General features: G+C 41.3%; 2 protein-coding genes across 10 annotated transcripts; one reads left to right on the plus strand and one right to left on the minus strand.

The window, feature by feature from the left end:
- Positions 1 to 3,306: 3,306 nt before the first annotated feature.
- LOC142499590 (bile salt export pump-like) lies at positions 3,307 to 58,962 on the plus strand. 2 transcript variants are annotated; one of them, XM_075609146.1, is made up of 28 exons: positions 3,307 to 3,444; positions 6,020 to 6,067; positions 9,145 to 9,172; positions 10,025 to 10,085; positions 10,394 to 10,632; positions 13,369 to 13,453; positions 15,682 to 15,815; positions 16,585 to 16,756; positions 17,974 to 18,098; positions 19,708 to 19,882; positions 20,369 to 20,482; positions 21,967 to 22,077; positions 23,191 to 23,316; positions 23,743 to 23,946; positions 24,409 to 24,579; positions 28,114 to 28,294; positions 28,745 to 28,817; positions 34,684 to 34,828; positions 35,846 to 36,010; positions 36,696 to 36,800; positions 39,422 to 39,583; positions 40,052 to 40,255; positions 42,008 to 42,249; positions 43,225 to 43,381; positions 44,760 to 44,957; positions 53,270 to 53,476; positions 56,725 to 56,871; positions 57,491 to 58,962. In XM_075609146.1, exons 2-28 carry the CDS (start codon positions 6,040 to 6,042, stop codon positions 57,689 to 57,691), a joined length of 3,960 nt encoding a protein of 1,319 aa, XP_075465261.1. In that variant the 5' UTR covers positions 3,307 to 3,444; positions 6,020 to 6,039; the 3' UTR covers positions 57,692 to 58,962. The 2 variants fall into 2 exon arrangements, with proteins under 2 accessions (XP_075465261.1, XP_075465262.1); XM_075609147.1 differs by lacking the exons at positions 3,307 to 3,444; positions 6,020 to 6,067; positions 9,145 to 9,172; ... (7 more) ...; positions 20,369 to 20,482; positions 21,967 to 22,077 and adding an exon at positions 22,815 to 22,941 and having other exon boundaries at positions 57,491 to 58,960.
- A 3,523-nt stretch (positions 58,963 to 62,485) lies between these two features.
- LOC142499591 (dehydrogenase/reductase SDR family member 9-like) lies at positions 62,486 to 99,737 on the minus strand. Of its 8 annotated transcripts, none has more exons than XM_075609150.1 (5): positions 99,510 to 99,737; positions 74,175 to 74,515; positions 67,129 to 67,387; positions 65,441 to 65,604; positions 62,486 to 64,668 (listed from the first exon to the last, which is right to left on the minus strand). In XM_075609150.1, coding segments are annotated over exons 1-5 (993 nt in total). In that variant the 5' UTR covers positions 99,512 to 99,737; the 3' UTR covers positions 62,486 to 64,441. The 8 variants fall into 8 exon arrangements, with proteins under 8 accessions (XP_075465265.1, XP_075465263.1, XP_075465271.1 ...); XM_075609148.1 differs by lacking the exon at positions 99,510 to 99,737 and adding an exon at positions 99,340 to 99,489; XM_075609156.1 differs by lacking the exon at positions 99,510 to 99,737 and adding an exon at positions 93,495 to 93,586.
- Positions 99,738 to 103,847: the final 4,110 nt, after the last annotated feature.

Raw genomic sequence — 103,847 nt, forward strand, 5'->3', positions numbered from 1 at the left:
CCCAGGCGGGATTGCTGCTTTAAATATTCTGGCTTTTTTTTCTAGATTCGACATTTATACACACACACACACACACACACACACGACTAATTGTAGTATAATGTAATACAATAAATAAACTAATGTCAAAAACGAATGTTCTTACTAGGAATTTGTTTTTTTTTAAATGAGGGACTGGGGGCGGATTAGAGGCGGGGTTGGGGGCGGGATTAGAGGCGGGACTAGGTGGCGAGTAGATTTTTTGGTTCGGCGAGTAGATTTTTGGGTGATTTGTCAAGCACTGTGTATTAACATACCCTTGGTTTTCTGTATAAATGTCGGGGCACAACTGAATAAAACTGTGGAATCAGCCCTGTTGTCTGACTCCTAGCTTCCCGAGCTTGTATTTGTCTGTGTTTCGGAGACTGCTAAACCAGTGCTGTCCAAATCACTAGGTTGAGTGAAGTGATTCCTACCAAAGTGAAAAAGTAATGCTTTCAACAACATTACAAGTTACAATTATAAACATGTTTTAAAGTACGAAATAGTCATGAAAGATCAAGAGGAGGATTTTGGAGAATCTGGTAAATTGTTCCAGAAGAGGGTTGTTCGGTAAGAGAAGGAAGGGTGACCAGATTCTTTACTGAACATTGGAACCATAAGCAGGTTTCTGGAGGTGGATCCAAGTAGGTAAGTGCTGTGTTGCTGAATATTTGCAAATTCTGCATAAAAATCTGAGTACACATTTTTGACCCTGCCAATCCTTTGCTCAAATGTTTCGACGATTTACACATTTCTATGAAAGAATTGACAGGAACTTTCACAAAGCGCAGTGGTCATATTTTCTTATTTGAAGGCGACAACAATTTAAAAGTCCCTATTGAATTATATTCAAGTCAAACATCTAAAACAAATCATTTATTTTACTGCTTGCTGTGAACCTTATTTTGTTTACTTAGATGTTAAGAGGGTTAATAAAGTTGACCTAGAGCATTTCCTGGGATAAACTCTTAATCCTTTAAAAGATTAAATTCCTAGAAGATAAAAAGTTACAAAAATAGAAACGTCTCCATCTGGCAACAAAATTAGAGATGGTCTGTAGCAGAATAAAATTACTAGTAATGTGTATGAAGAATTCAACAAACGTCCCTTCTTAGCACCCAAGAGTAAAATGTTCTTATTAGCACAGTGAGTGGAAATATGATACTCTTTTCACTTGTCTTTGGAAATTGTAATCGCACAATACAGTATTGGTACATTATAATATCAGTTTTGTTAAAAGAAGAAAGAAAGCCTACAACCTCTAGTGATGTGCAAACTTTTTGCACGTGTTACAGAACTTTACGCTTTATACCCGTTTTGGTTCGTTGAAATTTTTTTCTTCAATCGAAAGTTTGCAACAAATTCGTTTAACGATTACAGTCAATGGACAGTGCATGTTCCACCAATATCGATTACTTTCGCTTGCAATATTTCATCAAACTTTAAAAATATATATATATGTATATGTCAAAGGGTCGGCTCTCTTGCCACTATAAAAAACAAATGTTGAGCAATTTCGGCCATTTTGCTTTTTAGCTAGAATTTTTGCAGATTTTTTGAACTTCTTGGAAAGTTTGACCGAAGCGGGGATAAAGCGAATCTCAACAGGTTCGCACAGCTATTTGTATAACTACTTAAAATACATTTTTCAGCCTAATGCGTAGCTTAATTTGTTATTAGTAGAGCTTTGTCCCTCATATAAAAGCATGGTGCACTCCTACAATACAAAAACGACAGCGGATAATCAATATTTGGATTCCAGCTTATACAAACCTTGGCCAAGGTAACGGAAAAGTAATCTTAAATAAAAGTCTTTAATTCAAAGGTCACATAGTAACAATGTGTTGATACATAGCTCCCTATGAATCAATACATTTTTTCATGAAGTGTAGCGACCTGTATTTAACCCTTTCGGTGCTTGCGCAACTGCAACACACAGGTTTGCAACGTGTTACTGTTCCCTGCAGAACATAGAGGATAATATAACTAGTGATGTGCAAACCTGTCCCAACTCAGTTCACGAAAGCTGCTGTGGTTTAAAAAAATTAAAAAAAATAAAAATGCGAATCGAATCATCAAATGTTCAAATGAAAACTACAATACTTATCAATTTGCAGGGTAAAAAAAAATACTTCTCAGTCTTGTGCAACAATTGATTAAAGTTGTCAGAACTTTGTGTGTAAGTTGGAAACTATGATGTCCGCGTAAGATATTCAAAGTTAGCGTTTTTTGTGGAAACTTTCACATTTGCGCAATATGTTTGCCAGCAAATATCCAATATTTTCTAAGCTAAGGCTTAGGATAATTCCCTAGCAGTTATTTTACTAAATGTACTAAATAGACTAATCTCTACAGGTTTTAATTTGTATTATTTATGGGTATAGTTACCCGTTGTGCCATTGCATAGGATAGTTTGGTTTATTAAAGATCCTAACATTGTTATGTTAACGCACAAACTTTTCTTCTGTCTATAAACCTTTTCCATACTTCATCCTGTAAACCTGCACCTTAGACTTAGTTTACAAGCTTCTGTACATTGCAAGTCATGAATATCTATTCTATAAGACAGTAACCTGTTTGTTGCCATAGCAGCCTGCAGCTGGGGTTAAACATGATTTGTTCAATCATCACCAAATAGAGGTATGTTCCTTGTTCAGCAGCAGAACGTGTGTTTCTTAATTAGTAGTTGGAAAGCAGGGGGTCTCTGGAGTGTTCATTTCAGCAACACTACTTTTCGAGATACTTACCTCCGTAGGGGGGTAGCAGCTTCGCAGGTTTAAAGCTCCCGGCCACGTGGGCCAATAAGAAGCCGCAAGGGATGATGTCACAGCTTCCCATTGGTCTGCGTGGCGCAGGAGTTTTAAATCCATAATTTTGATAGCCCAATAAACCCAGGTGGAGCTGCTACCAGCACCCCCTAAGGGAGGTATGTATCTCGGGAAACAGGAGGTCCCCAGAGCTGTGATTAACGTGGTTCAGCTCTGGAGATCCCCTGCTTCAGACCTATGATGCTAAAAATTTTTAGCTACTTTAAAACATACTGATTTAATTTGGGGCAAATGTCTCTCCTTATAAATCAAATGAATACACTCATTAACTATCCAGTTTGGTATGATATACAATGAAAGAAGAATTTGGTCTTATAAACATAAAAAGATAAATCAATATCGTACTTTACACATTACGCCGGATTCATTGTGAGACATTCATTAGGTCAGATTTACCCAGCATTCCTTGTGGCATGTCTGGTCTTTATCTCTGAAATGTTTATAAAGTTCAGGACTTTCTGCTGATAAAGTCCTGCATAACTACTGCCAGTGACAATCACTATTTAAGAGAACAAAGAGTAAAAGAACAGACCACACACACCTGAGCAATTATTCATCAAAGATTTGTGAAACATACCTGACAGCCAGGAAAGAAGTAAGTGCATTGTGTTTTCCTCTTATTACCAATCTGCTGTTTTATTTCATATGTATTAAGGTTTTTATATTTTGATATTAAAATATAATCAGTAAAACTGTCAATTGACCTCGTTGAACTGTTTTACCTTCTTGTTAATCTTGCGTTGACTTTCAATGTAGTAGAATTTACAGAATCATAGAGGTACTGTTCAAGGACACATTCTTGAAGCTCCTATGTACTGTAGGTAAGCACACCCGATCCAGCATTAACTTCTTTTAACCTGAATGGGACTTAATGCTGGTTCAGGTGTACTACCCTGTACCGGCGGTTGATGTACCGGGGTATGGAAGTTGTCCCTTTCCCCAAATTTTTTTAGAGATTAACAAATGTTGAATTTGAGCTACCTTTGTCACATTTTTGTTAATTTTATTTAAAAAAAAAAACAACCTAGTTCCCAAGGACCAATGTGCAAGTCACCCCCTGTGTGACCTCACATTTATTATCAGGGGTAGGGGGCTGCACATTTGTTCGACTTAACTTTTTCGAACATTTTGCAGATTTCCCGTAAAGTTTTGTTAGGGCCATTGCCCCTCATGAATTTTTCTTGTGTAAGACAACATTGTTGTGACAATGTGAAGTAATCTGTATACTGTACGTGCCATATTTCTCCATGCACCTTTAGAAAATCGACATTACGGTATAAAGAAATGCAGAACCCATGGGAGATGTGCGAATGTCTTCAAACTAGATTGTACAGTTCCAAAGTGCGGGGAAACAGTTTCGGGCGGGGAGAATCCTGCTTGTGCAGCCAACACAACATAGACAAACAAATTCTTCAATATGCAGGTCTCCTCTAGGACAGAGGTACAAAGTATATCTCTACCTAAGTTCCTAATGCAACCCTTCATTTATTGTAACAAAGCAAAGAACAGAGGAGGAACAACGTTTCAGGTCCCAGGTGTTCCTCCTCTGTTCTTGGCTGTCACAATAAATGAAGAATTGTATTTTGAACTTGTGAGTAGAAATGTACTTTGTACCTCTGTCCTACAGGAGACCTGCATTTGGAAGAATTTGATTTTCAAACTAGATTGGTAATATTTTGCGTGTCTTTTTCTTAAATACCCATTTAATCAAAATTTTCAAAAAAGCTCACAATGCTTGAATTTTTGCAAACTCCCCCAACTTTGCTTCAAATTTCTGTGCATTTTGCCACTTTTGGACAAAATTGGGCAACAATTGTAGTAAATATTTGTTTATAAAAGGCCATATGACTATGCAAATTTACTTTTAATGCTTGGCCGAAAATCTTTTTCTTAAGCTACTCCTTTTCCAAACTTTTTTTATGACAAAACCTTGGCAAGTTTCTCCTGATCCGCAAACTTCTGTGAAAATGTCGTCCACCTCCAATAATAACTCCACACTTCTACCTGTCTGGCACATATAATTTATATAGTACTGAGATAAAAAAAATGTACAATTATTTTAAAGTATAAATCTAAATTAAAAAAAAAACATTTTTACTGATTACCCCTCCTCCCACCCCCCCAGTTTTCTCTTTACACCATAAATGTAAGTATATCACATAATGGTAAGTAACTGTTCCAGTACAACTCAACATCGAGGACAAAACTAGAACATTTGTAACCATATTTGTTGGTATGGGTGTGATTATAAGGGACATACTGTAGGGTGGGGGTTGGAGCATAAAACATGGTCTGATTACCTATTGGATTATCGCATAGGTCTCTCTTGCATACGCTTTACATACAGGTCAGAAAGCAGGTCTCCTTTATCTCCCAATCAGAAACTTCCAAGGTCTATCTTCACTCGTTCCCATAATTAGCGATTATCTCTCTGCCGGTACAGTAAGTGTTTCAGAAAAAAAGGAGCACAATTATAAAGTGCGTCTTGTTGGGGAGGCCTTTCTCTTAATGATCCCTTTGATATCAAGATCATGTAATCTTGTATTATATTACCCTTCTCTTTTTTTATAATACATATACAGTATGTCAAATCTGTTTGAGAGACATGCTATTATTTAGCATATAGGTGATCTTTTACCTAGGGTAGCAGAGTGCGTGTTCTTTTTCTTACAATTAGATAAGTTCTGTTATGATCTTTGAACTGTGATATGAGCGCTTCATACTGTATGTAAATACAGCATTATGTTGACACCGACAGGCCTGCACTTAAGGAATGTCCCTATTGTTTTTTAAATTAGGTTTTTTTGGAGGATCTATACAGTGAAGGGAATTCACCAAAAGTCACCTGATCACCATGGGGGACTTAAATGTATGCTCTTTATTAACTCCTTTTTAAATAGCTGCAGTTTTGGGATCAATTATATATAAAAATTTGACAAGGTGGCTAAACCACCAACTGAGAAACTAGAATAAAACACCTTTAAGGATCATTGGGCTATTTGAAAGAGTAAACGAGGTTTCAAGGCAAACTGCAAGTGACAGGTTTTTTTCATTAAAGAAGGTGTATTACTGGGACATTAATCCACTGTGTACACATGATGCGGGCTAGAATGTGGGTTGGATATAAAACTCATAATTCTTAATTTACCAATTGATCTTGTTCCTTGCAGCTCCAGAATTTTTCACCACCATGGACTCCAGGAAGTCCTCCTTCTCAGGTAAATACAGGGATGTTACACGCTGAGCTGCTAAAATCATAGGAACCATTATTTGGTCCTGAATATTCTAGGGGGCAGGAGGTGCAGTACTTGCAGATGAGAGGTATTGAAAAAATACTGATAGCTGAGTAAAATTGTTACTAGTAATATATCAAGAAAGGCGTAAATATCAATAAAATCAGCACGTTAAGTTATACCAAGTAATGGTTTTCATGGTTTTACCCTGACTGCTGCCATGTTGAGTGTTTTGCATCTCTCTGCTACATATGTTGCTAAATTAGACTGCTCATTTAATAACAAATATTGCATATATGAAATCTTATACTGTACATGATTCGTCAAGTCATTAACCGGGGAGAAAAAACACATCATTAATTTATATTCTAGGCTATATCTTACAAGATCTGGAATCCTGGCATCATCAATTACTGTACCAGAAGTGATGGACTGATGACTAACTTTTTGGAGTAGATTATTATCATTGGTGGCATGTTGTTTAGCAAATACTGTACTATAGAAGGTACAGTAGTACTACTGCATAATAACTTGCCCAGTTTCCAGAGGCAATTTATATATTTTCTGCAACTCATTCGACAAAAAGAAAAACATCCAAATGGCTCAGATTTCAAACTGACAGAATAATTCGATCAAAACACTGAAAGCTGAACAGTAAATAAACAACTTGGATCGCCCGTCTGGGATTTTTCTTTCAAAACACATTGAAATAGTCTCAGTAGAAGAAAAAATGTTTAAATAGTAATTAGTGTGTTGACAGTAAAAATTATATTTCACTCAAAGCTGGCAAGTGCCAGATCCCTAGCAAATGGGACCCTCCCACCCACCTCTGGGGTACAAAAACAGACCCTGTAAGGTTTGGGAGCCTTGGGGTCTTTATAACATACGTCTCTCTCTGAATATCTGTTGTTCTGGTCTGCTTGGGTAATGGTAAATGTGTTTTTCCTATTACTTAACGATATTACTCTCATTCTTTGGGGCAGATCCTCAGACGGTCACTAATTTTGTGCGAATAATGTAACATTCCCGAAATAGGTAACTGACCTTATTTTCCTCCTTATTAAATAGGCATCCTCAAGGCTAATAATATGCAAAAGTAAGGCCCGTTAGCAAAACGACTAACGTAACGTTACCTGGATGAACTGGGATTACCGTATTTTAAAAAATACACTAAACATGCGCATTGGGAAAGAACGTTATTAGGGAACGTTAGTATACTATACTAGTTAAAGATATAAGAATAGTAGGTGCTCCAACAGTTCCGGAATATGATCTAAATCCTTTTCAATTAATGAATCATATAGGTACAACTCTAATGTGGAGTGGGTATACTACTAAGTGAGTGACCAATGCATGATACTTCTCAATTCTCCTGGAGGCAACAGTCAAAAATGATATTGTCACTTTGCTGTCGCCTCATTGGAGAAAAATATAATAAAAGTCCAAAACTCACCACATCTTGCAGTAAATCGTGAGTAATAATAATTTCTTCAATAGAACTTGCCCACTCCTAGAGCCACCTAGATTCTTTAGTCGCGTGTTCAGCCGCTGATAGGAGTCCAAACAGCAACAAAAAGGCAAAAAGCAGCGCACTGCCCAGGGAGCCAGGTGGTATAAAAATATGAACATTTATTGTCTATTAAACATTACCAAAAGGAGGTGTGAAGCCTTCAACGCCTTGATAAAGCACTTTGTCATGTGAAACGCGTAGGAGGCTTCACACCTCCTTTTGGTAATGTTTAATAGACAATAAATGTTCATATTTGTATACCACCTGGCTCCCTGGGCAGTGCGCTGCTTTTTGCCTTTTTTGTTACTATACTAGTTAGAATACTATGTATGTTAAAATAATGTATTTTCTTTTTTACACACACTGCCTGAACTGTTTGTAATTAAATATTATTTTGGTTACTTCTGTCTCCTTGATAAGAATTTTCTCTTATGTATATTCATTGTGGTACACTCATACTTTATTGCATACATTTTATATACAATAGTAGGCCAAATAAACATCTAACATTCACTTTCATCATTAAACAACATATTTATTATAGTTAATCCCTTTAATAAAAAAAAACCTATTAATATTATTTTTTTTCTGTTTCAGCCATTTATATGTTCCACCATATATTTGTTATTATAACATATGTTATGAAATGGTTAATTCCTGCACTCAGTCCTTTCATATGGGTAGCACTTAAGACCTTCCCTTTTCCCTTGTAGGCTATTTAGAGAAATAACGCAATGCTCCTCAGGGTTTAGAAGTGAGTAAGGGCTGATTGCAGTAGGTGCTAAATATGATTCCGCTATAAGCATAACCTTAACAGTAGGTGAAGTACTCATTACCATATGAATTGCATACAAAGAAGCCTAAGATCTGGTAAATGTTAAGGTTCCCCTATTTTTAAGGAAAATGACTGCACAACATAGCGTTCAGCAGCTTTGGGGGTATGCGTTACGGATATGGATACATTAAAATGAGATAACGTAACCTTAAAAAATGATCCACCTACGCCTTTGTTTCATGCTAATGTATTTACCTTTGATCAGTGGTGGGATTCTGCCGGTTCGTACGAACCTGAAACTAAAAGACCTGTGTCTACCAGCATCTTTTCTCTGCTTTCATCTCAATCAATATGGCCATACTGCAGAAAATGGTGCCACGCTGCCATGTCAACGGGAACACCACATGACGCAACAGCATCACGTGACGTCCATTGCTATGGCAACGAGATGCTACGCGACATCATGACATTGCTCAGTGTCGTGTTGTCATGGCAACGGAAGTCTCTTGATGCCGTTACGTCACATGGCGTTCCCGTTGGCATGGCAACGCGGCACCATTTGACACTGGCGGCCATATTGAACAGGTGCTACATAAATATAAATTAAGCTCAGCACATCTCAGAGAATTGTGTTTATTCTGTACCCGATTGCAAACACTGAAGATATCTTTGGAAGCTATGGTCTCAGGCCACATATTACACACATATATTACGTCTCTCGGTAAAATTAGCAAATGCGTTTATTAACATCATACAACTTTGTTTTTGTTTTTTTAGAAGGGGAGTTACAAACATTGGCAAAAGGGTATGTGGAATTTAAAGCATTGTTCAACAAAAATTTGAAATATTAATTTGTTCTATCAGTATTCAAAATCACAAAACCTAAACAATAATTTTGGTTGGATCTGTTGAATCAAATAGAAAATATATATTGTATGTGTATTCATAACCAGCTTGCCTTAATCCTTCGCTCATAAATGGCCATATTTACGGTGGTGCTAGTCCACATTCCACCTTCTGGTGCTGGAACTGGAAGACACCTTACAGCTCGTTCGAGTGTCTTCTGGTGCTGGAAAGGGACATATGGCATAGCACTGCTTAATAAATATAGGCCCATATCCATAACTTGGTATCTAAACCCTTGTGCGTAGTACCGCTTTCATTTCAGTTCCGGGGACCCCCTGCTTCCCGAGGTGACGTGGACCGTGACGTAGGACATTTATACTTGCAGGAGATACCAGGACACGATACGAAGGACTGTACCTCTGGAAGCAAGGGGTTCCCGGAGCTGAAATTAAGGTGGTTCAGCTTCGGAGACCCCCTGCTATCCTATGTACTAAATATAAAAGCAGTGCGATCGGCTGTAAGAGCTGTGCAGGGAGAAGCAGAGAGAAGGACCAATTCTCTCTCATGTCTCTGCTCTCTCTGCGCAGCTCTTTCAGACTGGTGCGGCCTGGTAGGTTTAATGAAGCGGGAGTCCCATATTCCCATATAAAAGCAGGGACTGCGTTTTTGGGCATGAGGAGGCGGCGATCGGGTGGCGGGCAGGCTCCGCTGCAGTTTCCTTGCAGCCAAATTCTAAATACTTTAAGTACTACTCCATCTGTATGCAATCAGAAGTCTAAAGTTAGTTTTTCTACCATTTTTTACTTACTAGGTCGAAAAAAGAATCGAAGAAGAAAAAAGAAAGAGAGATACGTGTTGGATTCTTTCAGCTGGTAAATTTCATGTTTTTTTTTGTTTTTTTAATGATACTTCTGAACATGAAATAAAACGTATGAACATTAAACCATACTATCACAGCTGGAGGGAATTCAGTGACAAACTAAGAGTACATTTTCATAGATGAGCATAACCAGAATAAGCCTCTTCTACTGTTTGACATAGATACTAGGAATTCTTCTTTTGATTAATAGGGTTTTGTGAGGTTGTAGGTGTATGGAAATATGGAGCATCATTATATATATATTGCAATATATCTTTTAATACGCAGACATCCTAACCTGAATTATGTATTGTCTTCTAGTTTCGCTTTTCTAGTGGAACTGACATCATTATGATGGTCATTGGAGGCATGTGTGCCTTAGTTCACGGTGCAGCCCAACCATTAATGCTTTTGATCTATGGACTAATGACTGACACGTTTATAGCATATGACATAGAAACTCAGGCGCTCCAGGATCCAAATAAAAAATGCCTTAATGGTACAATCAGTTGGAGAAATGGATCTGAATATCTAGTTGACAACAACACTCTGTCCTGTGGGTAAGATTTTAAGTATTAATTACATTATACAATTCTGTAAGTTAACAGAACTCTTTATATTTACTTTCATGTTATTCTACTGAATGTGAAAATATCAATCAGCAGAAATTGGCACTATAAAAAAATTATTCTCTCCAAAACTCACTCTAGAAATGTTATTTTGATATTCTTTAGTATGATCGTATTCCTACTTCATTTTATACATTTATTTATACAGATTACCAGTAATAACATTGGGTAAGGTTCTAGAAGGCAAAATGATTATCAAGAAAGATGGACTCTTTGCAGGTTATTAAACTGATTGTAGCCCTTTATCCTTTGTACCCAATTTCCAACTTTATCTGTCCATGAAATATCTGTGAATTGACTATATAACCCTGTTCCTTTAATGTAACCATATATTTGTATAACTCTGTGCCCAGGACATACTTGAAAATGAGAGGTACTGTAACTCTCAATGGTAAAACATTTTTATAAATAAAAAACTATTTTTTTAATAGTAATTATGCACGTGGGAAGAATTTTACTGGAAGGGTGGGGTGACTTTGGACAGATGCTATAATGCCCACCTAATTTCTCCTTTGCAGTATTGTTTGGCGAATGTGTGGCTCACTTGCTAATAGGGTATGAAAATGAATGTAAATGTAGTCCTTTTTCTGATGCTCCCAAAGAGACTACTGGTCACTGTACACAACCTGCGGCTCCAGGAGATCTGAGCCTCTGCTAGCTGGGAGCCTGGGGTAACACTTATAGCGCAGCGCCTCCACTTACCCAGGATCCCCCTGATGTGAGATTCCCCTGGGCAAGAAATACATACAAACACATATGATGCAACCATCTTTTCTGTAATAATGCACGGTAACCTTATCACTCTATATTATAGCAATCAACGCATAACATATACCTTATACTCTAACGCTCATATACCCTTAGTGGCTCAGCCACTCTTATCAAGACTAACGTCTCCGTCCCCTCACCGTGTGCCCTACACACCGTGTCCATGTATAGTACTATGGGTATAGGCTCAGTTCTTTAGCCACTCGCTTAGTGTCACTAAAGAGTTACGCCTAAGGCGGGATCAGTGCCTGTTGACCGGTGTTGGTGCACTTGATGTTATAATACCTTCCGGTCACGGTGCTGACCGGCAACAACTTCACAAAGGGTCAGACGCCTCCAACACGTAGCCTCCAGATATCACGGTGTCCAGCCATCTGGTCCCAGATGACTGCAACTGCTGCAACTCTGTGCTTTGTCCCTAACTGTCTACACAGTAAGGTGAATGGCGTTCCTATCCTATAGGGCATCCCTGCAGCACAGCAACCTATGGTGTCTTCAGGGATACTCCTAGGGGCCTATGGGGAAGAACTGTCCTATGCAGGCGGGTCCCTGACCCCCTGCACCCACACTACCTCTCCCTTCACCTCCCGTATCCCCTCTCACTAGCTTCTCTGCTAATCCTGCAGCAACCCACTGCACTCACTCTGTACCTGCAGCAACCCACTGCACTCACCGGGTACCCGCAGCAACTGTGCTGCACACACACTCTGTGCCTACTTGTCAGCGCACACAGCACTGACAGCCGTGACACTGACAAGACTCCACACTCACCCACACCTAAGGGCAGTCCCTAACCTAGGGGCCGTCCCACAGTACCTACCCACTACCCTGGTGGGGCTTGGGGCCTGCCTGGGATCTGGGGATACCTTTCCTGGTGTAGGAGCCACTTGCTCCCTACACCCTTCCTCCCCCTTCCTGCTCCCAGCTCCAACTGCCTTGCTCCTAAGCCCGCGAAATGTATCAATCTGCTCCCCCAGTAACCTTGCGCTCCCATTGGCCGCTATGAGGCACCTGGTGTACTTGGCCCTAAGCCTCATGGGAACTGTAGTCCCGTTGAGGCTGCCTTTGCATTGGGGCCGCGTGCGAAATTGCCCTGCGCATGCGCGAGTCCCTAATGGCCGCCGCAACTCTCTAGCTGTTCCCGCGCATGCGCGATCACGGCGCATGCACGCGCATCGCCAATGGCGGACCCCGCTAGCCGGGTGCGCCGCCGGGATTCCCAGGACTCGGAGTCGGAGCGCTCCCTGCTCTGGCCCCCACCTTCGCGTTGTGCCGGCAGACCCGTCGCTGCCTCCGGCGGCACCCGCAGCCACTCGGCACTCACGGAAGGCGGTCTCTGGGGGCGAAATGATACCGGGACTACATAAAGATAGACTTAATTGATCTTTATCGGCCAGTAAGTCCAATGTGTCTATACAGATGTAGCTAAAGATAAATGGAACATCTGTGTGCAATTACTACATTAGTAAATAATGGATATCACAAAAAAAATCACCAAATACCAATATTTTAGTGAGATCAAATTGCTCTTTTAAATGTGCAAATATTGTTTGTAAAAGTGGACGGATTCCACAGGAAAAATTGCATCGTTTTGCTTTACTTTGCTCTGTTTTTTTTATTTTTGCTAGGGTCTTAACTTAAAGTTTTCCCCTTTCAAATTCAAAACGTCTGTGCCCAGCTGCTTATAGGTTTGCCAACACTGATCCTGTTGCATGTCTTAATTTATTTTTACACTAGCCCTCTTTTTAAAACCTTGCTTGTGTCCTTGTGTGAGATATTGTAAAGATAATGGGGTGAAAGTGTATGTTTTCTTTAACTTCTTATCAGTACTCAGCGTGACATTTAAAGCTGACAATTGTGCTGCACTTGTACTGTACTATACCCTTCCCTGTATTACAGAATAAACATTGAAAAAGAAATGACACAGTTTGCATACTACTACATAGCTATTGGAATTATTGTTCTGGTGTTGAGTTACTTTCAGGTAAATGCAAAGACCTCTTTCCGATGTATTTCTCTCTGGTTTATGCAAGCACAAAAAGCTACAAAAAAAAAAAAATACTCCTATACATGAAATCTACTAAAATCTACTAAAACAGGAGTGGCCAACTCCAGTCATCAAGGGCCACCAACAGGTCAGGTTTTAAGGATATCCCTGCTACAGCATAGGTGGCTCAATCATAATGATTGAGCCACCTGTGTTGTAGCAGGGATATTCTTAATATCTGGCCTGTTGGTGTCTCTTGAGGACTGGAGTTGGTCACTCGTGTACTAAAAGAATTAAATCTATTTGCTACGATTATTAAAAGGTATATTAGCTCCCAAATACACAAAAACAAAACAGCTAAAATGACAGTTAAACTAAATGTTGCTTATAAAAGGTAAAGTGCCATGTGCTCAGTCCAAAAGGACTTCTGTTCCAGAGGAAGGCTCTTAACATTCTCTGTCACCGATTTTCTAAAAACAAGTGCTTGTGTAAAGTAGTAAGTATTATTATTGGAGATGTTCAAAACTGTTTATAATGCATTCATAAAATGAAAAACGAAAAAATATATATTCTCCCAATTCAATTCCCTACGAATCAATTCACCGAGGCATCAAAGGGCTAATTATGCTGGCATATTAGTACCTTTTCAGTGAAAAAGCACCGGATAGAGTGTGAAACATGGTGTGGGTGCCCTATTTATACTGTAGTATCAACATTACACAAACTAGCGATTTTAGAGAGAATTTAGCAAATTAGCATATTAAATTAAATTGCAATGAACATTGACTTAATACTCAGCGAATTGCTTGAGAATTCTGATTTAGGGGCCAATGCAGAAAGCGGCGAGAAGCCCTATCTCGCCAGTTTTTGCCAAATATGCCTACAGCAATTCAGTAAATGGCGAAAAACTGGCGAGATGAGGAAAATCCAGCGTTTTTTTTTGGCGTGAAAAAAATCTCGCCGCGCGGGTGGTGAGATGCAATATCTCGCCAATTTAAAACCCCGCTGTATTCTAGTAGCCCCGATCAGCATCTCGGCGCTGATCGTGGCTATAAAATGGAGAGATTTTCTCAAAATCGCTCCGCCAATAAGAAAGTGGTGTTGAGCGGCGAAAAGGGACATAGAAAAAAAATCTGTCCCTTTTCCTGGCTCGGATTGATGCTGGGGGGCTCTTACACACTGCACCCATCCCTGCTAACCACAATATATATATATATAACCTTTTGCTTCATTCATTGTAACATCGCCGGAAGAAGAGATCAGTGTATCTCGAAAGCTCGCACAAATAAAAGCATTTCGTTAGCCACAGAACGGTATCATCTATTTATTTTTTGTTTATTGAAGCTCGGCTAACACGGTACTGATACCTCTCTCTCTCTATATATATACACACACACACACACACACACACACACACACACACACACACACACACACACACACACACACACACACACACACACACACACACACACACACACACACACACACACACACACACACACACACACACACACATATATATATATATATATATATATATATATAAATAACTAAATAATACACCAGTAACCCCTTCAGTTTCATATATTTATTGGCATGCACAGCAATGACACTATAGGGCTCGCCATCTCTCTGCCGGATTCCTCTCCCAGATATGCGCACTTTCCTGCATACTGCGAGGGGAATCCGCCAAAAAGATGGAGAGTTTAAAGTATGGCGAATGGCCATTCTCGCAGTTCTCTGCATTGGCCCCTTAGTCACAAATGTTTTTGCACCTGGTTCGCTGTGTCATGTGAAGTTTTTGCACATTCTAAATATTATTGTGCTTTTACAGTACGGCTTTTGGGTCACACAACATGAAAGAGAGGTTTCAATTTAATAAAACTCACAACTATTCTACCCATTGAACTTAAATAATATTATTTCCCCAACAAAAATGTAACAAATCATTTGTTGTACAAATAGTCAGACAAAAGCTGTAATTAATTACCATTGTTCAAGAAAGACTGATAGGTTTCTTCTGACACAATACGGTACATTTAAAAGTTAATTTTAGAAATGGGAACTTTTCAGAATGTACATTTCTTAAATGGAGCACTAAGATTTAATAGATAATATACCTTACATTCAATCCATTGCATTTTCATAATATTAATAGGAACATGTTTTCAAAGCATTTATTATGCAGACAATCATATTGACTCGAACCTTGTTTTATATAGATTTCCTTATGGGTCGGGACTGCAGCTCATCAAATACAAATTATCCGGAAAGAATATTTCAAGAAAATAATGAGGCTTGATATTGGTTGGTTTGACTGCAACTCAGTTGGAGAACTGAATACAAGAATTTCAGAGTAAGACTATTTTTCCAGTAGAAAAAAAGTTAAAATAATCTTTCTTGTACTGTATTATTATAGAAAATTAATTTGTTTAGTGGAGTGGTGGATAGAGCAGATGTTTATTCCAGTACAGAAATGTCTTAATATGGCATTTTTGTTATTAAAACCAAACGGGCGTTAAACGCCTTTTTTTTAAAAATTATAACTCGTTTGGAAAAGTATGACCATTAATATTATTGATTTGATAATGATCGCCCTATAATGAATGCTTTGATTTGACATGCAGAATAAGCAGAGTGCCTTGTTTTACAGCTCCTACATAATGATGGGATAAGCCATTGCTGTGTATATTGCATACTGGGCTTTCACTTGCTGCAATAGGATACAAGGGCCTGCTTTACATTTTTAATACCCATTCAATATTTAAATGACTGGGAATAGTAATAGGAATTCTATTAGTAAATTATTCTTGATATGGAAAACTTTCAGACAAATGCTGAACTTATGTTGCTAATGACTTTTATCTGACTTCTATATTTTGTATTTTATAGATTTTATATAATAGTTTCTTACGTACAATATTGTACCCAGTATTATACATTGATATGTACATATCACTCCCGTTTTATATTTAATTAACAGTTTCCGTCATTCACATGGTACACTACCAACTTACCAGGAAATCATGTTCAAATTCTGTTACATGCACGATGTGTGGTTACACAAACATATTACAATGTTGAAATTCATGGTTGTCCAATAAACTGTCTCTTTTTGTTTACAGCGACATTAATAAAATTAACAATGCCATTGCGGATCAGGTAGCGCTATTCATTGAGCGGATTTCTACATTTATCTTTGGATTCTTAATTGGATTTATTGGAAACTGGAAACTAACGCTGGTTATTGTGGCTGTCAGTCCCCTTATTGGTTTAGGAGCGGGATTAATGGCGCTGGTAATTATTCCCTATTTATTGTGCTTTGTTTAGCCTGTAAGGTTATGGAGAGACCTGCAGCACAGTTCACTGGAGGAATATTCACCACTCATAAGCATACAAAAATGAAATGCATTGAGTCAGCAGTCATTTTATTTGAAAGGGAAAAGAGTAACCTAATATCTGTTTACATGTAGTTCAAATATGATAACTTGACTGATGGTGATATGTTTGCTTGGATGTAATTTTTTAAAAAACATATAGGGCCATACTTTCTACGCAGTTCATAAGACACTTTCTGGCTCATTCATTTGAATGGACCTAAACCTCTTCTAGGAAGAATGTATATGGCTCTGAGGTTGGAAATCTGTCTTTTTATATTGGTTTTTTTTATTGATTAATAATGATGTCATACAATTTGTGGCTTATTTTGTGTGGTTATGTGCGATGTTTTTAGTATCCATTTCATAAACTGATGATGATTGTGCATGTTTATCTTTTAGTAAAACAGCTAATTAGTTAGCATGTTGAAATTAATAGAATTTATCATATGCCATCATGAATGTGGGTCCATTGACTTGACTGGCAGTTATCATGGGATTGCAGTGGGATACCTTTTATCCGACTTTAGCAAATCGCCCCCTGTATTCCATAGCATATGTTTAGTACAGCTAGAACTAACTACTTATCTTTCCAAGCTGTTCCCCTCATCACTGATCCTACTACTAATAAGCCTCACTATGCCATTCTTCTACAAGTATTTAAACATGACTCTTTATTTACACAAAGGAAAACATAGGCATCATTTCAATAGAGGAACAACCCTGACATGCTCAGGTTACCAATCAAAGCCTTTTCATGGCCATTCTCTTATTGTATGAGAAGCTTGGTTGTCATATAAAGTTTACGGTGAAAACTCATGGGGAATCTACACTGTGAATTCAATATGTACTTGATGTTCTTGACTGATATTAAAAATGTACTCAATTAAATATTCCGTTTGGTCCGAGCACTTTTTTTATAAGCAGCAAGAGGTGAAACTAAAAGAAAAGTAGAATAATAATTATAGAGTTGTCGAAGAAAAATTAATTTGTACGGATATTTTATTAAGTAGGTACCCAAACCACAAACCAATTTGATAGAAGTGTCGATTTTTCAACATTGCAGGCGTATAAACATATTTACTTTATATGGCTTACTTCATGTTAATATAAACTGTTTTAATTCTTGTTTCTTAGGCTGTTGCAAGATTAACTGGCAGAGAGTTAAAAGCCTACGCCAAGGCTGGCTCTGTGGCTGATGAAGTACTTTCCTCCATCCGGACTGTGGCTGCTTTTGGTGGAGAAAAAAAAGAGGCTGAGAAGTACTGTTACTTTGATACTTACCCTTGATATAACTCCCCATATTATCACCTTATATATTTATATGACTGAGGAGGGAGGGTTTGTTCCATTTTGTTGTTTTTACATTTAAAAAACCCAGTCTTTTAGCGTCTGTAATTTTCTAAGTCGTCTTGTTAACCCGACTCCTGAGATTCTTTAAGCAGATGATGTCTCTTCTGTACTATAAGGCTACACTGTGGACGCTGGAAAAAGCAAATTGAGATGACTTCCAGCGATCGCGACCAAGCCCTCGCTCCATCGCGCCGTCGCATCGCGCTTACTATAAGGCCATGCGATGGCGGCAATGCATTTGTTTTAACGCCGCGTCACTGTCACCGACACTATAAGCGCAGCCTTATGGGGCAGCCTGGGTCGGCAGCAACAATACTTGGCTCTCACATCAAATTCCCCTTCTCCCCGCTCTGTGTGTGGACACATTATTATGGTCAACAACAAATAACGTTTCACCCAAACAGCGCTTTTGACATTTGCGCAGAAAAAATTGCCATTGTGTGCTGACTGTGCTCTTCTAAAAAAATTATGAAGTGAATAATTTTGTTACACAAATAAAAAGATATTTATAATAACTTTATTTCATATAGCGCTTTTCTCCCAACGAGACTGAAAGTGGTTAACAATCACAGTAGATTGAGCGGTACGCAGCCCATACAGTAGTAATTTTTACAGACACAGTCCCTGCCCAGATGATTTTATAATCTCTGTTTTTTGTGCCTGAAGCACAGGGAGATAAAGTGACGCCCAAGGTCACAAGGAGCCAACACCTGGATTTGAACCAGGCTCAGAGTTGGTGCTTTTACTCACGGAGCCACTCAATTACTGTATACTTTTTCTTATTTATTATTAAAAAAAAAGTTAAATATAAAAAAATACAAATACATCATAACTGTTTTGTCTCCTGTTCCAGCTTCTTTTAATATTGACATATTCAAACAAGAACTTGTTTCAGAGTCTGTTTTGCTCTGAAATTACAAAAAAGCCTAAAAGTTTTGCCAGACACATATTTTACGCACACCAGCAGAGTTACACTTTTGATAATGGTCATGACTCTGTCACTCTGCATGTGACTGGTATTTTTGTTGTAGCATAAAGACGCTACAGTCTTTACTGTCGGAGCACAAAAACGCTAATCCCAGGTGCGTAACTGGAGACATCTGTAGAGTTTTCTAAAGAAAGACAGAGATAGGGGGCTCTATTCAATATGCGGTGATATGACTTCTGTATGACTCAGATGCTCTAAGATCTTTTCAAATAGAGTTTAGAGCTTGAATAGCATGGAGAAACAGCTGCACAATGTATGGAGTATGGTCCAAAGAGAGATAGACAGTAAGAGAGAGACATCAACCTTATTTCATTTTCCATTTTCTTCTCACTGAACCACCTTACCTTTATTACTTACCTTCCACTCTACTTCCCCCAAAACTATACCATGGCTTGTCTTGAATATTTTGATGAGTATTATTCAAACTGAGTTGTATCAAACCATGCTGGCACTTAATTACATAGTATAATAGAGTTGTGAGTACTAAAGGTCCCAAAATATATTTGAATCAATTGTATGTCTTTTGACAGGTATGACAGTAACTTGATTGAAGCACAGACCTGGGGTATTAGGAAGGGTACCATAATCGGCTTTTTCCAAGGTTATTTGTGGTGCATTATTTTTCTGTGCTATGCTCTAGCATTTTGGTACGGATCTAAATTAGTAACTGAAACAAAAGAACTATCTCCAGGAAGTCTTCTTCAGGTAGGTCCTTATACATCAACTCAAGTTAAATGCCATAATAAAATATGTATGTATGTGTATCTTTATTTATACAGCGCCATCTATCTACATAGCGCTTACAGTAGTGATACATGTGACATAATAATATAACACATAATGGGAATAAGTGCTTGAGACATAAAAATAACATTAAGAAAATGAGTCCCTGCTTCAAACTCAGTGTCGTTGTTTACAGTCAGTGTCTTTACTCACTGAGTCGCTCCTTCTCCAACACTGAATGACCAACATTCTGTGCAAGTTGGGGTCAAAGGTATTCACTATAAGATATTTGTGTTTGGTAATTATTAGTGCAGTGACATACTGTATATTTGCAATTAATTGGACAGCTGTCAACGTCTAGAATTCAAACACCCCAATATTAATATTAACGACAATATTTAAAATGATTAGAGCACCTTTTTCACACTCTGGCATATGGGAACATTTATATTGTATTTTAATTTGTAGGTGTTTTTCGGTGTGCTAGTGGCCGCAATGAATCTAGGCCAGGCCTCTCCTTGTTTGGAGGCTTTTGCTTCTGGCCGGGCAGCTGCAACAATTATATATGAAACAATAGAAAAGGTAAGAACGTGCATTAACATTTCATTTGCTATAGAAAATAAAAATACCACTTCTGGGTATGTTTGCATGTTTTAGACATGTCTGCAGCCCTGCCTTTCCCCATTATCTCATAGCATACAATGGTTCTACTGTAGCCAAGGATTTTGGGAAAGGACAGGCAAATGAGCACACAGTGTCACCTTTTGCTTCATGTCCATTTTAAGGCCTCGTCCCCACTGCTCACGGCTGCGCACGCTACGACGTGCACGGCACGAACAAGATATGGCCCTGTAAGGGGTCGGCCCCAGTCACTGCCACCACGCGCCTGCAGAAAGCACGATGCCCGATCACCTTTGCCAAAAGACAAGATTTTTGTCTTTTGGCGCCACGGCCGAACGATGGCTACGTCACTTCAGCAGTTCAGCCAATTAGGGCGAACCAGCCGCGTGATGTCATGGTCTTGCCCCTGCCCCGTCGCAATCTCCTGCTCTTCTGAGCACGTGTCCCAAACCCCAGATCGCGGCTAAAACTGGTGCACACGCCGCCAGCCACTCTGACACTCTGACACATGCGTGCGTGAAGTGACTAGGGCCGTAGCCTAATATGGATGCCTGACGTATTACACAGCTTTTCAGCACCGCCTGGGTTAAAGAAGTGCATAGCCAGTAACACCTACTCACAGACAGCCGTTTCAACCGTTTGGGTCTTATCAGTGTGAGGTTGGTTATACGGGCGTTGTAATGTGAAGCTGGAGTAGGTGTCAATCACATGTTATTTATGTTACGGTGGGTAACATTTCCTATAGAATTATTCACGTACAGTAACAGTTACTAGTTTATATTTTTTAAGGGGTAAGGTGGAAATAACTTATTTTGCAGCTGTAATAAAGGACAACTTGTCATTATGAATCCCCAAACAAAAATGATTGCCCACCTGCCCGTAGCCTTATGAGGAGCAAGTCTTCGGACTGCCTTTCCCAATTTACAGCACTTATTTGTCATCACAAAATGTGAAGGGAGAAAATAAATATAAATAATTTGCACGTTTGTGTGGATCACTTTTAAAATAGCTTCCTTAAAGCTTGCAGAGAACATATCAAATATTATGACGCATGTGCATGCTTCAACCATGGATCTGAGACCTCGATTAATAGAGATATTTACATTGTTATTCGGTGGGGAAGAATTTACAGATGTGAAAGTAGAAAAACAAAGATGGGGTTGAAAGATGTCATTGAAATTCTACACTGAGTCACACATTTATTAAGTGCATTGAGGATTTATAGTAATCTACTACAAATATGTTCTCACTATATATAACACCTGTCACTAAAACATTATGTTACATTACGTTGCAAAGTGCAAACAAGGGTGTCATGACAAGATAATTGTATTATGCTAAAGACAGTAAATTATATTTGTGTCATGATTTGTTAGACAACTGCATAAAAAGGTCACTGATTTATTTGAATTAGTTTTTTTTAATATATTTGTTTTTATTTTAAGAAACCAGTAATTGATTGCATGTCAAAGGAAGGCCACAAACTGGACCAGGTGAATGGTGACATTGCGTTCCATAATGTAAATTTCCATTATCCATCAAGAACAGATGTACAGGTACGGAAACCACTTCAATGCTACAAACACTCTATATGCAGAACTTGGCTATTCTATAAAGAATAGTACACCCAACACATGCAGTATGCTTTATTGTAATAATAAATAATGCATAACTTCAAATGTAACCTTAAATAACAGATAGCATTTGGAAATAAACTTTGTTGGTGATCTCAAATCAAATACATTTTGTTGTTGTAAGTTCACCTACTTCTATATTCAGTTAAAGATCTTGTCATTTTAATTTGCCAGAAAATGAATGGATAAAGTGGATAAGAAGCTAAAAGTGATGTGCTATGAGTGCTAATTTGCATGTCAATACCCAGAATCTTTAGCTGCAGTCAAAGCACTATATGCTGTGCGATCATGGGGTGAGGCCACTTTGGGGGCTGTCTAAGAGCTAAATACTCATAAGTATTCTTTATCATTCCAGAAAGTTTCATATACCAAAAAAAAACTCTAACTCTTTTAATTATTATGTGATCAAATGTACAAACATATTGATATTTTGAACCCCCATAACATGAATTAAAATACAAGGTTAATTTCCAAGTATGAACACATTTCTAAAATCCAAACTCCAACGAACTAATGCCAATATGTTTCTATAGAAGAAATACTATGTTCATAAGTATTTAGACCTAGACTCACTAAAGGCTGATACATGAAAAAATTGGCAACAGACTATTAACAGTATCTACATTATGGGTAGCTATGGCTAGTTCAATTGGATTAAACCTTCTCCCACTGGTCTTTTTTTTCACATGAATTTGCAACTGAGGTACACACCATTCTGCAGCTGGAATAAATGAGAGAATACAGACATAATTGTCCAAGTTAGAAAAAACGATATGCTACTAAATGGTAAGGGGTTAATTCAGTGATTTCAGTTGAGCATCTGTAAGTTAAGAAGTATAAAAGCAATAGATTTTCTACATTACTAGAGGGAGAAATAGATTTGAAAATGCTGATAATGATGATAATAATTCTGTATAACAGTATGGCGATGCTAAACAGGAACATAAGATGAGTGTCAGCTTTATTGCGGCATGTGTTGTAAACATGTTGCAGGAAGAAATATGATGCAATACGCATTGTTTTCCATATCCACAGATTTTAAGTGACCTCAATATTTCGATTAAACCTGGAGAAACCACTGCTTTTGTTGGGCCCAGTGGTTCTGGGAAGAGTTCTGCAGTACAGCTCATACAAAGATTCTACGACCCAACAGATGGAAAGGTAAAGAATTGAATTGTTACATTTGACACAGCCCAGAATTCTATAAAATACATGACCTAGTAATAAGAGGTAAATGAATACTTATATCATAAATACCTATAATTATATCCTTATTATATTCAATTCAAGCATTTCATGCATATGTGCAACTCATGCACACATTGTTTTTCAGCTTTATAAATGTACATATAGTTTTAGATATCACCAGAATACTGTAATGGGGTAACACATAAGTGGCCATTTATAGCCAGTAGGTATAACAATTGAATATTCTTAAACGTATATCCAATAGTATTTTCTAGTGTTGAGTCCCACCATTATATGCCATGCAAAAAATTAGAAGATTGTCTGCTTTCTACTCAAAAACATGACAAAGCATATTCTCTCACAACTCATTTCAGTCTTATTCTTGGTCACAATCTATAGGTAACTCTAGATGGGCATGACATTCGTACACTTAACATGCAGTGGTTGCGTTCTTTAATTGGTGTTGTTGAACAAGAGCCGGTTTTGTTTGCTACCACAATTGCCGAGAACATTCGCTATGGAAGAGAAGAAGTGGCTATAGATGATATTATCAAAGCGGCAAAGGAGGCAAATGCCTACAACTTCATAATGGATTTACCACAGGTAAAATGAGGCAAAGAAGCTTTTGTGTAAATGCCAGACTGTTATGTTTGACGATTATGTAAATAAGATAGCTAATCCCTTTGTGATGGCCGATAATATATTCTTTTGCTATTTTCAGGTTGGGGGTGAAATGTTAATTTAATAACTAATTAAAAGTACATATAAAAGTTAGAGCACACAGTGAAGTGAATGAACAGACATAATTTTATATTGTATTTTATTTATTTATTTATAAAAAATGTTTTACCAGGAAGTAATACATTGAGAGTTACCTCTCGTTTTCAAGTATGTCCTGAGGAGCGGACGGAATAATATTATTATTTGTGTGTAATTATAAAGCCTTAACATATTCATTGCCTCACTCAATTGTACAGAAAAAGCAATGACATAATGAACATACACTGATAAAACAAGTGATGTGACATTAACCTATATAACATGTTTATGCTCCTGTTCTTCTAGAAATTTGAAACTCTTGTTGGGGAAGGTGGAGGCCAAATGAGTGGGGGTCAGAAACAAAGAATTGCCATTGCTCGAGCCCTGGTCAGAAATCCCAAAATCCTACTCCTTGACATGGCTACATCTGCACTTGATAATGAGAGTGAAGCTGTTGTGCAAGAGGCACTTGATAAGGTTGAGTATTCACATGATTGCAGCATTTCCTAGTTCTTTCATTATTATTTTTGTATAGGGCACTAGGACATCTAACATACAGTACGATACTGCCAATCTCTGAGTTGGATCTTCATAATGTTTTATTATTTATTTTTCTTCTAGTGGCAGGGGTATTCTTTTAAGATAAAATTTGTATGTCACAGTGAGTGTACAGTATATCCAGGGTGGCTGACCCGTGTGATGATACTCAGAGATCAGCTGCTTCGGGGCCAGGAGCTCTACCACTTTCCTCCTCTGACCGCTGGGGCCACTGTGCACTGTGTGGCCCCCTACTCTCTTTAGTGGCAGGGCCCTCTCATGTCTACCCACACCATCGGTGCACCCGGCTGGTGCCAGAAGTTGGGCCCGCCTGGAATTTGTGCCCAACTTCTGCATCCGCCCGTGGGTCCCCAACTCTCTTCTGCCGCTGGACTGTAGGCCTTCCTGAAACCTTCTAAAAGGTAAGACTCTTAGAGGGCAAGGAGGAGGGAGAGCATTGTCTCAGCAATTCTCCTCCTTGAGAACATAACCGTGACTCACCAATAGGCTGCCCTGCTTCAGCATAACTCGGAAAGGAGAATGAGGCACAGGGATAAATATATATTCATTTAGCTGAGGGAATCTATGGGTTAAAAGGGTACCCCAGCTAGTGCCCAGGTGACCCACAGACAGTATATGGTTTGTGGCTACCCAACCGTACATAAGGTTAGGGGGACTCAGAGTAAATACTGAGTCAAAGGGAAAGCATGGGGAGACACCGTGTAGACAGAAATAAAAAGAGTACACTTTTCCATTTTCTATTCCCTGTACCCAGAGACTCAAAGTTTATTAAAGTGTATTTTAATATGTTTTAACATTCGGAACCGATGCCCAAACAGGCAGCCTGGGCAAACCCATAGGCACCGGTAAGTCTGCTGGACATCGGAGCTTAAAGCAGAAAGAGGATGCCCAGAGGTGTGAACGGCATTTGGTCAGCAGGGAAAAGCAGAGTACTAGGTCTGGAGATAAATGGCAGTCCTCCGGGATGCCACTTGTTCTGCCAGACCTAAGGGCGCCTGCCCAGCGGTGGCATTGGGATAGCTAGAGGGAGATGTGGCAGGCTTGCGCATGTCTCTTGTCTATTTCAAATTTCCCGCTGACCCGGCTTTTCTAACCGGCTTGGCTCTGATTGGCTGCTTGAGAAAGTTCCCACGCACTGATTGGCTGTCAGGTCTGCTTCTATTTTATGAATGAAGCAGGGAATACTACTGTATAAAAAGCCGTGAGCCAATAAGATTGTGTGAGAGCTGAAAGAGCGCGGGCGGGCTTTTCAAAGTTGCTTTGTGCGAAACAGCAAAGCAACCGGCTTCGATTTCAAGCCTGAAAAGCCTGCCCGCCAGAGACTAAGTCCCGACTTTTGCGCCCACGTTGTCAGAAACGAACATAGCGGTCGCGGCTGGGATTTCATGCCGATTTTAGTTCCAAAAGATTCATGCTGACTCGCGGTCAGGAAGGACCAAGTTCTGAGAAACTAACATAGCGGTGGCGTCAGGAATTTCATGCCGATTTGAGTTCCTGGAGATCCTGGGCTAAGTTCCGGTCAGGGTAAATCTCTCCCAATAGAGTTCCCTGCACCTAGGAAAGCCTTGTTTTCGACCCCAGATCCCAGTAACTGTGTCATTTTGTCTGTATTTTGTTTCACTGTGTGTATGCGAATTTATGCCGAATAAATTACAATTTATTTCTCTACTTTACTTTGCTCATTGAATGATCCCGTAAAAAGGTGAAAATAACCTGGTCTCCTATGACACTTGGAACTCCAGTTAACTGTCTGAGTGCTAGTTTATTAAAATACTTATCATGACATGCGTATTCCAGAGTAATCTGGTAGATGCAGGTAATGCAATGAAAAAAAATCTGCAGCTGTTACACGCTTACGGATTTCATGTTCGGTAGCAACTTCTTATCTTAACTTTTAAATCTGTTATCGTTATCACTTCATCTCTTATGTAATCTCTTAATAGCAGCCTCTAAATAATCTTTTCAGGTAACATTGTGCTTTCCGTTCGGCTTGCCAGCTGGATTTGCTAAACATCGCGCTCTCTCAATTATTATCAAGTAGACAGCAATGTTGAATACAAAAATGTGTGCACTCTGGTCAATCAAGCTGTGTACAGCTTTTCTGATTTTTAGCAGATGCATATGAAATAAAGCTCATGTCATACAGTAAACACTTTTACTGCAAAGGGGTCTGCAGTGCTCTGCAGTTCATGCATTGCAGTAAAAAGGGATTTGAGATCTACCTAACGTTTTGCAGGAGTTCATGAATGATGCACAATTTGCAATTGAATTTTTTCTGTGGAAAATCGCAATCAATTCGCAAACTCTTTTCTCTCCAGAATCCTGGACTGGGACGATATACGACACTGATCCAAGATATTTTAGTTGTGTTCCCATGTACGTCCCCACATCTTGTATAGAGGAGTGTTTTGGGAGATACATAAATCAATGGGTACATACTGAATATCTCCTTTCCACCCCCGTCCCTCCCCATCTCCACCACTCTCCCTTAAAAAGGCTTAGCAAAACTGCACATTCTCAGCAGAAATGTGCGATATACCACTTTGAAGAAATTGAAAGAAATGTATTATTTTTTTTAAATGTGTGAAAGATTTTTAGACACATTTGCACATCTCTAGTTAAAATGCATGTGCAATTCGAAAGGTTATTTAGTTCCCATTCTTTTTAAAGGAGGACAGAACAAATAGCACCAGATTTATCCAAGAAAATTATTATTTAATTATCCTGGGACAAATATAGTACTACTGTATTTGTTAATGATTGCCTCACATTGGCAGCTGCAAGAGTTTGATACATAACTCTCTAATAGACAATTCCCAGATTGAGTTGCTAGTGTGGTCATATTCAGGATTACCAATTGAAATCTTCTGTACATCCTTTGGAAGTGGCTTCCGTACAAGTTAAGTAGAGGTGGGCACATTTTTGTTGGCAGATTTGGACCCGCCTCAGATCGGTCGGTTCCTTTGGTCCGCAGATACGTCTCAAAAATGGCGGATTTTTCTTTTAACACCGACAATCCATCGGCGGATTCTTAAAATCTGTCAGCGGATTACGGAATCCGCGGATTGTATTGTTAAAATTCCCCAGCGGCTTGTATCCAATGGCGGTTTTGGATCAGTCCTCGTTAATTGTTACATTTTCAATCTGTCAGCGAATTTTACCCAGCGGAATGGATTTTGAATGAATGGTAAATCAGGAAATTCTTGGAAGCGGGATTGGACTGGTTCACCCTTCTCTAATGCTAAGCACGATACCGTTATTATTATTCATATCGTTTTTTTATAAAGCACCAACATATTTTGCAGCTTAATACAATTGGATTGTGGCATAACAATAACATGCAGCAAGTTTACACATAAGACAAACAGGTCACTGTTTTTACAATGAGCTTTCTTCTAATACTGGCAGTACATTCATTGAAAAAATCTGCATTTTATATTTCCTTATCTTAAGGTGCGCAATGGGAGAACAACAATTTCTATAGCTCATCGCCTTTCCGCGGTCCGAAATGCAGATGTTATAGTGGGATTTGATGGTGGAAGAGCAGTTGAGATGGGGACACATGAAGAACTTTTGAAAATAAAGGGTGTTTACTTTACCTTAGTCACCCTGCAGAGCCAAAATACCTCCTCAGGTAATGAACAAATAAATGCATATTATAACAGACCGACTTTTAATGATATTTTGTAAGCGGTAGAATAATTGGGGAAGACATAAGGGGCTATGTATAAAATATACTTTTTTGAAAAGGAATTGAGTGCAATGTGGCCCAAAAATTATTTCTCACCTAAAATCATTTGCGTCAAATAGATGTTAGAAAGACTTAGCATGTCTGAGATCAGATGCATTGTAAATTCTTCTGTATTTTATACAATTTTCAATTGACCAGAAAATTACAGGGAACCATTTAGAGATGCCCGGGGAACCCAAGGGTTCCTAGGAACACTGGTTGAAAAACACTAGTTTAGGTACCTATAGTTTTAACCTTCTATTTTGAATTATGCATAGATTTTATATGTTATATTATATGATAAAATGCAAGTATAGCATTAATTTACTAATTACATTTTTTTTTCAAACATAGAAAAGGCGGTAAATGAAGATGTTGTCAAAAAAGAGAGAACTTTCAGTAAAGGAAGTTATCAATCAAGTTTCAGGTTAGTATTTTAGTTTATATTGTTGTTAAACAATAATATCTAATGAAAAAAAAAATGTAAATGTGCAATATTATTTGTATGGTTTTCTTGTGTAGCGTGTGAGTTTATTAGGGTTTTGGTTGAATTAATTCTGGAAAGAGATATCACAATATTTACTCAACGTGTATTTAAGAAAGAAACATAAATATATGAACATTAAACTGTCAGCATTAAAATGGTTTGAGAAGAAAGCATTAATAATAATATGAAAAAGTGGGTCATAAAATGTGAATATACAGCCAAATTGTGTTTCATTTAGACTTCTAGGTAGAAGAAAACAGTAAATGTTTAAACATTCTTTGCTGGTTCACAATGTTTAACATCTAGAGTAGGAAACGCCAACTCCAGTCCTCAAGGGCCACCAACAGGTCAGGTTCTCAGGATATCCCTGCTTCAGCACAGGTGGCCCAATCAGTGGCTCAATGACTGAGCCACCTGAGCTGAAGCTGGGATATCCTAAAAACCTGACCTGTTGGTGGCCCTTGAAAGATGGAATTGGCCACTCCTGATCTAGAGTGACCTTTTCACATATCTATTACGTCATGGGCACTTATTCATTTTCTAGGCAGATCAGGATGACCTCACCGATGGCCAGAAAACAAAGTGGAGCCCCCTCTGTCACGGTAGCTTGTGACAGGTTGTAATTTACACCAAAACTATATATAAATATATATATACCTGGGTTTGAACTGGGACGAGACTTAGATATGATAAAATGTAATTTATTCCTTGATAAAGGTGAACACAACAGATATGTACAAATAACAGGCAAAATATAGACACTTACGTAAAATGGAAATGATGAAGCAGTCACAGCTGGACTGGCAGTTCATACAGTACTCTTCATAGTCATCAAGCCACCCAAAAGCATGAAAAGACCTCTGGCAGGAAGACAGTGCATAGCGTTTCTCTCAGCAAACAAGATGGTATAGAACAGACTGAACACTTGAAGAACTTGCAAAACATGAACAACATGGATAAAAGGGTGGCTCTGACTTATATATCATTTTAACCTTTGCATCCCAGCTTACGGCGCCGTGCCATCTAGTAAAATCCCCTTTGAAGCTTTTGAAGCTGACTTTGGGCTTCCAGGGTCCACTGTGAAAAGTTTCACTTACTCTGGTTAATTCCTTTTGTCCGTTGGGCCAAGCATAAGCAATTAGCAATTTAGCCTTTGATGACCACGCGATGTAAATTCTGGCATTCCTGCTCATTATCATAGCAGGGGGTTGCAGTTTCTCAGAACTCAACCAAAATTTCATATTTACTGCAAATCACCTCATAACTTGAGTTCAGTAATACATACAGTCAGGTGAGATATATTAATACATTCCGTCCCACCTGACGCTCGCAGAGAGACCAAACATTACAGTGTAATATGAAAATTAATAGAGATATTAATATCTGGCAGCCACTAAGGGCCAGATATTAAGTGTTTGTAACGGTTGGTGGCGGGGAAGTCCCACGAATACAAATATGTAATTCTTATCCTTTTCAGCCAAGGACATCTCATAATATTCTTATATTTAATAAGGTTACTCCTTTTGATTCCCTTCTTGGGTAGCTCCACCCCTACCCCCATCAATAAAACCTTTTGAAGTAGGCTTGTAGCTTCTCGCATAACCAACTAGGTAATTACCTGTTGATCCTTCCTGGGTCTTGCATAGCAAGTAGGTAATCACTCTCTGTTGATATACACTTCCAGTGAGGAAGCTTGCATATCAAAACGTGAATAGACCCATTTGGCCTTGGTACGCATTACAAAGGCAGGCAGAGGTTACTAGCATTTGGCCTGTCTTTGTAAGACTGCAGAAAGGCATTTTATCAAAAATATATGTCCCCCTTATGACAAAGTTATATTTTTAATACGTGGGTACTTGGGGGGTTCCCCTTATGACCCAGTGGGTGTGTTATGCATACACTGATCCCGAAACAATACATTTACACAGGGGAATAAGCATTTTCATGTTATTTAACAAGGGTTAAGTCACAGTTCTGGGCCTCAGCCCAGTTAACCCCTTGTCTCCCTGGCGAGGTTGGAGGGGGCTCTTGGGGGGTAACCCCGTTAATCCCGGGCCAAACCCTCACTATCGTCACACCCTCCACTTTTGTTGCCGGCATCTGGGCACCAGTCGTGCATGGGATAGCTCCTGGTGCTCTTGTGCTGCCAGACCATCGGCACTGTAAAGCTTAATCAGAATAACAACAGTGACAACTAGTGTTTAATCCTCTTTAAAAAATAAAGGCATATGTTAAGGACCCACCCAATACAGTCAGTGCGTAGGTTATTGATTTAAGTAAGGCTCAGGAAGAAACGTTATTACTTTCAATTTCATTTGCTAGAAATACCACTGTGAGACAGATCATTGCTCGGCACCATGAAGGGTTGAAGATGCAGGCATGTTGTGATTTACAAAAACACCCAAGTACTCAGTTTGTGGCACATTTAATAAAACATAGTTGTCATATAGAAGTATGATATTGATCTGCCCTTTTTATGTATCTTGTATTCATCTGGTGTAAATTGAATACATTCTACTAATATTGTTTGACATGAGAAATCATTTTGTTATTGTTCTAAATTAATAACAATCTGCATTATGCTGACACATTTAGCTTCCTGCAGAGAGGGAAAACGATTGATGTACATCTATTAGCTAGGTTTATACCGCTCCTACCTGGAAGTTTTAATCAGCAGAAAAAGACAAAATGTGATACAAACTATTATAATAAGTGAAATTTGCATCACATAAACTTTCCATAATAATAATAATAGCATGTTCTTGTATATCGCTGCTAGTTTTACGAAGCGCTTTACAGAGACATTTTGCAGGCAAAGGTCCTTGCCCCATGGAGCTTACAATCCATGTTTTTTGGTGCCTGAGGCACAGGGAGATAAAGTGACTTGCACAAGGTCACAAGGAGCCGACTCTGGGAATTGAACCAAGCTCCCCTGCTTCAAACTCTCAGTGCCAGTTAGTGTCTTTACTCATTGAGCCACTCCCTCTCCCATACATCATGCCTGACTAAAAGCAGTGCATAATTAGAACAAACTTCATAAATACAATCAGGCCAATTAGTTGATGTGGTGTTTTTTTTAATGTATGCATAATTTTGTTTATAATTGAATTTAAATAAAAACACGTGAGTTATATGATTTTACAGTGTCCGACAAATCCAGTTGCCCACAGGCCCGGGGTGACTGTATTTGACCCCGTGGCGACCTCCTCATAGCCTCACAGGCAGCACACGTGGTGCTCGTACTGGAAAAAAATAAAACATTTTTCTTTAAATCCAACCTGATTTGCTGACAGGACTTGACGGGCTGCCAAGATTTTTTCCCCTCAAGGCCATGCATGCGCATCCTCTTCCTTTCCTGCCTGCTGCTTGAAGAGGTTAGTAGATGATAGCGGGGTATTCCCCCCCTTGCCCCTCAGTCTCCGCTTCCCCCCCATCCCTGTGTCTGCCTGCGGGGCGTGAGGTGGTAGCGGGGGTGTTCCATACCTTCCTCCCCAGTCCCAGCTCCCCCCCCCCCGGTCCCCATGTCTGTCCGTGGGGCGGGAGGAGGTGGTAGCGGGGTGTTCCCCCTCTTGCCCCCCAGTCCCCGCTTCCATCCGGTCCTGTGTCAGCTCGCGGGGCGGGAGGTGTAGTGGAGTGTTTCCCCCCGTCCCCCGCATTCTCCGCTTCCCCCCGGTCCCATGTCTGCCCGCGGGGCGGGAGGTGGTAGTGGGGTGGAGCGTGGTGGTGGTGCTCGGTCGCGGCCTTCTCCCCCTCCCCTTGTGAGACAGTGTGTGTGTAGGAGAGAGACAGTGTGTGTATGAGAGACAGTGTGTGTGTATGAGAGAGAAACAGTGTGTGTGTTTGAGAGAGAGAGAGAGACATTATGTGTGTGTGTGTGTGTGTGTGTGTGTGTATGAGAGAGAGAGACAGTGTGTGTGTGTGTATGAGAGAGAGACGCAGTGTGTGTGTGTGTGTGTGTGTGTGTGTGTGTGTGTGTGTGTGTGTGTGTGTGTGTGTGTGTGTGTGTGTGTGTGTGTGTGTGTGTGTGTGTGTGTGTGAGAGAGAGAGAGAGAGAGTGTGTGTATGAGAGAGAGAGACAGTGTGTGTGTGTGTGTATGGGAGAGACTGTGTGTGTATGGGAGAGACTGTGTGTGTGTATGGGAGAGACTGTGTGTGTATGGGAGAGACAGTGTGTGTATGGGAGAGAGAGACAGTGTGTGTGTGTGTGTGTGTGTGTGTGTGTGTGTGTGTGTGTGTGTGTGTGTGTGTGTGTGTGTGTGAGAGAGAGAGTGTGTGTATGAGAGAGAGAGACAGTGTGTGTGTGTGTATGGGAGAGACTGTGTGTGTATGGGAGAGACTGTGTGTGTATGGGAGAGACTGTGTGTGTATGGGAGAGACTGTGTGTGTATGGGAGAGACAGTGTGTGTATGGGAGAGAGAGACAGTGTGTGTATGGGAGAGAGAGACAGTGTGTGTGTGTGTGTGTGTGTGTGTGTGTGTGTATGTGTGTGTGTATGTGTGTGTGTGTGTGTGTGTGTGTGTGTGTGTGTGTGTGTGTGTGTGTGTGTGTGTGTGTGTGTGTGTGTGTGTGTGTGTGTGTGTGTGTATGGGAGAGATAGACTGTGTGTGTGTGTGTGTGTGTGTGTGTGTGTGTGTGTGTGTGTGTGTGTGTGTGTGTGTGTGTGTGTGTGTGTGTGTGTGTGTGTGTGTGTGTGTGTGTGTGTGTGTGGGAGAGATAGACTGTGTGTGTGTGTGTGTGTGTACCCCCTCACCCCCCCACCTCGTCACCCCACCCACCCCGTTTCTCGTCCCCTACCCCTTTTTTACCCCCCCACCCCGTTTCTCGTCCCCTACCCCTTTTTTGCCCCCCACCCCGTTTCTCGTCCCCTACCCCTTTTTTGCCCCCCTCCTTTTTTGCCCCCCCTTTTTTGCCCTCCCCCCTTTTTGCCCCCCCCTTTTTGCCCCCCCCCCTTTTTGCCCCCCCCCTTTTTGCCCCCCCCCTTTTTGCCCCCCCCTACCCCGTTTCTCACCCCTGCACCCCGTTTCTCGCCTCCCCACCCCGTTTCTCGCCCCCCCACCCCGTTTCTCGCCCCCCCCACCTCGTTTCTCGCCCCCCACCCCCTTTCTCGCCCCCCCACCCCATTTCTCGCCCCCCCACCCCATTTCTCGCCCCCCACCCCCTTTCTCGCCCCCACCCCCTTTCTCGCCCCCTCCGTCTCTTGCCCCCTCCCTCTCTCTCACCCTCTCTCTCTCTCGCCCTCTCTCGCCCTCTCCGTCTCTCGCCCTCCCTCTCTCTGTCTCTCTCACCCTCTCAGTCTCACACTGTAGATCTGGATATTTTATTTACCCTGTATATCTTAACTGCCCTATATCTACACCGAAATAACCTATACTTCTTTCTTCCAGATCTGACTCTCAAGCTTCACATGGGAGACATCAGAATCCCCCCTAACCCAGAAGACAGGTAGGGAACACCTCCCTTCCAACATATAACATTGCAGGAATGAGGGTACCTGGACATTGAGGGACTGCGGATCAGGTAAGATCATACACACACACACGTAACAAGGACTAATTGTAGTATAATGCAATACAATAAATAAACTTATGTCAAAAACGAATGTTGTTCTTACTAGGAATTTATTCAATTTTTAAGAGGGGCTGGGGGCGGGGAGGGGCTGGGGCTAGGTGGCGAGTAGATTTTTGTTGTTCGTCGAGTAGATTTTTGTGTGATTTGTCGACCACTGTGAATTTAGCATATCCAATCTGACCTGTTGATTGTCCAAATTATTCCAGATCCATTCATGTAAACTGTACCATTTTTACAGGAACTCCTTACGCCTTCGTTCAAAATCACAGCTTTCAAGTATGTTTCCTGATGCTTTTTCTGGTAACATAACTGGAACACCTTTGATGTTAGCAAATAACATCAGTGATACAGAAGACAGTGAGCAGGAATATGTCTCTAAAAAGGTATAATTTTAGGAAGATTTATCAGTGGTTTGTTCCTTGGATACTGTAGAATATGTCTTCATCAATATATTGGATTAGTATCACAACCAACAATAAACGTATACCCAGTCCTCAGAACCACTCTGGTTACTGCAATTTTGAACTACAGTACATATTTATATTCATAAACATAGTGTTATTTTATTTATGCTATTGGCCATTTCCCCCGTATTGGAGCAGTGAAGGGCTTGGGAGATTATTCAATTCTTTTTGTAATCTTTAAATGGATCAACAAGATAATTATTTGTATGTACAGCTGTACCTAAACTTTGAAAACTTTGCAAGTCACATTTTCATATGACAACCATATTTTACATATATAAAAGAACCGACACATAGAATATACAATATCTCTAAGGTACAGTATTACCTGCAAAAGAATCCGATAGAGGTGTTACTGTAAAGTGTTATACAATAGAAATGTTCAGCTACGTACTGTAGCCTGACCATTTTCTTAAGTGTAGTGGAATCTTAGACAATATTAGATAGTTTTGAATTCCCTCAACAAGCTCTGTTTGGGGGTTCTTCCATGAATCTACTACCCTTTCCACGAAGAAAAACATTTTTACTATTCAATAAATTATTTTTAATTATACCTCACTATTCATACTTTATCGATCTGAGTGCATTCATGAGGGAACCTTTCTGTCTGTTTTTGTTCATTATTCCCTTCGGGACTCATCAGCTACAGACAGGCTTTACGTGTGCTGCCTTTTTACACTGGGGAAAGGCCCTGTCACAATTTTCAAGATAGAAACATAGAAAATTATAGCAGATAAAAAGTTTCCCTTGGTCAATTAATATAAATGTGTTCTTACTTACTGTACAAGTACTGTACAAGTTTGTACAAATACCTTCTTCAAAATTGCTTTTATTTTATGAGCTTTGTATTAAAGTAGATGTTATTTTCTATTTTGTAGATTTTGTCTGTATCCGGTTATTTAATCTGCAATAAAGAATATCCCTTATTTGTTACAGAATGAGAAGAAGAGCAAGAAAAAAGCCAAGAAAACATCATCTGTAACCAGGGTTTTGAAATACAATGCTCCAGAATGGCCTTATCTTCTAGTTGGGTCCATTGGAGCTGCTATTAACGGAGCCGTTAGCCCACTTTATGCTCTTTTGTTCAGCCAGATACTAGGGGTAAGTTTTGAAAATAAAATCGTTATTATCACATTCTGGTTATTTTTGTAGCTTCCTCAGATTTGACATTGGGTCTGGATTGGGGTTGACAGAGAGGGACAAGTACATTCAGGTCAGCAGGTGTCAAAATGTGACCTGCGGCTGTAATGGGATTTTGTATGGATACTAACAACCCATTCAATAAACTGAGAGTTAATCAGATATGATTATTTGTAGCTATACAATTTCTGGTACACATATTTATGCATGTATATAATAGAGAATGGATAACCTTATCTCAGTTTTCCAGAACATGCAGTAACTTCACCCGGTCAAAATCCCTATGAGACTCATCTTTAAGACTTAAATACCCAGAGGGAATCTTGTCCCATTTATTGCACAGTCTTGCTCTTTTGGTTCATGACAGTTCTTGTCTTCATCCTGTGTCTGCCATACTCTCCATTTAACAGGAATAGGACATGACAAAATATATCCTATGAAAATCATTATTGTTGTTTATCCTTTCAGTCCTTATAGTCTTTTAATGGGCAAATGAAACAAAGGGTTTCTTTTTTTGGTACAGGGCAAGCTTAGAGAAATTGTACCCTTAAATGGACATAGACAGCATTAGAATGAGTAGTGAGTTGCTTCATAATAATAGAACACCTTCATGTTTTTTATTCTTTGTGTTCGTACTCTGTTTTAGACATTTTCATTACCAGACCCGGAAGAGCAAAGAAGACAGATCGATGGCATCTGCATTTTGTTTGTTATAATTGCTGCTGTATCCTTTGTTACACAGTTCTTGCAGGTAACTAAAAAGGGGGTAATTAGAAGGTATCACCTAGGCCAGGGGTGCTCAACTCCAGTCCTCAAGCCCCCCCCCCCTCAACAGGTCAGGTTTCCAGGATATCCCAGTTTGAGCACAGAGGACTGAGCCTCTGATTGAGCCACCTGTGCTGTAGCAGGGACTGATGCAGACACTTGTGCTGAAGCAGGGATGTTCGGAAAACCTGACCTGTTGGGGGGCAGGGGGGAGGGGGCTTGAGGACTGAAGCTGAGCACCCCTGACCTAGGCAGTAGTGGGCTCACCAATTTATTTGTTTTTACGTATGCTTTAAAAAGGCCACAAGAGGTAGTTCTCAATGTTTACCTGTTTACTTCAATTAGGAACATTCACACTCGCTGTTAAAAACTCACCTACGTTTATAATAAATTACCACCATTCGCTAAAAAAAAAAAAAAAAAGCAGTACCCAGGTGAAAAATGGGCAGTGTATTTCAGAAAATTCAAGGCAGTCCTTGGATATCTCACATTTTTTTTACTATCTTTCCAACTTCCCTTAAAATGATATGCTTAAAAAGGTGCAATCTAGATAGATTAGATTTTTTTTATAATTGTTTACCATAAACAAATGAACCCATGCTTAACCCTTTCACTGTCACAACAGGTTCCAGGCTCTTCTAGCAGCAAAAGAGATAAATCAAAGATCTGGCTGGTTTTTGTTTCTTTAGAAATGAAGCTTTCCTTTTCATTGGGGCCCCTGAATGGGGAGTGATTGTCAATCAAGTGTGGTTTCTGAACATACTGTTGTTGAACACAGTGATATCATCCTAAAAAAAATGAGCTGGCGGAAATCAAACTAATGAGCAATATACATTAGCGCACCCAGGCACATTGGAAACATGGATAGGGGCAGGTCGAGGGCTGCTGAACTCTTGTTGAGCATGGTGAGAAGGGGATAAGCAGGCTTTACCTGCAGACGGGATGCATGGTCTCAGCCTGACGACAGCCCAGCCGAAGGAGGGTGGTGTGCGTCAGGACCAAACCAGAGGAGGGCCCAGATGGCAGACGATCAAGGAAGTCGAGCCCGACTTCCGGTATTAGCGGTGCGAGCCCCATGACCTCCCGGGCCTGGAACTGTTGTCCGCAAACCCCCCACCCCCCCTTGTCAGCATCCCCGAGCGCACCTGATCTGGCATTAACTCCCAATCAAGTCAATGATCAGGTGTGCTTACTGATACCGGGCTTAGTAAATGTTCCCCCAAGAATCAACTTAGCATCCCGGTATTTAGTCACACATGCCTCGTTCCTATAACTTCTTTTATAATTACATATCTGCAGAGTACATTGCACAAAATGAAATACAATAGTCATTACTGAAAGCAAGAAATGCATTTTCAGAAGCTGTATCAATCAGATACAGTATTTACTTTAAAATGCAGCAGTGGGAACTGCTGGTTTAATAAAATGTTCTTTTAAAAAGCACACTGCGTATAAATATCCTCAAAATTCCCCAAGTCCCTTTAACTACTACATGTGTTATTATATTTCTCTGCATAAGACCTGCTCAGATGTTGTATTTTATATAATTATTTGTAAACAAAAAGGGCAGAAAATATTATATGGTTACAACATCCCATCATCATTCAAAGGCGTGTGAATCATAAAATCTTTATTTGTATGACAGCTTCAGCATTATAGTGCTTTCAAGATACACCACTGCCTGATAAAGAATCACATCCTCATTCAAATGCATTTTGTTGTGACCAAATGGCAGCTTAACAGGCAAAGTAACTGCATCAGATCAGCATCCCCACTCCTAATATCTTTTGTGCTGAGAGGCACTTCAATGAGCAGAATAACTGGTCAAGTAATCAAATCCTCATCCTGCTGAGCTTGGTGCTAACGCAGCACAGAAATGTGGCAGGATTATGATGTGATTGTTTGTTCTCATTAAAAATTAACCTTGCAAGAGCAATAAGGACAAAGCTGCACTTAGAAGTATACATTTGACAGTTTTTGCAAACCTGAATGGCTTGAACTAATAACATAATTGCAGGGTGTTTCCTCTTTTCTGCACTGCACTGTATGTTCCTAGCTTGAGCAGTGCCACCCAGAGCAGTTACAGCAGTTCTTGTTCAACTGCTCGAGGGGCTATTGATTTACTCTTTGCTGATAGATACACTGGAAACCATACAGTACCACTCTACTTACAATTTCAACAGAAATGAGTGTGTATGTTGGGTATTGTGGAGTTGGTGGTAAATTAAAATGAACATGTTGCTTCATGTAACGATGTGCTGAGTATGTCTGTACCATTTTATTTGTAGCATAAACAGAGATAAAGCAGTCAAAATCTTCAGAGCGTCACGTCACATTGCACACTGGCTCACTTCCCTTTTAACTGCCCATCTAGTAAGCATCTAGTTGTTTATAATGGTCATCGGATTGGTGGGAAAAGTAATGGTTCTTTGTGATGTCCAGCGCTGCAACATTTGTCCCTGAATAACTTCCTGGGGGTCAGAAATAACACTTATTCAATGGCATAGATGTAGCATTAAGGTATTACAACTTGCTGTATTTGATAATCACACAATAGAGGGTTCAATACTTCAGTGAATTGTAGCTGATTTACATGGTCATTTTCAGGGTTATGCTTTTGCTAAATCTGGAGAGCTCCTCACTCGGAGATTAAGAAGACTGGGATTCCAGGCAATGCTTGGTCAGGAAATTGGCTGGTTTGATGACAACAATAATAGCCCAGGAGCCTTGACCACTAGACTTGCTACAGATGCTTCCCAAGTTCAAGGGGTATGATGACTAAGGATTATTACATTTCAAAGTTTATTTACACTTTTCTTTTTTTTTATATAAAAAGGTTAACATTCTCAAATGAGAAATATTTTCTTTGCTTTAGATTTTCTGTTATAGTTATATAGTAAGAATACGCTGTCCATGGGATCCAGTTTCCACAAATAAGAATGCAAACCTGCTGGTTTTTGCTTGTTGATCTTGCAGAAGCAAAAACATGGTGTACGTTATGCTGTTGTGCCATGTTTGTCTTATTTTATAAGAATAACCTGAGATCCTTAAAACTTGAGATCCTTCTATTTCATCTTTCCCGTGGTTGGATCTTGTGGTCCACTGTTGATTTCAATTTATTTGTTGCTCTTATGAACTCTACATACAGTATTCTAATTGTGACCTAATTGATGAGGTTCAATTATCATTTAGTTTATCTGTGGGCTTAAAATGACAAAAAAATTATTTCTCATTTAGGCCACAGGCGCTCAAATTGGAATGATTGTAAATTCCTTGACGAACATTGGAGCATCTCTTATCATTGCGTTCTACTTCAGCTGGAAGTTGAGTTTAGTTGTTCTATGTTTCCTACCACTAATTGGATTGTCTGGAGTTTTTCAAGCTAAAATGCTTACCGGATTTGCAAATCAGGACAAAAAGGCATTGGAGGAAGCTGGAAAGGTAATATTGATGTTTCTCTAGAGGATAAACAATGTGTAGAAAATAATATGATGTATTTTTATATTGATGGGGAAAGTAATAAACTATTTAATGCGTTCAATGCACTAAGATGATGGTAAGACACGAAGGGGCAGATTCACTAAGCAATAATGTGGGGTACAGCGGCGGACTTACATTTCTGCCACCTGTAGGCTCATAGGCGGCCCTCTGTCCTAGCATATTTACGTTATGACATCACGGTGTCATGTGAAATTGTGATGTCATTTGACGTCGGGACGCCATGTCGATGCGATGCTAGAGGAGGGGGCAGCTCTAGAAAAGGTAAGGCTCTCACACACACACACACACACACACACACACACACACACACACACACACACACACACACACACACACACACACACACACACACACACACTTTCTCCTCCCCCAAAATTGCCGCCCATCAAATAATTACTGCTCTTTGCTACTCAGCTACTAGCCTACTCGGCATAATTGAAAATCCGCCAATGATTGCACCCTGATCTGGCGGGAACCCAGCCTAAAATGTATATTATGCACCATTACTAGATGTGTCAAGTATATCTTTCCCTAACTCTTCCTCAGTATAACAACTCTCAATCAAGCAAACCCCCATCATGGAGCTTTGTACGCACTCTGAACAATATAATCTAAAGCACTGATGCGCAACCCCAGTCCTCAAGACCCTCCAACAGGTCAGGTTTTAAGGATATCCCATCTGCAGCACAGGTGGCTCAGTCAAATACTGAGCCACTCATTGAGTCACATGTGCTGCAGCAGAGACTGATTGATCCACCTGTGCTGAAGCTGGATTTCCTGAAAACCTGACCAATTGGGGGAGGGGGGTCTTGAGAACTGGAGTTGAGCACCCCTAATCTAAAGATCTTGCAAACTTTGCTCAATGCATTCTATTTTAATGTATCCAATTCATACGTCATCTGTACAAATTCAAGGAAATAATATCAAAATATTTAATATGGATGCAGAAAAGCTCACCTGCTATAATTAATGAATTATTAACATGGCAAACCAATTTTGATTGATCTTTTTCCCAAAGCTCATTACAGACATGAAGTAGCTGTCTTGAAAGCCCTATAAATAAGATTATAGAATATAAATCGAAATCTTAATCAGTAATGAGTACTTGCCATTTTTCTGTGAGACTTTATTTACATTTTTAGTGATATGTAAGAACACAGCATCAGCAAGTTCTTTGTGTAATTGTTAAAGAATATGTAAGGGATAAGTTGAAACACAAACAATGGAACAATTCTTCAGCTAGTTTTTACTAATTAGTAAGATGCAAGCCATACCAAGGGATATGCTCACATGGACAGACAAAGAGAATTCAGAACAGTTATAGTCTCCCCATACATGGGAGTGGCATACATTTAGTAACAAGTGATTGGATAGAGTGATACATCTATGACTCATGCTAATGTCTGATAAGAGGATAGAAATTGCATCTCCTAATTTGAAATAGCATCGTGTCTAAAGCAGGTGTACTGTGTGTTAATAAAGTGGGTTGTCTTAGGAGAGAAAGTAAATGACATCATCTTCCCAAGACCAGTGCCCATGTGCAAAAATAAAAGTATAATCCAGAAACTGAAATACGAACAAAGATTTCTGCAGAATGGAATTTCTTAAAGGGACAGTCACCCAAATCCTTCTATAATAATATTCTTGTGTTTACCGTAACATTTTTTTTAATGTTCATTTAATTCTTCTTAGGTTTCAAGTGAAGCAATAGGCAATATCCGTACGGTTGCTGGACTGGGAAAAGAAAACATGTTTGTGGAAATGTATGAGAAGCACCTGGAGACGCCTTACAAAGCCGCAATGAAGAAATCCCATGTGTATGGCGCCTGCTTTGGGTTTGCTCAGTGCGTCATTTTTATGGCCTACGCGGCATCATTCAGATTTGGAGGCTTTTTAGTCAACACTGATGGCATCAACTATGTAGTGGTTTTCAGGTACTGCAGAAAGGACATTGAAAGTTTATTGTCTATACCCATTGACCAAATGAGCATGCATTATAAATGTAAAACAGAATGCTGATTAATACGCTTTGAATTTGTGTAGTACATTTTAAAATATATTGTATTTTGTGGACACCTGTTTTAATCAAAAAGGAAACACCAATGGTAGGTGAAATTGTGTTAAGCAGTACAATTAAAAGCAAGCAGAAACAAAAGCAGCGAAGATCAAACGGAGCTGCAGCAAACAGAACTTTGCTCGGCGTTCCCACCAGGAAGTGCAGCCTTATATAGCAGGGTGCCAGTAACCAAAATGGCCAAATTGAGTAGAAAGGGCAGCCAGCCTGGAAAACACGAACTGGCAGCAAAACCCGGCACGGATCGAGCAGAATCCTTACAGTAGCACGATTGGAAGAAGCTGCAAGTGAGGCATGCACTGATCGAGTGCATGCAGGACCTTTGAACCCGGAAGTATCATCGAGTAGCAGCTGATCCCAGTGCGCGGGATCCTCAGCTCAATACTCAATACCACTCTGCTTCATACTCTATCTAGTCTTAAAACTGGGCAACACAGACACATTTCGTCTGAATCTGCTGAACTGCAGTTACAATACAGTACATGTAAGTTTCTACCTGCTGTTAATTGTCCTGCGTAATACAATTTCACCTACCTTTGGTGGGCTCTGTTTTTCCTTTTTCTATGGTCTGCTAAGCACTGAGCTCGTGTTCAGTGGGTATTGTGGGGGAGAGGAGAACCCCTTATCACAGTAGCTGCAAGAAGGAGAAACCGTACTACACATGTTCTTAGAAAACACGAGCGTGGATCAGAAACTCTTTTACATGTTTTAATGACCATGTGCAAATGTGTACAATCATATTATTGCTTACCCAAAAATGAGTGCCTCAATTATAACGGGGGGGGGGGGTGTATAACTTGGGATGTCTGACAAACTCCTACACTCTTTTTTTCAGAGTGATATCTGCTATAGTAACAAGTGGGACATCCCTTGGAAGGGCTTCTTCCTTCACTCCCGACTATGCCAAAGCTAAAATTGCAGCTGGCCAATTCTTTACCTTATTAGATCGAATACCAAAGATAAGTGTTTTTAGCACCGACGGAGACAAATGGGTGAGATGTGTCTTCCACTTCTTCATGATCATGCATTTTGAAAGGATGGTTTTGAAAATAGGTTATATACAGGACAGATGAAACAGCAGCATGCAATTCCAGTATGGATATAAACTCCATAATGTGAGAGCTGTTCCGTTTCTATGTTTCTCCAGCTCTTGGCTTTCTGTGTAGATCCTCATTTTATTCACAGATGTCAACAAACAGCTTTCAGATTGTAATGTCTTGTAGTAACTACCAACATGAGACTCATCTCCTCTATTGAGTCACAGCTGTGATATGTAATTGATCTCTGAAGCATATCTACGTGCAAAAGTATAAAGCTGCAATGTCACTTACACGGCAATTGAGTTCATTATATCCAGAAGCCTCAAGTGACTCCCCTGTAGCATGGAAGGGACAGGGAAACATGAAGAGGTGACAAAGAAAATGTGAGGTTCACATTAGCATCAGATGGGCCTAATGCATTGCTGCCTCTCTTGTACTGGATGGGATTGATAATACAGTATATTTAATATTGAGAACACTGCAGTGATTTGCATTTCCCCCATTTTGATTGGCTGGTACTTATGTTTAATTTACCAAGGTGTCTAAACTTTAGGGCTAATTACTATATGAATTGGGGAGTTCCCAGTGTTAAGATTGAGGCAGTCCTGCTTTAGGAGATCTATATTTGATCTTAAAGGAGCACTTCTGCCTGCCCATTTGTTTCTTTCACCACCATTTTCTATAAATAGGGAGCAGGGGGTCTCCGGAGATTAACCACATTCATTTTAGCTCCGGGAATCCCTTAGTTCCCGAGATATTTACATGGGAAGGTGTCGGCAGTAGCATCCCCTCGCGGTTGTGACAACTTCCTGTTGACCAGCGTGTTGCTGGGATTTAAATAACAGGAAGTAACCAGCGACACCTTCTCCGGAAAGTATCTCGGGAACCAGGCCGTCCCTAGAGCTGAAATGAACACAGTTCAGCTGAAGACCCCTGCTTCTCTCTCACACACACTTATATATAAGGAGGGGGAGGGGGAGAGGAACTGCTGCTTGAAGAGAAGGGAAAAATGCATTCTGGACAAACTGCATGCTTAATGTGTGATACAATGCAAGCTCCTCAATCAGAAAGGAGCTGGTCCTATGACAGAACATTATAATGCAATTACACAATAAACACATAAGACTATTGTGGAAATATTTTAAAATTTCACTATTTAGCTCTTTGTTTCAAACACATTGGATTTTTTTTAAACTTTTGCAGCATGAAGTATGAGGGAACAGAATCAAATCCACAGAATATCCAGACAAAAAGCATTTATGATATTCTGTTTATTGCATTAGTTTGAGGCAAACATTTGTGTTAATCCTAATGTGTTAACACCATGCAGGAGGATTTTAAAGGTGACATCGAGTTTGTGAACTGCAAATTCACATATCCCAGCCGACCCGTTACTATGGTGCTTCGTGGACTTTCGATTTCGGTGAAGTCTGGGCAGACTCTTGCTTTTGTAGGCAGCAGTGGGTGTGGAAAAAGTACGAGTGTTCAATTACTGGAACGATTCTATGACCCTAATGAAGGAAAAGTTGTAAGTAGAATATCTTCAGTCTCATTCAAAATTCCTCGCTTATTTATTTTACTATCCCAGGCACAGAATTACTGTACAGAATAATGTACAAATTGAATTACCGCTTGTGGATACATTCACATGTCTATGACAGGTCTGCAATCTCGTCTTTCCCTGTTATCGCTTAGCATAGAATGCTTCCACTGCAGCCAGGGATTCTGGGTAATAACATGCAAATGAGCACTCACTGTGTGTCACTCTTTACATTTCCATTTTAACATGGACCCCTATAAGCTGATGCCTGCCGTATCACACAGCTTTTCAGCACAGCGTGGGTTAAAGAATTGTAGAGCCAGTAAACCTACTCACAGACAGCAGTTTCAACGTTTTGGGTCTCATCAGGCGAGGTTGGAAGCTGGTAAGTGGGTATAACCAGACATGAAAGAAGTTATGGGAATGGATGTCCACTGGATGTCACAAGAGTTGGCATACTGGTGAAAGTGACCTGAGTGGAAAGGGAGGGCCCGCCTCTCCTGTTCTTACCATCAAGGTATCTGTCACATCACAAACACATGATAACTACACCAGTGATCATGTGGTCGCAATGTGATAATATTTGCAGCATTTGGGCGCTGTAGGAATTACAGCATCTTGTTTTCTGTTGCTCACTTCATGAAGTTGAACCAATTACAGAATTTCCTAACCCTCGTCAGCTGTCAATAGAGTGCAGTGCCCTCTCTGGGCCCTATTCAATATGCTGTGGGAATATTTCAGCTCCGTACACCTTGATGGAGGGCGAGGGACTTCACAGCATTTTGAAATGGGGCCTCTCGGTGGTAGGAGACTGTAATTTAATCTATATTCAGAACATGAGATATTTGAGCACTTGGAGTACTGTAGATAATGATATCCAACTCAACCGCAGTTACAGAGAATTTGTCACTATTCTGCAAAATGTATGTCTTCCTAAAATCTGCAGTCCCTTTACTAGAGAAAGTGTGAGAATGGTGACCCAACCTTGTTCACTTATAAATGCATTGAAATCTCTCTCACTATATAGGCAAAGTGGAATTTGGCATTTTTCTAAAATGTATTTACAGTATGTGTTGCTGTGACAGGGTGGATTCACTGTCCCACTTTTATGCATGGGAGTCTTTTATGCACGGTTAATCCCAGCTTGAGATGAGGCTGGGTTAATTAACCAGGTCCCAGGTGCCTCATTAATGGGATCTAAAAACCCAGAGCTCCCACTTGTTCATACAGTAGTTCTTGCTTGAACCAGGGAGACATATGCTGGAACTCTGGAGGGAGAGCAGTCTGCCACAAGCTCTGTTACATTGGGAGACTTACTCTTGCTCTGTGTGTCTATCCTGGACTTGAATCGCCCTTTTTGGGAAAAGGGCAAAGCCCTACCCTGGACTTATTTTTTTTGTTTGTTTATCTATGCTGAAGTTAAAGCTCTGTTATTTTGTGAATTTTTGTGGCTGAATAAAAAGCCTACACAGATCACCCACGTGTCTTCGCAGTCTTACTTTAACATATGGTGTCAGAAGTGGATTGTAAACAGCCCCTGCATTTCAAAGGGCCACAAAAAAAATAAAAACATTTTTAAAGTCATTTCTGCATGAGCAGAATAAGCATCTCAATGAACAGGCCAAGCAAAATGAACTACTAATGCAGAAGCAGGCAGGCAAAACGGACTACAAATGCAGGAGCAAGCAAAACCGCGTCCAGACCAAGCAAACCAGACTACTACGGTAGCATTTACAACAGCAAGCCTAGCTCCAAACCAGCAGCTGGCAGCACAGAATGAAAGGCTGACCAGTGTGCTGTCCCGGTCCCCTCGGTCTGCAAGAGCAAAACATCTGGGTAGCCCACTGGTTCTCTTGGAAAACTGAAGCCGACAGAGGAAACAGAAGCTTCCTGTTAATCTTTGAAAGGGTCGCCACTGCCCAAGACTGGCCGGTGGATCACTGGCCAACCGCGTTGGCTACACTCCTCATAGTAGAAGCCCAGACCGCCTAGCAGAGCCTTCCTGAAGACCAGGCTATGGACTATGAGCAGGTAAAATGAGCCACTCTGGATCGCTTAGGCCTGACCCCAGAGGCATACTGGCAGTAATTCCAGACCTTTAAATTCACCTTCAAAGTGAGACCCTGGGTCATAGCTCACTGGTTGCTGGACTTGTGTATCTTCTCCTGGATATAGCCCGAACAACGCATCAGGGAGGAGATCCTTGAAAAGGTCGTTCTGGAGCAATTCTTGCCTCCCTCCACCTCCCACTCCTTAGTAAAGTGCCATGCTGCCAAAAACCTAGCTGGGGCAGTTTTACTTGTGGAAAACTTCCTTGGGACCGAGGATCAGGAGTATGACCTGGACCTGACGGGACAGGTTCAACAAGCTCCGGCTGACACCCAAAGGAGGAGACTGGATAAGCAACCACCAGCTCAGGACCACCAAGCACCACGCAGGAAACAATTGTTCCAACAGTGGAAAGGTTCTGATCCAGTGCCCACCAAGACGTTCACCTACTTCATGACGTTGGATCATCAACAAGAGAATGAAGCTTCAGAGGATATCGCACACAAGGCCCACCTGGTTCCTAGTCTCCTGTCTCCCATTCAGCAGAGATGTATTCACATCAACCCCCTGTGAGACAGCCCTCTCTGTGATACACCTGTGGGGAACAGTGCCACCATTCTATGGAGTGCCCACAGATGGATTGCTCCTTCAGCAGGACAATCGTCGCAGTCTTCCCCAGAGAAAGCTTCAAGCCATTGCTACTTCCAGTCCTGATCTTATTACCATCCATTGGGGTGATCACCTTGGTAGAGACAAAACCATGGGCCGTATCGCGTACTGGTTCTATTGGCCAGGGATGTATAATGATATCGCCAAATTAGGTGTGGCATGTCCTGAATGCCAGCTAAACTGCCAGAAGGGAAAAAAATAAGCCCCTTGGTTTCTCCACCCTTGGTCTCGATCCCCTTTGAGAGGCTTGGGGTAGGTCTGGTAGGTCCTCTAGAACCCTCTGCGAGGGGACACAGGTTTATTCTGGTGATAGTCGACTATGCCACAAGATACCCTGAGGCGTGCCCCTCAGGATGGCAACTGCAAAGCAAGTTGCCAATAAGTTGTTGGAGCTGTTCTCATGGGTTGGACTTCCCCAGGTTATGTGGACAGACCAATGGACGAATTTCATGGCTAAACTGATCCAAGATTTCTTAAAGTTATTAGCGGTCAAGTCAGTTCCGACATCAGTCTACCATCCACAGACTCACAGATTTGTGGAAAAGTTTAACTGACTCTGAAAGAGTATGTTAGAAACTTTGTAGACTCTGAAAAGAAAGCGTGTGATGAACTTCATCCCTTTTTGCTGTTTGCAGTGCGAGAAGTTCCCAATGCCTCCATGGGGTTCTCACGATTTTAGCTCCCATATTTCTGTCAACCCCCAGGGTATCCTAGACCTCCTAAACTAGTCCTAGGATGAACAGCAGCCCCCTTCTAAGAATACCCTTCAATATGTGTTAGACCTTAGAAACCTACTAGATCCTAGATGTGTTTAGCCATTTTGCAAATGAGAATGGTGGATCTGCTCAAGACAGCCAGAAGAGACATTATAACCAAAATGCTCACATGAGGGTGTTTCAACCTGGGGACTAGGTGATGTTGCTCTTAACTAGTTGAGAGCCTAAACTCCTAACAAAAGGGCAGGGCCCATTTGAACTACCCAACCGCACTGTTGACGTGAATTACGAGAGCTCTCAACCAGGATCCAGGAAGGTTAAACAAATTGACCATGTAAACTTACTGAAACCCTCAAATGTGCAAAGATCTCTCTCTGTTCATCCACCTGGTGGAAGAGGAAACAGATCTGGGTCCTCATCCTCCACAGGGTAACACCTTTTATACCAACCAAATCTCTATGGAAACTCAATTAACCTCAAAACAGATGGCTGATTTGTTAGAACTATTTAAACAGTTTACGGATGTTTTTTTCTAATATCCCAGGGCAAACAAATTTAGTGTCACACAGGATAGAGACAGAACCTGGAGTGAAAGTACTGTCCCATCCCAATAGGTTGGCTGAAAGCCTGGGTAGAAAAGGACGTTCAAGAAATACAAAATCTTGGTATAATTGAGGAATCATGCAGCGAATGGTGTAGTTCGATAGTATTGGTCCCTAAACCAGATGGAAAGGCGAGGCTTTGTGTGGACCTTCTTAAGGTAAATATGGCATCCACGTTTCATTCTTACTTGTTGCCAAGGGTGGATGAATTGCTGGACTTCATTTGCACTACAGAGTATATTGCTACACTTGACCCCACAAAAGGATACTGGCAAATACTTTTAGAAGAAGACTCTAAATTCAAAACAGCCTTTGCCACGCCCCTGGTTTTGTACCAATTTGTGATGATGCCATTTGATCTGCATGGAACCACCTTACAGAGGCTCATGGACAAAATTCTACGACCTACTACGAACTTATGCCGCAGCCTACCTGGATAGTATCGTAATATACACTAAGCACTAGTGTGCTCATATAAATAGGTTAAAGGCAGTGCTTAGGTCTTTGAGAGAGGCATGGCTCACTGCAAACTCCCATAAATGCACCTTAGGAAAGGCCACTACAAAGTACCTTGGCTATGCCGTTGGCGGTGGGATGGTTAGACCACTGACCAGTAAGGTAGCTGCCCTGAAAGAAGTCCCAATGCAGGTACGCACTCTTTTGGGTTTAGTAGTGGTTCATTCCCAATTATTCCAAAATGATGGTACCCCTAACAGGCTTCACAAAAAAAAGTGTGTACTGAGCACGCACAGTTTAAGTGAAACTTCTTTGTCTTTTGTCACTGTTTTGTCACATAAATTGTATTTGTGAACTTGTGAATAGTGTGTTTGTGTGCACGCATCAGTCAGTGTGTGTGTGTGTGTGTGTGTGTGTGTGCGCGTATCAGTCAGTGTGTGTGTGTGTGCGTGCGTGCGTCAGTCAGTGTGTGCGTGCGCGCAACAGTCAGTGTATTTGTGCGCGTACCAGTCAGTGTGTGTGCGTGTCAGTCAGTCAGTGTGTGTGTGTGTGTCAGTATGTTTATGTCAGTGTGTGTGTGTCAGTGTGTCAGTCAGTCAGTGTGTGTGTGTGTCACTGTGTGTGTATCAGTGTGTGTGTCTTCCAAGTGTGGCGCTGGTGTGCAGGGTGCGTTCAGCATGTCCTGCTGGCTCTGCCAGCGCTCCCCCCCCCCAGCTACGGGGACACGGCATGGTCAGCGCTCTCTCCCCCTCCCTCCGAGGACACTGCGCTCAGCGCTCCCCCCCCGAGCTACAAGAACACGGCTCTCCCCCCCCCCTCCCTCCTGCTGTGCAGTGGGAACACAGCACCCGGATCTCACAGCTTCTGCCCAAAGAGGAGAAGATCTCGAAGGAGCCGGGTCACAGAAGTTTGGTACGGGGGGTGGTGTGTGTGGGTGTGTGTGTCTGTTGTCCTCCTCCTCTCCGGTGACTGGTGGGAGCTGTTAACACTGACCTCGCTGATGGCCTCTTCTGATGTCACTTCCTGCACTGTACTTCCGTAACCATCAAGGCAATTTACTGCCAGGGAAATTTTCATGTGGTAGGTGCCACTATAAAAGTTTCACTTCAAAAAGTGTGCCCCTGGCCAAGTCGTATGGTCTAGAGCAGGGGTGCGCAAACTGGGGGGTGCGATATTTTTCAGGGGGGGTGCGATGGTTGCAGAGGCCCCACACCCTTCCCCAAGGCATTTAAATTAAATGCCGGGGGATCGAGGAGGCATCTGCAACTTCACTTATCTTGTCTGCGGCGACGCATTGCCATGGCAATGTGGGGTCAAATGATGCCACTGGGTCACGTGACCCCACGACATCATTTGATGCCGAAGATATGATAAGAAGGGGGGCGCAGGGGAAAAAGCTTGTGCACCCCTGGTCTAGAGTGCCAGAGAGCCTTTGAGGAGGTGAAGAGGTGTCTATCAGAGGGTCCCGTCCTTTAAAAGCCCAGAATTTAATAGCCCTTTTCTCGTACAGACCGATGCATTGGAGATAGGACATGGGGCAGTTCTGTTACAACAATTTGAGGGCGTAGTGCACCTTATCCTTTTTCTGAGCTGGAAATTATTTCCGAAGGAAGAGAACTACTTACCTGGCGAAAGTCCATTTCAAACTGGTGACGGATCACGCTCCACTAAAGTGGTTACATTTGATGAAGGACTCCAATGCTAGGCTAACCAGGTGGTACATGGCCCTCCAGCCCTTGTCGTTTGAGTTTCAGCAAAGGCCAGGAAAGAAAATGCAAACACTGATTTCCTATCTCGAGAGGGGCTGGAGGGTCGGTCAGGCTTTAGCCATGCAAGGCCCCAGCCACACACAAACAGGAGAGGAGTGTGACAGGGTGGATTCACTGGGAAAAAAAAGAATTACCGGCGCCTAAGAAGTCCATTGAATAAATGTCAATAAAATAAAAGTCCAAACCATTCGGTGGAGAATCCCAAAAGTGTCCTTAAATGAATAAACAGTGAAGGGGTGAACAGACAGCTCTCACCATGCAGCAGTGCAATATGTGGAGAAAAGACAACAAAACAAATTATGGTGCAGTATGCCAATCAATGTTGACAAAGGGCATTCAGGACTAACAACACAAAACAAATATGACACACAGACAAAACAACACTAGCAAGGCTATAAACTTAACACAAAGCTATTTAATAACAACACATAATGCTGGGTATCTGGAGGGTACAGGGAATAGCACCAAGGTCCAGAGGGGTAAAAGTGAAACCCTACTTACAGGACAATAGAAGGAAACAGGCAATACAGATGTAAATTGCACTGATGCTCCTTAGTAGTGGTGACCGGAGCTCCTTTCCAAGAGTTCCCTCGTGTTCGGGGTGGATGGTATGTCGCTGGAAAGCGAAACATCCGGGCGGATGTGACATCACGCACCGCGGGGCTTCCTGGAACGATGCTACTCTCTCTTTCCTCCCCCCTTATGACCTGATCAACTGCTACACAGTGTCCTCCTTAACCATAGACAGCTCTAAAACAAGAGAATAACTTCCCAACACGTTTCATGCTCATGCGCGCACTTCTTCAGGGGGTGTCTGTTTACCCCTTCACTGTTTATTCACTTAAGGACACTTTTGGGATTCTCCACCGAATGGTTTGGACTTTTATTTTATTGACATTTATTCAATGGACTTCTTAGGCGCCGGTAATTTTTTTTTCTATGTTCTGTTGTCTGACTGTACTGTCAGTATTTGCCAGGCAGCCCGTTTTTCACTGATATTTGGTTATTTAAGTGCACATTTTTTTTATTTCTATTTTTAGCGCTGTTTTACGCCGTCTTTTTTCACCGAGGGTGGATTCACTGTCCCAATATTATGCATGGGAGTCTTATATATAGCTCTGGAGTCCAGCTGTGACCTGGTTAATCCCAGCTTGAGAAAAGACTCAGTTAATTAACCAGGTCCCAGCTGCCTCATTAATGGGCTGTAAAAATCAAGAGCTCCCACTTGTTCCTAGTTCCTGCCAGGGAGACATATGCCGGAACTACTGTATGGAGGGAGAGCAGCCTGCCATAAACTCTGTTACATTGGGACACTTACCCTTGCTCTGTGTCTCTATCCTGGACTTGAACCGCCCTTTCTGAGAAAAGGGCAACATGCGCACAACTTATTTTTTCATTTGTTTATCTATGCTGAAGTTAAAGCTCTGTTATGTAGCTGAATAAGAAGCCTACTCAGATCACCCAGTGTCTTTGCATTCTTACTGCAACAGTTGCTAAATATTGTTAACAGTTATCGCTAGTGACTTTCCTGACCAATTAGAGATGTGCAAAGTTTTCTTGAAAAATGTATCTCAGTAAAAAAATTTTGCTAAACATTTTAATTATATACTGTAGCATTTCTCAATTTGCATGTATTTTTTTTAAACTTTAGCTAAAAGTTACCTATGTTGGCAGATTGGTCATGTGAATTTCTTTCTTTATGGTGAACCTTGCTGCTTTTTCCTCAAAAAAAAGTTTGCTAAAACTGCAATTTTCCCAAAAACGTCACACATCACTACTGACAATTTTACTTTAGACATTGTGAAATATATTTGTAACACCCTAAAGTATACATTTATGTATACGTGCTGAAATTCATGGAGCTTGGACTTCAGATCCGCAAACCTGCCCATTGTTACTTTGAATAGTTCTAATTTTGTAACATATTTACATAACACTTGGGATTGTTGCTCACTTGATCTATTAACAGTATGTTTCTACAGTACGTGGGAATGCATATGTTACAATACCATCTATAACCAAATGTCTGATGTTTGCAGCTTGTCGATGGGCATGAAACCAATAATGTGAACATATCATTTTTAAGAAGCAAAATTGGAATAGTGTCTCAGGAGCCAGTATTATTTGAAGGTAGCATCTCCGACAACATCAAATACGGAGACAACTCTCGGAATATTACAATAGACGAAGTTATTGTTGCTGCGAGGAAAGCACACTTACATGATTTTGTCATGTCATTGCCAAATGTAAGTGCATTTATTGATTAGCAAAATCTTAAACATTGTCAATGTTATAGCACAGAGCCTTCGTCTGTTTAGGTTCCTTGTATTGGGATTCTTGTGTATCTGTTTAGAATAAACTAGATGGAACTCAAATATTTTAGTTCTAGCATAGAAAATTATAAAAAGTTAAATATTGCTACACCAAGTAAAGCCAATCTAAAAATATGAAAATGTAGTTACAGTGTATTTATTAAAATGATATCAGGGAAATCACAAGGCCACTTCTAGTTAGTTTGCATACTGTACATTTCTGCCACCCTTCTTTGCTTTCGAAACAGAACAAGTAGAACTCTCTAAAGAAATATTGCCCCCTTCTGTCAGCAGAAAAATGTCACTCCCACATATATTTCCTCACATTACTGCACTATGTCGAGTGCAGAAGTGATATGAGAAAAACATGGAACACACCCATTCTAAGTGATACAGTATGTATGTGAAAATTCTGCATAGGAAAAATAGATGTCAATATTTGCTTGCAGTGTTCAAAGAGTGTATAGTCTTTAGTTATACATATTTATTTATAAAATGTCTTACCAGGAAGTAATACATTGAGAATTACCTCTCGCTTTCAAGTATGTCCTGGGCATAGAGTTAAGATGACAAATAATACATAGTTACAATACATAGTTACATAAGTGCACAGGGTATACATTATATACAGACATATATAGCACCATGTATGATGTACTTTACAAACAAGACATTAGAAACACTTGCAGAACATTACATGGTGTAGCATGGTCCATATCCTTTAAAGGAGCAATCCAAGCAATATCCTACATGCAAGTTTTTTTTTTTTTTAAACAAATCAGTTCTGTAATATTAGATAATACTTAGAACCTTTTTTAATTTCAAAATTCAACTCAATGCCATTTTTAATACGTTTTAATATACTGAGAATCCTTTGATGTCTATAGAAGACTTTAGCCCACCTCTCCAGCAGTGCAAGGTCTTTGTAACACTTTCCTGTTTGTAATCATTTGTTGCCAATATTCCCAGCAGTTTGAGCTGCAAACTGTAACAATAGATAATGTTACCATAGTAATATAAGAATACATTGTAGCTGCTGAGTTACACTGACTGAAGGATTGATTTGAAACTAAAAGGAAGCCATTTAGTGAACCCTGGGAAGCAGGATTTTGCTGATCGATCACGGGAAAACCAATCAATCGGCAGCTTAGGTAATTAGTTTAGAATAAAAGACAAAAAGGCCAAGTGCTACATCTACCTTGACATATTATATAGTTAAATACTTATCTGTATATCTTCACATAAGCAGGGGTCATTTAGTTCAATTCTTTGGCCAAAGTATTTTAAGCCTAAAACCACGTCACGGCACGACTCATGTGTAGGTCCTAACACTGCTGCACCTGCAAAACGCTGGCACGTTAAAAGGTGGCACGAGTGAGCTTGGAAACATGGAAGAGGGGTCACTAACCTCCATGTTGTTTTACCAACTGAAATGAACAAATGCACACAGCTCCTGTTAACTCAGAACCCAAATTCACCAGGTCATATAAATTGTATCAAAAAGAGTGCTACTATGATTGTGACCTCATGAATGGAACAAAAGAGAAAAGGCTTAGTGCTACATCTAACTATCATTGTGCCTTTTTGTCTTTTGTTGTATACATGAGGTCACAATCCTAGTATCACTCTTTTGGGCACAAAATATATATATATGAACTGATGGATTTGTGTTGTGAGCATAGAGGGGCTGTGTTTGTTACTGTAGGCAATTCATTTTCAATAAAGATAATAATAATTAAATGTTGCATACAGTATATTAAAACAAAAAAAGTGTGTTTTTTTAAGCTGCTTGGAATGCCGGTTTCAGAGCCTGTTCCCTTGAGGTCTCGTGGTGCGCCTCTATGAGTTTTTGGGCCTCTATGAGTTTTTGGGCCTCTATGAGTTTTTAGGCCTCTATGAGTTTTGGGGCCTCTATGAGTTTTTGGGCCTCTATGAGTTTTTAGGCCCCTATGAGTTTTTGGGCCTCTATGAGTTTTTGGGCCTCTATGAGTTTTTGGGCCTCTATGAGTTTTTGGGCCTCTATGAGTTTTTAGGCCTCTATGAGTTTTTAGGCCTCTATGAGTTTTTAGGCCTCTATGAGTTTTTAGGCCTCTATGAGTTTTTGGGCCTCTATGAGTTTTTGGGCCTCTATGAGTTTTTAGGCCTCTATGAGTTTTTGGGCCTCTATGAGTTTTTAGGCCTCTATGAGTTTTTGGGCCCAGGTGAAGGAGCAAGGGACCAACAATATCTTTGCACCAGAGGCCTGTGATCCCCCATGTCTTGCTTCTGATTATAATACAGGGAGTCATAGCACAATTAGTGTATCAAATGTGGTTATATTAGGTGCTACAGTGTACCCACTATCATTTTTACTTTCAATGTTTCAGTATCCAAAAGTTATTTTTTAATAAGATATTTGATTTTAAAAAGGAGGCTTAGAATAGTTTTTCTTGATTAACTAAATGATACTCTCCTGTAATCAAGCACTGTTTCACTACCATTTGAATTCCACTATGTTTGAAGAGTAGAGCAAAGGAGCACTGCTACCAGAAGTAATCCTGAAGGAACAAATATCACGGGCAAACTCCAAAAATAAAACTGAAGGTGTTTAATGAATAAGTTCACAGGGAAATGAACATAGCTATTCATTAAACACCTTCAGTTTTATTTTTGGAGTTTGCCCGTGATATTTGTTCCTTCAGGATTACTTCTGGTAGCAGTGCTCCTTAGCTCTACTCTTCCATCATTGCTTCTACACATCAGGACTGCACGCATGAACTACTATCCATCATTGGTTTTCTGGACTTCAAGATACCCCCAAGGGTAGGTAATGGGTAATAGCCCTTATATTACTACCTCTGACCCTGTATTGGGGAAGTTTATATTTTAAGAGGGGTGTGCATTTTGACCACATCTGCAGTAGGTCTTTATTTTGCCCCCCCTAAATTCGTATTACCTATATGACCTTATGGATAAATCATAGTGTTCCTATCAGGACATACTTGAAAACGAGAGGTAACTCTCAATGTATTACTTCCTGGTAAAATATTTTATAAATAAATAAATAAATATCTTCAATCATTTCCTCAATACTATGATGATTTTTCAACAGTGTACCCACTGATATTGAGCGTCATTCTCCACACAACTTCACATCAGAATTCCACTATGTGCAATATTTAAACATTGCTTTTCTTCATCAGAAATACGAAACTAATGTAGGAATACAGGGATCTCAGCTCTCCCGAGGGCAAAAACAACGCATTGCCATCGCCCGGGCGATTGTCAGAGATCCTAAAATCCTGCTGTTGGATGAAGCTACATCAGCGTTAGACACAGAAAGTGAAAAGGTAATAAACAAATGCAATCATTTGGTTCATAAAGATGAAAGTCTAATAAAATAAATTGTGCATTAAATACCCACTATACGAAAGTATGTTTTTTTTTTTTTTTAGGTTGTATTGAATGTATTATGATGTTGTTATATCTCAGTGTATAACTATGGCCATTGAGCTATATAATGCCCCTGAAATTACTTTTAATGGCCCTGAGTAATTATTATATATACAGAAAAACTATGCTCAATGTGAAGTTGTGACAGAATATCAAATTACAGGGGCTGTTCCCTTTGTAGTGAAGCTGTAACCCGTTTCACTGAGAAGCTAGGAAAGATGAAGGGGATTCAGGTGTAATGTGATGCAATCATAAAGATAAGGAACTCCCCAGTTGTATTACAGTGCAGTAATATTTGGGCAACTTCAGTCCCCTCAAGAGTTAGGCCCATATTAACTCATTATTGCACCTTCTGGCACTGAAACACACCTTATGATGCATGCAAAGAATATGGACCATGCCGTGTCTTCCAGCACTGAAAGATATCTTGTGGCTTGGCACCGCTCAGTGAAATGGCCCTTAATGCAGTGTTATGGCAATGCACAATATACAGTAGCTCTTGGTTTTATCTTTCAGACTGTGCAGGTCGCACTGGACGAGGCCAGACAGGGACGTACCTGTATTGCTATTGCCCACCGCTTGTCCACCATTCAGAACTGTGACATTATAGCTGTGATGTCTCAAGGAGTTGTTGTTGAAAAGGGCTCTCATGAAGAACTTATGGCTAGGAGAGGTGCCTATTACAAACTTGTAACTACTGGAGCCACCTTAAGTTAGATAAAGTTTCCTTGTCACGATTATTGCTTTTTATTTGTCATCAACGAGGAAATTGATGTTTATTTTTTTATTAACCAACATTTTACAACAAAAGCACTTAACCGTGGGATATTTAAACGATTGGTCATTTAAAGACACATTGAGAATGTTAGAAAATCAGATTTCAGTATTTTAATTCTATGTAGTACAGTAATCTGGTTGCTGCTGGATGTACAATGTTGACAGAATAGCGGTTAACATGTGCAGTACATGCAGATACAAGTATATGCTGTTTCCATAGCAGAAGATAGTTTAATACTTAAAAAGACAGCATACTGTAGCTTCAGTAATATCTCAGAGCAATATACTGCTTGTTTGCAGATTAAAAATACCACGTTTTCTACTTTATGTTCCAAGCATCATTATACAGTATACTTGGTATATTTGTAGGATGAGGCTTAATGTCCAACTTTCAAAGGTGGAGGTAGAAACGATGTAATGGCCCTCACCATAGTAAATGGTCCCATGTTACAGAGTTCTTCAATAATAACACTGACCTCAATGGCACTGCATTACTATTTTATTGTAAGACTATTTGGCCATTGCTAAGCTATATTTGCTACTGGATGTTAAGAACCACAGAAAATTGCCTATTTGGCATCTTCACTTCTCTACCAGTAGACCCGCCTACCGTAAAGGAATCAGAAGAGTTCTGCTGGATTTAAAGTGAGAACGTAATCATTCACTTTTGTCATGTTATGTGAACACAGAGATGAACAAAGAGACTCATTTCTGTACACATTGCTGCACTCACGGTCATTGGGCCAAGCAGCCTGTGCCTGCAAAACAAATGTTTTTTTGGCTTTTACTGACATAAACCGCATTAATTATATAATGTGAACTGTGAACTCAAACACGAATATTCTCTCCCATAGTGTTTTGTAAATACAAAGTTAACACAAAGTTCTGGGGGAGTGGTTGTTTGTGCTTCTTTTTACATGAATTTGTGTAATATTTATCACACATGTTTTTTCTAAAAATGTATTTAATTGCATTAAAAGTAACATGGAATTATTGTATTTTCTAAATCCTATCTAATGTATGGATTTATTTTAGCCATTCAATCATGGCGCTTATTCATCAAGCACGAGGCCTTTTAATGCTACCTGTTGTCACGGATTAGCTGAGACACCTGAGATTACATGGTTTGGTTACGTTTGTATAAAAGTTATAAAAAACCACAGCTGTAGACAGCATTAAAGGCTTAATAAAATTCTCAAAACTTTGTTTTCTTTCACATAAAGTACAACATATTACATTTTTCAGCAGCTCTCTATTTGGGCTTCAATATATTGTATTTCTGACTTACATAAAAGTGTTCGGAACGAGTTTTCCAGAAATTGTATCTTCTCAGTATTGGTGTAAATCTGATAATAAAATGAACAGTTAGTGTAGGAGAAGGAGACCAGAAGAGCCATGTAGCTCCATTGAAGGGATTAGCAAACTGTTTGAGGTACATGGAAGCAGACATGGCAACATATGCAAAATAAACCCCTTTGCCAGAAGCTGAGGAAGCACTTTCCTTTTATTAGAGACACTTTCAGCACTACAGTACCAACTAAAAAACGACAGAACATGACAATTATAAGTGCTACCTAGTACATGGTGTGTGATTCACTTTCTTTGAGTTACACCTAGGCTAAATAGATTTTTCCTCCCTTCACCCTCCCGTCCTTCTACCCTCTTTCCTCTCCCACTTTACCCCTCACTCTTCCCCTCCTTTCACAGATCCCCCCCTCATTCCCCTCCCTCTATTTCTCTCTTACACTTCTCCCCCTCTCTTTCTCTCTTCCCCACTACCCTCCACACTCCCCCCTCCCATCACTCTCCCTCCCTTCTCTCACACCCCTCTATCTGTATGACACTGCCTTCTGTCTTTCTCCCTCTCTCCCTTCACACTTCCCCTCTCTCACACGTTCCACCTCTCTCAAACTACCCCCTCCCTTACTCTCCCCCTTCTTTCATTCTCCCCACTCACATACCACCTTTCTTCTCCCCCTTTCACGCTCATCTATCCCACTCTATTACTCCCTCTTACTCTCCACCTTCCCCTCCCTCCCCCCTCCCACACTACCCCCTCTTTCTCTCTCTCTTCTCTCTTTTAGCCCCCTCACTCCTCCTCTCTCTCTTTCTCTATGTTTTTTCTCCCTCTCTAGTCCCCACCTCTCCTCACTCTCCCCCTTAATCTCATTCTCCTCCTTCTTTAACTATTTGCCCCTTTCACCCCACCTTCCATTCCCCCATCTCACCCCACTTTTCATTTTCCACTCCTCTCACCCACCCCTTTAATTCTCCCTCCCTTTCATTCCGCTCACCCATCCCTCTCCATTACTCCCCCCACATTCCTCTCCCCCTCTCAGTCATCCCCCTCCCTCTCACACACCTCTCTCTCACCCCCTCTAACTACTCTTTTCTCATTCCATCTCTTTCTCACCCCCTTTTATTTTTCTCCTTCCTTCTCACTCTTCCCCATCTCTCCCTCCAACACTTCCCCATCTCCCCCTTCTCTTCCCCTTTCTCTCTAACTCACTATCACCCCATCTTTAATTCTCCCACACTCTCACCCCACCTTTCATTCTCCCACACTCTCACCCCACCTTTCATTCTCCCACACTCTCACCCCACCTTTCATTCTCTCTCCCCCTCCCTCATGCCTCTCTGTCAGATGACACACATGTAACACTCCCTGCCCAGCTCTTAGGGAGTTTACACCAGTGTCTGTAGTATTGGCTGCTAAGGATGCATTATCTTATGTGCTGTATTTGTGTGGCTGGGCGATGATGTAGCAATGATGGGTGCCAGGAACTTTATTAATTCAAACAGCAGTTTTATTGTTACATCAACATTCACATACAGTACATCATGTTATGAACATTGTGACCCTTTCTCTTTTACTGTCTGAAACCGGTCTTCCCGAGCTGCCCCTATCTCGCCCCGCTAGGGAGGTGTGAGGCTTGATCCCCTTTTGTTACCTAATGAAACCCTCTTCTGGGCAGCTTTGATAGAGCTTCATCCCTTTAGGGCCCCTGTCTGGCCTGGTGCTAATCTCTCTGTCAGTGATCAGTGTCCCTCTCACGGGCACTGCATGCCAACTCATGGCGATCTGGAGTAGGGACAGCTATGGACCTTCCGGCAGTGCTTGTCCAACTATCCCACAGGGCTGTGCACTGTGGAGCCACCTCTGGAAATAGGCTGCCGCTATAGAAATGCAAAGAGTAGCAAGAAGCCATTCAAAAGGCCACTACAGTAACTAACTGGGACACTTTCCCTAACTATTAACCAATAAAAAGGGGATTCTTGTCCTATCCTATTTTTGCATAAACACGTACATACTATTTCAGTGAGATCCCTCCTCTGGGAAAGAGATTTATTTATAGAGTGCCAATAGTATACTCAGCGCTTCACAAAGACAATACAGTACAGGGAATTATAGTAATACAATAAGTGCAGCAAAGTAAGACAAAAGGAAAGGAAATCCCTGCCCAGAGAGCTTACAATCTACGTGGTATGTTGGGAGACTTACAAGACAGTAGGTGAGGGATGCTTATTGGGATGCTTATTTTGCGAGGCAAATTGTAAGGTTGGTCAGTATTAAATTAGATGGGTTAACACCATTAGCAGGGGAAGAGGTGGCAGGGAAGAGGTGGCAGGGAGGCGTGGGTGGGAGCAAGTGTGGGTGCAGGATTAGGAGAGAGATCCCCAGCAGCAAGAAGGAGTAGAGAGAGAGAGAGAGGGGGGGGGGGGGGAATAGAGGATTTGTGGGGGTGCTTTTTATTGAGGGGTAAAGAAGTTGTTGGGAAGGAGATGTATAAATAATGGTGCAGTGTATGGGCACAGGCATTGGTGGAGGGGAGGAGAGATAAAGAAATGTGGATAGAAGGAGGGGAGTGGGGAAGTTGATGAGAACAGAAAAGTTTACAAAAGGAGTGAGGAAACAGCAAAAGCAATAGGGAGGGCATAGTGAGATGCAGGGAGAGAGGTAGAAGGAGAGAGGTGTATAAATCAGGCCTGGCAGGGAATTGTAGCACTGAACATTAAGCAGCAGCTTAGAAACTGAGTCTATAGATGTCTACAAATAATCAGAGCATTTAGAAAGTCAAATTCTCACAGTCTCAGAGTTGTTGTTGAAGTGCAGAATCCAGTTCTTCTTGTAGTCTCCACCTCCAATGTAATTACAATATAAACTCCACAGGCACTTCATATGTGACACTGCCAAGATAGACTGACTTAAATACTCTAAACAGATTTGCATGACTCATAATTAAGGGAGGGGTTGTGCATACAGACAGACATACCAAGGATATGTTAATTAGATAAATTCGATTGCAATTGGGGTTAAATTGATAGAAGTATTCAACTCATCTGAATCATCCCAGCACCATGTGATGGGGGAGGGGCTTTACTCTTTATGGGCTCACACACTTAACTCCTTAATGCCATTGTAATTCCAAAGGGGGGGGGCGAGGGTACACACAGATTGATACATCACACAAACTCTGCAAGTTGTAAACTTTTCTGGCTAACAATTTATATTCATGTATGCTCTCTAGATCTCTCAGCAACTCAGTAAAATCACATTAATACAATGTTTAAATAATACAGCACATGCCTCCACCTGACCTGACGTATTGAGTACACTTTTTATGGTGACTGAATTGGCCTCCAGGAAAGATAGCATTGGTTACAATAAACATTAAACTGCAGCTAAATGCAATGCCATGTACTGGGATCAAAAACTTCACACAGACATTTGGATAAAATAAAACACACTTTATTAACTCGAACAAGGCTCAGTAACGCAGGTTAGACATTAATGCAGATGTATAATAAACAATTATAAACATTGTGAACCTTCACTTTAGATTAAATCGGTAAACACCGTACAAATATCGTTGTATGTTAATTAGAAAATTGCAACACTGTGCACACGTAGGCCTTTTCCCTGCTGCCCGCGGCTGTGTGTGTGTCGGCGTGCGTGGTGCACACAAGGTACGGCCCTCTATGGGGCCGGCCCCAGTAGCTGCCTGCGCGCGCATGCACAATGCGCGATGCACGACCGCCTTTACCAAAAGACAAGAAATGTATCTTTTGATTCGGCGGCCGAGCGCTGGCTATGTCACGGCGGCGGTTCAGCCAATGCGGGCAAACCAGCCGCGTGACATCATGGCTGCACCTCCGCCGTGCCCCACGGCAAAAATCTTGTCTTTGCTTCCCCTGCTCTTCTCTAGCACGCATCCTATCGTGACCCTAGGACTACTGATCGTGGCTTACACTGGTGCACACGATGCCAGCCTCTCCGGCACGCACGTGCACGCAGTGACTGGGGCCGTAGCCTTATGGTGCAAGCCTTGCTGCAGTAGTAGAGGTTTTCATAAAGCAGTCAAAATGATCCTAATTTGCATATAAAAATTAAGGCATAAAGTAGAATCATAGAACAAAATAACCCTCAATTAAATTAGCGAATAAGCGGAAATGTCACTATATTTCTTATAATACAAACATTTCACCAACACTGCATTTTACAAAGGTAAAACCTTATCTAACTTTCCATCAGTGTACTGGGTGACGTTTGTGTAAAAACTTGTACCAGTCTCTTTATGACAAGGATCAATACCACGTTGCGGCAGTTTGGTAAAGTTAGTGTGGTGCAGGGCCTGGTATGAAGTGCAATCTCACTTAATTTGACAAGCATTTGAAGGTTTAGTAATTGTGGCAAATTTGGGTGAGTTTTTAAAATCTCCAACACAAGGTGACATTTAAGGAAAAACTTACACTCATACGGCACTTCACCACCGGGTGCATTTATAACGGGTGCATTTAACACTGTCCAACGCCCTTCATTACGTAGATGACCGAATATGGCCCTATAGTAATCTCCCTCATGACGTAGATACCCATATTTGGTCATCTACATCAGGGGTGCGCAAACTGAGGGGCGCGGCATTTACAGAGACTGCGCAATTCCACAAAGCATTTAAATTAAATGCTGGTGGAGCATGCGAGGCCCCTGTATGTCACTTACTTTGTCTCCGGCGGCTTCTGGCGACGCATCACCATGGCAACACAGCGCCAAATGACGCCGCGGGTCACATGACGTTTTGACGTCAGAAAACGCCAGAGAAAAGAAAAAAAGGGGGGGGGGAGAGAGCAGGCAGGGGGGGGCACAGACAAGAAAGTTTGCGCACCCCTGATCTACATCATCAAGGGTTTGGACAGACATGAAGACTGCATCTTACCTTCTGAGATACTCTGGGACGGGGCACACTCAAGGGTCCCCACCCAGAAGCATGGACTCCCCCACAGTGTTAATAATCCGGGGCTGCAATCGATCCCGCAGACACTATCCCAGTAAGTATTGCTACATCTCTACCCAACTGTACATTTTTTGTTTTACTAAAGTGTATTGGTAGGTTGAGCCGCTAAGACTGTGGTCCACTGTAAATAATGTACTTTGTAATCTTAGTGCAGTTGCTGCACATTTTTTCCATCTTATTTGAAAGAGATATAGTACAGACATACAGTATGTGCATTTACTTAGCCTTAAAAAATATCTACATTGGCTAGAAATAAAGGTATAAATAATTATTTGTTTAATACTCTAATAAGAGTACAGTATTTACATTTGGTGTATAATATTTGCATTGTGTTTTGTCACTGGCTTTTAAGTCAGTCCCACCTCTGTTCTCAATGAAAGCTATTGCAGGGAAATATTTACAATGTGTCAATACTTGGGATCTTGACTTTGTTTCGCGAAATGACAAAGTCCTGAACAAATGTTGGCATATGAGACAAAGGTATCCAAAGAAATGCAGAATCCAAGCCTGCACTGTAACGTGTTCTTGGATGCTGGCTTGTTAAAGCATGTTCCATACACCATACAACCAAGGAGAGGTCTATGTTTAGGATCTTTTGGTTTAGTGCTTGCTTTTTTTTAGTATCTGTAGAATAAAAACATATAGTCAATAAATAAATGTTTGTAAGTCTTTACAAAGCTGAAGATATGACTACAATAAACTTGGAGTTCAGAAATAAACAGATGATCACACAAATGATTGAATTTGTTCCACTTCTATGTATCAAAAATAAAATGTATGAATCTTCACATGACAGAGTTGCATAATTGGTTAATGAAATATGCATCCAGAAAATGTGATATCCACATGTACACATATAAATATATATATGCACAGAACCAGCGTGCTAAGGGTTATTAACAGCTGGGATTTGTTTCTGCAGTTTTGTCAACCCCACCCCCTGCTGTGTTTATGACTGGACAAAGGAATTTTAAAGAACAGCTGAATTTATTCAGAACCCCTTCAGTCTATATCTGCATCACCCCAAAGACGGACAGCCTTTGGCAGCTGTATAACGGCAGCCAAAGGGGGTCACCATTTACTGCTGTTTGGTAATGTTACAGTTGCTCTATTGCTTCTGGAACTCACCAACCCTCTCATCCCCTGTACCAAATATCTACTTACCCTTCCCTATAGAATGTAAGCTCTTCTAACACATTGAAGGTCTATCCTACCTCTTCTAATACAATTTTAATCATGTCTGTAAAAGTTACTTATGCCCATAATCATATCTCTATGACGATATATATATACATATATATATATATATATATATATATATATATATATATATATATATATATATATATATATATATATATTGTGTGTGTGTACATCAAATGATTAAATTGGTCACCATTTAGCACATAATTTTCTCCATATTGATTCTGAAGATCTTGGGGAAGTTGATTCCAGATATCCAGACGTTGTTTTAAAACCTTGTTTCCATCCGACAGTGGTGTTTTAAACAGTCCAGGTTCAATGCAAGAAACCTTTACTCCAAATGCTTTCATATCTCGCCTTTAAAAACATAACAATACATAATTGCAGCAGCTATTCAATTATGTTTTGCATCCAACCGTGTTGTTTGAATTAAATTCTCAGTTTAAAATAGCATATATTTTTATTTTAATATATTTTATACTCAAAACAGTTTAATTATCTGTATAAAGTAACACTATTCTTATCATTAACGAGTTACATTAATTAGGATAATTCATGTTTAGTGCAATTCTGGTGAAAAAAAGTGATATCAGGTATAAATCTGTAAGTGACAAATATACACGATCGTAATCATGTGAAATGTGGAAGATGGAATATTTACAAATATCATAATATTAATTTCACTCAAGGGTACAAAAGGGATTGTCACTGGTGGTACATATGCATTTGTCAAATTCCTCTGAATGCAAGTATGCAGGTATCATTAATCTGGTGGTACAGGGAGAGAGATATGGGGTATTTTAAACTCTCTGATTAAATGTAAAATGAAATCATTCCCTTCTCTCAAAGCATCTACTCGTAAAGTGTCTCTGAGAAGATAGAGTGGCATGGATGACAGGTGGCACCACTACAGGCCTGCCAGAGAAGTGTGAACTATGAGAGTGTGTGTTTGAACCCCACAAGACAGATCCAACCATTGGGGAATATTGTGTGCATGAATCTCATATGTTCTGCTCATGACTCCTTGAAGGACCTGTTACTTTCACTGGTAATGTACAGTGTTGGACTTCTGTTGTACTGTTACTTTACAATCTGACCCTATCGTCTCTATGTGATTTTGTAATCCTTGTTCTGTAACGAGTACTAGTTGAACCTATTACCCTTTGAAGAGGATGTCTCCATTTTTTTAAACGTTTTGCTATATTGGGTTTTTGTTTAATTTGAATATTGTCCTATTTACATTAGATAAAGCCCTTAAATTAATTCTGGTGGTAGCAGTGTAGTTAGGGTGTAGTGTGATTGATTTGGGCGTGGGAGGCTATTTCATACACACGTAGACATTTATGTGACAGTGAACTACACCAACATAAAACAAGTAAATTTCAGTTTCAGACCAATCCAAGAAATAACATTTCAGAGAAACTTGCAAACAAGTTAAAACAAAATCTTCATTTTCCTTAAACTGTGGTTACGTGTATTCAGCAGAATCAGAGTAATTATCAATATACTTGCCTATAGAATTTTATCTAGAGCATTGTTTTTCAACAGCGGTTCTTAGGAACCCTTGGGTTCCCCAGGCATCCATAATGGCCACCCCAGACATCCATAAAGGGTTCCCTGTAACTTTCAGGTCATTTGAAAATTGTACCAAATACAGAAGAATTTACAATGCATCTGATCTCAGACACGCTGTAGGAGAGGGCTGGCGTTCCTCAGAATTTCACAATATAATTATAGGGTTCCTTAACCAAAACAAAAAAAGGTTAAAAAAACAAAACACTGATCTAGAGGTAAAGAGGATGTCACACTATCTGGCCTTAACCTAAGAAAAAGGTTCACACGCATTTAGTTATTTTTCCAATAAACTATAATATTGCTTACCTTAAGCTGTCATTAAATCCCTCAACACCAAATTTGGAGGAATAATATCCCCCTCCACTGGCTGCAACTCGTCCACCAATGCTGGATACGTTAACTATCCGACCTTTCGCTTTCTTGATCAAGGGGAGCATCGCCAATGTAACATGTATTAAACCTAACAAATTAACTTCTATGGGTGCTCTAAAATCTTCAATGTTCAACCAGTCCATAGGTGCCAGAGTTCCCAGAATTCCAGCATTGTTTATCAAACCCCAAAGTCCTAAGAAGAAATTATGTTTAAGTAAATAAAATCAAATAATATGGGGCAAAATGATTATCAAATCATAATCACAATTTCAAATCTGCAATAAATACAACTTTTACTGGGTATAATCTGCAAAACTCTTTTTCAGATAACGTGCAGCACATACAGTATACAAATACACATATACAGTAGTGTATGCAAAATGGAAAATGTTGTTACAGTTTAATTTTGTGTTAGAGGTGACAAAAAAAGAGGAAATAGAAGAAAGAGCAACGATTATAGATCTCAAAACAGGAAATAGTGGATGTGGTGGGTAGTTAGTTCTGAACAATTATTTTTATATACAGTACTGTACATTACTGTAGGAGACTGCATTTGTGTAAGTAGAGGATAACTTTGTATACAGTGCAGTAGAAACACGCATCAGTGAAAGCAGAGTATGATTGCTGATTAACATGTAGTTGATTGACATCTGCTGATTTCAAAGCAGCAACTAATTAACAATAAAAATTAATAATATTTGTTTGACTCATCCATCAGATAATAAAACATAATTGCATGTCTATTTTTAGTATAAGCTAGGTGTATTTCCCCTGCTCACGCAGTGGGTATCAGGATTTGTCCTAGTTACTTTGTCTAAAGCCCCTATACATCTGATTTCAGGAACTTACATCAACATTATATTTGCTGGTGCATTGCAGTCAGACATACAAAATGTGCAAGTGGTAGAAGCGGCCATTTTAGGTATAGATACTCCAAATATTTGTTTTGCTCTGTCAATATTTAGAGGTGCTGATGGCTTGCACTTAACCACTATGTCATAGGGTGTGGTACTTCAGACATTATGGATTTCTGCCAGTTTTCTAGGTGAGATCCTGTAAAGCACTGAACTTGATCTGGCCGGAAATCTCTTACAAAGATCAACATCATGGCATTTCATGCAGATTTATGCCCTGTCTTGAACTGAAAGGCTATGCTGTCAGCGGTTCCGGTCCTGCCTTCTCAGTAAAGCATCTACACCCATTGTTCCTTTTACCTTCTCTCAAAGATGCTTTAGGTCAGGCCTTTTTTGTGACGGTACACGCCGGTACAATGTACCACCACCTCTTTTTCTGGCTGGCTGTTACCTTCTGTTCCTGTTCTTCATCTCCAGTATCTTCTCCTTCTGACAATACGTCACCATGACAATATCCCATGGTGTGGCGTTGCCCAGACAAAATGACGCCGCGACGGCACACATGGTGTCGCATTGCCATGACAACGACATTGTGATGTCACGACAATGAGATGTTGCTGGAGGAGACGAGGACCAGGAGAAGGTAAGAGATCCCGCTCTTTCCTCGGGTACCAGCACCTATTTGCGTATTGAAAAAAAGCACTGCTTAAGGCTAAATGTTGAAATAGAGCTACGGACAGCTGCTTCTGCATTCCAAAAAGATTGTGGCTTCTGCCAGCACTGTCCCGTTACTTCCTGAAGCATTTTTGAATTTCATAGCTAAAATTAAAGCTTGCTAATTAAAAATTGATTTGCAGATGAAGGAGAAAAAAATCCTGAGAAAACTGCTGTTGTCTTCCAGCAGCAGCAGCAGCAGCAGCAGCAGCAGCAGTGGCATGGGCAGCAGCGGCATGGGCATGGGAATGGGCTTGACCTAAAGCATCTTTGAGGGAAGGTAAAAGGAACAATGGGTGTAGATGCTTTACTGAGAAGGCAGGACCGGAACCGCTGACAGCATAGCCTTTCAGTTCAAGACAGGGCATAAATGCCTGTGATAGGATTTGAAACAATTTTGTGGGCAATCCTATTTCCTAGGCATTTAGGTCTGGGACATTAGACTACCAAGAATGCTAGCTTTCTGGCTTGCCTACATTATTACTATATACCAGGATTGTCATGGATTTGATCAGTTTTCATGGATTTTGGCATCACAAAAACAGATTGCAGGGTATTTGTCGAATTTCACGGATATTTCACGGATACCATGATTGAGACTTTCAATACATTTACACGTATTTGATGACACACCACAACATGGCTCACTGGCCACTTTGCCCTGCAGGAAGATGGAGACAGACAACCTCCTTGCGCTAGCATCTTTTCTAGCTAATTTTTCTGTGATTGGTGAACAACACTGCGGCAGTAGCTCCATTTTTGCTGATGCAGATCGAACACAGCTTGACGTAGCATACAGCAATTAGAAGCCTGCCGGCACTGAGTTTGTCACGGGACTGGCAGGGCCGCTTTCCCAGAACAAGCATCCTCGTAGGCGTACTGTAAATATAAATTATTATTGTCACACCACAATCATATTCCTAGGAAGATGTATCAACCGTGCTACAAGAGTGAGTGGGAAAAACAGTTAAAGTGGTTGAAACGAGGGCAAACTGAAATACCAGCCTTGTGCCCATCTTGCAACTCTGAACTGAACGTTGGCACGGGAGGTCTTAAAGATTGAAAACGTCACAAAACTGCTGACTGCCACAAAAGAAATCACGCCGTAGTAGATTGTAGATTGTAGCAGAGCTCCTTAATAAAAAGATCTGTCATACAAAAAATAGATGTGGAGCTTCTGTGGGCAAATTGCGTCTGTGAAAATAACTTGCCAGTGAAGCAAAGTGACAGTTTCACAAAACTGGTACCAAAAATGTTTCCTGATAGTGACATTTGTTAAAACTTTAATTGTCACGAACAAAGGTAGGTCAAATAATTGAACACACCCTGGGTGAGTCTGTAAAAGAAACTTTACCTTAATATAATAAGAACATTTGTTTTTCGCCCTCATGATCGATGAATCAACGGATATTAGTGTGACAAGGTAGGTAGACAAAAGGCTCACATCTGCACGAGTGAAAAAGTCGAAACCTACTGTACCTGTACAAAGTGATTGTGTTTGAGGGAAAAGCTACAGGAGAAAATCTCTTCAGTGTGATCAACAAGGCATTTGAAGAGGATCAAATGCCCCAGAAAAATTGATTAAGCATGTCTTCAGATGGAGCCAGAGTAATGGTTGGTTTCGGTTCTTTCCCGAGTCAAGAAGCAACAAGAGAAAGTTTGGTTCCTTCACAGCTCGTGCCACGTAGCACACTCGAAACAGAAAAAACCTAGGCGCTAAATGTACAATCAGATTCAGCAACGTATCCCATAAAAAGATAACAAATCGAAAATACCAACAATCGGTGACAGGTACCCCTAGGCAGTGGGGGGGAGGAGGGGAAACTATATGGATGAGGATCCCTTCTGCTTCAACCCCAGTAGGGACTATCCAAGACCCTTGACAACAGAAATAGAACAAGAACAAGGGGGAGGAAGGGGTTAAAGAACAGTCAGAGTTCTAGAATGAAACTCGCAAATCCAACCCTCCTACGTAAAGGAGGCTGGGAACAAGAAGGGGGGGGGGAGGAGATATATAGATAAATAATCCACAATAATCACACGGCCAAGTGCAAGTACAAACAAAATGAGATGTATCTGTAGTGATCCAACCCTCTTACAGCAATCTGGCAGCAAGGGGCAGTAGTTGCTGGCAGTCAATTTTCTATCAGGTGAAATACTCACTGTACCACGCTTCCCATTGACTCCCGCATGGTGTGGAGCAGAGATAATGAAGCAAGTGTTTAAAATCCAAATCAACACATTTATTGGTGTAGATAAACAAAACACTCACATATACAAAACTCCCAGGTCAGCACCTGTAGTGGAATCGTGAGCCCTGCACGTAGCACACTTAGCTGCTTTTCATGCCTGCAGTGAACTATTAGAGGTATGTGAACAGCTAACAAGGGATGTTTATTCTTTTTTCAAAACATCTGGAAAATGACAGGGTGCATTTGAAGAAATTCAGGAGTTGCGGCTGGGTTTCACAAGGTGGATAGTCAATGCAACGTGTTGAACGAATCTTGGAACAGTGGTCTGCATTGACAGAATACTTCAATACTAAAATTGACTGGAAGGAGAGCAACGTACAATCCGTACAACGCATAAATAATACCTTGCACTCTGATGTAGCTAAATTATATTTTCATTTCCTACAGCAGTTTTACTTGTTTACCATATTCAAGGCTATATTTGGGCAAGAAAGACTGTATGTTTACAAGCTTTATTCAGGAATGTGTTCCCTTCTTCGCCAGTTCCATTGCAAGCTTTGCTCAGTTCAGTATCCCAAAAAATGACATTACATCCACTGACTACAAGCGTATAAGCCGGCTTCAAGGTTCAGCGGTTTTTATAGAGCACAGAACACGGGACCTGTTTGAAAAAGAAACTGATCTTTGATGATAAGAAATCGTTTTTGTCCAATGTGAGAGAATTTTACAAGGAAGGGACAAAAGAATTATATTGTTTGTTACCATTAAACGACGAAATTTGAAAAAGCATAAACATTTTTGACCTCATCAAGAAATCCTCAGTTGACTGAAGAAAAGGTGAAAACTCTGGTCAATATTTTTCTGAATGTTGTTGCTGATAATGAATGAGACTCATTCAATGCAGATTTCACAGCCCCTGTGATACCCACCTTGTACACTACTATTGCGTATTGCCAGTTCAGGTTACATTGACAGATACTGGAGCAAAGTGTCACAGAATGACGAGGACGGCAATCACTGTTTTCCCACACTTGTCAAACTTGCAGAGGCAATGTTGATTCTTCCTCATACTGTAGAAATGCTGATGTGGAAACAGTTTTCATTATGTAACATGGCTTGGCCCTGTTACTTCTTTGCCTCCTGTCACACAAGCCCTGATAGTTATTGCAGGCTGCGATAGGATAATCCAGGGCCATTGACCCCCTTTCTGCTATCCTCTGATTGACAGGAGAGAAGGTGACATGGTGTGTGTGTAGCCAATCGTGGTACAGACACTATGCCCTCACCTTTTTGACATCAGGGGGAAGTGCCAAAAGTTAGTTGGGCAGTTTAGTCTGGAGTTGGAGACAGAAGGAAGGGCTGTGAGTCTCTCCCATCAGGGAAGAGCGTGCCCACTTCAACCCCTAGGGGGTTGGGGAACATCTGCTGCAACAAAGGCTTCAAACCTGGCAATTAGGCCTCTCTACTATCTGAGGTCATGCACCATCCTGAAGCCTGGGAACATTTGATCAGCATCTGCATCGCTGTATATGTGTACCATCTGCCAGTGACTGCAATAAAGTACCCCTTGTCTATATATAGTCCTGCCTGAGTTCTCAGTCTATCAGGTAGGAGTATGTCTGTAATGTGCACCAGTGGGAGACTGTCTCTGGCTATCCTAGAGCCACTGGAGCTGGAGGCGCTGACACCAAGAGCGAACTAAGAGAAGCCACTGAAAGCCTGTCCTGTTCCCCATGCCATCGCGGACCTCTCAGCATCCCCTGGACCCTCGCAAGTATGTAAGCACCACCACACCGGTAGCAGCAGTAAGATCTCCCAGAGGGAAGGGAGGGAGGGGGGGAAACAGTGCTACAAATAAAATGACATTTATTAAGACTGCACTCCGGTCTTCACTGTCATCACAAATGCTGAGCGTTCCGCTGCACGCTTCAATCACAAAACACATGTCTCTGTTTAAGCCAACAGACGAGATGAGGAAGAAGGCAAGAGAATAAAAGAAGTAGAAAATGTGCATATTTCAGTTTTACTATTTTTGGAGGTTAACAAGACTAGCTTCCTAGAAGTGACACTAAACATTTCTGAAACTTTTAATTAAAGCAATATCTGCTATTTGTGTCATTGGTGTTTATTTTAAAATGGAGTGCAGTCAATTGTGGGACTAGATCCTTATTTATTTCAGTAAAACCGATCACATTTGTACCAGTAAAACGTATAATAATAAATAATTTTTCTCTTTTTACACTCTAGTCAACTCTATTCTTAGGCTGAGATTATACTCGCCGCTAACGCACGATGGAGTGCGTGCATGTGGCGCATGCCTGACGCGATGTGTGAACTGTGCTTTCTTTCTTCTTCAGCGATGTTCAGGCGATGGGGAGGCGTGGCCGTGACGTCACATGAGCGGTTCACACCTCATTGGCTGAATCGCTGATGTGACGCGGCCGACGCTTGAAAAGACAAAATGTTTTGTCTTTTCAAAACACGCTCGCTCCATTGCTCCATTGCGCGTGCACTAGGGGACCTCTAATAGCGATTGGTAAGTATATAATTATCATGCCCCCGCAAGCACCAACGCGAAGAGTATAATTGTGGCCTTAGCTGGCTATGAATATACTTAATTGGCTTGCGAGGACACAATGTATAGCATCCGCATTTTGCGCGAAAACATAGATTATTTGTTTTACAGATTTTTCACAGGTCAAAGCAGGAGAGAAAGACAATTGGTTGCAGCCCTGGTCTATAACATGGGTTAAAGCTGCAGTTCAGGCAATATCCTGCATGTGTGTTTGTTTTAATAAAATCAGTTCTGTAGTAAGAAAAAATACTTTTAGCATTTTCTGTTTTAAAAAAAACAACTTCGAAAGACCAATTTTCTTGTATTCTATTTTAAAAGCATGCTTGTTCATATAGCAACGATTTACATTCCCCATATTTAAAGATAACGCCAAACTTTGCCGATCAATAGACGGAGAACGAATTGACCGGCAGCTATGCAGTTCTTTAGGTAATTTGAGATTGCCCACATGAAACTATTGAAGTAAAAAAATCAATTAAAAAAAAAAAAAGACTGAACTGCAGCTTTAAAGTAAAGGCCAGAAGAGGGAGGCACTAAACCAACACAACCAATCTGTTGGCAAATTTAGTGTCAGATAAATGCATGAACTGCTGCCAAATAAATGTATTTGTCCTGTTATACACAAAGCACGCAAGCATTACCTACCTTTACTGCCAACTTCACACCTTACCCATTCTGCTACCCTTTTTACATTGTCAGAATCCGTCACATCTAGTAATATTGTTTTAAGCTGTTGTGAAGTTGCTTCTTTGAGTGCTGCAGCTCCAGCCTCAGTGAAACAGGTAGCAATGACTCGAAACCCTTTTTTATCGAATGTTCGTGCTGCATGGTTTCCAAATCCGGTGTCACATCCGGTGATCACTATATACTTGTCTTTGATGCTTTTGATTTTTAATGAATCCCTCACTTTCCACCAAATATAGAGAACAGTTACAAAGCTCAGCAAATACAGAAACATTTTTGTGATTTCTTCTATTCGGTAATTCCTGAAAAATAAAATATATGTTTGTTAGAATAGTGGCGAATGACATATATCAATTTAAAGACAAACATCGAATATTAGGGCCATTTTCTCCACTCGGCCAGAAAATAAAATTCAAAACAATGCGGATGTTGGTTAAAGATGGATCTGCTAGATCTTGCTAGATCCTTCGAAATCCATGCGTTTTTCTAGTATTTAAATCAGATCTTTCAATGTAGGTCATAGTACAACAGAATAATCTTAAATTACTTATTTCTAAGTACAGTTACTCATATCTGATACAATTGCAGTACCTGGCTGCAACCCACTAAATACACGTGTTAGGACTTAGGTCCAGATCCACAGAGGTCAGATAACTCAGAGCTCATAACATACTGTACTGTTATTAAAATCAATAACAGACTTTGTTACCAAATTTTAACACGAATCCACAAAGCTAATTATATGCAACAACATCTATTAATTAACTAATTAGCATAGGAATTTTAAGTTAATGCTACACACAATTAGACAACACTTGGAGACACACTTGTGCACAAAAAAGGGGAAACAGAGATACCTGGGATATATGCAAATATGGATATGTAAAGTATATTTCAATTACTTCATTTAGCATAAATCCCCGGTATGTCAGGTGTGCTTCTTGTTGTGCACAGGTGTTTCAAGGTGTGTATGGGGAGATGTTTATAGCATTTGCGCATCTAGTAAAATAGGTCTCTCTCGGAGCTGTGGACAGGTGTTCTTAGAGGGAACACCTCTTCTGCATATCATTAGCACTAACGCCTTAAAACAAGGCTCGTTACGACAGAAAACAACACTTAACACTTTGATGATACCCGTTAGCACTTGGCGTAAGGCGTCATTAATTGAATAACAGACCTCTGTGGATCTGAGCCTTAAAGGGTTCACTTACTTTAACATGTAAGGCATAATAAAACAACAATCAAAATAATAACTGCATCCAAACATATATACTGGCAAAGTATTCATACTGTATCTTGCACGTGCATTGCCGTTATTAAATACAATTTAGTAACCTGAGGGTAAATGCACAATTTATACACATTTACCAGTAAATAAAATTAAACGCCCAGAATTTGTGAATACTATTTCACTTCCCTTATTTAGTGCCCGTTACTTTATTTTACAATACAATATAACCCGATTTCTGTTATTTATTTGTTTCTACCGGTAGTTTTTTTCTCATGGACTAAAACCAATGAGTTGGCCGTATCAGTCATCTACCAAAATAGACTATTTCCTGTTAGTAATACAGATGCAGAGGCAAAATGTAGAGAGAGCATATCCATACTGAATGGATGCAAACATTTATACACTAACTAGAAAAGAGATACAAAAACCCTGCTCTCGGTTCCAAATTTGCTTGGAATTTATGAGTGAAATTGAAAATGTATGATCCCAAGGGGCCTATTCTCGTAGCTCCAAGGTGTGTCAATCTGCTTCTAAATAGCCCTGTCCGATTGGATTGGCATGCTTTGCTATTCTGTAAGCCCTTCTTGCATGTCCAATCTGTGTCTAAAAGCTTTTTTAGAAGTCATTTCACTCTAGCTCTGTCAATATGATCGGTTTGTCAAAAAAGCATTCGACAACTGCAATTCTTGTAGCTCCTTTATGCAAACCACTTCTAAAAACTTGCATTTTTTTACCACCTCAAGAGTGGCGAGATTAGTATTGTGAGTTACACCCAGAGCCTGGAATATGGGTTTAGCTCTCAGAGCAAAATCCATAAATCAGACTGGGGATGGAATTAGCACCACCTCTGGTCATTCCGCTTCTAAAGCAAGTACAAACCGTTAGGTTTGGCGGGTAAACGATGCAGTTTGTCACTTTTTATAGACGCGGTTTAGAAGATATAATTTGCAATACAGAATAGTTTTTTTTCTTACATTTCACTCTGTTACTTCTAAACAATTACCATTTTGGATCTACGAGAATAGGCTGTTAGTCTTTTAAAAAAGGAAGTCATTTGGTTGCATCTTTTGGTCAAAAAATGATTTACGCCTGCTAACCACATCAAGGTAAACTCCATTAAGGCAGGTACTGTCTGTACCTGCACTAAATACATAACATTTCTTATTGTCTTGTGGACTAAACATCTTCACTATTACAAAAGAAGGAAGCAGGCTGGAACGGAACATGTGAAATATGTGAAAGTGCCGAAAGGGTTAAATGGATGAAGCCTTTCATGTTATCTGTGATTCAGTGCACTTAAAACTGACAAAAAAAAATCATTTTATATATCTTAATATATAAAATCGAAAGGTTGGTACTAGCTGCGGTGAATCTGATTGGTCCTCAGCCTCTGGCCAATCAGATTGGTGGGTGTGACGTCACCCAACTGCCACTCTCTTCCCCCTCGGCTCATGCAACACACACACACACACACACACACCTCTCCGGCGCTCATCTCTCCCCTCCCGGATCTCTCCCCTTCCGGCGCTCATCTCTCCCCTCCCGGCGCTCATCTCTCCCCTCCCTCCGCTCACGTCTCCCTCCGCTTCGCTCATCTCCATCCCCGGCGGGGGAACAGGCAGCGGACCCCCTTCCTCCATCGCGGCGCCTAAGATGGCGGCACCCGGAAGGACCCCCTTCCTCCCTCGCGGCGCCGAGTCAGAAGATGGCGGCGGCCGGAAGTAGAGGTCTGGCGCTCATCTCTCCCTCCCTCCCGCCGCTCATCTCTCCCCTCCCGGATCTCTCCCCTCCTGGCGCTCATCTCTCCCCTCCTGGATCTCTCCCCTCCCAGATCTCTCCCCTCCCGGCGCTCATCTCTCCCCTCCCGGATCTCTCCCCTCCCGGCGCTCATCTCTCCCCTCCCGGATCTCTCCCCTCCCAGCGCTCATCTCTCCCCTCCCTCCGCTCACGTCTCCCTCCCTCCGCTCACGTCTCCCTCCCTCCGCTCACCTCTCCCTCCCTCCGCTCACGTCTCCCTCCCTCCGCTCACCTCTCCCTCCCTCCGCTCACGTCTCCATCCCTCCGGTCACCTCTACCTCCCTCCGCTCACGTCTCCATCCCTCCGGTCACCTCTCCCCTCCCTCCGGTCACGTCTCCCTCCCTCCACTCACCTCTCCCTCCCTCCGCTCACCTCTCCCTCCCTCCGCTCACCTCTCCCTCCGCTCATCTTCATCCCCAGCGGGGGAACAGGCAGCGGACCCCCTTCCTCCCTCGCGGCGCCTAAGATGGCGGCGCCCGGAAGGACCCCCTTCCTCCCTTGCGGCGCCGAGTGAGAAGATGGCGGCGGCCGGAAGTAGAGGTAGGTGTCGCATGTGTGTCGCTCTAGGTGACGTGTGTGTGTGTCACTGTGTGTGTGTGTGACACTGTGTGTGTGTGTGACACTGTGTGTGTGTGTCACTGTGTGTGTGTGTGACACTGTGTGTGTGTGTGACACTGTGTGTGTATGTCTCACTGTGTGTGACACTGTGTGTGTGTGTGTGTGTGTGTGTGTGTGTGTGTGTGTGTGTGTGTGTGTGTGTGTGTGTGTGTGTGTGTGTGACACTGTGTGTGTGTGACACTGTGTGTGTGTGTGTGTCTCACTGTGTGTGACACTGTGTGTGTGTGTGACACTGTGTGTGTGTGTGACACTTTGTGTGTGTGACACTGTGTGTGTATGTCTCACTGTGTGTGTGTGACACTGTGTGTGTGTGTGTTGCCCCCCCCTGCCTTTCACGCCCCCCCTGCCTTTCACGCCCCCCCCTGCCTTTCACGCCCCCCCTGCCTTTCACGCCCCCCCTGCCTTTCACGCCCCCTGCCTTTCACGCCCCCCCTGCCTTTCACGCCCCCCTGCCTTTCATGCCCCCCCCTGCCTTTCACGCCCCCCCCTGCCTTTCACGCCCCCCCCTGCCTTTCACGCCCCCCCTGCCTTTCACGCCCCCCCTGCCTTTCACGCCCCCCCCCTGCCTTTCACGCCCCCCCCTGCCTTTCACGCCCCCCCCCTGCCTCCGGGCAATGCCGGGTATATCAGCTAGTGTACATATATTTAAAAAAAGCTGTGTGTGCTGTGCACGCGCATAGTAAGTGAAACTTCTTTGACTTTTGTCACAGAAATTGTATTTGTATTGGTGAATTTTTAATTAAAAATCAAAATACAATTTCATTGACAAAACGCAAATAAATTTGACTTAGAACATGCGTACACATCCCTTGTATTTGCACTAAGCGTGAATTCCTCGTGTGTGTGTGTGTGTGTGTGTGTGCGTGACTGTGTGTGTGTGCGTGTGACTGTGTGACTGTGCGTGTGACTGTGTGACTGTGCGTGTGACTGTGTGACTCTGCGTGTGACTGTGCGTGTTACTGTGTGACTGTGTGTGACTGTGCGCGTGACAGTGCGTGTGCGCGTGACAGTGCACGGTGCACGTGACAGTGCGTGTGCGCACGACTGACTGTGTGCGCGACGGACTGTGTGCGCGACGGACTGTGTGCGCGACTGACTGTGTGCGCGACTGACTGTGTGCGCGACTGACTGTGTGTGTGTGCGTGTGACTGTGTGTGTGTGCGTGTGACTGTGCGTGTGTGCGTGACCATGTGCGTGTGTGTGTGACCGTGTGCGTGCGTGTGACCGTGTGACGTATGCGCAGCCCCCCTGCACCTCACACATCCCCCTAACCTAACCACAGTCAGTGTGTGTGTGTATGTGTCAGTCAGTGTGTGTGTGTGTGTGTGTCAGTCAGTGTGTGTGTATGTGTCAGTGTGTGTGCATGTGTGTCAGTCAGTGTGTGTGTATGTGTGTCAGTCAGTGTGTGTGTGTATGTGTGTCAGTCAGTGTGTGTGTGTGTGTGTGTATATATATGTATGTGTGTGTGTGTCTGTCACTGTATGTGTGTCTCTCTTTCTGTGTCCTGCCCCCTCTCTCCTGACTCCCCCCCCCTCAAAGGCAGGCAGAGCTGCGGACCCGCGGCGGCTCTGCCTGAGACTCTCCTCCTCCCCTCACACCCCCCCCCCCTCACAGACAGGCAGAGCTGCGGACCCGCGGCGGCTCTGCCTGAGTCTCTCCTCCCCCACCCCCACCCCCCGGCGAGACGCGGCCGCACCGGGCACCGGGCAGATACCTTAATAAAGGCCCCCCCTCCGGAAGTGCTGCGTGGGCAGAGGCAGTGTCGGCGGGGAAGGGGGGCAGCGCGTCATCGTCTGATGGTGCTGTGGGGAACGCAGCTCACTCTACCCCCCCCCCCCCGTTCCATGCCTCGGCCGGGGGAGGTCAGCAGGAGTGGCGGCAATTAAATTTTGAGGGCTGCCGCCGCCGCATGTCAGCGGGTGGGGGGAGCAGAGCTCGTTAGGAGCTGCGGCGGCGGTTACCCTCCATGATCCCTGGGCTCCTCTCCTCGACCCCGGCGGCGCTCAGTCAGTGGGACGCAGGAAAGCGGAGGTAGGGAGGAGAGAGGCTGCACGGCATGGCAGCGGCCGTTAGGAGCGGCGGCTATCGCCGCCGCATATGTCACGGTGTGTGGGGGGTGTGGGGCTCGGGGGGGGGGGGTGATTAGGAGCGGCGCCGGCGGCTATCGCCGCCGCCGCCGCATCTGATTTGTGGAGCGGGTGTGATGTCAGTGTTGGGGTCGGGCTGAGCCAGAACACAGCCCCGCCTCAACTGCCAGCACTGACGTCACATCCGTTTCATTTCTGTCTCCACAATTCTTTTTTGCCCCATCACAAATGAGGTGCCACTAAGGAAGTTTCACTTCAAAAATGACAGTGCCAAACCAGTATTAAACTTCTGCCCAAGGCGTTTTTTCTACTGAGATTCTGTGAGTGAGCTGATTTTAGCATTTTGATAATAAACCAATTACCTTTTACACTATGGAGCCCGTGCTGTCCTTTCTGTTTTGTATGTATATATAGTGTAACCCCCCTATCCTCCCCCCTCCCCTCCGGCAGCACGGGTAGGGTGTACATGTGTGAACAAAGTCCTGCTCTGCTCCCGATGGGATTAGCGTGTCAGCTCCTTGGTCAGTTACCTGTGATCTCAGGGTTCCCGTTGGCAGGTTCAGGCCTTGGCTGTAATGGAGGGTAGTTTGTTTGTTGGAGTACAAGATAAGAAATAGGGCGCCAGGATCTTTTGCAACTCACAGGTATTTTATTGACAGGCACACACCAGCTCCAGGCTTGCACAGGATAAATTATTATCATATAGAGCACAATACCTCATGAGACAGGTTCCCTGTATAATTCTCTCTTCAGGTCAAGTTCCCTCTGTGCCCCTTCCCATTCAGGTAACTACTTCTGGATCTTTCTTGGCCTCTAGTCCACCACAACTCTTTTGGGCTTCCTAGCTTCTAGCACACTGCATCCCAAAACACTGCTTCAGCCTGAAAATCACTCAGGAAGGGCTTACTTCTATTCTCTTGGTTTTGTCTGTGCCTCCCAGGAGCTGGGTTCCCAGGCAGTCTTCCTTCAGATCCCTAGTCCTCAATGTTCCAACTGTCACTAACTTTTAATTCACTAACTCACTAACTCACTCCTAACTCCTGACTGTCTCTCCCTCAACTGTCTTAATCTTAACTGTCATACATCTCACAGCCTCACTGGTTGCCTAGCAACATGTGAACTGCAGACTCTGAAGCTGTAACATACTCCTATGAAAAAGTAAGGGGACTATCTATCTCCTACAACTGCCTCTCCTCACTGGCCTCCCTGTCCCTCTACTCAACTGATTACTGACTAAACTGTCCCTTTTTAAAATGTCAGCGCGAGCTCCCTTGCACTAAAAAGGCCTTAACTGCAAATGCAGCCGCCCTATTGGCTAAGCCGCAGCATGTGACATTCCCGTGAGGCTCATGGGACTTGTAGTCCCTGTGCGGAGCCTTTCCTGTAATGGGTGCCGCACCTGCACTTCTCTGCGCATGCGCGACATACTTCACATGCGTGGTCAATCACAACAAGGTCGCCGAGAGTCCTCTGACGCATCTGTGCATGTGCCAGCCCTGCGCGCGTGTGTGTGCATAACAAACATGGCGGCGCCCTGCAGAGGGAGCCGCCGGCAAGCCCATCGTCACCCGCAACAGCCCCCCCACAGCAGCGGAGGTAAGGGGGGGGGGGGGAAAATGGAGGACCGGGGAGCCAGAGGACCTGGCTACATACAGTATATATATATATATATATATATATATATATATATATATATATATAGCTCTGCTGTAGCCTGCTGTGACTGGAAGCGCTGTCACCGAAATAAAAGAACCTGAGGTTCACCTAAAGCCTGTCCTGTTCCCCACAACATCGCGGACACTCATCTCTCCTGGACCCTCACAGGTAACCAGCCCCACACGGACCTGTAGCCTAGGCAAGATCTCCCAGAGGGTGGACAGGGGTAGCAGTGCTACAAGTATAACAAACTACAATTTGTGTATTAATAAAATAAAATGTTCTGCACTGCTTATTAAGAAGATATATCCCGGCACAATAGAGCATACAGCAGGGGGGCGCAAACTGCGGGGGCGCATGCTTTTTCTGGGGGGGGGGGGGCGCGGCAGTTGCAGAGACCCCGCATTTAATTTAAATGCCTTGGGATCACATGCGGCCTCTGCAACTTCCCTTACCTTGATTCAGATGATTGTATGACGTGTCGCCATGGCAAGACAGCGTCAAATGATGCCACAGGGTTACGTCACATGACACCGCATGGTGAGGGGGGCGCGAGCAGTTGGGGAGAGCAGGCAGGGGGCGTTGGACAAAAAGTTTACGCACCCCTGGCATACAGTATTCAATGATATTGATATACGCTTTTAAAAACACATCATGGCATACTAAATAGAGTTAATTATCGAGCACTGGCCAACTCTTCTATATTCTTTTCTCCACTAGGCTGCAAGGCAAACAGGGCCCCTTCCTCATTCTAGAGTGAGGCTAAGCCCCTCTGCTTCTTAAAGCAGCAATTCTGCACAGAAGCCCATAAACTCATATCATGTTAGCATCTTGCACCTAAGCAAGTCCTGCTCTTCTTTTTTTAAAATATTAAATGCTTTCCTCACTTCTGAGGCTACTTTGGTACCTTTAGACCTTAATGAGCTCTGGGGAGAGCTTCATTTTCACCTCCCGAATACTTTTTTTTAAATGCTTTTATCTCATGAAGGAAGCATCATATTTTAAACTTAAAACCAGCATAAGGACAATACTGAACCCGGGTGTGCTGCTGTGAAATGTGCATGGATCCTTCAGAACCCTGGTGTGTTGGTGTGAAATGTGCGTAAATTACGTTCTCAACCTAATGCTTTTTAAAGCTGTGTGCTGAAGAGGTGGAATTTATCTTCATCCATCATCTGTAGGTATAACTACAAAAAAAACACAACTCCAATTTTTTTGATAACTACAATATAACGTAAACATTAATTAATGAATGAATGATAGCTTTGATTCAGAATGCTATACCAAAAAAAAAAATCAATGAATGGGTAGCGTTCCTCTCTATGAAAGATATTGTATACAGTACATGTAATGGAAAATGTTAAGGCAAGTTTGAGAAAAACTGAGCTGCACAAATTGAAGTAACAGATGAAGGATTACTTACCTGATCTAAGAGTGCTGTCTTAGTGAACTAATTGAAGTCTTTGCACAGCAGAGAACTTCCCTCTTTTGTTACAGTAGGAGGAAGCTTTCCTTATATTGCAATATAATTGCTGCAAGAAACTGTCAAACAAAAGCAATAGGCTGTTTGACAAGAGGTATAATCACTGATGAGTCATGCTGAGTCTGATAGGTGGATACAGAACACACTTACTATACAATTGCCACTGTAAAAAAAAAAAAAAACATTTGTCAGACTATCTCTACGGTTTCCTCCCAGAGAATGGGGTACACCATAGGGAAACCTGGCTACTCCCAGATAATTGTAGATTGAAAGTCTTGTCTGTGTTATGAACATGATCTAAAGATGCTGGCCCACTAAAGAGCTAAATCCTTCCAAGGTAGATGCAGGTATGTATATCTTCATTTTATATAGCGCCTTTTATGTACATAGCGCGTCACAGCAGTAATGCACGTGACATAACACATAATGGGAATAAGCGCTTCAGACATGACAGTACCAATAGGAAAGGGGGTTCCTGCCCCGAAGAGCTTACAATCTAAGTGGTAATTTGAGAGAACTTACAGAAACAGTAGGCTGGTGTTACGGTAAGTTCACCTACAAGGGGTCAATGTCAGTGCATCTGAGATGTATAGTATCAGCCAGCAAAGCTTCCCATTTGCTTTATTAAAGAAGTGTGTTTTAGATCATTCTTAAAGGTGGATAGAGAGGCTGCTAGTCGGATATTGAGGGGAAGGACATTCCAGAGGTGTGGGGCAGTGAGTGAGAAAGGTTTTAGGCAGGAGAGGGCTTTAGATACAAAAGGGGTAGAGAGAAGAGATCCTTGAGCAGAACGCAAGAATAGGTCAGGTGTATAGCGAGGAATTAGGGCTGAGATGTAAGGAGTGGCAGAAGATCGAATAGTAGTGATGTACCCGTTACCCGGCGTTACCCGGCGGCTTTTCAGCTACCCGGAAATTACCCGGACCCGGCAGCTGGAAAGTGGACCCGGCGCCGGGTATCCGGGTAATGTGAGGGTAGTTGAAAAGTATCTCTTACTTACCTGCTGGAAGCCCGCGGCGACATCTGAACAGGTAAGTAGAGGTGCGGGGGCGGTGGGGCAGCATCAGCGTCAGTGTGGAGCCCGCGCGGGAGCTGCAGGACTCTATACTGCACTGTGAGCTGGGACCATGTGAATGAAGCTTTCCTATTGGACAGCCTGCTGTTATTATTTGTTTCAGCATTTAACAGTGCAGAACACTACCCTTTGGCCCAGATCCACGAAAGGGTACTACTAAGTTATAGCACATATTTACTTCAATAAACATGAATAGGAGTTTTGCTCCCTTTTGTGGATTTGAGCGTTAGTGCTGGACCCTGCAGTTTTTAAGCCTTCGTTGGCAAAGCCAATACATATAGATATTGAATTATAAAACAAGAAGTTATAGCAGATACCATTCAATTTATTGCAACTACCATATCAGGCTTATGTACTAAGATCATATGAAAAGGAGGTCACGAGGGGCTGCTACGCGAGCTACCATTGGTGGAGAAGCAGACCGTTGAAGAGAGAAACGCATACTGTAGCCGATGGAGCTTCACGGGTCCGGATCTGGTTTATCTGCTCCTACAGCTACACTTCCGGATCTCCCGGTCACCTTACTCTCACCTCTCAGCTAGTTGTAAATTCATTATTGTAAAATAGTTTTTCTTCTAATGTTTAGTCCTATTGTGGGACTATTTTATCACATGTAAATTTACATTCTGCATCTCAGTGTGTTTTTTACGCCTCTTTTCATTTGTATTGCTCCATGAGCTCCCTTTGGGGGCTCACGCTACAGGAGATCGTGGAGTTCTCCAACGGATGGCAGCAAGACATCTGCAGTTCAATTCTCACTATTGGCACAGCGCGAGCGCAGATATCCTTTCACTTTATGTACTAAGATCATATTTGACATTTTTTGCGCGTCAGGTTTCAGAGCTAAAAAAATTGCTAGTCAAAGTAGCAGTTCAAGCTGTCGTTCCTTTTTGTAAAAAAAATTCATTCAATACAGTATGTGCATCAATAAAATCTGCACACTGACAATTGATTAGCTAAGTTGCCGATCGATCCGTTCCCCTGTGATCGATCGGTGAAGATTCGGCTCGGGGTTTCATTAAATCTCTGTCAGTGAAGAAGACCCAAGATGCAAAGTTCTGTGTGGAAGATCATGTGACCAGGCAGTCACTAGATACAATTGGTGCACAGCTAGAGAGAGGGCATGGCTCAAGAGCCAGAGCTAGTTTCAGAACAGTAAGGGGATGTGACTGTGTAAATGGTTGCTATAAAAACAAAAATGCGTGTTACATTAGCATACATTAAATATGTCTTTTAAAAAAAAATTCCTCCCAAAACTGCTAGAAGTATTTTCTCATAGTACAGAACTGATTTATTAAAAAAAAAAAAAAACAACACACACAACACACATATAGGATTTTGCTTGAACTGCAGCTTTAATAAAATGTGCACTGTATGTATGAAGGTTTTTATGTGAGTTCATACAGTTCATATAGTTTGTTGTTTTAAATGAATATTGACACATTGCATCATGTTGAATAACTGATTGATATAATTTCAAGGAAAACCAAATTCTGTGTATTTTTTATGTGTAACAGGGTATGTCTATTCTACCTGTCCTTCTCCCTCTGTCACCTAAGTCCTAAGTAGTCTGGGCTGTGACAGGTTAATCCATGGGCTTTTGACCCTACATGCTCCTCTCTGATGGACAGGAGTGTGGTGGTGACTCATGGCCTGTGTAAGCTTATCAGGGATAGGTATAGACCATGAGCCCGCCCCTTCTGGTTCCTGATGGGAGGTAGAGCCAAATTTAGTCAGTCCTTATCTGAAGAAGGAAGACTAGTAGGGCTGTGAGCCTCTCCCATTGGAGATGAGCATGCTTACCCCCAGCCCTTGGGGCTGGGGGAACATCTGATGGATAGAGGACCCTATACTATCAAGGGGATCCAGCACTATCCATAGGACTGAATCCTAGGAAACCCTGCAACGCTGTATCACCATCATATGCAGTGACTGCTAATAAAGCCCTGGTTCTTTCATACCTCTGTCTGAGTGTCAGTCCCTGAGCAGATGGAAGGTATGTTGTGGTGGGGGCTGGTCTCTGGAACCCTGGAGCTCACTACAACTGGAGGCACTAGCAACATGAAAGAATCTCAAAGATCAACAAAAACCTGTCCTGATCTCCACTATACCGCATATCAACTCAGCTCTCCTGGCCCTTACAGGTATGTGCACCAACAACCCTTGTAGCCCGCAGTACATCTCCTAAAGGGTGGGGTTACAGTGCTACATTTGTGCTACATATTAGTAAAAATACATTATTAGTGTAATATTATTATAATAGCCATGCAGTGAAAATAATATATTTTGTTAATCTGCATAATGAAACATTTGTTCTGCATGAAACACATTTTTGGTTCATGCATCCTGTAGCAACCTCATTCTGTGCTAACGATACACAGTAAACAGACTTTTTGAGGTTAAACCGAGTTCAACTTGGTAGGCGTTTTTTATGTGCGGTCTTCTTTTTATTTGGAGCCTGATTGTAAATAGTACTTTCCATTAAAATATATATTGTTTTCCTAGAACCAACAAATAACACTCGTTTTAGAAGTTGACATCTCTGGATTGGATTTGTCCACACTAAATAATAACACTTTCCAATTTAGGGGCCAATTCACTAATCTGTGATAAAATCAGTGCATTGCCGAACGACTTTGCATTGATTTATCGCGCAATAAAACATGTTGGTAAAAATGGCATTCACTAAAAAAAAAAATCCAAGTTTTTAAAAGTTTGATAAAAAAAGCAGTATCGAACGACTTGTTTTTTTTCTAAGTGTTATCGCGCTATAATCCTAGAGATCTCAACTGATTGGAACGGCAGCCTGGAAGAGCTGCACGGAGACGCTGCGTCTCCATGCATGGCTCTTCCAGGCGTTCGTGCAGTTCCAATATTAATTTTAAAACTACGTAGTGCGCGGGAGCAGGGGGTCTCCTGAGCGGAACCACATTGATTTCAGCCTCAGGGACTCCTTACTTCCCGAGATACAGGCCCCGTTATGGGTTATTGGGGGTACAGGGGGTAGGTGGCTTGTGTATTGGTAGGAAGTTGGTATTTTAATGTTTATTGGGCAGAGGGGGTGAGTGAAGGGGATACTTGGCACATGGGGTGGTTAGGCATACCGAAAAGGTTGCGAGAGAAGTTAACCCCTTCATTATCATAGCGGTAGTAACCTCTGTGGTAATGAAGGGGTTAACCCCCCGGCCCCAGCGTGACCCACCCGGTAGGCCTAACCACCCACCCTGGGCTAAGTTCCCCCTTCACCCAATCCCTCTACCCCCAATAAACATTAAAATACCTAATACCTACCAATACACAAGTCACCCACCCCCTGTACCCCAACAATCCCCCCCTAATAGTGCATTTTCCCATTTAAAATAAAACATAACCCAGCCAGCATAAAGTAAATTAAACTTGCACTTACCCCTGCCAGGATGAAGGCCGTCCTCATCCTCATCACCATCCTTGTCCTCCGTTGGCAGCAACATAACAATCAAAAATACAATCTAATGGCCCCTAGCCCTTAATCCCCTCAGCTGTTGTTAACCACTATAGTAATTAAGGGGTTAACCCCCCTCTCCCACTACCCACCCAGTAGTCCTAACCTCCCTCTCCGGGACAACTAACCCCACCCTCCACCTCTGCTACCCATTGACTGGCACAATAAAGCATGTCCATATAATATGGGGTATGCTTTGCCAGTAAAGTAATAAATGGGCAAGCTAAAAAAAAAAACAGGCACAAAATTAAACACATTACATTAAAAAAAAAAATACAGTACAAATGCCATATCTGGATAACAGTAATTTTGCCTATTACTGTACTGTATGTGTTGGGGTTGGGGGGAAGGAGGGTTGTATTTATTGAATGGGTAAAAGTGCTATTAGCCATCTTTGGTTAACAGGACTTTTAGCCATTCCTGTTGGGGGTAGGTTAAGGTGGTAGTTGCCCGGGTGGGTGTTTAGTCCTTGAGGGAGGGTAGCGCGAGGGGTTAATCCCTTCATGACCTTAGCGGTTGTAACCACTAAGGTAATGAATGGGGTTAGCTTCTACTGCCACCCTCCCGCAAGGCCTAACACCCACCCTGGGGGAACTACAAGCTTCACCCACCACCTGTACCAACAACTGTGCTGTGCTTGCTTTTTTAACCCTTTCATTACCTTAGCAGTAATGACACCCACGGTGACCACCCGGAAACCCCTGACACCCACAGAGACCCCGCCGGCCTCTGGTATCAATCCTGTGCAACAAAAGAAAATGCTTTTATGCATCTTGCAATATTTTTAGCACCAACCTTTAGCTGGCGACAAAATATTGCAAGATTTGAAAGTTTCTTATGCTTATTACTGTTTAGTGAATAGCATTTACAAGCAAAAAAAGTGATTTTGCCCTGTTTTGGCTTGTCGAATTACTTTTTTGCCTCAGACTGTTAAAGGTCATTAAAAAGCCATTAGAGTGCAATACTGCACTTTTATCACTGTTTAGTGAATAGAAAAGCATGCAGTATCGCGCTCTAAAGGGCATTTATCGACCATTAAACCACTTATCACTGTTAGTGAATAAGCCCCTTAGATTTTGATGGGTAAGAAAAGGTCACTTTATTTTCTCTGGGCAACACATCTTAAACAATTAGAGCGTCCAAAAATGTTTTTGAAACACACATAGAAAACCTGACACACTTCAATATTCAACATTTCCATTTAATATTAAAAAAAAAAGTTTTCACTCGCACGTCATAAAATAAATATTAGACATTATGTTTACTGTTAGCGGAAGATAAACAACAATCATTTATAAAGTGCAATATAATAGAAAGGAAATTCAGGAGTCACTTAAAGCATCAAAAAGCTTTTTAAATGGCCACATCAAAAAAGTCTCATTAAAAGGAACCTGTTGCTACACAGTATCTTATGGGACCTGTGGGTTTTGGAAAGCTCTAAACAGTATATATGAAGCATTCTAATGTCAGTCTATTAACCTGATGGCCCTTGAAATGTAGTTAGTACTTTATGGGGCCTGGCATTGGGGCTCCAGCACTCAAACGGTTAATAGGTGTCACAATCTGCAAAAAAATATACACCCCCCTGCCCCCCCCAGGAACACTATGGCTAATAGAACTTAACAACCACAAGAATTCTTCAATAATATCAACATTCTATTACCTTCTTTATTAGTTTACTGTTTACTTAAATTAAACTAGTGCTTTTTTGGGAAGAAAATAGGTGCTGGTACCCGGCTGCGGGGGACAGTGCGGGGCTTCTTACCTTTTCTTGTTCCTAATGAATCGTTGTGGCGTCATGTGACCTTTTCTTGTCATGGCAACGCGGCGCCGTGTGATGTCGCGGCATCATTTGACGCCGCGTTGTCAAAAGCAGAAGATGTCGGAGATGAGGAGCATGAGGACAAGGTATGAAAAAAAGGTACCGTCACAAAAAAAAGCCATTGATTAAACTAGTTAATTAAACTACAAATCTATTATCAATTATTTAAATTGTGTACTGCTAATTTCCAGTTCAATTTGTATGAAATTAATTTCTGAGCATTGTCAACAGGGTAATGTTAGATATGGTTTCACATGAATCATATTGCGTAACATCAGACTCACCTTAATCTTTATACATGCCAAACAGTTTAAAGGTACAACATTTGCATATTAGTACGTATACAGTATGATGCTAAGGATATATATTCTCAAACTGCTCCTTCATTATGTTAATTAGTTATTTAATTGGTTATTGGGATGGAGGGAAAATGTTCATGCAACATTTTAAGTGACTCATTGCTATGTGTAAATAATTTTTATGTTAATGTATTATTTCATATTGAAACTGCTGTCTGGAATTTCAGAAGCTGCTTTCTGTAGGTTGTAGTCTAGTTTCATGTTTGGAAATGTTTTATACCTGTATATACTGTAGAGTTTTTTTTATACATATCTGTAGTGCGTCACACAAATGTTTATGTAAAATTCTGAAATGGGGATATAATCATAGACTTTAATGGATTTAACATTGATACATTTTCCATTTTATTCCTAGGGCGATCATTAAAGTATTTGGCCAATTTATCGACCCCAATAGTGTGTTTCAATTTTCCATGTTTATGCATATGTTTGTATATCCAGTATTTACATTCTAGTATAGCCATCTATAACTATTTTTGTACAAACTCATAGATTTAAGGGTTAAGGGGCTTATTCTATATCTGCCAAAGTGACTGTTTTTGCATAATATTCCCCATTGACTTCAATGAGGAATTTCAACCAATAACGGCCCTGTTTGACGCTTTAGCAAACCTATTATAAGCCCATAAAAAGAGATCTCCATCTTTGAAAATAATCAAGAAACATTTTTGTTACTGAGTATACACTGAGGATTAGCTATATATTTAACTGAAGCGTGATTATATTTCTCATATTTATTGAACATTGGCCGTGAGTCATCAAAGCACGATCTGCGATATTGTGTCCCAATCGGCGATATCGGCCATTGATTTTAATCGCAGGTTTCACATAACAGTTTGACCAGACACTTTTTGGGGTCGTATACAGCAGGCAGGACGCAGGGGTTAATAACCTAAATTGTTTATTGTACACAGGTAACAATAGCACATAACACAAACCAAAATTATATACGGGTTAACAGGGAATACTCATAGGAATTCTCACTCTCTAGAGACAGGGTGCTGCTGAAGCTAGCTTAACCTGGGGAATGGACAGTACAGGTTGAGGGTCTACAACTGTAAGGAATCCGCTCCTGGCTTTTGATTCTAGCCTTGCAGACCTCTGCAGTTTACAAAGTCTCCCTCTGGCAATCAATGGCACATGTGCTGTCTCTCATTGCAGCTTCAGCCCTGTGCTCCGTCATTGGAGGAATGCTCACACACCTACCTCCTGTGATTGGCTCGCCGCCCTTTATATGCTGGGCTTTGGCACTGATTCAGGGCCGAGCATAATCCTTCGTTGGATGTTACAGTGTTCTGCCACAAGCCTCCTGGCTTGTTTCGTGTGTTTACTAACTTCTCAAGTTCTCGTCATTAGTTCCTGCGTATCCCGAGACCTGCTGCTACTCTCCACGCAGAGGTCTGTGTTCCTGTGTAACCTGAGGTCTGCTGCTACTCTCCACGCAGAGGCCTGTTTCGGACTCCTGTGCTGAAGCGCTTGTTTGCCTGCACTGGTTCCTATTACCTGCTGCATTCTCACCTAGCAGAGGTTACCTTCCTGTGTATCCTGAGGTCTGCTGCTACTCTCCACTCCTGTTTCGGACTCCCGTGCTGAAGCACTGGTTTTTACCCGGCTCTGCCCTGCGGTGTTCTTTGGCCAGTCTGCTGTCTCCCCCTGCTGAGACAGGCGTCATGGGCCGTGGCTGCTCCTCACGAAGAGGCCACTCCCGCGCTCTCGTTCCTTTGCTGAAGCAGTGAGCACCGTCTGCCTGTTGCCGAACTCCTGCTTGAATCACGACGATGCTGCCTTCTCCAATCCTGACCCTGGCTTGTCTACAGACTACGCTGCCTTCTCCAGTCCGGACCTCGGCTTGTTTGACCATGAACTTCGCACTCTGGATCCGGCTCCGAGGCCTAAGGTCTGTGATTATATAACCTCAGCCACGTGGTCCGATCCCAGTTTGTGGCGAGCACAACCGCAACAACCCCACGTAGGCTTTGGGGGGAGAACTTCCAACTGCCATAGCTAGTTGCCTCCAATAAAGTCCACAATCCCAGTGACACGAAGAGTCCATCCCTTGTTCTCTCTGACTCAGGCACAGAGGTGTCCATAATGCATGCTTTCATGGCCTCAATAGCTTCCAAGAGGTTGATACACAGGGTATTCCGTTTGGTTTCCTATATTACTATGGCAATATAGGAAGCCAAAGTGGCCCGCATCAGAACCCTGAACAAGGCCAAATCATTTTTTGCTACCTTGTGTAGGTGCTTCAAGCACCAAACACCAGATATAGTCACAGCCTAAATTAAAATGTGTTATTTCCCATGTTAACTTTGACGGACTGCTGAGGATATGCGTTGAAGTGGTCCACACCTCTTTTGCATATCATTAGCACCAACATTCGTTAAAATTAACAGCAGGACTTCGTTACTTAACATAGTAAAATGGACCAGCGCATGCAAGGTATACCAGAAGAGACTTGGTGTACAAATGTATATAATAAAATGCAATGTACAAAATGTGCAATTCAATCAACTATAATATAAACAACAATCCAACTGTGTACAGTAAGTGTTTAATAACTTCTAACTTTCCCTGAAGCAGTTAGGATCGTACTACCACCACAATAGTGCTGGGAATAGTTCAAAAAGATCTTCAGAGCACAAAGTGCCTATAACACATGGAAAATAGAAAAATGAATCGTGCAAAGTTCAAGAAAAAATGAAAATAAATTAAAAAAATATATTGTGACACAAAATATATCTTGGATGGGTGTCAGATGTTGGAATCACGTCAAGGAACCTTCACAAATCTCCACCCCTCTCAATAAATCAAAGTTCAAAAAAACGAGAGAAAATTTAAACACAGCATACTATTGTTTATAAACAAGAAATGGTGGAAAACCCAATAACACTTCACTCACATTTAAGTTAAAATTATGCAAATAGAACAGGGGCTTGAAGAATAACAGTCCTCACCATTCCGCACTACTCTGAAGCCGTCTGGGGTTTTCCATTGCTTCCACGCACGTGATGATCACAGTCTCCTCCCACGATACTCAGATTTTTGGATCTCCGAGTGTCACAATATATTTTCTTGATTTATGTCTTTTAATTTTTTCTTTAACAAATGGTTTTGCAATATATATTTTTCTATTTCTCCATGCGCTATAGGTACTTTTTGCTCAAAAGATCTTCGTTACTTAACCTTCGAAGATCCCAGTTAGCACTTAATGTCTCGTTAAGTAGTTAACAGACATGAGAATCTACCCCTTAGAGCCCATTGTGTCATAAACGAGGGAGTGGTTATAGAAGAGGTCACACAGTGCAATTCTATAACTATGACCATAAAGGTTAATAAACAATGAACCTACAATGAAATCCCTCTTTTTTACACTGATTCTCATGGATATTAGGATAAGTATGAAGGATACAGAATGTCCATACACATTGGCTATAAGGCCATTTAAATGCTAAAAAAAAAGTAACAAGGTATATTACAGTATATCATTGGACATTATTAAAAATTATAATTATTTAATAATTATGCATTATTAAAAATCATCTTAATGTTCTTTTAGGGTTTGAAAGTAGAAAAAATATAATTAGCAATAGAATACAATTATTCTGTAGATTTAATCCAAATGGTTTCTTACATTTAATTTGATATGTGTGCCAACTGCAATACTGTACCTATCTCTGCCATGCAGATCTTTTCAGTTTCCTGAACTCATCGGCTTTTACAAGAATATGTTTTCAGTGGTGGAATAACCAGTCTGAGTGGACGTGCCTTGCAGTTAGTGTACCATACAAATTGAAACATAACGGTCATTGCCCTGACTAATGTCAATGTGAGCTCTTTTAAAAGGTTAGGTGAAGTTAATCCAGCCTCCACAGACCAGTTCACATAATGCAATATTGTCCCTTTAGAGTTTAACATCATAGTGTTCCAGCATTTTTTAGCAGTTTTATTTCTGTGGGTTTATTTGATTTTTCAGGCTTATTTTTCAGACAATCCAGATGTTTGTGGTTTTTTTCACTGAAGTGAGATACAGACTCCTGGTGCTCGGCGAGCAAAAAGTATCATGTGTCGCAGTGGCACTGAAGACACGCCGTGAAAGCGGCCGATCGGGCCAAAAACATGATTTATCATGTAATTAAAAGCACATACAGTAAGCACTGACTGGGACACTTAGGGGCTCATTCACTAAACTTCGATAAGTGGCTTAATGCACATTAAATGCCCTTAACGCGTGATATTGCCTGTTTTGCTATTCACTAAGCTTCGATAACAGGGCAGTATCGTGCTCTAACGGCTATTTATTGAGCTTTAACACTCTGGTAAACATTACCGTATAAAAAGCCACAAAATACCCCAAATCGCATTTTTTTTTTTTGCCAGAAACTGCTATTCCCTAAGCAGTGATAAGCTTATCGTACATTAAAATTTTGCATTATTTTGTCGCCAGCTAAAGGCTGGTTCTAAAGATATTGCAAGATGCATAAAAGCATTTTCTTTTAGCTTTACTTCATAGGATTGATACCAGAGACCCGCGGGGCCCCCCAGAGACCCGCAGAGACCCACGGGGCCCTCCAGAGATTTAGGGGTACCCACCGGCCTCCGATATCAATCCTGTGCAATAAAAATACATTTGCATCCAGGTTCATTACCTTGGCGGCTAACCGCAGTATGTAAAGCGCCCGGTCACATGATGCAGAGGATTTAAGAATGGCAGGGGGATACTGGCACCCCATACCAGGGCCTATAACTCTGGAAGCAGGGGGTCCCTGAGGCTGAAATCAATGCGGTTCAGCTCAGGAGACCCCCTGCTCCCGTACACTAGTATTAAAATAAATCTTTAAACTGCACAATCGCCTGTAATAGCCGTGCATGGAGACGCAACGACTCCGTGCAGCTCTTCCTGGCTGCAGTTTAAACAAACACTTATAGCATGATAACACTTACCAAAAGCAAACAAAAAACAAGTATCTATTTTATCGAACTTTCAAAAAATTGTTTTTTTTGTTAGTGAATACTGTTTTGACACATGTTTTATAGCGAGATAAAACAATGCAACGTTGATCAGCATTCACTGATTTTATTGATGTTTAGTCAATAGGCCCTTTAATATCCATTAGTTGACACACATAGCCATGAGCTCTATGGAATTGTGTAAAGAGGAAAATGATGGCTAAATACAAAATCCACACATTTTTGCTCTTATGCTACAGTATGTATGTACGGTATACACATTGGGATACAATAACCCTGTATAGGCTGGAGTGGTGCAGATAGTATGCTTTCCAGTCTACAGGGAGTTAACCTCCCCTAGAGAAGCCAGCAGCAGCTACAAATTAATTGAGCAGGCTGGACTCCTGATTGCATAGGGAGTTAAGTCAGGAAATTACTTTCTCAAAGAGAAAGACTGCTTTCCCCAGAGAAAGTGGGGGGAGAGAGAAAGTGCTCCCCAGCTTATGAAGAGGCTGGCACAGTCTCTTAGACATGCTGGATAGTGGTTGTGGAGTCTGCTGGGCTGACTGGGTCTTAATCGCAGGAAGAAGAAGGAAGGGCGCAAGACTGCGCTGAAGCAGGGATGTCCTATCCATATCATTGCAACTACAGAGAAGAGGGATTCTCTGAACTCTCTCAGGGTCCAGAGGGAATTACCTGGAGCCCAAACAGTAACAGACCAAAAGCCAAGGGATATATTAATGTACCTAAGACTGTTCATATGGGGTGTATATGATAGGGCATGTTTGGGGCGGATAACCAGCTTAGCTGGTGGCTTTGTTAGAAAGGGCTGGAGTATGTTAAGTTAGTTTTCCCTTAAGGGAATAGGTGTTATTTTTATGATTTGTTTTGACTTGTGGACATCACAACATGGAACATCATCTTATGTTACTGATGTAGGATGTAATGTACTTATGACAATTGATAGGGAAAACTAAATACCAGAAACATACAGTATGCTGAATTCAAGAAGGAAAAATACAACAATAAGCTCTCAATTTACTGTACTTGTTTTCAGTGCCGTTGCCTTTTTACCTTACAGTGACCTCCAATTATAAAACATAATGACACTGTTAAGCTAGTATGCAAACAAGGGGAAAGGGCATTCAGTCCAACCAGTGAAATCTCCCATATGAAATGGTGTGCATGTGTTCCTGCTTTGCAAACCTTATCCTTACAATGAATCCAACAGTACAACATGTCACAGACTTTGGGGCTAAGGTTCTATATGGCATTTTTTTGTGCGGCAAAATTTCACTGGTAAAAAAGAAGACCATACAGTACATATGACGCATAATTTGTTGTTCGGAATTATTTTTGCCGCATCGCCTCATGTGGAATACCTGATTGATATAGCTTAAACAAAAACAGAGTGATATGTACTGTATTTTTTTTACATTTATAACCACAGTTAGTAAATATCAATTATTAGTGTACTTTTATTTCAATAGCCATAATGTAATAAAACGTTTTCCTAACCTACAGTACATAATGAAACATCCATTCTGCTTTTTCGGGTTTACGTCAAGTTGAACTTAATGGATGATGTTGACGCTCTTTCTCCTTTTTTTTGGAGCACAGAAACAATCTTTTTTAGTATATGCCATTCACATCTGTATGCCTAGCGCAGTCCCTTTCTGTGCGCCAGAGAAAAAGAACTGCTTATGCGGATGGAAACATTTCAGGTTATACATAGGCTCAAACAAACGCAATTTCAAATTAGATTTCCTGGGGCAATTTTCTGTCAAAAAAGCCATTTGCGATGCTTAGCCCATACTGTAATCCGTCATGTGACTGGGACAAAATAATCTAACGTTTGTCTTAACGTATACCAATAAAAGCCTCATATAGGTAATGTGGGGAAAAAAAGAATAGTCAGCAACAGAATGTACAACAAAATGGTATACATTATGATTGTGTGCTATACTTAAATTTGCACCATACCAAGAGCCTCTATGTTTATATACATGTGTTTGTGTAGTATAACATTTGCAGTAGGGAATCAATGCTTTTTTTAAATCTGGTCTGTAACTGTTAGATACGCCTATAATGTATATTTTCTTTAACTGTGCATGCAATGTCTTGTATATAATGTATACCCTGTTCATTTATGTATTTGTAACCAAGTTTAGCCCTGGTAAGATTATGGGCTATATTTCGTTCCTCCTCCTGCAGTAATCCCTGGTAAGGGCAGGTGCCAGGAGTTATCATGGGTTTCCCCCACTTCTGACACTGTGCTGAGTAAGTGAAGGTAGGTCACTTGACCCTGTGTCCAATCAAGAGGCACAGGGGCGGTGCCTACTGGAAGCTACAAAGAGCAGTGTCACTTCCTATTTAGAGGGACACTGTATGTGAGTGACTGACTGCATGTGAGCCAAGGAGAGAGACAGTAAATGATTGACTAGTGAGAATGAGTTAGTTAGGCTCCTGATGAGTAGAGTGGATAGTGAGCTATAGGTGGACCAAATACCTCTTACCCTGCTTAGGGGGTAAGGGAAGAGTTAGCCCCACTCTGGATGGCCCTGGGTCCAGAGTGGAGGCAGGGACCATCCTAACGGAGAACAGCTAGCTGATGGGGTATATTGATTGTACCTGGCTGCTGCTGCTGCTGCTGCTGCTGCTGCTGCTGGAGACTGAATAAAGAGTCTGCTGTTAAAAAGGATCTATTGTGTGGGATTGTAATCTCTCATCCCTGGGAGGGGATTCTGTGGTAGAGATTCCACCCCGTATCCCTGGGGCTTACTACAGATGGAGGCGCTGCACCATTGAAGAAGAACGAAGGCATCCACCCCAGTAACCTGTCCTGTTGTTCCCCCATGTCATCGCGGGAGACTCAGGCCCTCCTGTTGCCAGCAGGTATGCACCACACTAAGACACGTAGCCAGGCCACAGAACACCTTAAGGGACCAGATCTGCGATTGGGTGGGGGTCCATGGGTTACACATGTATTATTTGTTTTAACTCTACGCCCAGAACATACTTGAAAACGAGAGGTAACTCTCAATGTATTACTTCCTGGTAAAATATTTTATAAATAAATAAATAAATATTTTTAAGGAACAGCACTGAACATGATGCCATTCTTGAATGGATTTTGTACTACAGTGTTGTGTACCTATCTTCTGAATTAATTTATAGACCTTTCAATTGCACATTATGGAGATCTTTAATACATTTGTTTATTCATTTATATTTATAAAAAGGTAACATGATTTTTTTGTTTGATTTAGCTCATTCAAAATTAATAGGTTTAGGTAAATAGCACCAGATTTATCTTGGAAACCAATCAGACAAAAGACACTTTGATACAAAACCACATCTGTACTGTCAGAATACTGTATTTGTGTTGCTTTGAAAATACAATGCATGTGGGTTTTTTCCGCCAATGTCATATTTTTTTTTTTAATAAATCAGTTCTATACTATGAGACAATACGTGTAGCAATTAAAAAACAACAACAATGACATTTTTAATATATTATAATGTAACAAGATTTTTTTGTTTCTATCGCAACCATTTACAAAGTCACATCCCCTTCCTATTCTGAAGCAGGCTCCGACACACCCCTTTTGAGCGCTGCCCTCTCTCTAGCAGCGCACTAATTATACTGTATCTAGTGACTGTCTGGTCACATGATCTTCCCCACAGAACTTTGCATCTTTGGTCCTCTTCTGCTGCACTGACAGACATTTAGTGAACCCCCGAGACGAATCTTCACTGATCGATCACAGGAGAATGGAAATATTAGCAACTTAGCTAATTACTTATCATTGTGTGGATTATATTGATGCACATAATAAAGGTAAATAAAACCAACAACTTGGTTTAATGGGTTTAATTGCTTTAATGGGATTGTTAATAAACTAGTCTAATGGTTTCTCAATCAATCCCATCTGAATGAAGTAGTATGTACAACATAACTAAAATAAATAATATTGTGTTGGGTGGAAACTAATTGAAAATAAAGTTCTGTTGTTCTCAATGGTAAATGTAAGTGCTATGTGGCAAGTACTAGAAGTAATGAGCAGTTATAAGAACTGCTTATATGAACAGTATATGAACAGCTTATACAGTACAAGTATTTAACTCCCTACTGCATGTTATCTCCTAACGGCAAAGCTACTAATGTTTGACTAAATTTAAACAGGTTGAGAATCAAGGTATAGCAAACAGAGCTGTTATCTTAAAAAGGCGCTTTAATCAGATAAGTGAAATCTTAATTGAGATAGTAATATTCCAGTGAAATTCAAATGAAATACAATTGCAGTATATGCAAAAATAGTTTAGTGGTGAAAAATAAATAAATACATAAATAAACGATAACTGTTGATTGCAGCTTACACCCTTTGTAGATTGCTTTTTCAACACCGTTTTGCAGTATTTCCGAATTGTGGGGAGCGCAGGTATATAGGAAAAAAATAGAAAAAAAAAATTTGAAATAGAGAAAATAGAAAAACACACAGTAGTGCAAATATGTCTGTGACAATTGGAGGACTCAGGTGGGGAAGCTGCAGGGAATATACTCACATATTTCCCATTCTTTTGGGCATGTCCTAAGTCTGTGGCAATGGTGTATGTTCCTGCACCCTTTGCAGTCTTTAGGATGGGGTGACTTTCGTAAATGAAGTAGAAAGAACCTAATAGTGCAGACTGATACAAAAGTGTATCAATAAAATGCATAAAAGTAGTACACTCACATGGTGTCAGAAAGTTAAAAGCAATGATAATAACAGAGCACGGCAGCCTGGGATCGATAGCGCTCTCACTGCTTCTCTCCTCAGTGTTTTCTGTATCACAAGTACCACGGACTTCCGGGTTGAGTCCCTGGGTGATTCGTAGCAGCAATAGAGGCAACACTGTATCGGCATCCTCCACAGCTCTTCTCTCTCACTCAATGCATTTCATCGGCTTGCAATTTCATCAGGAGTGATATAAGACCAAAATACTACCATTAAATACTCTCTTAGCTCTATTGATTGGCTAAAACATAACTAAACTGCCGTGGGGCACAATAAAAGTATATGGGGCATAATAAACATCATAAAAAAGGACAGGAGTCAATTATTAACTATATAGTTACATAAACACTGGAGAATTTATACTATTAAGATGCTGTGATACAAATAACTAACAGAATGTTAACAAAGTAACTGTAGGGAAATTATACTTCTAAGTGATCGGTTGACTACCATATTGATGGTTTGTAACCCACTCCCTATTGGGGTTACTATATAGGGTTAAAGGAGCCTTCTAGTCAACCACCCTGGTGATGGTGTTCTGCCAATCACCAGGCAGGAGCTTAGGCCCACCCCTTTACTTGCCCAGAGACAAGAGAACTGAGCAGGAGGATTCTGTGACAGTTAATGACAGTTGGAGACACAGAGAGGCTAAGAGTAGAGATCAAGCTAGGGACTTACGCAATGAGTAGTTAGTTTAAGATAGAAGCCGTTGTTATTATTTTGCAGTATAGGGAAGTGTCCCTTGTAGCAAGGCACTCAGTATAGGGGGGTGAATCAGGACAAGGCAGTGACGATCATACTAATAGTAAAAGAGAACCAGGCGCTTACCTTGAGTTAAAAACAAAAGTGGGCTTACAATGAAGCGGTCAAATCAACAATGGCTCTCTAGCAAATGCTCTGAGCCAGCAATAGAATCCCTTCTGCTTCAACCCCAGAAAAAGGGTTAATCCAGAGCCCTTAAAGAGACATAAAAACAAACAGGCAATGGGGGAGCATGGGGTTGAAGAGGCATATAAATGACAATAAAATGTTGATAGTTGTCTCAAATGGTCAGGGTAAGGTGGGGGGTAGATTTAATATGTTAAAATACTTACACGGCCATGTGTAAGTAAACACAGTGATTGGTAACTTTCTCAGGACGAACTCCTTCTCTCCCAGCAATGGTAAATAAAGATTGATATGGTGAAAGGGAATATATAAATATATGTATAACTCTGTACTCACACGGCCCAGTGTGAGTAGTTGCAGGGGTTTGGTTACTTTGGGGTTAATATTAACCCATCCACATCTGTTGGTCAGCGCAGTGGGGGCTGTGCTCAGGCTTCAGATTAGCATAGGTCTCCCCAGACGTCAGGTGGGCTCTCCCCCATACATATAGGTTGGACCCCTGGCCTTCTCACGCTGTCCAGGATCAGGTGTTAGGCAGCTAGTTGCGCCGCTCCCACGTCCGGGGTGCAGGAAGAAAAACTATCCTGCTGGGCTGCAAAGTCTGCTCGGTGATCCTGCTACGGAAACAATGCAACTAGCTGCCTAACACCTGATCCTGGACCGCGTGAGATGGCCAGGGGTCCAACCTATATGTATGGGGGAGAGCCCACCTGACGTCTGGGGAGACCTATGCTAATCTGAAGCCTGAGGACAGCCCCCACTGCGCTGACCATCAGATGTGGATGGGTTAATATTAACCCCAAAGTAACCAAACCCCTGCAACTACTCACACTGGGCCGTGTGAGTACAGAGTTATACATATATTTATATATTCCCTTTCACCATATCAATCTTTATTTACCATTGCTGGGAGAGAAGGAGTTCGTCCTGAGAAAGTTACCAATCACTGTGTTTACTTACACATGGCCGTGTAAGTATTTTAACATATTACAGTAAATCTATCCCCCACCTTACCCTGACCATTTGAGACAACTATCAACATTTTATTGTCATTTATATGCCTCTTCAACCCCATGCTCCCCCATTGCCTGTTTGTTTTTAGTGACGATCATACACAAGGCATTAGGAAAGGAGTTAAAGAAAAACATGTTATCCCATGATGACTGCCCGCATACTGCCCCAAGACTGATCTGATAGAAGTCCCTTTAGGGGTTACAGCCCTGGTCATACTTCTAACTATTGTACTGTGTTGTGGGCAGAAGTTAAAAGTGATGGAGCACAGTGTTAGCAAGCAGCATCACCCGTGTTGCCTGTGTGCAATAGGTTTGAGTACTAGAGAGAAAAAGGACCCCCAGCTGGGACCCTGGATAGAGAAGATTGAAGAAAGTTATTAAGAACAAGTGTATTAATGCCCTGTGTTAAAATGCAACTCGTTTTAAGTAAAACAAGTATTGTGCCTCCTCAGCACTCCAAGTATGCAGCTGAGGAAGAAGTTGTAACCATAAAGATATGCCAGTAAGGAATATAGTTAATAGTGTACACACAGTAGAATAGCATAGACTTTATCTGATAACAGTTTGTTTATTAATGATAGGTAGGTGCACTAGGTAGACAGGACATTACAGTACCCCTACTAAAGAGAAATAACACCCAGGATCCCCAGAACAGGGATGTCTGGGGTAAAATAAAGTTTAAGCAGTCAGTGACTCAGAGAAATTGAGTTATTTTAAATGTTAGATTTGAGGCCATTGTGTCTCAAGGTGAGGTCGGTGCCCTAGGTAGACAGGACACTGTTTATACCACTTAGTAAAAGAGTAGAGTATCAGGGTCCCCTGAACAGGGATACCTGTAGTAGCAATATAGAGACTTATAGATGATATACCTGGTAACTTGATCAGGGTAGTAGCAAGATAGATACATATAGATGATATACCTGGTAACTTGGTGAGGGTAGTAGCAATATAGATACATACAGTATAGACAGTATACCTGGTAACTTGGTCAGGGTAGTAGCAATATAGATATATACAGACAGTAGACCTGGTAACTTGGTCAGGGTATCAGTATTGAGTTTGGATAATAAGAAAATAAATAGATGTTCTGATAACTTGGGCAGAAACTAGGAGAGGGATATACTATATATGGCATAGAAATAAATTGTTTTATAGATATGTGTATAGTTAGGTCTGGGTAAAAGGCTAAAGCAAGACTTTAATAATATTAGTGGGAATAGAGGTGATACTAGAGTTTAGGTTAAAATAGTAACATAAAACGTAAATGTACAGTTGCAATGTGCCTCCTCAGCAACCTTTGTGAGGAAGTACAGTAAAGTGTTACAACAGTTAATAACCAATGATTTTATTCAAAACTACAAAACTCCTGGCGCCCATCATTTAACACCTTGTTTATCACCTGAGAGAACCATGCCCAGCCGCAAGAACCATCTGTTGGACTAAGTTATGAACCCTGAGAGACTGGTATCAAAAATAAGCTGTAAACACCCTTTGAGTCGGGCAGGAGGGTTTACAGCTGTATAAGAATTTAAATCCCCAATATTACATATAAAGAGGACCAAAAAAGCATTATATTCACATGTACAAATTCTATATAAACCATAAAATCCTGCTTCTGTCTAATGAACAGGAGTTAATAAAACACGTTCATGAACTGAAATAGATTAAAATAAATGTTAGAACGTATCGTGAACTTATTTACATGAATGTAGGAGAGTAAATAGGAGGCAGATTAATTATGTGTTAGCAAACCAATAGAGCTAAGAGAGTATTTAATGGTAGTATTTCCGTATGACATCACTCCTGATGAAATTGCAAGCCGGTGAAATGCGTTGAGAGAGAAGAGCTGTGGAGGATGCCAATACAGTGTTGCCTCTGTTGCTGCGGATCATCCAGGGACTCAACCCGGAAGTGCAGGAGCCAGCTTGTGAGACACAAAAAACACTGAGGAGAGGAGAGGTGAGAGCGCTATTAATCCCAGGGTGCTGTGCTCAGATATGATCATTGCTTTTAACCGTTTGACACTAAGTGAGTGCATTATTTTATGCATTTTATTGATAAAATTTATATCAGCCTGCTTTATTGGGTTCTTTCTACCTTATTTACGGTCACCCCATCCTAAAGACTGAAAAGGGTGCAGGAACACACACCATTGCCACAGACTTAGGACAGGCCTAAAATAATAGGGAATATGTGAGTATTTCCCTTGCAGTTTCTCCATCTGAGTCCTCCAATTGTCGCAGACATATGTGCACTATTGTGTGTTTTTCTATTTTTTTCTATTTCTATTTTCTTCTTACTGTATATACTCTCGCTCGCCATAACTCGGAAATACTGAGAATCAAGGTACAATATATAGATAAGGACAGAAGGTGAGGAAGAAGAGGTTCACTGA

The sequence above is a fragment of the Ascaphus truei genome, chromosome 7 (assembly GCF_040206685.1).
Source record: "Ascaphus truei isolate aAscTru1 chromosome 7, aAscTru1.hap1, whole genome shotgun sequence".
Taxonomy (NCBI): Eukaryota; Metazoa; Chordata; class Amphibia; order Anura; family Ascaphidae; genus Ascaphus; species Ascaphus truei.

Bases quoted from the DNA above. Each gene is read 5' to 3' on its own strand.
- LOC142499591 (XM_075609148.1), bottom strand. From the start codon at position 99,362: ATGCCCAAAAGAATGGGAAATAT. The intron at 74,516-99,339 runs GTGAGTATATTC...TTTATTTTTCAG, and splicing joins CCCAAAAGAATGGGAAATAT to GAATTACCGAATAGAAGAAA. The intron at 64,669-65,440 runs GTGACCAATTTA...TTTATTCTACAG, and splicing joins AGAAAATTATGTGCTAAATG to ATACTAAAAAAAAGCAAGCA.
- LOC142499590 (XM_075609146.1), top strand. From the start codon at position 6,040: ATGGACTCCAGGAAGTCCTCCTTCTCAG. The intron at 16,757-17,973 runs GTAATTATTCCC...CTTGTTTCTTAG, and splicing joins GAGCGGGATTAATGGCGCTG to GCTGTTGCAAGATTAACTGG. The intron at 39,584-40,051 runs GTATGATGACTA...TTTCTCATTTAG, and splicing joins ATGCTTCCCAAGTTCAAGGG to GCCACAGGCGCTCAAATTGG.